General features: G+C 39.0%; 3 protein-coding genes across 6 annotated transcripts; 2 read left to right on the forward strand and 1 right to left on the reverse strand.

Annotated features, from left to right (window-relative positions):
* The first annotated feature begins 4,597 nt into the window (after positions 1-4,597).
* Positions 4,598-17,444, forward strand: LOC137848479 (monocarboxylate transporter 13-like). The gene is made up of 5 exons (XM_068667612.1): positions 4,598-4,739; positions 7,607-7,894; positions 11,949-12,092; positions 13,092-13,892; positions 15,690-17,444. Exons 2-5 carry the CDS (start codon positions 7,684-7,686, stop codon positions 15,914-15,916), a joined length of 1,383 nt encoding a protein of 460 aa, XP_068523713.1. The 5' UTR covers positions 4,598-4,739; positions 7,607-7,683; the 3' UTR covers positions 15,917-17,444.
* Positions 17,445-20,114: 2,670 nt separating this feature from the next.
* Positions 20,115-25,270, forward strand: MLANA (melan-A). Its single transcript, XM_068667099.1, has 5 exons — positions 20,115-20,159; positions 21,000-21,119; positions 22,703-22,799; positions 23,987-24,088; positions 25,135-25,270. Exons 2-5 carry the CDS (start codon positions 21,046-21,048, stop codon positions 25,201-25,203), a joined length of 342 nt encoding a protein of 113 aa, XP_068523200.1. The 5' UTR covers positions 20,115-20,159; positions 21,000-21,045; the 3' UTR covers positions 25,204-25,270.
* Positions 25,271-36,185: 10,915 nt separating this feature from the next.
* Positions 36,186-95,556, reverse strand: BRD10 (bromodomain containing 10). Of its 4 annotated transcripts, none has more exons than XM_068666138.1 (8): positions 94,701-95,556; positions 92,097-92,297; positions 84,045-85,474; positions 70,793-70,869; positions 64,026-64,115; positions 47,751-47,866; positions 43,796-43,983; positions 36,186-40,396 (listed from the first exon to the last, which is right to left on the reverse strand). In XM_068666138.1, the coding sequence occupies exons 1-8, from the start codon at positions 95,156-95,158 to the stop codon at positions 36,765-36,767; spliced, it is 6,192 nt and encodes a 2,063-aa protein (XP_068522239.1). In that variant the 5' UTR covers positions 95,159-95,556; the 3' UTR covers positions 36,186-36,764. The 4 variants fall into 4 exon arrangements, with proteins under 4 accessions (XP_068522239.1, XP_068522242.1, XP_068522240.1 ...); XM_068666141.1 differs by lacking the exon at positions 94,701-95,556 and adding an exon at positions 86,145-86,177 and having other exon boundaries at positions 92,097-92,229; XM_068666139.1 differs by lacking the exon at positions 64,026-64,115.
* Positions 95,557-118,681: the final 23,125 nt, after the last annotated feature.

Genomic DNA, 118,681 nt, shown 5'->3' on the forward strand with positions numbered 1-118,681 from the left:
AGAAATTTTCTGATGATGAAAGGGATTAAATATCTTTGAAATCGATGGAACTGCAACCATTTACAGCAGCAGAGCCACTAATCTCACTTTCCAGATTAGAATGAAAAAGTCATTGTGAAAGGCATGTATGATTAGATCATTGCCAATTTTGTTCTAGAGGTCTAATAGTAAAAATCAAGACACCAGCTAGCTCCTGAATGGTTAAATAACTCTTTGTGACTTCATTGGGCAGAATTTAATCATAATCTCTTCTGATCATGAATCACCATTATTTCCTGAAGTACAGATGTTCCAGGCAGTTTCTCATTTCACTTCACACCAAATATTTTGTGTAGAAGTCTACCTATGAACACATTTTGTGCTTACTCAAGCACTTAAAACATAAACTAGTACTCAGTGAAATCTGAGCTGACAAACCAGATCTGAACAGAAGAGAATCTCATTTCCACCTGAAATAAACTGTTGTCTTCTATATATGAGTGGATACCTGAAAGCTCTCTTAGAGTATTATTACATCCTAAAATTCAAACTAGAAAAGGTGTAAACATTATTTATACAACTGGAGTCTTTTTTTTTTTTTTTTTTTTTTTTTTCTTAAGGAAAAAAAGGGAGGCTTAGATTTTATGTTGGAATTAAAAAAAAAAAAAAGAGGAAAAATAAGCAACTGGGGAGAAGTACTATACAAAGCTGCACATGTACTATAAACATTCCATATACTGACAGAAAATTGTGAAAGTAGTATTTTAGCCTGATCAACTGAGCAAAAATCTACTATGATAGAAATATGTAAGAGTAGTTTTGGGAAACCCAAATTACATGATTATGATTAAAGATGAAATGTATGGAGTAAGATGGAATGTAGAAAGTGAGTATTCAGTGTGCTGTCAGGTTGAACATTCTGGTTTTAAGTTACAGTCATGACAGGCATCAACAATGTCCTGTAATTTCAGTGAGTGGAATACTAAAAAAAATAATAATCAGATGGGCTGACTGATGCACTATTCCTGAGATCACTATTTCATGTATAGACTTGAACCTATATGATTAAAAAATGACACAATATTGGGATAATGGGCAGTTCTTCAGGAATAACAAACTCAAATTGGCATGTATTAAATGACACAGCAAAAGGACAACAGGCGAAGTCATAAGCTGCAACAAGGGAAATTCAAATTAGATGCAGAGGAAAACAAAATCACAGGAGTGGTAAAACACTGGCAAGCATTTTCCAGAGAGACTACAGAATATTAACCTCTGCTATGATGAACAATATCCATTTGTTCTGCTGTTTGTTTCCATTTGGATTATAGCTCTAAGTGAAAAATACAGTCTTGTTTGTCACAGTCCTCACCACAGAATCAAAGAATCATTCAGGTTGGAAAAGACCTTTCAGATCATCTAGTCCAACATCTATCATATGCATAGCCGTCTGGACAACACAGATTAGCTTCACCCACCTGTAAACATACAGGTGGTTTATTTTATCACAGTGGGACTCCAGAAGGTAGTGTAAGCCTACAGAGTTAGGATGGAAAGAACATTCTTCTGTGCAAGAACCAGACCTACTCATCCAGCACATATCTCACAGAATCACACAGAATCACAGAATCATCTAGGTTGGAAGAGACCTTCAAGACCACCTAGTCCAACTTCTGACCTAACACTAACAAGTCTTCCATTATATATATGTACATGTGTGTATATATATATATATATATATATATACACATACACACAACCTTATATGTATATAAGGCTGTAAGAAAATCTGGCATAAAGATGTCTTCAGATCAAGGCCTCTCAGGCTCTTCAGAGAGAAGCTGTGCAGCAATATGATATATAGCTTCCTCCAGCATGGGAAGGGAAGGAAGGAGAAAGGTGGCATAAGCAACATAATTCCTGACACATTACTTTGAAACTTTGCCTTAAAATTAGTCCACAATTCAGTTGGCAATCTACACCTATACCTCTGGAGTCACATATTTTTCTTTGTCTATGAAGCAGAGTTTCTAGGATCATAGATTCCCAAGCTGTGTGAATATACTAATTGTGCTACAATTCTCGTGTAATTCTCTCCTCTGGATTAAGCAGCCTCATCTCTCAGGTTTTCTTCTTGTCCACTTTTTTTCTGCCTTCTGCCTTCTGAAGGCATGGAATAAATTTCTCCAAACTGAAGAACTGCCCCAGTGGAGAGTTTTGCCCAGCTGGATCAGCTCACCAATCTACCCGTGTGGTTCTCTGTGTAAAAGTCCACATGACAGCCGCAAGGCAAAGAAGGGATGGTAGCAACACTTCTGTCAGCAACAAACACTTAAACACACTTAACACACTTAACACACACACACACACACACACACACACACACACACACACACACATAATTTTTCTTTGATATTCTTTTGACTTCTCTAGCCCTTAAAAACAGTCATAGCGAATCATCCCAATGAAAGAAAATCAGAATGTCACCGCTATATACAGAGACTTGCTTAACACATTTAACAACTAAGTCTACTTTGATAACCTACATTCCATATATTTCAACCAACTTGCATTGAAACTATCATGAAATAAAGAAATTAAATGGCAGACTGTGAAGTTTTTATTAGACACCCTAGGCTTTGTTTCTCCTGCTGGACTGAGGCAATTGTGAGGTGATACTGTTGACATACCTCTTTAACTGCACATAAGCTCTCGCTCTATTTACTTGCCCTATATGAGATTTTCAGTAGAATCATTCATTTCTGAGATGCAGTTAATCCCTCATGGCTGGAAGCATGCTATAGGGACTCTCCAGCACCAACAGGAACATACTACTAAACAGTATCTTGTATGAAATCTTGTCATATAGAACTACCCTCTGTTTTCCAGCTTACTTATTTATTTCAATTGTAATACCAACTAAGCAAGAGGATACAACCTAAGTTGAATATATACTCAGATTAATTGTGTTGGGTGGATGGTTATAGTACAGAATCACACAGAATCACAGAATTTCTAGGTTGGAAGAGACCTCAAGAACATCAAGTCCAACCTCTGACCTAACACTAACAGTCCCCACTAAACCATATCCCTAAGCTCTACATCTAAACGTCTTTTGAAGACTTCCAGGGATGGTGACTCCACCCCTTCCCTGGGCAGCCTGTTGCAATGTCTAACAACCCTTTCAGTAAAGAAGTTCTTCCTAAGGTCCAACCTAAAACTCCCCTGGTGCAACTTGAGCCCATTCCCCCTCGTCCTGTCACCAGGCACATGGGAGAACAGGCCAACCCCCGCCTCACTACAGCCTCCTTTAAGGTATCTGTATAGAGCAATAAGGTCGCCCCTGAGCCTCCTTTTCTCCAGGCTGAACAACCCCAGCTCCCTCAGCCACTCCTCGTAGGACTTGTTCTCCAGGCCCCTCATCAGCTTCGTTGCCCTTCTCTGGACCCACTCAAGCACCTCGATGTCCTTCTTGTAGCGAGGGGCCCAAAACTGAACACAGCCCCCTTTTTTTCCTCTTTCTGCTACTGAGTGCTTAGAAGCTCATCATATCCTTTCTTACAAGAAATGAACTTTTCTGTGCTGTCCATTCCACCCAAAGGCAGATGGAAGGTTTTATCCTTGGATAAAAGCTGGAACTGCTTCAGTATCTCAAAAGTCAGTCCTAAAGCTATGGAGATAACTCTCTCTCATGCAGTACATCAGAGGATAAAAAAATATAAAACTAAATTTTTTCATCTCTGTCTTAATTATACAAAGTCAACTGACCAACCCATGCATTGTCCTGCCCCTTGACTCAGAGATTACTGGTCAAATCATAAGATAAGCACACTGGTATGTAAATAATAAGATTACAGAAAAATGACAAACCACTGCAACAGACCTCTCACCCTACTCCTTGCCACAAGGTATTATAATAACAGGTTAAAGCCAGCATGAGCATAGTGCAAGGCCAAGGGTTAGGAAATACAGAAAGAATCACCATAAACTAGCAGTGTTATCTGGGAGATAAAAACTGTATGAAATCTAGCAGAGCAGTGCAGTATTTAGGAAACTGACATCCCTGAATAAATAAATAAATAAATAAATAAATAAAAGGTCATACAACAAAGGGGAATATGCCTGAATGATATGGCAAAACATTCTGACCATGCATATTGCAGGCTTGAGATCTGGACAGCATATTCAGGCTTCCTATCATTTCTGTGGCTGCTGCAGGCTATGTGATACTCAGCAGTATCCAACATCTGGGCAACAGCACAACTGGAAGAGAAAAGACAAGTTAATTTCATGTTTGAACTCACTGGCAGTAACTGCCCCAAAATACTAGGGAGTTTGAAGTTGACTGATATATCTTAAATTTTTGACTGGCTGAGCACTTGAGTTAAATATAACTTTGGATAGTAATCCAAGTCTAGTACCAGTACAATGTAGATACATTATAAAATTTTCCTTCCTTCTCCACTCCTTTCACCCATTCCTGATTTTGCTCTCTCTGATCTTCAGTCAGGACAGAACTTTGTTTTTCTGAGTGTAGGTGGAGCCAAATGACTTTTCTAGAGGTGGGAGGGAATCCTTATAAAATCTAACAATTTGCACATCCTGAGTGAGAGAGATTGGCTTCTTCATCTAGACTGTGTATACAAGGAACAATGAGTAAGATGACCCAGTGGTTTGCAGCACAACTCAAGAACTTACATACAACTAGAAGGTAAAGGACGAACTTCATATCCCATAAAAATCTGGGTTATGTGAATAAGGTAATTTCTTTATGCAATGCTTTATTTTTATTACTTCAGACTGTCTGCTTAGAGCATTCAGCCACTCTTTGCAATCCTGATATGATATGTCATTAAGTTGTGTTATACATAATATTCATTAGATAAATTCTTACTAAGATTATGTTAATGAAGTAAAAAAAAGGATAATTTGTTAAGAGATGTTCTTGAATTTGTGTCAGAAGTGCAGTAACTAGCACAGCTCTGCTGTATTTGGAGTTGCGGCAGTGGTTTCCGTCCAGGTCTTTCTCTCTTACTCTTAAAAACACAGTTTCTGAGGCAAGGGGAAAAGTGAAGACATAAAAACTTACCATTTACCATTGCTTAATACTTAAGAGTTCAAAGACATCCTGAATGTTTTTCTCAGATGAGTTTTTTCTCATTTACATGCTTTTAGTCAGCTCTAATTTACATGTGAGGGAGTGAAGAAAGCAGAGCATAGTGTCAGAAACATGCCCACCAATTGCAACATTTAAGCTTTCTTCTACTCATCTCAGGCATTTCAGCAATTCCTTGCAGTATGTAGCTGCACTGCTTTCGCATCTGTAAGGCTCATGGGAGATGATAACCTCATTAATTAATCAAGCAACTAAAATAGTTGTTTCATTTGGAAAGCAGCTGGAATAGTCATTTCCCTTTTCAGTTAGTCATTTCACTTTGGAGTTGTATGTAGCAATGTGATCTTTAAAACAGACTGGAGAATGAATTCTTAGCTGTGACATGAAGATACATTTGTAGTCAAGAAAAAAAAAAAAAAAAAAAGTTAATTTAAGTCTTGTGAGCAGTGTGCCCTGATTTGTACTCCTCCTAGGGCAGAGTTTGCTTAATGAAGGTGAAGAGTCCTGGGTGGTGTCAGGAAGTAGATTTTATCATGCTTGTTTTAGTCAGTGTGCTGCCTGGTAAGTAGCAGGATTTCTTCTATCTGTCTTGCAGCAAAAATCAAAATCCCTTTCAGAAGCATATCCATGCAGGGAGCAGCAATATCAGTAACATTCTTCCCATGAAGGCTTATTTAGCCTGAGCGTTGCATCTTTTTTAGCATTCTTCAGTACTTCAGAATAAATTACATACATGGCATTGTGCCCAGGAATATAAGATATGGCTACAGCTGGATCAAGTTTCTGAATTTTCTTACAGTATCTGAGCACTGACACAAGTGCTAACATTTTCAAAATCCATGATCTTTGAAAGTATTAGCTGCATTTGACAACGGAGAAAATAGAGCCACAGAAAGATCAAATAACTTGCTGGAGATCACCCGCAAACTGTGAAAATGAAAACCAGGTTCCTTGGTATAGACCCCAAACACAAGGCATTCCTTCCTCTCTTCTGTCTAAGTTTTAAGATATTCAGGATGTTGTCTGAGACCTTCTGTAACTGATGAATCTGTCTGGCTATGTCTGTCATGTAAATGCATCCAGTGCCGTATGTTAGCCAGAAGTTTGGGACAGACACATGGCAGCAGGATGATTTTGCTTCTGATCCCCACAAGGGTCTGATGGCTTCTTTTCCCCCTCCTTTTCTCCATGATTTAGCCCCCCCTGAGATCAAGTACCTCAGTGGAGCAAATCACAGAACTTGTGACTGTTGCTTCATACTGGATGGCTTCTAGTGGTGCCCTTAACTTTCTCAGCTGCACACAAGGAAGATAAATATATTAAACTCATTTTTAGCTCACATTTTCACTTTTAGAACAAAGCTGCTTCCTGTGACATGTCTGTATTATTTGGTCTCTTGCATTTAGTACCATATACCCACTCAAAATTATTTATACTGTTATGTCCTTCTCTCTGCCAGATCCCACATCTTCCATGCACTTCATGATGTGCACTTCCATGCACTTCAGTGTGTTACAAAATTTTAAGGAGAAATGCATTTTTTTAGTACTGCATTTAACAAGATACACTTGTACCTGTAAAGATGCCTTCACAAGTAGGCATTCTGATAAAAATGCTTTGCAGTGTTGGGAACATCCAGACTTATAAATGCTCAGGTGTTACAAAGATCACCCTGAAGTTCTTATCTATGGTTCCCTGAAAGTTTACTCACACTGTAAATATATTGGTTTAGGCCCAAAGGGGATTTTTATGATTAGGAATAGAATAAGCATAAAGTGATAGTTCCTGGTTCCTCACTACTTGCAGGTTGGAGACTTTCTTGGCCAGAGACCACTTCTAAGCATTTGGTAATCCATAAGTTTTCTGCAGCACATATTAATGTCTCATGTGACTCAAAGGTGTGACTCATAGGTGCAACATAGAAATTACAATTATGCTTTATCCATATGCACACTTATGATCAGGGGCTGATGAGTACAAACAACTGCCTAGATGACTTTAAAGTTTGTAAAGTTTATTACATTGCTAAAGGAACATGAGGAAGCATAGTATCCTCTCAGGCATTAATTTTTCTCCTTTCTGGTGTAAAGTGTTTTTTTTTTTTTTTTTTTTTTTTTTTTTTTTTTTTTGTAAAATGTGTGGGATAGGGCTCTTGAAGTTAACTAAAATAGTAAGGATTCTGGACCTGTCTTTGAGAACCATCTCTTTTCTGATCATTTTCCCTCCCAATTTTCGTTTCTTCTTGCATCTTTTTTTTCTGTCCTCCATGCATACGTTTTTCTTCTTCTTTTTCTTCTTCTTTTTTTCTATTTTCTTCTTCTTCTTCTTTTACTTACTTTTTTCTACTTTCTAATTTTCCTTCTGTCTCCTAGAGCATTTGTTTCCCAGATAGTATTTTCAATCAAACCACTGAAATGCATATTGCATTTTCATTAGGTAATTACTTGTATAAATCACTCCAAGAGTATTTGAATTAATTTATTTAAAGATGGGCCTTCTACTAATTTGCAGATCTTCACCACCACTCCTGAAAAAAGGAAACAAACAAGCACAAATAAACAACCAACAACTGAGAGAAGATTTGAGACATGGAAAAGATGCATGCCAAAGAGAGCAGTCCACCAGATGGTGGCTATGGATGGGTTGTGGTGGTGTCAGCCTTCATGGTCATGGGTCTGACTGCTGCTGTTCTCAAGACTTTTGGCCTGTTCTTTGTTGAAATCCAGGAGCACTTTGATGAACTTGCAAGCACCATTTCCTGGATCACGTCAGTAACTATTGCCACCTTTCATTTAGGAGGTAGGTAAAAGTGATCTTCAAGCGTTTTGGCTTAAGGTCTTAACTACTCAAGAAACTTTGAAGAGGTTCCTTAAAAACAAAACAAAACAAAATAAAACAAAACAAAACACAAAGAAACAATAACAACAATAACGAAAGCCATATAAAACCAAAGCATGTAAAGACAATGCTACCTTATGCTGTTTAAAAAAAAAAAAGTACCCATGTTAGTGAGGACTCTTTGTGTATACAAAGAAATCAGGTTACCTTAGAGAATTTATGTACCTAGACTCATGATTCAACTTTCCTACGGGCTTTGCATCAAACTCAGTGGAGGTAATCCTAAGAACTTCAGACCGTATTGGATCAAGCTCTTAAAACAGTTTGTGCAAATTCACTGATTTTGCAGTGACTATCACTTTTTTAAGAGCTTGATGACAAGAAGCGTGACCCTGTCAGATAAACCATCTGTTGCCAAAATGGTGACTCTCAGTCAGCCCTGCTTCCCTCCCATTTCTCCTTTTTCACTTCACAAACTTCCCCTTTCCTTCTGCATAATGCGAGTTCTGTCTCTCTTGACAAAATTGATTCCAAGTCAATGATCTGAGAGAAAGCTCATGAAGTTAAAATAAAAATAAAAATAAACAGTTCACCTATGGAGAGGAAATGGAAGACAAGAATATACAAACAGAAAGGAAAGAGAAAGTAAACTATACCAGTCAAATGCAGTCAGTGATCTATTGGGTCTGGCCAAATGCCTGTTTTTGCCAAACTGAAGGAAGAATATTAGATGTACTGCATTTGGCTCTTCACTTAGTAGTCATTTACAGTCTTTTTTTGCCATTGTAAACTGGATCATCCTTTACCTTTATAATGAAGATTCCAAGCGTGCAGGCAGAAACTGCACAGAACTTGTGAGGCCCTCTCTACATATTCTCAAATGGATATATAATTGCAACAGGTAAGCATCCTTATGTAAGAAATGTTATCATAATTTTGATTGTGAAGATGTTTCATTGCATAGATGCTGTACAATTATATACCTCCTACTCAGTCCACACCTACCAGTATTATTGGTTATCATTGCATTACTTCCAAAGATCAACTGATTTATCTTTGTGAAGTTTATTAGGAAGAACAAAACAGTAATTCAAAATCAAAGTCAAAAGATAAAGCAAAACATGGATTGACAGGATTTTGTTAGTTCCATAAACTGCTATCCTTGCTTTATTCAAAGTATTGTTTCATTCTGACAGAAATAGTTAATTAAAAATTCAATGAGAATTCTGCTTTTCCATCTATTTCATGGTCTACAGAAACAAATAAATGGGAATCTAACAATTTGGTTTACAACCTAGCCTAATCAGTGACCTAACTGTGATACTGTTTTGTCATTCATGCATATGAACTTAGTGTAGAAAAAAAAAACAAACGGGGGGGGGGGGTAGAGGTGGGGGGTGGAGGAGGGCAGATAAAAGAACTCAAAAAAAAAAAAAAAGTTTGTTTGTTTGTTTGTTTGTTTGTTTACTTGTTTTTAAAATATATTTACATTATATGGAAATGTCTTAGGGATAGAACAGATTAAATGACATTGCTAATGTCAAACGGCAAAATTACATTTGTCTAGCAGGTGTAAGGCTAGTATACTTCAAAGAAAGCAGCTGTAGTTTTCAGCAGAAATTGTTTCTCAGTCTTCAAAATCCTTTTAAAATACATCTCTTATGGCTTGATGGCCAAACATTCTAAAACCTTTCTGTATAGCAGTTCACAATTTCTTGCATCACTCATTAATTTTCCTTCTTCTCCTGCCTTTGCTTCATTTATAGGGATCAGAAGACTTTCTGCTGAAGATCATCTGAGCCACCAGTTCTTTGAGCATCTTTCCTGGCCTGGCTTAGTCTTTCCTAACATGTTCCACTGGGAAACCTTTAGTGTCATTTGGCTCAGTATGAAGGATGATCGGTGAATTATTAATTTTTTCCCATTTGGATCTTTTCAACATCTTTTCAGAATCTCCATGTCTTTCATGAAAGGAGAGCATGTTTCTGCCTGGGGGCTTGCATCTGTAACAGGCCGTTCAATTTACCAGAGCAAGGATTTCCCCATCACATACATGACCTCCTCCTGGTAGTAGCATGTATCTCCCATCACCTTTCTCTTTGGCACTGTGGTTGCTTGTAAGTTTTCTAAGCATTGTCCTTTATCCGTTCAAGCTCTGATCCCTTGCTGTCTTCTCCACTTCCAGTTCTGTGACTAGCTCCTTTCTTCTTCTTGCTATCCTGTGTTCAATTTCTGTTTCTTCTCTTTCTCTACTAAAAAAAAAAAAAAAAAAAAAAAAAAAAAAAAAAAAAAAAAATTGCTCTGTGGTAGCGGTTCTGTTCCAATTGCAGATCTCTCATCATTAAGCACTTTATGGATCTTTCTTGTTACCCTCAGCCTACTTTTCTCTTCTTTTGCTCATCATATGTGTATGATTCTCCAAATGCATACACTTCATCCTGTCTCATCCCTTCCACTAAATCTTATAAACCACACCTGAATTCCAGCATCAATTGTATGCGCTTATCAAATCATTGTATTTTTGCTGTAAATGCTGATAGGACTTGTTGGGTTTGTATAGCTTCTCTCAGATAACATGCATCATACAGCCTTTATGGTTGTTAATATCTCTCTGTCAGGTTTACTTCGCTTGTCTTAGTTACCAAAGTCTCATCTTACTTAACAGGGGGAGCGGAAAACAGCCTGCCCCTACAACCTACCACAAAACCTTATTTGCTGACTGCCCTCTCTTCATTGTCTTATCACTTATTTCAATGTGTAGACAAGGCCTTCAGTAATTTAATTTCATTACATCCCAGAACTCCAGAGTCCAAAATATCAATAACTCTGATGAAGCTTACCTGTATTCTCTAAGAAACCCTACCGAAAAACGGGTTTTGTCCCGTGTTACTTGGGTTCCATCTAGTGGCCATTATTATTTCATAAATACGTGAACTTTATCCCCATAGAACAGAGTGCCTTCGGTGACAGGAATGGTCTTATTAAGGTATACCATAAAGTATACCTTACAGCATACCGTATACTACATATACTATATTCTATATAAAGTATACCATACCATAAAGTATAAAGTATAAATAAAGTATCCTATACAACTAGAACTTGGTGCTGGTCGAAAAACAATTAGGCAAGAACAGATCTTTGATTAAGCAAAAAACATTCCTAACATTTCTTTGTTGGTATTTTTGTTTGTTTGTTTGTTTTCGGAAAAGTTTGTTTGTTTGCAGCACCAAGTTGTGAGATTGAGGAAAAAAACCTCAGATCTGTATTTCATGCAACTTTTCCTCTCTGTGTTGAAGAGTTCCCACAGTCTGCTGACAGGAACTGTACCAGTCAAATACAAATTTAAGAAATGAACTGCAGAATTCCTGGAAAAATGTTACCTAAAAACAAACCTCAACTTTTTGTCCTTTATAAAACTTCTCACAATTTCATGAACAGATGATTTTGCAAAGTGTAGAAGGTAAAAAGCTGATGTTCTCCAGAAACCTTTTGTGCCAGCCATATATATTTTATGTTCACAATAATACATTTTTGTAGGTTAAGATAGACATTTTTATAATTAACCTAGAGATTCTGAGGACAGGGCTAAAGGGCTACATAAATTTCTGTCATGCAGAAAAGACACATGGTCGTGTCTTTATATCCAGTAGAACCATTCCATAAAGAAAACACTGAAATGTTCTTTCAATTAAAAAACAACAACAAAAAAGTCCACGTAATGTTTTTTTTGAATAGATATGTGTGTTTTATTTTGAATCTGTGTTGCCAGGGCTGTCATTTCCCTATGAGGCAGGATCTTGATCAGCCCTCGTGTCCAGCAGAATACAGCAGAATTCAGGCTGTGGCATTGTCTCACACATGCACCGCAGCCCCACAGAACAAAGGACTGGGCATTTTCTTCTTTGAATAAAAGCTATTTCATTTTTGAATGCTTGATTCGATTGCTTGATCACATCAATCAGCTTAACGTTCCTAACGTATTTATCTTGCTCCTGTTCTGCTGTTGATCTAGCCCCTGTTGCCAGCTCACTATGTGTAAAATACTCTCATCGGGCAGTTCTGGTCACCGGAGGACTCCTCGCTTTTTCAGGAATGGCACTGGGATTTCTTGGGCTCAACATGGTCTGGATGTATGCAACAACTGGCTTCCTACAGGGTATGACTTAAAGCCTTTACAGGTTTCTTTCACTAGCAACTCAGAGCCCTTATGCTAATGGAGTTCTAAAACTTCAGTTCTATTTTGATTTTATAAATATCTGAAACCTTCAACCATCCTTAAAAGTTGTTCTCCCCATGTTCCACTCTGGAATTTGTGCTAGAAAACTGAATGACATAGTAAAGTAATAATTAGATGCTAGTAATTTTTACCTCCTAATTATATGCCACTAGCAAATGGGAAGTGTTTTATCCTTTTAATCAGAGCTAAGAGCTCTGTGAACATCTGAAGAGCCTAATGGATGCTGAAGCACAGTGACCTAGAGATACCAAATTTTGTACTTTCTATCACATAATACTACATTTTGAACACCTTTCCTGGTTTTCAGTTGATTGAAATCCGTTGCTTCACTCCAGGTGAAAACAGGCCAGAAATTTATTTTCAACTAGGATTTTCCTGGAACAGGAAGCCACGCTGGCAGGGAATAAAATAAGCCATTCCCAGTTGCATGCTGGATGGCTGAGAAAATGTCTGGAATTTGAGTCCTTTGGCAGTCCTGAGCCTGCTAAGTAGTTTTTAGAGAGCCATTGAAATTAAATTAAATTAAAGCAGGATCAAAGTCAAGCAGTCTGGCAAAACAATGAAAAGTAGAGGTAATACACCGGCTTCCTTCGCATCCTCCTTCACCTCCTAACCCTGAACAGAACTCACCTTAATGCAAAGATCTGATCTAGGACCATCCTCAATTAGGTCAGAATGAACACTACTGGTCTATTTAGTTTCAACTCCACAGTCATATGATTTCTAATCTCGTGGCAAATTTGTCAAAACAGTGGTTTATTTTTATTTTTACCCCCCTCCCCCCCCCCCCCCCCGATTATTTTTATTTTCCTCCTTTTTTAACTTTGCAAATGTAAGAGTACTGACTGTTTTAATTTCCAGCTTCACAGAATACCTCAACAGTTTCTAACTGGTGCTACTTGTATTGGTGTTTTTCAGGACTTGGGATTTCCTTTTCATGGACACCAGCCATTAGCATTGTTAGCCATTATTTTTCCAAGAGGAGAGCTTTGGCTAATGCTATTGCCAGTGCTGGAGAATGTGCATTTGCATTTACATTTGGGCCACTCTTCCAGTGGTTGATTGGCCAATATGGATGGAAAGGTGCCCTCTTGATCATAGGTGGCATCCAACTCAATATCTGTGTCTGTGGAGTACTCATGCGACCCTTGACAAGCAACTGCTGCCTTGAGGCGAGCCATTCTGAAACACCACCTGACACTGGTGCATCTAGGATGGGAAAAGAAGAAAGGTCTTCTTCCACCCACAAAACCTTCAACTGGATGCTTGTGAGGAGACCAGAGTTTGTTCTTTATGCCATGTTTGGCATTTTAGCTGCTATGAGCTTTTTTGTTCCTCCGTTATTTTTAGTTCCACTTAGCTACAGCCTGGGAATAGATGAATCTTGGACTGCATCCCTCCTGTCCATTTTGGCTATGGTGGACTTCGCAGGCAGACTGCTATGTGGCTGGTACGCCAATCTCCATGTTACCAAAACTATTCATTTACTGACAATGACAATTACACTGATCAGCACTTCCTTGATGCTGTTGCCTCTGGCTAACAATTACCTGTCCTTGGCAATATTCACTGGCTTCTATGGATTCTTCTTTGGCACAACAGTTGCCGTTCACATTACAGTGCTAGCAGATGTTGTGGGCATGTCAGATTTTGACAGTGCTCTAGGGCTTTTCATGCTCATTCGAAGCACTGGAGGTTTTCTGGGGCCTCCTCTTGCTGGTAAGTTGATACTTCACTAAGTACAGTTTACAAGAGTATGAGGAGTGGTAACCCAAACTGAAAAATCTGTATCTGGACCAAATTTTGCCCTCTGTTAGCTCAGGAGTAACTGGACCAAGAAGTAAATAAAACAAAGAGTCAGTTTAATTCCTCTAAAAAATATCTTGCTTCCTCTCTTCTCTGTGGTTTTAGAGATACCTCTTCAACATGAAAGCAGGGAAGAATGGCAGGGTTCATATGGTGTTCCTGTTTCCTGAATCACACTTGATGGACTCCCATTCTCTTGTTATGAAAGTGTGCCCTTGGAGCAAGCAGCAGATCCATACTTGCAGAGGAGATACTGTTGGATTTTTGGAACTTTGAGACTAATGGTGTTGCATAAATGCTGGTATTGTTTGGAAGGTTTATACAGAAGGTCACATTTAACAGCTTGAAACATTAGGTTATGTGAACCCAGGAAATATTCACAGAGATGCCTGCTGTTTTCAGACAGTATATGAGCTAATCAATATAATAAATGGGGAGGGAGCATTAAAAAAAAAAAAAAAAAAAAAAGTAGAAAAAGCAGATGATGAGACAGTACGAGGCTATTGGTTGGCAGTAGGCAAGAGTCATCTTGGAAAAATGCAAGGAAAACTAGCTGTAGGCTGTAGGGACTTGATGAAGTGATATGGCAGAAAAATGACCAATGTAAAAAGTGGATCTGAGCCTTCATCCAAAAGCCACTGAATAAAATGAGACTGCTCACAGACTACCATGACTTCTGTGGTAATGACACCCCGTTATAGGCTGCAAGCGGGTCAGAGTAAGTATGGTAACACTTTAATCTTCTTTTGAAGATACAGAAATAAGGAAGATTATGGAGAACTTCAGATGAAACAGTATCCAAATTATGCCAGGAAGATCTTAATAAACTACGACAGTAACAGGACTTACAGATACCGTGCCTAGTCACAAACAATGATTACTTGGGGATCACTGTGATCCCTTTTGCGTATAGGCAGCAAGCAAAAAAGAATGTATAAAAGCAGAGGGAACCTTTAGTGCTTTACTAGCTCTTCCCTCCTACTCTAAGAGTAAAACTCAAAAGATTTGGTTTCAGTTCGTCTGTCTGGCAGGACTGATGTGAGATAGGAGTGGGAGCTGCCACTGTACCCACCGAGCAGCCAGTGCTATTAGTGCATGCACTGCGACAGCACTGCTACTGTTCAACTGCTTCTTCTGCATGGTGCACAATGGCTTAGGTCTTTCAATTGGGTTAAAGCTACCTAAAAAACAGCGTCTTCTCTTTCAATAACGCCTATGACTGAAAAATGTTTAGCAGAGGTCAGTAGTAGCACTATAGGCAACCTATCAACCTGTGTCCAGCAGAGGGCATCTCCCTTCTTTCTTTAAACTACTGCTCGACACCTGAGGTCGAATGTACAGTGTCTGATGATAACTACACCTCAGAATATAGGGCTAAGATACAAAGTTGCACGATTTGTTTATTTTTCTGCCATTGCCCATCATACCCAAAATATTTCCCATTATATTTTGGGTTGGAAAGTGTTTCAAACTGTATAACATTATGTTTTACTGGCAGCTCACATATAATGTAAATGAGAAGTGAATTGTGTTTTATATTTTAAAATGTTATAATGGACCAATATTCTACGCATTTATGGGTTAGAAATCTGCAACAGAGTTATATAGCCAGTAGTCTCCCTTGAAGAGAGGATATGTTCACCCTGATGAGCTAATTCACATTAGCCTGTTTTCTATCAGTCACATTACTGTCTTTTTTTTTCTTTCCAGGTCTGATTGTGGACATGGCTGGAGATTACAAAGCAGGCTTCTACATGGCAGGAGCCACTCTTGTCCTAGCAGCTGTATTTTTAGTTATTTTAGATCAATTTCAACAAAGAAGTGAAAGAGGAAGTCAGACTAATACTAAACCAGATAAGTCAACATTGCCATACCCTTCTCTCCATTTCCTGAAACTGCAAAACAGAAGGTATCAAGAACATGATGTAGTGGTGTGACTACATTGGACATATTACAACTTTTCAGCACTTGTCCGATTTTCTCCAAAGTCATTATTAGTAGGATTTTTAAAAAGTTTGGGATAGGAATGTTTGAAACAGAGGAAGAAAATCAATAATTCGCAAGCAAACAATACCTGTAACCATTGACATATTATTTTGACGTTGAAGTTCCATTTTAACTTTACAAGTCTTCAGCACAGTCCCATAAAGCTGTGATAAGCAAGCTAGAGAATCTATGATCTAAATTAAATGCTTGCAAGGCTTTAACTGGAAGACATACGTAAAGTGCAAAAGCATAAAGTGGGATAAGAATGAGAAATGTTTAAAAGGAAAAAAAAAAAAAAAAAGCTTAAAGAAAAAATTTAAAAAATAAAGGCTGTCCAGCTTAGAAAATAAAAGGTTTAGAGAGTATGAAAACAGCCTGCAGTAGTCAATAGTCTGAGATAAAGAAAACAAAATTAATTTATTTTCTTGTTTAGGCAATCAGTAATTGGTATAATTTACAGCAAGGCAGTGTTATCTCATGGGAAACAAACAAACAAACAAAAACCACACCATTACCAACAACAAAAAAAAACTCATTCTAGACAGTTAAGCATAGAGAATATTGGGAGAATAAAATAACACAGAGATATCAGAGAATAGATGAGATGAGAGAGAATCTAAATATACCCAGTTCTGCCTCAGAATAGTGGGATGGACTAGATGATTTCCTGAATTCCTCTTTAGTTCTGCATTGCAATTATCCTAAGGCTCTTTGAGCATGTATTTGATTTATGAGAACAAAAAGAGTCTGTATCCAAATCATATCTTTTCTGTAATTTTATTTTATCTGGGGCAGAGGTAATAGAGAAGAGAGGAAGGACTGGATCACATAATAAAAATAGGAAAGAAAAAAAAAAGCTGAAGGAAAAACATAGCACTTTAGGGCTTTCAAGCTACACCAAATATTATAGTTACCTTACTTATGAACTTCGGAGCGTTTATTCATTGAGAATATAAAATATTCATTTTAACTGCATAGCCAAGTTTAACATTAATCACCCATCTACAATAATTATTTCTCATCCTATTGAAATAATAATAATTTCAAAATTTTAATTTAATTTACAGGACATTAGCTGAACTACTAATAAACTATCTGTGAGGGCTGGATTACAGAACACAGGCAAAGACTTGTAGCAAGGACTTGAAATTTCTGGCAAAATATGTTTCAGTCATTTCAATTTAATAACTTAGATTTCTGTGGAAATCTAAGTCACTGCAGCTTTCTGATGCTCAAAATAACCCTTCATTTTTTTAGATTGAAAGAGGAATTGTTGGAGGGAGAATGAATGGAGAGACATTTCATACAGGCCATTTCCTTTCTATTAAACTTCTGTATTTTCAATTAAAATTCTCTATTTTATTTACAATCCCTGTCTCCAATTTCTGTGTTTTGAGGCATCTTGACATCTGCCAAGGGCAGAACAGGAGGCTGGCAGCATCTGGGGCTGTGGGCACAGGGGCAGTCAGCAGATCGAGGGAGGTGATTTCTCTGCCCCCTCCTCCATCACCCCAAGCCATGAAGAGAAGAGGATGTTCATCATAACTGAAAGGTCCCCTTACCCACACTTAATGTAGCACATTTGTTGTTGATGTAGATCCAGTACTGAAATACTGAAGTGGTTGTACCAAAATTCCCAGCAAACACAAAACTAAAACCTTTATCAAGGTACATATGTTTCTTTGCTCTGCCTGCTACAGGAATCTTTAAATGCCAGTGAAAAATAAAGACTATCAATTAAGGGAAATAAACAAATTAATAAAAATCTCATCCTAGAAAGATGGAATCACACTGTCAGCAGAATAAAAACAACCACCATTCTTTTTAAAAGGTCAAGTATATTATTTTCAGTTATGGGGGAAGCATCATACCTATCATCAAGATTCATCAGTGTATAGGTCTGCCACAGACTGCTGGCTGTGAGAAAAAGTCTGGATTTCTTTGGTGTTTCTTGTAATTATACCTCCTCTTCCATCTTCTGCTCCTGAAATGTTAGGTATTAAAAGGTAACACCTGTGAAATCCTTGCATAAATTCCAGTGACTGTATACTCAAGGCATTAGCAACATCACCTCAGAGAAATTGTGTTTTGTAAGGAAACTAAGATCAGAACTAGAACATGGTGTTTCACCTTCTCATCCACCCAATTTCTCAATAGCAGCATTGTGCATTTACATATCAGCTGGCACCACATACATAGGACAAAGTTGTCCTCTCACCCCACCCCACCCCATCCCATCCCCCCACCCCTTTTATTTTACTGTTAACAAGAAATTCTTTCAGATGTAGAATATTCGATCAGTTGAAACTCTCCCCCCCCCCCAGCACTGCTTGAGGTAAGGAAGGAGCAGAAACCACTGCTTTTGGTATCACATGGATTTTCTGTGTCAGCTTTGCTTATTCTGGAACAAAGAATACTCTTCAGTCAGAACTCCCTCTCAGAAGTGAAGCTTTTCTTCAGTAAAACACATGGCTTGATAAGGAACTCTGTGACATTTTTAAAGTATTACCCAAGGGCCAGCATATTTCTTTGGGACTTTGTTAGACTGATAGTGTACATTTACCGTTTTACATAGGTATCTACAGAAAGTTTCTCTGTATCTCATTCACACTTGAAACTCTCACTAAATTTATCTGGAATACTGTAAAAGAAACACCAAATCATTTTAGGTAAATAAGCAAATTTATGCTCCTTACTGTTTTTCGTTCTTCCTCCCTTTACTCCTTCTGAAAACAACAACAACAACAAAAACGGTTGTTTCAGACTTTAATGGGTCTTGTGGTGTTAATCACAGAATACCCGGATGGTTGAAGTTGGAAGGGACCTTTGAAGGTCACCTGCTCCAACCCCTGCTCCAGCAGGGATGCCCAGAGCTGGTTGTCCCAGGCCACCTCCAGGTGGCTTTTGAAGGTCTCCAAGGGGAAGACTCCGCAACCTCTTTGGGCAACCTGTGCCAGTGCTCGGTCACTTGCACAGCACAGACGTGCTTCCAAGTGCTTAGCTGGAATCTCCTGTGCTCCAGTTCGTGACCACTGCCTCTTGTCCTGGCACTGGGCACCTCCAAAGAGAACAATCCAAACAAATATCCCATCTAAACAAGATAAGATTTTTACCTTCATTGGGAAAAAGCATGGGAACACACAAGCAGAAGAAATGATCTGGCACTTCCCAGCTCCATGATCACTGAAAATATTGATGTTAAGGCTTTCACCTGATTTCCTAAGGAAACGGATGTTAATTTCACACCCTATTCTTACTGTTTTTTGAACTTGCCAACCAAATTTAGAGCCAGGTTCATCTGTTCAAAGATAACCAAAGTCCTTCAAACTTAAGCAAAAATTTATGACAGAGAGGTCAAGTTATTGATTCACTGGGGAAAAGGGTGAACAGAACATGGACCTTCATGGTCCTTGTATCTTTTGGTAGATACCAGCACTTCTGGACCACCATAGAACACAGAAACTTTGGATTAATTAAAGACTGTTGTTTCTTGTCTGATGTTATGAACAAAATTAGTGTAACGTATGTGCATACAAAAACAGAGATGATGATAATTCACACAAAATCCACAAAACCAGGCCCTATTAATTGTGCAGCCCATAGAAGAGAGTTTCTTCTTGTTGCAGCATTTGCTTGCCAGTCCAGAATTTAACTGTACTTGCTCTAATCTAAGACACTTTGATCATAGCATAACAGCATCCATCTCTGAGTTCTGCTCCACAGAACTTTCTGCTTGGTGTTACAATGGTACAAAAAGCATGGATAAAAAAAGCTTTAGTTAAACACTTGCAGAAACTCTGTTTACATCAACCCTCAGCAAAAAAAAAAAAAAAAAAAAACAGCCAAAAATCAAAACATGTCTTAATCTAGGAGTATGTTGCCCACTTCAGGAAGTCATTCTGCGTAGGCAGGTAATGATGTTGAGCCATTTCTAAGGAGGCATGTAATAACATGAAGAAATAACAGACTTCTGAGCTGCTTGTGAAGAGGGAAGGATACAGACTATGAGAAGAAAGTGAAAAGTTGTCTACTGGCCCCTTTCACGCTAATTAATGCATTCAGAAGCTGTACTGAAAGGAATTTAAACTCGTGATAGTCATAAGAGAACAGATCAAAGAAGGAAAAAAAAAGAGATCAAGTCAAAGAAAGCTGTACATGCTTTTAGTCAACAGACAGAATACAAGTCTGAAGGAGGTAAGATTTGTATTTTTTTAATTCTACTCAAACTTTTCTATCTTGATTAAAAATTATGCTTCAGCAGAGGCTTAACTGACTCTTAGTGAGTTTTGAAAATATTTTGCTTCCTTGGCTAGAATTCTCTTCAGCAAGGTCACCAGTTTTTATACTCACCCCAGTAAGGTAGGAAGATGTGGTAGATACTATCAAATAGGATCTGTTATCGTGCTGCTTAAATGACAGAAACATGATTACTTGTGGATTTTCCTTTGTAACTGTTCAGACTATTTTTAGTTGGAAGATTACTTTCTTAAAACTGAAACTTAAGATTATAACTTCCCTGCATTCCTAAATGCAGCTTGTCAGCAGGTATAAGTTAGTAACCATCTGAAATCAACAGATCTTTGACAATTTATGTTGACTGAACATCTGGCCTTTGAACATTTATAGAGATTAATAGAAATAAAGAAACACATCCCTGAAAAATATAATATGCATATAATACTATATGCATATTTTTTCCCAAATATTTCTTCCTGTTCAGGCAAAATACCTTTTTTCTTCTCCCTATATACCTAAGAGACTTTAATTCAGAACTGTTATCAGTTGGTGCCTAGAGAGACCATGTCAGATCATAGTCTGATGCACTCAGATGCAAGTAACTTGGTGACGGTGGAACTGTTCATAGTTACCGTTTTGAGTTTTGCCTTAAATTGGGACAGTTTCAAATATATATGGATCTATATGGACTCTATCCTGAAAATAACAGATTGTCCTATCTCTCCTAAATGATCATACTCAATGAAAAAGTTGATAATATTATGCCTTAAAGATAACAAATTATTTCTTGCACTTTAGGGCCATAGTTCTGTCCTGTGGGTTTGAACAAGACTAAAGTCTCAAAATGCCCAGAAGAAACCACCATCCAGATGGCAACTTTTTCAGAGGAAAAGGACACAGCTATCTTGCATTAGAAGAGTAAGCATAAACCAAAACCTATTTTAGCATGTAAGCTGAAAGAAAAAACTTACATTGAAAAGAAATTTACAAAATAGTATCAGAAAAAAAAATCCCTGATGTATGTAGGTGTAGTGCATTTTGTCTGTTTTGTAGCTGTCTGTAATGTTTGTCATTGCATTACCTAAAAATGCATGCAATGGTTAAGAAAAATAAGATCTGCAGAACTCAAGAGTATGGAGATTGATTATATGATCGCAAGTAATCAGCTATTACAATAAAATTGCTGGGCTTATTGAGGATCACTTAGAATTACATTTCTGAGGCTGGTGCAATGTGATATTTACAGTAAGATTTACCTCCAGGTCTACATACCTCTCTTCAGAATCTCAAAAAGGCATCATCTCACCCGAAAGAATAACACGAGTGAAATGGTAAAATACCATCAAAAACCAGTAGAGACATCAATGCCATACAAATGTGTCTCTCAGTAAGTCATTTCTGGTTGAAGCTCAAGTTAAGCAGAATTAATTCAAGCTAATACTTTGTGATCTTTGGCTTACAATAAACTATGTTGCTTCTTGGGTTACTAGAGACACTATCTCACTGGTGATGTGTTATTACTTTAGGCAAATATTTCTGATGTGTTTGGGATATCTTTATGTGGAATACTCTTCTAGCACTGGTTCGCTGGACTCCGAACTTTGTGACTTGTACCATACACACATGTATTGCAACACATTTGTTTTTATATGTTCATCCCTGGGCACAGAGAATAGACGAAGGGTAAGACTCTTCATTCCACAACGAATGCTCTGTGCCTTAACAGACAGTACATTAGTGCAAGAGGAAGAGGTCTTTATGACAAAGAAATGTGCAATTACCTTGTCACCCTACTTTCTGATAAACAGTGGAACTATGCCTTCTATTCTAAGCCCTGGTGAGCAGTGGGAAAGATTTCTCACAGCATAGTTTGCAAAGACCACCTTCCCTAGAATGACTCAGTGACATCAATACTGTGCCTAGTATGACAGGAAACAAGAACTTAAGAATTACAGAACTGTTTATGAAAAAAATAGTTTCTTACAAGGTTTTTGGGATTGTGTAGTGCTTTATGTACCTAAAACAAACAAACAACCAACAACAACAACAAAAGCCAACCTTCTGCTACCAGGCTGTGTTGTAATGTGATGCAATTAGGATTCTCAATACTTACTGCCTGGAGAAATTTAACAAATAAACACGAGATAAGTCTCTGCAGGTATAGCATTTATTTTATTTCTCATTCTCTTCCAATATCAGAATGATGATTGCTAGACTTACAGGTATGGACTTTTTTTAGAAGCACTGGTCACAGGTAGATTATTATCTTTGAAGCTATATATTCCTCATTTTTAAAATGTTTACAATCTTGGCGGAGAACAAACTCGTCAATCTACAGAGACTGGCTGAAGTTACTGATATTTTGTTTTCTGAGGCAAATCCTGCTTCATGCCTGCCTCTAATAAAGGGATACAGATATAAGCTTTTGTGCTAACCATTCTTGCTCCCAAAATAATGCATCTAGTTCTGCTATTAATTATTTTGTTTTGCTTTCTTAACAGAGCCCTGGGTATTGGAATCTTCTTTTTGGTGCTGGCCATGCTATTTATCTTTGGCTGCTGGTATTACAAGAGATGTAGTGGCTATAAAAGTCTACGGGTAAGCACGGCAGGTTGCATATTAGCATTTTGAAAACATATTATCATTATTTGCATTACATTAATGGAGAGGACATCAAACCTGTCATAAGACATCATTGTTTCTCACTAACATACACATGGGTAAAACTATACAATATGAAGCACTACCCACCCTGCAGAACTTGCAAATCAGGCAGAGGAAACAGAAGCATGGGGATGTGAAGCCAACTGCCCAGCTTTGCACAACCCACCAGTGGAAAGGCTGATCTATAGGAAGCATTATATTTAAATGTACATAAAACCGTGTTTTCTGTGCTGTATACTGGCTGCTCAGTGGGTACAATGGCAGCTCTATCTTCTTCAATAATATTTTTTTTTAAATGATATTTCATCCATCCCACAAAATGTCTCAAAGCTTTATCTTCGAAGCTCTGTTCTCTCTCCTGTGAGAAAGAGGCAGTTTTTAACCATGTAAGTGGCAAATATCTTTTAGTTACCCTAATATTTCTAAAAAGACTTAACCATTTTTTATTAAAAAATATAACCCTTGTCAGCAAATCAATTTCCTTGATGTTCCCAACAATTTTGTCCTATTACCTTTCCAGTGACCTATCCAATAGGCACATCCACTAGAAGAACACATAAAACTTGAACTGCCGTATAAAACAGTTTTCTTTCATTCCTGCACATCATGGTAAAAAGCACAATGTCTTTTTTAATACCATCTCACTGCAGATACTTTTTGGTTTTTAAAATCTTATTTTTGCTAGGATTTTTGGAAAGGGGAAAATCGGTAAAGAATGTACAAAAACATGATGGAAAATGGAAAAAGGTTGAGCTTAAAGACAGAAATGTGTGGAAAAAAAAGGTCCCTGCAGTGGTCATGAACCTTAAAATGCAATCCCCATTTTTGATGGCAATATAACTGGTGATGTAGGAGGCAGAGCATGTCTTGGCAGAGACAGCAAAAAGTGCTAGATAGATTGCCTCTCTTACTTGCTGCTGTTGTACCTAATCCCAGATTCTAATAAATACTGTAAAATACTGTCGAATATTAGAGGATCACAGAATCACAGAGTCATTTAGGTTGGAAAACACCTTAAAGATCATCAAGTCCAACCATACAATACCTTGATGTAGTGTACTCCAGCTTCACATTTTCTTTTCTCTTTCACCTTCCCCGTGTTTCTTCTTGATCTGTCACAGAGCAAAAGCACTAGCATGGGCACAATACGAACCGTGGTAGGTGAGGGAAGAATAGTGGACTGCAAAATGGCTCTGCAGGAGTACAGAAACTTTGATTCTGTGGTAAGTTGCAACTCGGGGCCTTATTTACTTAAAATGTACTAAGATACGGTAAGACAATCTTGGTAAACAGTCATTCAAATAATTCTTTCTTAGGTTGTGCTCTCTAGATTGGATCTTCAATGACTACAATAACCGTTAAGAAGTAGTATTTTGTAGAATTTTTACTGTGATTTTTTAAATTACTATTTAGATAAATACTAATAATAATTCTTCTTTTTTAAAGAAAAATCTCTTTCACCTACTTTTCCTAAGTTGTCTGACAATTTTGCAATCTATTAGCATGATGCAGCATGTGAATGTTGAAATACACTGTTATACATCTTATATATTATATTAGATATATATATATTAGGAGCATCTATTATATACATAATATACATAACATACATTATATAATATATAATACATACATAATAGATGCTCCTAATAGATGTTACCCTGTGCTGACTGACAGCAAGTAGATTGTGTCTGGTACACTGCAACCTGTGGGAGCACCACTTCAAGGTTTTAGCTACCTTAATCACTATGGAAAGAAAGAATAACATTCAAAACCACATAATTTTTAAAAATTTAAAATAACTTAATTGATAAATTTATATGTCAAGTCATGGCTGTTGTTTAAACAGTTTGAGAATAGTGAAAAGGGTAATTTATAACCAATTTTAAATAAGCTTCCCAAATTGTTAACATTGCAAATAAGATAACTTACATGTGTCAAGACTCTTAAAGTCTTATGTATCAGTTTGAAATCTTAACATATAAAATATTTTCCATATAAAATTGCTATCTTAATAAATTTAAAAATTATTTATTTGGACGAATGATACAAGTGATACAAACAAAATCATTTTAATATGATGCAAACCCAGAAAACATGTTAGAAAAAAATAAACTTAGATAATATAAAGACATAATGAATTAGCTTAGCTACTTTAAACTATAATACAACTTCTGATCTGAAAGCAAATACTTCCTTGCATATTTAATTTCATTTTCTTGTGCCTTAATTGTTTTTTCAATCTTTCACACCAATTTTCTTACCACAGGTACCCGATGCTCCACCAGCTTATGAAAAAATTGATGCAGATCAGTTACCACCACCTTACTCACCATGATCTTAACAACAGATCTTAAACTTTGAGAACATCAGCACAATTTCTTCATGCTCCCTCTTGATTTCCTGTACAAGCTTAACATTCTTAAAGCTAAAACTGTAATAAAAATCACATGCTTTCAAAAGCAATTGCTGAAAATTATTCCTGCATAGTTTACAGAACTAGTTCTTGAAATGCTTCAATAAAGCTGAATGTACTTGTTTTAAGTTCTTCATTTCCTATGGTCAGATTAATTCACTGTGCTGAACTGTGGGCATCTTGCCTCCTTCACAGATCTACCAACGGTAAATACACATCATAGGTGAGCTAGAAAGTGCTGGCAACTTTGTTTACATCTTCCCCGCTTACTTCCCCCTCCTCCCCCCCTTTAATTTAAAAAAGACACAAACAAACTATTTCCTGGAAAGTAATATACAAGAATCTGTCATAAAACAGGCAAAAATATTTGACTACATGTCCTGTTGAAAAAACAAATGATTTTCCCTACCAGCAGTTCTAAAAATTAACCTGCCCAAGGAGACTATATGTTACAGCAGTCTTGTGGCTCACATCACTGGTATCTGGAAAGAAACAATTCCTTGTGAAACATAAAATATGATCCACACATTTTAATAATTTCTGCTCACAGGCCATGTTATTTCACACCCGTCAGTGGGTATAAAGATGATCACACTGCTGTCCTGGCAAGAGAAAAGAGCAATAACAGAAAACAAAGAATTCTGATACATGTAAATTAAAGTACATTGCTTTGGCAGCTATTGCTTACTTAGCCTTTAACTAAACAATTGCCAGATTATTACTTAATATTATATGCAGATCAGCAAGTTTATACCCAAGGCCTGATATCTTACAATAGGAGGCAGCTAAAACTGTACAATATTCATTAAAGAGGAAAGCAGTTACAGAAAAAAATATACATATATTTTAACAGAACAGTTATTAAATGCAATTAGTAATTAACCCAGTTCATTCAGTAAATAAATAGGCAAACACAAATCACTTAATATAACGAAAGAGTTTTAAACAGAAGTGAGCCTATGATGATAGATAATGATAGAGAATCACAGAATCACAGAATGGTTTGGGTTGGAAGGGACCTAAAGGATCACCCAGTTCCAACCCCCTGCCATGGGCAGGGACACTTTCCCCTAGATCAGGTTACCCAAAGTCCCATCCAGCCTGGCCTTGAACACTTCCAGGGATGGGGCATCCACAGCTTCTCTGCACAACCTTTTCCAGTGCCTCACCACCCTCTGCATGAAGAATTTCCTCCTAACCTCTAATCTAAATCTCCCCTCTTTTACTTTAAAACCTTTCCCCCTTGTCCTGTCATTTTCTGACTGAGCAAAAAGTTGCTCTACATTTCTTTTTAGGCTATCTTTAAGTAGTGAAAAGATGCAATAAGGTCACCCAGAAGCCTTCTCTTCTTCAGGCTGAACATCCCCAGCTCTCTCAGCCTCTCTTTGTTAGGAGAGGTGCTCCAGCCCTCTGATCATCTTCATGGCCCCAGTCTAACAGGTCATAGAATCATAGAATCATAGAATATCCTGAGTTGGAAGGGACCCTTAAGGATCATCAAGTCCAACTCTTGACACCGCACAGGTCTACCCAAGTTCAGACCATGTGACTAAGTGCACAGTCCAATCTCTTCTTAAATTCAGTCAGGCTCGGTGCAGTGACCACTTCCCTGGGGAGCCTGTTCCAGTGTGCAACCACTCTCTCTGTAAAGAACCCCTTCCTGATGTCCAGCCTAAACTTCCCCTGCCTCAGCTTAACTCCATTCCCGCGGGTCCTGTCGACCCCTGTCCTATTGTCCTGTCGCGGGTCCTATTGACCCCTGGCGGGTCAATATCCTTCTTATGCTGGAGGCCCAAGACTTGGATGCAGCACTCCAGGTGAGGCCTCACAAGGGCAGAGGGGCACAATCCCCTCCCTCTGCCTGCTGGCCACCCCTCTGTTGATGCAGCCCAGGATGTAGTCGGCCTTCTGGGCTGCAAGCACACACTGCTGGCTTGAGTTGAGCTTTTGGTCCACCAGAACTCCCAAATCCTTCTCTGCAGGGCTGCTCTCAGTGAGTTCTACTCATAATAAGACATAGAGTTTTAGATTATTTTTTTTTATGTAGATTAGTAAATTATTTCCTTGTCAAAGGTAATAAATATCTGTAATTGCTCTGAACAGTTATACTCAATATAGACAGATTTAGAGGTTGTCTGCCAAACCATTAAAAATACCAATAAAGAACAGGTCAGAACTTAAAAGCAAGAGACTTGTAACTGCCCCAGTGGCAGGCTGCAAGAACCAGCTGTTATGTACTTTCTGTATTGCTCTGCACTTGTCCAAAGACAAGCTGAAATTTCTAAGAAGTTTGTACCCTTATAGAGAAAGAGAAATATAAAGAAACATCACAACCAGCAGAAATGGAGATTGTGGTATGGAGTTTTCAAATGTCCAGGATAGACTTTTCGTGTTAGACAAATTGTTGAACAATGTCAGAGTAATAACTGGTCACCAAATTTTGGATTTAGAATTCCTCTGATATGGTCATGCACAGGGAGGGTATAAAAGTCAAAGATCTCCTGCTCCATGTTTGTTTTTTTTTTTTATCCTCTTTGCAATCAGGCTGCAATCAGACCACCTGTAATACGACTATAATTCTCAACAAACATGGACTTTGTGCCAAGAGACAGAGGATATATACCACATACATCAGAAAGCTGTGAGAAGAAAGCACCAAGGACGTTCCCCAGGAAGCACTTGGTTTCTTAGAGTCTCACAAATCTACTGGGACAGGACGGGTATATGCAGCTGTTTCCAGGGCAATACAAGAATGTTCACTTCAGTAATCTCCATTCGCTTAATACCTGCTGCAGCTATTAACCATATTGCCTGTGGCTTTTCAGTTAAATAAAACATGGTCAACATATCTTGATTCATGTTTTTGCCTAATATTGGTAAAAAATCCATTACTCTCTTGATACATGTCCATATATTTACGCAATGTAAGACTTCTCCATTAAGGAACATACTTTAAAGGCAAACATTTTCACTTTGTATGTAAAGGGAAAGGTTAGCGAGTTTGTCTGTGCTTTGGAGAAGCAATGTTTATTAAGTTGTACATTTCTGTTGACTGCATACTGAACCGTGCTGCAAAGCTGGAAGAATGACTTGTTCATACCGTTTCATTAAATATATTTTGTTGCCCAGTAGAATTGACAGCTGCTTCCGGCATTGTATTTTGGCCCTACTTCTGCACTGAACTTTATGTCCAGTAAAGAAGATCAACTAGTAGCAGTGCAGAAATTAAACAAGCTGTCTACAACTACTGTCTGCACTTGCCATACACACTAACAGTGAACATCCAGCCCCTGTGCACTTTTTGGAATTGACTCTCTGTATTCCACACCCTTACACAATCATCTGATTTGACTGTAGCACCTTTCCCCGTGAAATACAAGGCTCAAAGAAGGTTTGGTTTCCAGAAAACAGAAAGAACTACTTTTCTTACTGCAAAATTGTAGTTCTTCAAGAAATGTTGTCCACATATGTGCCACTCTTAAGCCAGATATTGCAAAAGACACTGGGGCAACCATGTCCCCTGATGCCTTGTGTTCATGAAAACACACAGGACAGGCAAGACTGAATCACTCTCAAATTCTCTCATCAGAGGAGACTTCAGGTCCCCCCCCCCCCCCCCCCCCCTTATTTTTTTAGCAGAGAAAAAGGGCACAATGCAGAATCCACTGACAACACATTTTTAACTATTGACATCTAAGCCAAAAGATACAGTTATTGCCTTCTCTTGTTCCCCTAGAAAACTCTTCCCAGGTGATAGCAATGCACTTCACTCTTTCTGTGCTCACAAAGCCCACGGACTGCATCAGTGCTTGAGCATCAGATGTTCTCTCACATTTCTAAACCATTTTAGTGGTACAGCCCCCATTATGTGCGTAGACCACATGCTTTATCTGTTCCTTCCCCGAGAGGTACACTGTATCAGTAAACAACATCATGGGACCAGGAGAGATGGCCCAATACAAATACTTTAGCCTTTTACTACTGATTTTGTCAGGTCTTTTCAACTCAGCAAGCTCTCATTTCTGGATGAGAAGAACAGACTGCTGTGCTGAACATTGTGTTCACTGTGCTCTCTGCTTACACAGAAAAGCAGCCTTCCTCCTTCCTGATTTATATTTGAATTTACCTTGTCATCATCAGCTGCATTCTTGTAGCTATTTTGGAAAAGAATTCACTCACATTTGATGGAGAGTATTTTTAAATGAAAGGTCTAAGCCTTCAAGTAACTTTACTGACCCTCAGAATAAATAAATAAATAAATAAATAAACAAAATCAGCTGCCTCTCCTAGACACAGAATCACAGCATGGCTGAGGGTGGGAAGTCATCTGTTAACCTATCCCTGTTTAAGCAGGGACACCCGCAGCAGGCTGCCCACAACCACGTGCCATCAGGTTTTAAAGATCTCCAAGCAGAGAGACTCCAAAACTCCTCTGGTCAACCTGTGCCAGTGCTTCATCACCCACACAGTAAAGAAGTGTTTCCTGGTGTTTAGACAGAACCTGCTGGTGGTGCTTCCACATTGCCAATGCAGCCAAGAATACCTTCAGCTTTCTTAGCAGCAAGGGCACACTGCTGGCTCATGTTCAGCTTGGTGTCCACCAGGAGTCCCACGTGGTTTTATGCCAAGCTGCTTTCCAGCTGGGTGGTCTCCAATGTGTGCTGGTTTCTGGGTTGTCCCTCCCCAGGTGCACTTCTTGCACTTCTTGACTTTGCACTTCTCCTTGTTGGACTTCATGAGATTCTTAGCCCACCTCTCCAGCCTGTCAAGGTCCCTCTGGGTGGCTGCATGGCCCTCTGGTGAATCTGCCACTCCCACAATTTTTTCTGTCACTGGCGAATTTACTGAGGGTGTGCTCTACCCCATCGTCTACATTACTAATGAAGATGCTAAACTGACACAGCGTTGACCTTGCTCATACTTCAACAGCTTCTCTCTCAGGATCTTTTGGTAGACTGTGTCAAAGGCCTTACTGAAGTCCAGGCTAACACTTTTCAGTGCTAGATTTTCTGTCTAGAGTTATTTACAGTAGGAGCTTTAGTCTTGTTTTTGTTTTTGTTTTTTTTTTTTTGTTTTTTTTTTTGTTTTTTTTTTTTTTTGTCTGGTAACCCTCTTTACAAAAATTTGAACCACTTCAGAATTTTTGGTAGAACAGCAAAGTCATATAGCATGTGCGAATATTCCTTCAGCTTTAATTTCCAATAGAGTAATCCTTGCAAGGATTGAAAGGATGCCTATATTGCAATATATTACTCATGTTTTTGTATCTCCAGCAATCTTTTCCTGAACACTTCTGGTGTCAGTACAGCTAAAGATGCGCTGTCTTTCTTACAACACTGGTAATCCCCAGGATATGCAATCCATGTACTCTACATTTCTTGCTTTTGGCCTCACCAACAGGAAGGACAACAACAGTGTTTCACAGTCAACTCCTTTTTAAGAACTTGTGCATTTTAGCAAGCATTCATATGCCTCTCCCAACATTGCTTTAGTTAAAGAAGCAGTTTTAGCTTTCTATGCCTGTATTTTTTTTTCTGCTCTGAAATAATTTTGCCGGAACTACTGCTGGAGGCTATGTATGCATACCGGGGAAAATTAACTCATTATAAATATATTTGTGGTCCTTTCCACTAAGCATTCTCTACTGGCAACTACAGTGAGAGGATCCTGGGACAAATGCACAGCCCAAACGACATTTCTCAAAAGGACCAGGCTGCTGCACCAACCATGTTGCTGGTATTCCATGTGCCAGGGTAAGAAACTCATGTTTAAGTGTGAGCTGTTCTTTGAACAAAATATTATGATTTTACATCAATTTACTAGGCCAAAGAGGGAAAGAAAACTTTCTAGAAGGAGCTTTTGCAGCTTCTTCCTACTGTGTACTTTTCCCATGACTTGTGGAAGAGATAGTGGTCCAATCTGTTGCCAGATTTGGATAGTGAAGATCTCTCCCTCTCATGAATGTATGGGTTTGGAATCAAGCTGAAGTTCAAAGAAACACCAGCTGAAGAGGTTTGTTTGTTTGTTTGTTTTGAGGGGTCTGAAATATCATTTTTATTTTGGGCCAATAAACATGGGCATCTCAGAGAAAATCTTTAGGACAGGCCTCTTCCATTTTTTGTCTATCAAAGATTCTTCCAAGATTACATGTACTTTGCAGCTACAGGTACAACTACTACATACGAAAACTACTACAACTACTACATATATTGAGGGCATAATATGTAGAATACTGGCCAGATGAGCCTCAAACTATCATAATTTTACATGTAGTATTGACATCTTGCTGATGTGAATTCACAAGTCTGTTTTATTACATCTGTTTATTATACAGATGTAAGCAATTCCTTCTTCCCAGTAACTAAAAATGGTATTTTTATTGTACTGCATAAATTGATTCCATCATAATTCTGCTTTTTTATCATTATAACCAAGACATCCTATGACTTTTTCATTATACTAGTCATTAATCCTTCTGTAAAACTCTATTTTACCGCTGCAAGTGATAAAAACAAGGGGAGTGAGGAACGATTCTGTCAACAGTAGCACATAAGGGGACAGGATCCCAATGTATATCTTGGCAGTAGGTGCTCATGGGCTACAGATAGCAAAAATATTCTGATATTATACTTGTACATTTACTAGAAGGAACCAGTATGAACAGGTAATTAGCAAAGAATCTTGTCTTTTTTCTATGATGCCAATAATGACAAACAGAGCTCTAAAGCTTGAGGACAATCACAAACATCAGTTACAGTGGCTCCTTTCCTGTCTTGTTTCTTGTACTTCTTCATTTCTATAAATACTACCTGCCAGTGCCACTCACATTCTTGAAAACAATTTAATTTTCCAATTCATTTATCTTCTTTTGTAAAAAGCAAGAATAGGGAAAAACAAAGCAATAATCTAGTTGCCTAATATTTACTAGTGGATAGTGAAAATAGTGGAAAGTGGAGAGTGGCACAGGAGTCAGGAAGAAATCTGTACTTTACTTCCTCCATCTGCAAAAGGTGGGAAGTTATATTTATGTACATTTTAATATACTTTCTGCGTAATAAACTTCATTATAAGCAATATACTTAATTCATTACATTTCCTTTACTTAGCTTTTACATAACATTTCCATTTAATGTGTAGCTGAGACTGAAATAAAAGATACTGTAAGAACACTGGTTTCCTGCAGTTTCTGAAACCATCATATATGAAACAACAAAGGATTGTTTTCCAGATACCCTAGTGTGAAAAAGAAAATTGTAAGCAAATTTAGTATTTTGAGAAAGGAAGAAAGATCTTCAAGATCTTAAAGATTATTTTATGTTTCAAGGCATATATTTGAATTGGAACATAATCTGTCACATTTGTAAAAGCAGCCTCTTAACTCAAAAACTTTTACTTGGGTTCCAGTGAATAGAGTGATCACGCACCTAATATACTGACTTAACCTTGTATTTTGTGTTCAAAAACTTACGCACAAAAATCATTAGAGACAAAAAATGATCGTGTTCTAAATCACTAGAGAATTTAGCTTGTTCTACATTTTCAAAGAAGCTAAAACAAATTGAAGCAGGGACTACAGAGGGAGAGAAGAGCATCAGACTTGGATTAGTTTCAATAATTTCATTTAAACATCATGTCTCTAAAATCATGTTTTGTAAGTGAGTGTAGTTTTATAGGATAAGCTGAATGTATTTTGACAATTAAGTGTATTTGGTTTACAACTGATATTTCTGTGACAAGGTCAGTACAGAACAGATTCATAGTGCTCCTGTATCTTTTGAAATGTGCACTATTCTAATCCCACATCCCTAGAATTACTGAATTGACTCTGCCTCTTTATTCTGGAAAACAGACATCAAGAGACATGGGAAAGGTCCTCATAAGTTCCATGGAAAAATTAATAAAGAGTTTAGGTTTATTGTCTCCCACTAGAAATACTATCAGCATCAAATGAAATTAGCTGCTGTCATGTTCAGAAACAAACTGATTATTTACACATTATGTGGAAAACTCTTTACCGCAGGATGCTGTGGATGGTACTAGTTTACCTGTGTTTAGGCAGAATTCTAGGAAGGATTGAGAAAGTACATTGAGAGTCATTGAATAACATTCAATGTTATTCATTGAATGTTATTTATATGTTATTTATATTATTGTTATTAATGTTTTAAATGTTTTTATAATATTAATATTATTGTTGTTAATTATATTAATGTTATTTATATTCATTCAATGTTATTCATTGAATAACAAAGAAAACAACAACATCAAAAGAAAACAAAAAACAAAAACATAACAAAACAACCAAAAAAAAAAAACATGTTTGGCTGAGGGAGATGCTGGGTCACAAATTATTGGATATTAGAAGAGTATTCAGGAAATATGTCACTAGCTGCTTGCCCTGTTATTATACTAAGTTGGACTGCTCCAAAAGACATGATAGATGGACCTTTACTTTGATCCAGCACTAACACTCTTAGTTACCGTCACTACACATTTGCTTAGGGTGGCTAGCCATCATGTTTCAATACAGAGCAAAAGAATTTTCATAAAACAGTATAATGATCTAGGATGGAGAAGACCTTCCAGATCATCGAGTCCAACTGCCAACCTCAGCTGTCTCACCAAGTCCCATCACTAAACCCTGTGCCACGTCCACGTCTCTTAAATACCTCCAGGGATGGCGAGTTTCTCCAGGACAATACTGCGGGAAGCAGTGTCAAACACTTCACTAAGATCCAGGTAGACAACATCCACTGCCTTTCGGCTGGTGAATTATTGACAATGGCTTGGTGAACACTTCTGCAAGCTCATTTTGTGGATGAATCCTGTCTGGCCCCACAGACTTAGGAACATTCAAAACTTGAAGGAGGTCACTTACTGTTTTCCAGTTTCATCTCACTTCTCATTTCCATCTTCCAAGTCAGGGGGCTGGGAACCCTGAGAACAATTAGCCTTGCTAATGCAGACAGAGGATCTTCCATAAATATGATGTTACAGAAGACACAAGGTGCTTCACCTAAACCATCTTTGATGAATTCTCTCTCTTCTCCACGGACTTCATGTGCAGCTGCAGAGAAAAGGCTACAACAGTTTTAGCCTTTGTGAGCACCTCTGCTCTTCTCTTTAAACAGACTCCCTCATTTTAACAACAACAAAAAAAAAAAAAAAAAAAAAAACACAACACTTGAAGACAAAAGAAAAATCTGTGAAAGTTGGTCCCAAGGTTCTACCAGTGAAATATAAATAAATTGTATTGCTGGAATACAATGGTTTTACAGCACCTCTTCTGTCCATGAAGAAACTGCCACCCTTTACCACCCTCCTCTGTTTAAAAACAGAAGTCACCTATAGCATGCAACTGTACAATGTCGTCATGTTTAAAAACCCTTTGTAAACTCTAGCATGCAGACACCATTTACAAAAAACAGATTACAGAATGCCTGTAATGACAAGTAGGTAAGGTGTAACACAGAGCTTTTTCTGAAATAAAAGCAAACCTTCTCACACCCCCAAAATGAGAATTGTCTGTCTTTCACAGCCCTGAGAGATGGAGGTTGCTGATCCACAAAAGCTAACTTTTTTTTTTTTTTTTTTTTTAGTTAGTACAGAAAGGGAAAGTATGTATGGAAGGTGAAAGTTTTTCTTCTCACTGTTTTCCAACTCCAGTAAACTAGTGAGCAAACTGCTTTTCAGAACAGTATGAAGGGCAGCTGACACAAAGAAAGTAAGCTGCAGTTTTATTCTTCTACCCAAGATAGGATCCAAACTGTGTACAGCAAACGTAGAGGGGAAGGAGAAAACTCAAAAGGATAAGGAGCGAAAGCTGAAGCCTCATCTTTACAAAAAACAGTCTTAAGAACGCTGCTAAAGGCAGATATCTAAGCCCCACCTCCACACACCCCCTTTTCGAGTCACAACAGTTTGTGACTTCTAGTTTCCTAGTTACTAAAACAAGCAAATAATCCCCCCCCCAACTAAATAAAATGAAAAAATCCTGCATATACAAAAATATTTGGCCTCAGTCTGGCTTCCAAGCAATCAACAGAAAAAAAAAAAACAGCACTTCTAAAATTATCATCTTCCACAAAGTAAGTGCTTCATTAAAGGAACCCTTTCCTTATCCCATCCAAATCTCAAAAGTTAACAAAAAACTTCTCCATTTCCATATGCACTGCAACAGGTACTTATGAACTCTGCTGATCTACAGAAGACAACCCAAGGGTTTTATCAGAGCAAAAGCTGAACCTAAGCCAACATATTGAACATAGTCCATAAAACGGGAAGGTTTATGCAATAGGTGAATTATGCCCAAAGCATTTACAACTCCTCCTTTAATGTGATGTTTTAGTGTTGTCCTTTCATAATTATATGGAATAATGAAAATCTAAAGAAAAAGTACTCACACAGAAAGCATGACTGGTGAAAAAAATGGGTGATTTGACTAGACTGAAGAAGACCCATAAGGAGGCTTCTTACATATACGAAAATTGACACAAGGTTGCAAAAATGACAATGAATTTTCAAGAGATCCATGAGCTCTACATAAAACAAGGTAGTCTTGAACAGCAGTGTGATTTAGGCTGCTGTCTGTGAAACCATTTGTAGCCTTACCCATTCACTGGAGATTTTAGGCAATTTAATCAAACATTTATCAGGAACAGATGAAGTATGGGCTATGCCTCTCTGTGCCTGGTGGATCAACAAGATGGCCATCCTTCCTACTCCCACCAAACCACGTGAAATGCAAGCCACGCAGAAGAGCAGAAGATATTAAATAATTTCACTCGACCATATTCCAAAAACTGAGATGCATCTGCATTAGGAAGATGTGACACACATATATATGTGTGTGTGTTCTGCCATAGTTTAACAGATAGACACATTTTAAACTATTGCCAACACAATGCAGTACAGCAATTTGATTTATTATATGCAGATTCTTCTGCATTGCTGCTAAACAGTACACTGGTCCAAAGTTACTAAAATACTTAAAAAACTATACATTATGTAAACAAAACATAAATAAGACAGCATAGTTCTTTGTACATACAGTTTAGTACAGATTGTTAGGAATTCGTGAATATGTACAATTCTATAACATAGACTGCATTTTTTACAATGCATAAATATTTTTTACAGAAACAAATCAAAAATAAATTTGACAAATAAAAAGAAGACACATACTGTCATAAACACACTGCCAAACAGTCCATACTGTAAGATGGAACATGTGCAAAAAGCTAGATTTTTCAAAACTGTTTAATGAAATCATTGGTCATTTCTGACCTTTTTACTAAACAATTCTCTGACAAACTAAATATATTTTTTTTCTTCTTATCCCCATAGGTAAACTGTAAAGAATTGTAATCTTGAGTAATTTTGAGTAATCAACTGTTTTGAACAATGTAAGAAATTATTCAACAGCTATAACTTCCAAAGTCAAGAATGCCCCGCAATTTCAAAGTGGCTCATTTGCTCTAAATTCAGGATGCAGCTTTGTCAGGTTTATCAAGGCAAGATGATTGAGATGTTGGGAAGACAGCGGTAGGATTTCTGCTTGTGGACACAACCACAGGAGGCAGTGATGAAGACACTGAAGAACCTTTTGATGCTGGAGTATTTATAGCATTCAGAATGGCTCCCTCTGGACTAACCAAGAGTTTTTTGATAGAAGTGTCCAAATGAAACACTGAAGTGTTGCTTGGTAAATGAGAATTTGGAGGATGAACAGCAGAAACTACAGCAGATGGAGCTAGAACATTAGCAGGAGATTTTATCACCGAAGACACAGACAGTGTTGTTGTGGACAGTGGAGTACATGAACTAGCTGGAGTAGCTAATACCTGGGGCGTTGCATGAACAATGGGTAAAGCATCTGCAGACCCAAAAGAGTTCACAATTTTTGTAGAGTTTTTCAAAGGATGTTTTGATGTTTGCAAACTTAGTGAATTACTTGGTGCTAGCATGATTTTCGAGGTTATTGAATTAACAATTGGTATACCTTGAGCCTCTTGGCCATGGTTAATATTTAAAGGAGGAGTCTGTTTTGTATTGTAAGACAGAAGAAGAACATGGCTGCCAGCTCCAAGGCCTTGTGGTGGCACAACAAAACAAGTACCATTAATCATTATCTGAGTTCCGGGTGCCAAAGGCATACAGGTGTTAATGACTATTTTCTGTTGAATGCTAGGTTCATTCGGCTGACCTGCCTTGCTCGTTACAGCCGGTGAAGCCGCACACATCTGAATGGTGGAAGTATAAGCATGACTTTGTTTCTCTATACAGAGAGGCACCTGCTGGCACTGTAGTGATGACAACGTAGGAAAAGTTATGACTTTACCTGTATTTGCAGGTGCAGTGGTCAACACACTTTGAGGTTTATGAATACCTGCATTACTTGGCACAGCAGCTGAAACTCCAGGTGACTGGAACTGAAGTAGTGTGGGCAGCTGGCTTTTTGCTACTGGAGGAGGAGCTGAAACTGCCGCCAAACGAGGAATTGTATGTAACACTTTCTGCGGGGTGGCTACAGATCCAGACAAGCTGATGACTGGAAACTGCAAAGTAGGTGTTAAGTTTTGAGGAGATACCACTGGCTGAGTTGTTGAAATCAGCACAGATGAAGCAAGATGTCCTGTTTTCACAGTTGATATACCCACAGTATTTCCAATATTTGCTGTACACAGTCGATTACCCAGAATTGGCCTTATTCTTGAGGGATCATTTCCACCAATCAAGACAGTAGGCCGTGTCCCAGAAGAAGTCCCACTCGGTGTTACTGAAACAGATTCTGCACTTACATTTGCTGTTGTTACTGAAAAGGAATTTGCAGTTTTTGCTGCAACACAGACAGATTCATTAACTGACACAGCACTTTGACTCACAAAACTTGAACACACAGGAACCAAACTACTACTACTTGTCACAGATAAAGCCAAGCCCATGCTCTTTTTGTCTTCTCCCTTAGAAATGGCAGAGTGCAATAGATTAACCGGTGGAGTCTGCTGTGCATTGCCTTTAGTATTTACAATGGTTTGGCCTATATTTAGTCCAATTTTCACATCTTTTACTTGAGCAATAGTTGGTGATGAATGTATTCTTATTGGTGCTCCTATTGTAGTTGGGATCAGAACCAACTGTGGTTGCTCTGTGGTCTTATCAAAGGTTTTGCTGAGGGAAGAAGGAAGGTTATGTTTCAGAGACTCTGCAACTAGATTAGTAACTGATGGGCCATTGGGAATTTGAGTATTAATGAAAACTAATTTCTGAGCACTAATACCGCTGGATGTTAGAGAAGGTATAACATTGACTCCTGATGCCCCACAGGGGGATAAAATAGGTGGATTTGTGACTAAGGTAAGTTTCTGGACTGGAGTACCACTGATTAAATCCCCATTTGTTGCTGAACTAGAACTAGACTCATATTGTATAACAGAATTTGTTTTAGTTTTAGCATCACCTTGTTGCTGCATGGAAGAATTTGGAGTTATGATGGTGCTGTTTTGTCCAACACTAGTCACAATAGCAGGACTTTTTGGAGTTGCTGATGTTGAACTGCTAGCTGATGAAATGCAGGACAAAGGACACACTTGGCTGGTGTTCTCTATTACTTGACCCAAAGTGCCCCCAGCAGCAGGCTGCTGTACTGTGAATTTGATATTTTTCTCCTGGTTAAAATCAACTGGGAAAGATGGAATGTTAACAGAAGAAGCTGTTGGGGGGGTAAATCCAGAAACACATGTTTGTCCAAAATGTGGGAGACCAGATGTGGCTGTTGCTATAGATGAAGGAGTAGAAGATGGTAATGCTGTAGTTTTTGGCACCAAAAAGGCCTGAAATTGAGGTGCATATGTGAAAACTGAACTAGAAGATATACTAGTAGATGAAATCTGGTCTGGGTTTGTCTGTACTTTTACAATTCCTGTGTTTCCACCTCGTGTTGTGACCAGAATAGATTGTGATTCTCTAATACACACGGTCTTCAATTCTTGCCTAGTTTCAAAGGATTCAGTTGTCTGCTGTGAGGCAAGACAATGCAAGGCAGAAGCAGTGTTTGTGGATGTACTTAATGTTGTTGCTGATATCAAAGACTGACTAGCTGTGGAAATAGTAGGTGAAGTCAAAGACACAGGGAATGTGGTAGTTGAAACTGTAGTCTTGATTTTGTCAGTTTCTGTTTGGCAAACCTTAACCGTTGATAATAAGTTACTTGTTGACGTTATACCAGGCAATGTTTGTATGCTGTTCTTGGGACCTGTCCCTTGTGACAAGTTGGTGGTATTCTTGTTAAAAATTGTATTTGGTGAGTGAGTGACAACATTTGCCGGTGCTGTTACCAGTACAGGTGTTAAAGAAACACTGACATTTGTTATTTCTGGTAAAGTTGCACAGTGCAGCTCAGAAGTCTTTTGTTGTAGTGAATTCATGTCCTTGGACACAATTTTTCCTTCTTTCTGTTGAATAAGAAAATTCTTAGGTAAAATAAGAACTTGTTGCATGACTTTTTCTCCAGTTTTAGGGTCAATCACGGGTTGCATTTGAATTTTCACAGAGCTGTTGTTAAGGTCTATTGGTACACAATGACCATTTGGCATTTTGTATACCATTTGTAAAGGAGTCTTTGAATTGGTCTGACAGGGCAATGCTGGTTTTGTCAGTGATGATTCGACAGGTGATAAAACTGGCTTTTCAGAAGTAGATACATTTATGCCTGGTGAAGGTGACACCTGATTTGTTAAGGTCACTTTGTTCCCAATATTCTTGGCAAGCAAGGCCTGGATGGGTTTGGTCCCTTTCAGAAAGCTTGACACTGATGTTGCAGGATCTGTCAAGGAAAATGATTCTGGAGGTGACCCTTCAATTTGTTTCAGCTCAGTCAAACAACTGTCTGTCTGTAGGCTACTTTCTGAACTCTGGACCGCAGCCTCACTAGTGCTTAGTTTAGCTTTCTTCCTTGGTGAAAGCTCATTAGTGCTTTGATCCAGACAACAGTTTTGCTTGGACTGTCGTTTAACAGATTTGGGCAGTGTCTTCTGTATTTCTTTAGAAGTTGATTCTTTTTTCAGAAGTCTGCTTTTTCCTGCAGGTAAATTCATCTCTAGTAGTTTCATTTCATCTGCAAGGATATTAAAACAGAAACGGTGTTTTACAAGTTTGCAATTGATATCTCTACACAACAATTTGATAGTGTTTAGCTAAAGGTAAAATGCTAGTTTGTAAGTGTAAGGCTATGGGGAAGGAGAATGTCTGCTCCTTTAAGGGCATCTGGTCAACGACCTTTTTCAATGCAAAAAGGGGATAACAAGAAAAGAAGGAAGCCATAAACAAGAATGTACAGGGACAGAAACCTGATTAGCATGGGGGAAACTGAGGAAAACTAAACCTGGTCAGACATCCTAATTGATGAGGGCATGTGAGAATTGATTCAGGCAAAGTTACCTAATCAGGGACCTGGCCAGTTGGGACACTAATGGAAAAAGGGGGGACCAGAAACAAACTATATGGAGGCACAGGTCTAACAAAACAGACATGGAGACAATGACAAGAAACAATATCACTGGTCCCATCAACTGATGGGCTTTGCAAGAAACTACAAGAGCCGCTTTCAGGAAAAAAAGGACTTCATGGACTTCGCAACTGGTCAGACTGTAAACCAGGGGGATCATGGACAGAGGGCTGGAGTGTGGGATTCAGTAAAGCTAGACAAATTCATGAAGGGATATTTAAGGTGAGGGGCAGCTGCAAGTCACAAAGATGGGGGTGCAAGGGTGGGCAGAAAAGGGAATAGAAGAAGCTCATCACATGTAAAACAGGGCCAGACAGAACTCTCTTCTGGCTAAGTGCTCTGTATGGTCATCACAGTCTTTTAACTTCTTATTAAATATTTTCCTAATGATCTCTCTGTGTAATCTCACCCCATCCATGTGTGTGTCTGTGCTACAAGGAATGAGTGCTAGCTACTGGTGAGACCTGTGTTTGTGCGTGAAATCTGGTGCCAGTACTAGCACCAAACAGGGCAGTAGGTGCCCCTGACTCAGTGTCAGCTACTGGGGTGGGTGGGGGCCTGACCATCAACAGCTGGAGGGGCCTCAGCCCCCTGGATCTAGGAAGTGTTTTGCAGACTTTGTACCTGCAGTGCCAGCTACTGGGGACACTGGAGTGACAGACTGGGGGCTAACTACAGGAGTCAGACTGTGGGTGTAGGTGCTCCTCCTGGCCTGCAGTGCCAGCTACTGTAGCGAATGTGGCAGGGTGTCTCTGTGTCCAGCCAGTGGGCTGGGAATGGTGTGTGCGTCCTGAAACCAGCTACTGGGGGGACTGGTGTGAACGAGGGACTCAGCACTGCCAACTGGAGAAGTAGGGGGGTCACAGATAGTCTGCCTGCTGCCAGCCTCTGGAAAAGAGGGCCCAAGGCTCTTCACCTTCCCCAGACTGGGTGCGTGTAGGGGTGTGCACATGTAATTCACTGGCAAACTTCAGGCTGGACCAGCTGTAGGGTAGGGGAGCCTGAGGTCCCAGCTGGGGTATCAGGTGGGTGGACAGTTTGTGCTGGTACATCCAGGGGAATTTGCAAGTGTGGAGTGCCTGTGGGATGAGGGTGTGAGTGCTTTGTGTTTGCAGCAAGCACCAAGCTGGACGAGGCAGTGAGTAGGGGGGATGTGTGAAGCAAGTAAAGGAGCATGGGATCTGGGCAGGGGTACCAGGTGGACAGAGAGGGCCATCCTAGTCCTGAGAGGACCTGCACATGCTTGTGAACCTAGAGAGTGGTGTGTGTGCACCTTCACCAGTGGGTTTCTGTCTCTAGCAGCCAAAAAGGAAAGTGGACTCAGCTGTCTGATTATGCTTTATGCCAGTCTTTAATATAGGTGCTGCTGAAGGCAGCACCTCGTCTGTGGCAGCCTGCGTGACAGGCTGTGTCACTGTCAGTGTTGTGTGCATGTGCATCTCTCTCTGGGATGTGTGCTCAGCTTTGCCACTGGCTGAACCTGCTAAAGGACAGCGGTAGTTGCACCCCTCAGCCTGATCAGAGACCCCGGGCCCCTGGGAATACTGAGCTGGGCTTCAGTGGCCTGGTACGGACTCCTGGGCTGGGGTTGCTGAAGGAGGTGGCTCTGTTCCTAAACCTTATAAATAAGCATTTGTCATGACAACTGTGAAGAGCAGTCTCTGAAGTGAGGACTGTTAGTCAGCCTTACTCCATCTTTTACTTTTCTTTAAACAAGTTGTTTCCAATTTAGTTTTATATTGGTTTTACACAGTGAAGTGTTGGCAATGGGAGAGCTGCAGGGCTGGCTTCACAGAGAAAAGACCAGGGGCTGCCCCTGTGCCAAACACAACTGGATCCAGGTGGCTTCAAAATGGACCCACAGCAAGACACAACTAAGCCCATCAGTCAGGCCGGGGACACCACTGGGAAAATGTATTTAAGAAAGGGTGAAACCTTTCGCATCAGAGTGTGTGAGAGAGAAGTGAGAAAACAGTATCTGAGAAACAACTGATCCTGCAGACACCAAGGTCAGAGAAGGAGGGGAAGGAGATGGTCCAGGCATGGAACAGATATTTTCCTGCAGTTCATGGACAGGATCATGCTGGAGCAGATATCCACACTGCAGAGCATGGAGAACTGTACACCACAGCAGCTGTAAACAGTCTGAAAGAAGTCGCAGGCTATGGAGTGCCTACTGGCTCCTCACAGGTACCTGGAGCAGGTTCCTCATGGGTACCAGGGGCTGTGGAGAAGAACACTGATGCTGGAACAGTCTTACTCTGAAGGACTATTGCCTGTGGACCCACACTGGAGCAGTTCTTGAAGGACTGCTGCCTACAGCAGCAACCCATGCTAGAGCTGGGGAAAGGTGTGAAGATGAAGAAGCAGCAGAGACAAACTGCTATGAATTGACCACAACCCCCATTCCCCACCCACCTCATGCCACTCAGTGCAGGGAGGAAGTGGAGGAGTTGGGAATGGTGTAAAGTTCAGCCTGGGTAGGGAGAAAGTGGTTTAGTTTTTGTCTTTGTTTCTGACCATCCTACTTGAATTGGCAATCAATTAAATTAATTTTCCCTACATTGAGTCTGTTTTGTGTGTGACACTAATTGGTAAATGATTTCCCTGTCTTTATCTCGACCAATCTTTATCTTTTCCCATCTTATTTTCTTCTCTGTCCCGCCAAGGACAGGGAATGAGAGGGCAGCTGGGTGGGTATCTGGTAGCCAGCCAAGGTCAATCCACCACAAAGTTAAATTCTGAGCAGGCACATTATGTGATCACAGAAATGATTAAGCATTAATAATGGCAAAAGCTTGCATGAATCAGAACACTCAGATTGGTCATATTCTGCCCCCCTCTAGCCTACACCTATCAGATGTATGTCTAAATCTATTTTAATATTAACAAAATGGTTGCTGAGGTAAAAACTATGATGCAAGCTCACACAGAGAAATTCATTTCCTTAATCAACTTGATTCAGGTCATGGATCAAGTTCAGGCTATCAAATTCCATTAAATGCTTACCATTGTCTGGGTGATCTTTTCTGGGAATTTCCACATGTTCTGCAGACTCTGAAGATTTACTGCTTACTATTGCAAAAGAATCTTTGCCAGCATCAACCTCACTTTCATCATTACTCCACAATTCTCTGGTAAATTTATCATGGTCTGGATGTCTTTTAAAGTCATCGTAGTCCTTCTTCAATCTAGACCTTGAAAGTAACAAAACTAACTTTACCAAAGAATACCACTTTCTTTTAACATTCTTTTGTTTGTATTTGCTGCCACAGTAGTTGGTGTAGAACTAATTGCCTGTGTCCTTCAAAATTTTTCAGGGTAGCACTGCAAGTCTCTAAGCCCCATAAACATGAAGTAACAGTGATACTCCTTTCCTCACCAAAAAAAAAATGAATTGTATGCCATTAAGTCCTCTAACTATAAGCAAAAAGACTGAGTCAATTATGACTATCAGTGTTGAACTGCATTCATTTTCTGCTTCTTACTTCATTTTGCACTGTGACAAACGTATCTGTATGAACTTGAGTATTAGCTGTAACAAGTCTACTCCTTCCTCTGAAAACTGTGTCAACTCGAGAATTAAGTAAATTTTGTTTTTTTGAATGCATCGTGCTTCTGGCCCAGCTATGGGACCTTAACGTACCTTTCTCCTTCAAGAGGACTTTTTATTCTCTGGGCCATTAGAACAGCTGCCACTGTCATTTCCACACGTTCACACTCCACTAAGAACGTGCATGTGATGGAATTGCACAGCTGCTTTACTCACTTGAGCACTCTTCAGAAACACATCCATTTTATAGCACACTTATCTTGACACTCCTAAACTGCTGCATATTTGCATTGTCCCTTCTTCTATGCCATTGTTTAGATGAGATCGAGGGATATTTTAGCATACAAATATAGTGAACTGCATGATTCAGCTTGTGGTAACCAACAAAATATTCAGGAGTATTAATTAGCAAAAGAATAAGGTGATAGCAATTAGCACCTCGTGTAGAACAGAATCTAGAATCCAGTCTGGACCTAAACTCAAGCCTTTGTCACAGTAAGAATAATACCTTAATTTTACCCATTCTTATATGTTAAAAACCTATTTTTTTGCACTGAGTGCAGCAATGACTAGCTGTCCCCAAAGGGATGGGAAGGGAGGAGCTGAGCTGAGTACTGAAAATGGTGGGGCAGAAGACTCACAAACCAGGACACCATCCCACTGCCCCTGAGTGGGAGTACAGGGCAGGCCTGGAGATGGTATCTGGTTTCAGACAAGAGCCCAAATCAACAGGCAAGTTCCTGGTGATGAGGCAGGTCTGAGGTCGAGCTGGGAAGTCAATTCACAGCTTCAGGTCAGGATCAGACCCAGTGATGGCCACCAGGGTTAGACCCAGTCCAGTCATTGTTGGGCCCAATCATGATACAGGACTGAGCTCAGCCTGCGGGTCAGCCAAGATCTGCAAGACCCATAACCAGACAGGGGCAGTGCTATAGCTGAGCTGGAAACTAGCATGTGTATGGCAGAGGTTGACGGCTGCATAATGACCTGAAATTGGGGTCCTGGGCCCACGGGCATGGGATGCAGATGGAGAGCCAGGTGAGGTTCGTCAGGAGCAGTAAGACCTATCTGTGTGCTCTCAGCTTTGACACTCTCACTGAGCGAAAACAACATTGAAGACTGTGTGAAGAGGTAGTGCAGTGATACTTCATTAACTGTATCATTAGGATTTTGAGCTTTAAGTCTAGGTGTGGAAGAACTACAGAAGGACACTGGGGAACTACAGCAGGACACTAGGCAAACAGTACTGTATTAACATGTATTAACATTTCTGAATGGGAATTGCCTTCCTTTCTTCAGCAGAAGTTATGGCATGGTGCCAGTAAACAAATCCGATCAGTAGGTACAAGTGACTTTTCCTTTTAAACCTTGCTGCTATTCAAATACCATTCAACACTACGCTCTACAATTTTGAAAGGAATAGAGTACCTCTCAGAAGGGGAAAATAGCATTTCAGTCATAAAGAGTACTTCTATTAATTAAAGACAACAAAAAGGAAGGAAGAAAAACTCCAGACTCTTAATCCATATCAATGCCTTGCAGTGCTGAAAAGAGCACTGCCCAGCAATTGAAAACCTAGCAGGCCAACACTGTGATTCAATTAGAAGTTAGCTGGCTGACATGCCCTTTGGACACTACAACTGTAGCTAGAGCTGTGATGGTGCTGCTGCTTACATTATCATAAGCAGTCTTCACTCAATTACTTTTTCCCTTTCATTACACCTTTTTTTTTACCACTGTCATTGGTACTACACAACTGTCTAGCAGCTGCATACTGAACTCGAGCGAGACACTGATATAGAATCCCCCCATACATCTCTCTCTCTTTTACCCCCGGTTTGTAAAGACTGTTTTTCAGCTTGAGCTTTCCCTGGTATATTGTGAGTCTGTCCGAGAAGTTCTGCCACAAATATGCCAAGGCTAGTATTGCTGCAGAAATTGTGGTTACAATACAGAGTTTACATATGAGAAATACAAATTCACCTCAAAAACTATCCTCTACTTGAAATGTATGCTTCTTTAGCTACCAGCACACATATATGCCAGACCTCAGCTGCTACCAGCATGAGTAAAATCACCACCAATATGAGTAAAACCCCTCACATTAGGCCTCTCTCATACACAGTACTTCTGTGAAGACACTTTACACTATGGAGCCACTTCCATAAGCACCACAGTTAATAAACAAAAACTAGTAATCTACAGCAGAATTTAAATAAAGGATAATATACATAAAGAATAAACCAGAGAGCCAATATACTGGAAACTGAAATTCCTTCTACCAGTATACCTGTCACTTTCCAAAATGAGTCTGAGTTGCTACAGACAGGAAGAACAGTGACAAAAACGAATAGAAACTCAAACAGAAAAGAATAGAAATGAGTAGAACTTGTACTTTGGTCTATTGTTTAAAGTGAAGTGTTCAAAAATATCCTAAATTTCCAAATAAGGAAATAAGGTTTTTCATTCATGAATGATACCCATAAAGTGACCTACTAAGGAACCACCTCTTACTGTCATTGGTGTTATATGTTTTGTTTCTTTTTCATGTCGTATATTTTATGCTTTTCAGAATTAATTCTGCATCATGTAACTGTGTAAGTTGCTTCCTTCACACTCAACGTATAAGCAGCAGCCTAATTTTATCTAAAATTCAACACACACTCATATTTACTCTTTCAGTGTCTATGTGGCAAAACAGACAACATGTATACGTGTTGTCTGTATACAGGGCAACACCTGTCGTCTGTAAGTCAATACCTGTAACTATAACAGAGAAGTGGCACCAATCTTCAATACCAAATGACATTATAAAATCAGTATCAGGTCTCTACAGGGCTTAGAATATGGGTGCTAGATCCCAAAGAATCTTCGCTGCTGTTAACACCTTTACTTATCTGCCTCTGCTACACTGACATATAATTCTAGATGCATTCTAAATTCACGGGGCTACAACCATGTTTTAAGAATTGACTTGAATTGCTTTGTGGAGAATTCAAAAGCAACCTATTTTGGTAGCTTTAGACAGTAGGCAGTCAGACTTAAAGTGTCATAAGAAGTCCTGGTCCAGTTATGTAGATACGGGTTTTCAGAATCATTTAGCCAAATAAACAGCAATAAAAATCCTAGTTGGATTGTGGTACAACTATTGAGATAGGCATACTTAAGGATTCCAGACCATTTTAGAGAAAAAAAAAAAATATTAGGAGTTAAACTTTACTTAGAGACACTTAGTCTGGAACATAAAATAATCCTTTCATCTAAAGCATTGACAATGCCTCCCTCCTATCTTCAAAGTATATTCACTTGGTTTATTTGAGAAGCAAACTAATATTGATTAGCTTTAAAAAGATTCACTTTGTTCTGTTTCACATCCCATGCACTATTGTTAAAAAAAGAGCAGCTAATTACCTGTTCCTTTGAAATGCTTTCATAAGCTTTGGTTCCCATGGTAACAGTTCATTAAGCAGTCGTATCAACGTACCATGCAATTCCTTTACTGCTTGCTTCCGGTGGTACCATCTTCCCTGAAAACATAAACACCATTTATTTATCATTGCATTACACTTGAATCTTGTTTTCGTGTATTAATCCTACACTAATCATGGTACATGTTAATACAACATAGAAAGAAACCAACTGAAAGAAAATGTTAGTGAGTTTCACTTAGTCTATCTACCCCTAGCGTATGTAAGATGAATGAGTATTTCCACGTTTTTATGCTACAGAGAGATAATATACTAGTTAAGAAAGTAATACTGTAAAGATGTTAGTTTTTTATAGCCAAAACTTAAAATCAAAGCAGAATCTTAAAAAAACACTAAGTTTTTAAATTCACTTATGCTGGTAACTAAAAAATGTATTAGTCTATTTCATACCAAAAATGTATTTACATTTTTAGTAGGTAGAAACAAAATTCCTACAGGAAATCTTAGAATAATTTCATTTAAAGCAAATGATACAATTTATATTATTATTTGCAAAAACAATTTACTACAAATTTCAGGGAGAAAAATCATAGTTTTTGCATTATAATTTTTCAATTTATTCAAAGTTTTAGATAAAAGAATTTTTAATAGATATGTACTGCAACTTGGTTGTTTATGAAACAGCAGGCTATGGACAACAATTTCCAGCTCTAAAGCCTTAAGTTTTTAACTCATGTAATTAAAACTTATTTTCTTATCCAAATTGAAATATGTCATCTTATGATCTTCCATAGAGAATTTCTAGAGAATTGCTTGTTAAGTCTGGAAAGGCTGAATGAGGATAAAAGATAATGGGAAAAAAAAAAAAAAATTAGAGTGTATATACACAGCACTATTTTTTTTTCCTCATTTAAATAGGCAAAATACAATATGGGAAAAAAACCCACATAGTGGTCACAATATGACAAAACATCTTTCTTAACAATCTTAGACACATATACATTCCTCTTAAGTATTTTTTCCAAGTAGTAGTTCTCTGGTTTATTACATAAGCAAATGAACAAGGCATATTTTTACATTAAAATTTCAATCCTGGATATGGGGAGAGCAGACTTCAGGCTGCTCAGGGAACTAGTTATTAAGGTCCCCTGGGAAACTGCTTTTGAAGGCACTGGAGTCCATCAGGGCTGGTCACTTTTTATTAGCCATCTCTTAAGAGTGCAGGAGCAGGCAGTTCCAAAGTACTAGAAGTCAAGCAAGCAGGGCAGAAAGCTGGCTCAGCTAAGAGGGATCTTTTTCTAGAACTTAGGTGGAAAAGGAAAGTGTATGGATATTGTAAGCAAGGTCAAGTGACACAGGAAAACTACAGAGACACAGAGATGCTGTTTGCCACTGTGGGGATAAATTCAGTGCAGCTAAAGTTCAGTTAGAGTTGAAGCTGGTCAGTAGTGCAGGGGACAACAAAAATGGCGTTTTTAAATATGTTAACAGCAAAAGGATGACCAGGACAATATTGGCCCATACTGGATGAGGCTAGTCACCTTACAAATCGGGATGTAGGCAAGGCAGAGACACTTAATGCCTTCTTCACCTCTTCTTTAGCACCGATGCTGAGTCCTAAACCTGTGGAGCCCTGAGCTAGAGGACTGTGACTGCAGTAAAAACTCCCAGCTAACTCTGAACTTCTGCAGGACTGGCTGCTCCAGATGAACGCACTAAGTCTATGGAGCCCCATGGGATTCAACCCAGAGTACTCAAAGAGCAGGCTGATGTCATCACAAAATCTCTTTCAAACATTTGTCAATAGTCCTGGCACTCTGGAGAGGTCCCAGTTGACTGGAAGCTGGCAAGTGTGGTTCCAGCTTTTAAGAAGGGTAAGAAAAAAGATTCAGGTAATTACAGGCTTGTCAGTCTCAGTTCAGTGCCAGGTAAAGTTATGGAGAAGATTATTCTAGGAGTTAAACACCTGAAAGACAAAGCAGTCAGTGCTCATAGCCAGCACAGGTTCAAGGGGGAAAATTCTGTTTAACTAAATTAATTTCCTTTTACAAGATCACCCACTTAGTCAACCAATCGAAGCAGTACACCTGATCTTTTTGGATTTCAGCAAAGCTTTTGATACTGTCTCTCACTGTATCCTTCTGGACAAATTGTCCAGCATACACCTAGACAGTTACATAATGCAATGTATGAAAATTGGCTGATGGGTTGGGCTCAAATGGATTACATAAAACTGATGGACAGTTACTAGTGGGGTTCTGCAGGGCTCTGTTCTGGGGCTGGTTTAATTATTATTTTTTTTTTAGGAATGATCTGGACACAGGACTCAAACTCATACTAAGTAAATTCCATATGATAATAAGCTAGGACCTGTTGAGAGGCCTTGCAGAGAGATCTTGACAAATTAGAGCTGGGCAATCACCAAATGTATGAAACTTAAGAGCAAGTGCCAGATTTTGCACCTGTGCTGGGGCAGTCCTTGATTATGTACAGACTGGAGGATGAGAGGCCAGCAAACAGCCCCAGTATGAGGGATCTAGGGGTTTTGGTCAATGGTAAAATGAATGTGAGTCAACTGGGGTGCATCAAGCACAGCACTGCTAGCTGGTCAAGGGAAGTGATTGTCCTGCTCTACTCTGTGCCAGTGAAGCTTCACCTCAAGTACAGCGTGTATTTTTGGTGCCACAATTTAAGATGGACATAAAACTATTGGAGTGTCCTAAGGAGGGTTACACAGATGGTGAATGGTCTGGAGGGGAAGACGTGTGAGGAGCAGCTGAGGTCCCTTGGTTTGCTCAGCCCTGAGCAGAGCAGGCTGAGGGGAGGCCTCATGGCGGCCTGCAGCTCCCTCACGAGGGGAGCGGAGGGGCAGGCGCTGAGCTCTGCTCCCTGGGGACAGCGACAGGACCCAAGGCGACGGCATGGAGCTGGGACAGGGGAGGGTCAGGCTGGGGGTTAGGGAGAGGTTCTGTACCCAGAAGGTGGTTGGGAACTGGGACAGGCTCCCCAGGGCAGTAGGCACAGTACCAAGCCTGCTGGAGATCAAGAAGCATGTGGACAATGATCTCAGATGTATGGTTTAATTTTTAGGTAGTCCTGTTAGACTTAATGATCTTTGTGGGTCCCTTAAACTCATGACATTCTGTGATTTAGTGATATATGAACAGCTACAAAAAGAGATATGGTATGCTATAGTACTTTTGCCGTTCTAAGTAATTCAGTGCATTTTACATAAATGAGGATTCATTACATCCGTTGACTTGTCAGAGATGTTAAGAAAATAAAGAGACTACAGTTCTGCAAGAAAAAGAAGCAAGACTTGGGAACCTATGTATTTGATACATATCTTCAGCTTTTGATAAACAGCTTCCTGTGGTCCAGCGCACAAAGAAACCTATGGAAGAAAAGGCTGGACGAAGCTCAACTTGTCTGCCATCCAACAGTCTGTAATAATGACTTTTCTATGGACCGTGGAATAATTCCTTTCTACAAATTTCAGCTGATCTCTACAATGCGCAGCAGGGCCAATCAGGCTGAATGCTTGTTTGAAGACCAGGTATCTTATTTATAAGTAATCATTTACATGTTACATAGCAAAATGAACAGCTACCCCTTCAAATTCTTTGATTAAAATTAAAAAATCAGAAGGTTTTAACTGGGAAATTATGCCCCATTACCACATAACAATTAGTGCTGAGCCCACAGGCAACCCAGGAAACTGCTCTAATTTTCCCCACTTGTGGCCAGTCATAATTTGCACATGTAATACACTGCAGCATAAAACCTGCCACTGAGCACTGCAACAGGAAAATAGCCTTTGTGTATACTGCAGCCTACCAAATCAATATCACCTCTTAATACTAGCAGTCAACAGAATTAATTGCTAATTTATGAGAGAATTACGTGCACAGATTTATCTTTCCTGTAAAGTATATAAAATATTTCACAGAGTTTTAAGTGATTGATTATACACTACCTAGTATCAGTGGATTATGTCAAAACAAAAAATAAATTATATCATTACTGTCAGAATATAGAAATGCTGTACATGATCTGATATAGCAAAGAATAGGATGTGTGAAAAAATGTATTAAAATGACTACAGAGTAAAAATCAACAAGACATGGTGAATTTTTAAGAAACTCATTTATTGTTAAATAAGATTTGGTTTATACAGGAAAACAAAACAAAACAAAACAAAAAAACTGTATCTATGAGCCAGATAAATACTAGCTGAATCACTGAGTAAACTTCAAAGTGATATCTGTATCATGCATTGAATAGCCGGACACAAGTAGAAGGCTTAATCAAGAATAGACCTCAGAACTTTACCGCCTTCATTATCACGTAAAGGAAAGCTCTTTTTTTTTAGAGGTCACATTTCTCCTTGCTTAAAAAAAAAAAAAAAAAAAAAGGCAAAAAATACACACAATTCTAGTGATAGTTTTTTAATGAAAATTATTGTCCTCTACTTACCATCTCTAGAAAACCCAATTTGATTCCCAATCATTTTTATGCAATTATGTAAATACATATTAACAAATTTATTAATTATTTTCCTGTATTTCAACTACTCACTTTTTTACTGGGGTTTAGTAGTTGGCAGTAAATCTGGTAGTGACAACACACAGAAATTAGAGTATCTTTTCCTCAGAAAGAATATCCTTCCCTCAGAAACAGCCACGGTGCAGAACATATAGGGACCAAAAAGTTTGGAAAAATAAATCCTTATTTTTTCAATAACTGTAGTTCAGTTCAATCAGCTATTGTTCCTTAAATTTTAAAATATAAAAAGGGAAATAAAAAATGTCTACAAGCTTGAGACACATCACTACAAAATTTAGCATTACGTTTGTTATGCGATTTAATTCTCTAATATAGTGTCCTGGTTTCAGCTGGGATAGAGTACATAGAGTTTCTTCATAGAAGCTGGTAGGGTGCTGTGTTTTGGATATCTGATGAAAATTGTGGTGATAAAACACTGATGTTTCAGATGTTGCAGGGCAGTGCTGACTGGAAAATGGACTTTTCAGCTTCTCGTGATGCCCTGCCAGCAAAGAGGTTGAGGAGACACAAAGAGCTGGGAAGGGACGCAGCCAGGACAGGTGACCCAAACCAACCCAAGGAATATTCTATACCATATGACATCGTGATCAGCAATAAAACTGGGGGGAGAAGCCTGAGGGCAGGGCACTGCCATTGCTCAGGGACTGGCTGAGCATCAGTTAGATGGTGTTGAGCAGCTGCGGTGTACATCACTTACTTTGTGTATTCTTTTCTTTTTTTTCCTCTCCTCTTTCTCTCCTATTAAACTGCCCTAAACTCATGAGTTTTGTTTTGTTTTTCCATGCTTCTCTCCCTCTGGTGTGCATGAGTGAGTGAATGGTTGTGTGGTGCTTAACTGCCTGCTGGGTTAAACTACAACACATAGTCTTGTGATTTTCCAATAAAAAAGCAAATCAATGATTGATGAAGCTATGACCTAGATCCCTACTTCAGCAATATGTAGCAGCCTACTTTCTACGCAACATAAACTTCCCTTTACAAATATTTATGTAGAAATATTTATGTATAAAATGGCCACAAATTGAAGCTCAGGAAGTTTAGGATGGACTTTAGAAACTGTATTTTTATCAGAAACCAATGGCATTAGAACAGGTTGTCCAGAAAAGCTGCTGAGTTGCCATTCCTTCATGTTTTCAAAATTCCACTCAGAAGGCCTTGGCTGACCTACTGAAACAATAGCAGTAGTGCTGCTTCAAGGTCCATGAAATTTGAAGGTGTCTCTTCAAATGTCAGACTAGAGGATTTCTTAAGGTGAAAGATAAAGCCTCTGAATATGAACTGATGTGCTAATGGGATCAACAAATGAATAGAATGCAGCATCGTGTTGCTTTCATGGTTCTGCCTGACTTTCTTGGAGTCAGACTTGATGATTGCTGTGGGTCCTGTCCAACTCAGGATACTCTACAATTCTATGATCTCAGGGGCAAAAAGTTGCTTGTAAGCACAGAATAGCATGACCTTTCTACTCAGAGTAATCAAAATACAGTTGCCCATGAAAATCCATGGTGAGTGGTTTAGTTGAACAGCAGCGTTTATACAACTGTGTAGCTATTACAGCTCCATGGTTCAGTCCTCTCATCAATGAGGGGTACGCAGAGATGGAGATCTGGATGTACTACCTTCCAGTGTATACGAACTTCAACAACACTTTATTAGTAGACATGGAATACAAATACACAACTATCTCAACTCAAGACGGTCTTTACTGGAAAAAAGGTCTTTCCTTATCAATGAAAGGCTTGCTCTTAATACATATGAAGGAGTTGTTCCCCTTCAGTTTAGTTGAGCTAATTCTCAGTTTGCTTAGCTTTTACAGCCTACACTCCAAACTGATTATTTATGCAGAAATATCCAGTGACTAACTTGGATGTGCACAGAATTACATTCTTATGTTGCTGGTAATTCACATTGCCAATAGCACTGCTTCTATACTGCTATTTGACTATATGACTGCTACTTATGGTCTTGTTTCAGGCAGTGATGAACAAAACACTTTTTTTTTTTTTGTGCAAATGCAACACATGGTATTAACAGCACAGCAAACAAGATAAAAGGGCCTAGACTAAGGCCAAGTACAAAATGTTACCTGAAGCTGTGTTAAGCTACAACTAAATTTTGTAATTTTTTAAATGCAAGCACAACAAAAAAAAAAATCAGAAATGTGTTGAATGTTTCCACATAAGCCAGGAGAGACATTCAACACATTCTCAACTGAAAACTTACCTTTTAAAATTAGGTTTCTGACATCCAGAGCAGCCAGGGAATGCTGACTCCACTCTCCGTGATGTCCCAACATACACTATTCTGGCATATTCATCATGGAACCCCAAAGCAGACTGGAGCCAGGATATTGGTATATGGGGTAAGGACTGAACTTCATAAGGGAGTTTTTGTTTTGTTTTTTAAATAAACACACACACACACAACCACAATATTATGCAGTTTTATAAGGTTTTCTTTAGTCTTTACTTTATATCCTGGGGATATAAAATAAAGAAATTAGAAATCTTATAAAACCATGCAATATTGTTGAAAAGGGGTGGTGGTGGAGGGAGAAAACTTACCTTACCCTTAATAGGCCTGCTCCATTCTGCAGCGGGGTTCTGTGGTATGTGTGACATCACCAGTCTACCGTTTTCTAGTGATGTCACACGGAGAGGGAGTTGATGATCTGCAGCTGCTTTGGACATCAGATACCTAAAGAAAAGAGATTAATAACTTTTTCAATTCAGAGATGGATTGATATTGAATGCTGTTATTAACCAACTTACAGGCCGACTACTAGAATTTCAGACAGTGGAAGCTTTGACTAAATAAGAATGAATGATACGGTCACTTGTGCTATACAAACTCATCTATAATTGAATGCGCTTTCATTTTGAAAAAGCTTGGAGTTACTTTCTATAGTTGAAGTTCTGCAAGTCAATAACTTGTATTTACCCTAGGCAACGTTATTCTGAATTTTTTATCTACCATCTGCTAACCTCTGATTTTATTAGAGGACTGGGATGGAGTCAGGAAGAATGACTGGTAGTAAATCATAAAACAAACTCACTCATGACATCTCTTTATTGATCATCTTTTTGAGCATTTACCTGTAACTAATTAAAAGACTGGTGAACACTTTATGTCAACCCTCAAAATTTTGTGGCTTTTTTTTGGTAAGATTTCAGCTTGCACTTTCATGATGTGAATCCAGTCAAATCAAGCTATAGCCTGAAATGGTATCCTAAACTCTTATTAATAATTGCAAACAAACGGACTGGCAAAAACAAACAAACAAAACCACCACCCCACCACAAAAACAAACAAAACAAAGCAAAACAAAACAAAAAAGCCCACAACAACACAAGAGCACAAAAATAAGTTTCTTGCTACAGGATGTGTCTTTATCTCATGATTTAGCTCATTACTGTGAAATGACTCCTCAGACATTCAGCCATGTCCTAATTTTCTTCGGGCAAAATTACAACATGATGATCAGTGCATTGATTATCTCCCACATTTAAAACTATAAAACACAAAAATGCAGGATAAAGTTTATCATCAGCATATTCAAAGAATCATAGACTGGCTTGGGTTGGAAGGGACCTTAAAGATCACCTAGTTCCAACTCAGCTGCCATTGGCAGAGACGCCACCCAATAGATCAAATTGGCCAAAGCTCCATCTAGCCTTGGGCCTTAAACACCTCCAAGGGATGGGGCATCCCCAACATCTCTGGGCAACCTGTTCCAGTGCCTCACCATCCTTATAGTGAAGAATTTCCTCCTAACGTCTAATCTAAATCTATCCTTTTATTTAGTTATCCTTATATTTAGTTTAAGACCATTCCTCCTCGTCCAATCATTATCTACCTAAGTAAAGAGTCCTTCTCCATCTTTTTTATAAGACCCCTTTAAGTATTTATCTTACTGTCTTTGCCAAACTAACTCAGAAGACAAATTACATACCACTGAACTGTCACATTTTGCTGTTAATTATAAGAAATTCAAGATATTAATTAATTTATACTTCTGTGACTTATGAAGAAACTGGATGCATGCAGTAGCTTAAGCTGTTTAAAAAAGCTGATGTTCCTTTTAACTAATTAAGATTCTCATCTGACTTTCATATAGCTGAATTTTTCATCTTTCTTAACTCTGTATATATATATATTTCACTATCCTTCAACTGAACACCTTAAAATCAACTGTTTTATTTCAACTATGTGTACTGACAGGAATGCCTTGCATGCTTTTTCAAAATAATATACTAACTGACCGAAATCCAAAGCACTATGAAATGTCCTGAATACACTGCAGTATCTCTATGATGAAAACATTCCATATTAAATGTATGAGTATCTATTCGTATCTTTGATGCAGAACTCACACCTTCACATCTGGAATTTTAAAAGATAAATGATAGAAGTGGCTTAGGTGAAGCATCTTAGCATACATTTATTGGAGGACTAGCCTAGAAACTAGGAAAGGCATGAAAAATGATGGGATGTTAAGAGAAAACAGCTGTGAAAAAATACACCTAATACAGGGAGCAACAGAGGTACTGGAGAAGCTACGAAAAACACGAGACTAAGACAAAAATACAGAAAGCTAATGAAATAAGCATAAGCCAGGAATTGCAGAGAAGTAATTGTTGCGGGAAATCTTTCAAAATTTGAAGCCTATAATTGGCTATATTCCTTCATGGCAAGCAAATAATTAGCTGCTTGAATTTCCAAAAGCTCCACATGCTCATTTTCATCTCAGGACTATAAGAAATAGCACGAACATAAATGTGAATTTCAAAACCTTATTTCAGACTCCAAACTCAATGTTTTGAGTTATAGCAGTGTTTTTAAAGATGCAGACAAGCCAGGAAGAAGCAATAACAGAGTATTCGAAAGCCAGTAAAGTACAAATCAAGTTTTTAGGACAAAGAATGGAAAAAGAGTATGTTAGATATTTTGCACAAGAAGATGCATAGTGATACAGAACCTGAGATGAAATTAAAATGTTATGTTTCAGCTGCAAGACTACAACTAGATCTATTATGTTATTCCATTAAAGATTTAGGATAAGGATCCCCTCATCTAAAGTTTAAATCAAAAGCATACACAGATTTCTCAGACAGTATAATTATCTGTTTGCATGTATATTAGTATAAATATAAAACTATGCAAACAAGTATAACAGAGAACTCCTTACATCCCAAATTGCCAAGCACAGTGCATATTTCACTGAGGAAGAGTAGAAGAATTGGGAGAAGGAAGTCCACCTCATGCTAACAAGTGAAGAAAATTTAACCCAGTACCAACAAATTTTCCACTGAACCCAAATGAGAAGACACTATATTTTTTTTCCACCTTACGATTTGTAAAGTTGGTGTATGAATCACAGAAATACTAGTAAAAGCCCTAATCTATTTTTGGTGGTTGCATATGTTTCCACCAAGCATTCTTGGGAATTGTTGTTCAGTCTTGTTCAAACACAGTTCCCCTACTAAACGTTTTCAAACAGATGGCAATATTGCCCATTTCTTTACTAAATACATTTCTAAAATTCTTCCTCTGTGTATTTAGTAAATTAGCCATTTTGCATTATTTCTGCTATATATCTTTTTTTTTTTTTGAATTAATGCGTGGCAGTGAAAAAAAGTCAGTCTCTTCTCGTATTTTGGATACTTCCATTTACTATGAACACATTGAACAACAACAATAAAAAGACACTGTTCCATCATACTGTCCTGGCTCAATGTGGCTCAAATGGCTTTGAATAGTCTTGTGGATCCCACAAATGAATTTATGTTGGAAGTCCTAAATACTTCTGACCTGAACTGTTAGTTCCCCCCTTTTTTTGAACTCTGAATCTTCAGGTGCACTCCTAAATACAGATTTCTGCAGCTTATGAATTTAAGCTTATATGAATTTAAGCTTGCAGAAAGCCTTAGTTTGTCTTCAGCACTTCTGATATTCATCTACTTAAAAGATATATCCACCCCTAAAGATAGACAAAGATGTTTACCTGGGTTAGGAAACACAACCACCTAATTTAAACCTTCAGAAACAACATTAGAAAACAGCAAAATCCAAAACCTTTACAAAGGAGGTTTTTATCTTTCTTATTACTACATCAAGAACACTAGTGTTACACACCTTTGCAAAACAGCAAAATCTTCAATCCTTTTCCTACAAACCCTGGCTAGTTGTCAACTTGGCTATCTCCTTTGACTAGCTAACTCTCCTTCCCCTCACCTTTGTCTGACTTTTCCTGTAGGGAGAGTCTGGCTTCCTACTCTGGAACATATTGCCCTTTATCATTTTAACCTTGTGTACTTAACTTCAGGAATCCTGGGCTCCAGTCGCTCTTCTCCCTCCACAGACATCTATGCAGTTACGAATCAGACTTGCATGCAATGATTCAAATCCAATGGCACTACCAACAAAATCTTGCATTTCAATAAACAATCTTTGAATGTTTATGCTCTCTTTGGACGATCTAAGCTCTAACATAGACATAGGACAGTGTCTAGAGTTAACTGATCTTGTCGCAACCCAGTGCACTTTACAACAAACACGCTTACTATAAAGTCAGGTTAAGAAATAACACCTGCCTCTGCAGACTTCTCTAAGCCCCAAATTTACTATCTGATACAAGCATCTGCAATCCTGTCACAGTTTCATACTACACAATGGCGAGAGGAGATTAAAAAATACTCAAGTTCAGCTGTACTATACAACAGTTAAATACATACAACTGACTTACAGAATAGCTTAATTAACAGTTTCATGCAAAAATGACTTCAGATGACTAAAGAAGGTGATTATCTGAATGGCAGTAAAGAAATTTCTATTCGCTCTGCAACCCTCCCTCATTTTACCTGACACAGCAGAAAACAGCAAAAAAAAAAAAAAAAAGGATTAAAAATTTCAGACTGTTAGTTGTTATCTTGCATACTGATCAGGACAAAAGGTGCTACTTTGCATTTCTTAATTAATTTACTAGTTAGAGCAAATGTCAAAGAGCTCCCATTCAAATGAACTGTCATGCTTATATATATATACATTCTCAGCAAACATGAAGTAAAAATGGAGTAAAATTTCAAGAGAATGATTTTTAGCCAACGCTGTATTTCAGTTTCTCAGTTGTCTACTGACTAGTGATGGCTTTCGCTGCATCTTACCTATGATGGTATTAGCAACAAAACAGACAATTTTTATTAAAATCTAATTTTTCTTGTTGTAAGTTTTCTTTTCATATTCATTCCATTTTTACTATTGCTTTAAAATGAAAGGACATCACTTTTCAAATGTGACACAGAAACTTTAAGAAACACAGCAAAACATACTTTTTAAAAATATGTGCTCTATACGAGTGTACACACACACAAATACACAAAAATGAGTAACACTTTTTTAATTAAAAAAAAAAAGAAGTTCCTCACTTAAAACAAGTTCCTTACTTCCTGACTCTTCAGATACGCTAATTTGTAAAGGTGTCATTTGTTAACTGCCATTTTTTACTTGTCTTCTTTTTGGTTCCTATTAGCCTATCTCAGATTTTAGATCTTAGATTTCCTTTAAGGATGTAAAATTTTCTACATAGCAAAATAAAATCAAGAACTTTAGCCTTCAGATTATACTGAAAATTTTAAGGCAGTCCATAAGGCAGTCCATAAGGACTTAAGGGCTGGCCTACTGTAATTCCATAATTAAAAAACATAGTGCTCCATAATGACAAATACAGCGACATCAGAGAACAGTTTACGAGATAGAAATCTAAGATACTATTCTGACAATACCCAGCACTCAAAGCAATAGATGGCAGATCCAAATTACAGTTGTATTTCAGCAGCACACAAGGCTACTGAATAGAGTCAGGTACTACTTGAGTGCTGCCACCTTTCTGACTCACTTCCACACTGTATCCTGCATTTGACCTTCTGATGAAAACTTCAAGATATTCTCTGAGAATCATGAATAATGAGGGGGGAAAAATGAGATTTAGCACTGTGTACTTTCCTGTAAAGACAGACTAAAATAAAGACTAATATCTTCAGTAGTCACAAACAAATCTTTAAAACTACAATAACATATCACGTAATTTCAGAAAATGGTGATAGATTCTTTGCCCAGACTACACGAGGTGCCTTGTGGAAAGGTTCCATCCCTTTCAAAGGTACAAAAGAGACTTCACCTAAGGAGATGTCACCTCCTGAAGTCTCCTCTCAAGTCACAGTATGCCAACTTCCCTGTGGTTTTCCTTCTACAGCTCCTCACACAATGTTTGTGCCAGGACACATGCTTTATGACATGCACCAAAGCCAGAAGCCATTCTATATTAGACATTCTTGATGGAGCTACCCACCATCATTCTACAAAATGGTACACAGGGATTAGATTTCCTCCACTTGATGCAAATCCCTCAATTCCCCTTTATGCGTGTCCAGCTTTCTTTTTCCCATCTAAATACTCAAACAAATAACAATTCTGCCCAACATATTCTTTTCTCTCCATCGTGAAATTCATAAGGTAGTGAGGAATTATTTAGTAGCTGAACAGATAGAGAATTTTAGAGCAGCTCTGTTTTAGATTGTAATATCCCTAACAACTTCAGCTGCCACAAAAGAGCACTTCTCATGACAAAAGCAGTCCCACTTTCTTTTGTTCCCAGATGCTCACTCTTGTCCTTACAGCGACCCTTCAATCTGTGGCAGAAGACAAGCAGAGAGGTATCTGTGTAAATGCACAATTAAGTTGCCCTAGGAAAATGATCTGGGTTAAAACCACCTCATCAGCTGTGGAAAAGAATGTTTGGTTTATTGCAGACTCAATTCACCATGCAGCTGAACAAAGAATTTTGCGATCCTCTCTTATGGAGTGGCAGAGAAAACAGAAGCTGATGGAGTGATGGAGGATAGGAACTATTTTTTGGCAGCAGTTTTCGCTTACGTCAGTTGAAAGCATGTGTGAAAATGCAGCTTCACATCTGAAATGTGGCTAGAGTTCAAGAGGAAAGCAGTCTGGGAAGAAGCAATACTAAGACTGAATTTCTGTTTAGCATTAAAGAATTGAGGTCAAATTTCATTTTTTTTCTCTAGACAGTTACTGCAAACTGGCACTAATGAAAATCTTATCACTGTTACAAAAAACTCAACAGTAATGAAGCAGAAGTGTAATGGATAACTTCTATTCATAGCTAATTCAAATGGTATTGCAGATGTACAAAAGAGTAATGAAAATTCTTTCAAATAGGTTTATTATTTCACTGTTGTGGGAGGAATTGGTAGTAATGCCTACATTTAAAATTATCCATGTCTTTCCTTTACATAATCCTGTTTTAATTTGCTTTTACCTTGCCAAATAAAAATTATTTGAGCTAAGTATCTCTCATGTCATTTGCTGGCTCCAGATGATGTTCTGAAAAGTGTCAGATATGAGTCCAACTATCTACAAAAATGCCAGCAAACAGTATGTTTACTCATGTTAAAGAAGTCTTATAGTTCAGCTTTTTCATTATAGACTTCAGTACTTCAAAAATTTGGAAAAGGAATTCCTTTTATACAGTCTAGAATTATTTCCTTGGAAACAAAGGACAGTTAGGACAAAGAAAAAGCTTGTACATTAAAGTCTTAATGTAAATGAGAAAAGCTATAGTTTTAATACGCATTAGTATTTACCATAAGCTTTAAAGATTTCTGTGAGAGTTTAACTCAGTAACATGTGTTAACAAATACTATTACTGGTATTACCAAGAGAGCTAGTCATGAAGAAGAAAGATTCACCATAAAAAAAAAAAGCTATCAAGACAGATACCATGAAGTAGTAAGAACACCACCATTTCCACCATCTTCAGTTCCAAAGAAAAGGCCATAAACAGCCTTAAAATTATCATAATTTATCATATTAAAATGAACTTTCACTTTAGGTCATATTTGCAATGTCCAATCAGTATGTTTCACTTAATACGCAAGGCACTACAGAAAACTGAAAGAAATTGAGAATGCTTCTGGAACTGCCACTGCCATTTGTGTCAGAGCTGATAGACAAGTCTGCCTCTCTTCTAAAGTTATCTAACTTAATTATGCATGGCATTACTGGCATCAAAAATGCAACTCTAATAACTTCCCTTGCAAAGTGAAACCACATTCTGTCTAGCCAAGTTTGCTAACTTAACATCTTTTTTTTTATAAGTATGCAATTTTTAAAACATTTCCAATGTTTTAAATCAATACTTCACTGTTTATTTATGATCATTTCTTCAGCAATTAGTCTTTATTCTTTATGTTGTATTTCTATATCACAAGTGTTTAAAGACACAGAATTATGATCAGATAGAGCTATACAAGCACAAAGAAAGATTGTCCTTACCTCATAACTTCTGACCACTGATTGAGTTGTATCTCAACTCCCCCGTACTTGAGAGTTTGTCTGGTTTTTAAGATGGTGTGATTAGAACTAAACATAGTATTCCTGCTGAAGTCATGCAACTTATTTACATAATGACATTATCAGATTTCAGTTCAAAGAGCAATTATGACATATTTAGCATTTGTCTACCCTTGAACAAGCTTTGGTATGGTTTTACTAGTACTAAAAGTCTCACCTATACTAGGATTATTGATATGCTGATGTGTACTCTAATTTTTGGCTTTTTCTTCTATTGTTGACATAGCTTTTCTGATAAACTCTTGACAATCTTATCTTAGAACCAATCTGCAATTTAGCAACTACAAAATAATTTCAAGTGAAGTCTGTCTTTCTTTGGATATTGTGACAGCTATAATGTTAAGTGTCTGCACTGAAATTTGTCTTTCAGTGCCTCTCCTGCACCATGTCTCTCTCCTGTATTTAAAAAATTATAAAGAAAGGATGTTTCTGCATGAGACTAAGGATATTCACATAAATTATCATCCTAATTTCCACGGTATAGAAAAAGCAACTTTTTTGTCTACTACTACTACTCATAGGAAAGACACAGATTTGCCTGCCAAAGGTTTAATAAAGAAAACTGCAGTGAAAAAATCATTACTAACAAGAGTTGGCTGTACGGGGCCATTTAAATGAGCACAATTTTCGCATTTAAAGCCAGTCCACACCCTGAGGAGAATCAGTGCCTCCTAATGAAACCCCAAACATAGTGGATTCTCTTTCTAATGGTTATTCTTTTAAGTTTTTCAACTGCATAGACTCTCAGGGTACTTCAGGGAAAATTTGTATCTCAGTATTGTATCTAAAGCCAGATAGCATGCGTTCCTGTACAACCTACTTGAATACAAAACATAAGCAAAGACAATTTTAGTAACTTATTTGCAAAATAAAAGTTAGAAATCCTGAAAATCATCTTGACAGTCAGGGCACAATAAGATCTGATCAGTCCTGCATCGACAGATAACTCTGCCCGGTAAGCCTGTTGGCAAGTTTGTTCTCAAAGAACATGTTTAACAGAAATGAACTGCTCCTTCTAAGGTATTACCACTACTCACATTTTATTCTGGCAGTGAAAAGTGTAAACAAATAGTTATTGAATTTACTTATCAAAAGAACGTTGTGAACAGTGCACTACATACAGAAGAAATGAAGATTATGGTCTCCAACCTTATGATGTTTCATGCAATCACTGAAAAGGCATAAAATCTTCAATTGACAGGCCTCAGCAAATAACTGGCATAGTTTTATACTCATACAAAAGAAAACTTTTTATGTCACATACCGATTTCTTTTTAATGTCCTCCAGATCTTTGAGTTCATTCTCAATCTTTGTGATTAATTCCCTGAGTTCATCAAGATTAGTGCAAATAAGCTAAAAAACAAATGAACATAAACACTTGGTAATGTGGGACTTGGAAAATGCACAATGAAGTCAAATAAAATCTAAAAGCACATGCTATTACTTGGTGCCAACCATGTGATTTTTATTTCCTTATATTATTTAATGTAAAAAAAAAAAAAAAAAAAGGACCTCTTCAAATCAAATTACTAAGAAAGTAGTTCATTTCAGATATAAATTGCATCTCTGCATATGAGCTTCCATTCCAAAATGTAGGTATTTTCTCAAAACTGCAGTGAATGACACAAATTACCAAATTTATCTCAAGCGTAGCAATGAGTCAGAACAGGCTTGAGTACCAAACAATAACTTGGTGAGTTAATATGTGCTAGCTTTGGACTATGCTGTGGTTATAATATTATTACACTTCTTACAACTTTGACATGAACAGAACCTTGTATGTTTATATGAAGTATTCCAGAAGGAAAACGTTATCTATGCCTATCAAAACTCTTTTGTTTTAGCAAAGGTACTATATCTAATGCATTGGAATTTCTTCTTGCTCCTGTTCTTAGCAAACAGCTTTTTACATTTTTCCTTTCACAATATGGATGTCATTTCCTTGAGTAAATTTTCAAAGAAACACAAATGACCTTTAAGTTTTGGCTTACTGTCACTTAGGGCAATTACAGACTTACTAACCTGGAAATGATTAATCTATTAGATTCGTTCAGGCCACTGCATCTAAAGACTTTTCCACCCTTAGGTGGAAATGTTTTCATTACTATTGAAAACATGTTGAAGTAACTTTAAAAAAAATAACCAAATCCAAGTAGGAAAAACAACAACAAAAAAAAAAAAAGCCCACAAATACACTATTATAATAAAATTGCTAGTATCTTTTTATGCCAAATCAGTAATTCACAACAATACATCTTTACTTCAGTTGCACATAATGTTCTAGATTTGGAGTAAATTCATATAAAAAACACTAAGTTGTTTCATTATTACAACACAGAACAGATAATTCCAGCAAAACACATTTCAGAAGCCTCTAATATCATACATACAACTATTTTCATCATATTTGTGTACATTTAAGAGCACTTTAGGGAAATGGAGCAGCTCCAACCAAAAATTTACAGTGTTCATATCTAGAAGTTCAAACTAGAGAACGAATAAGGAAATTTTCACTGTGTTGCTGTAGACAAAATGTGTAAAAATTAACTTCCAGACAGTTTCTCTCTTGATCCAGAAAAATATTATTGCTATGGGCAACTCTATGAGGTTCAATACTGCATGTCTGTTTTGCATGTAAAGAAGTTCCAAGTACATAAATGTAAAAGAGAAGCCAAGTAATTGTTTTTTCTTCTCCCATCTGGCCTGCAAGCAAACTTATAATACAGCATTATTATACAAAAATGTGCAAGTTTGTCACATCAAGCCCTTGACATAACTCAAAAAAACCATAGGTAGAGATTTCCCTTTACAGAACTATAACTCACTCCTTTATAACCACATATAACTCCATATGTAACTGACAATTCAGTTTTTGAATTGTATCGTTGCATTTTATATTCTCATACCAAATGTGTTTAATTCAATGATCAAAGACAAACTATGAACCAAAGAAAGATACTATCTGTTTAGCCCTGTACTTCATTTGCTAGAAGTGTATGAACTTCTCTCTAAAAGTTCATTTGTAGTAAGGCAGGAGTTTTTTAAGAAGGATGACTTCAGTATCATGTTAGTTGAATGCTTTCCTGGAAATACCAATTTTATCTTTACCATACAGCGTCCACATGTCATCGGACAATTCATGTTGCCAAACTTGTCACAGGTCCTAGTCCTGTTTCTCATTTTCAGAACAGTCACTTGAGACATAAGAATCCGATTTTCAAAATTGTCAGTATGTATCAGTCCAAATTACATCAACATAAAAAACAAAACAAAACACTAAAATATATAAAAATTAATTGTCTTGGGGTTGGTAGTGACAGGGAAGAGTAATCAAATCTATGTCTCAGTTTGGCATCAGAACAGATGTACTTCAAGGCTAATATCTGTGTACCACTTATCCACTGATAAAACAATGAAGGTAGCACCAGTTCAGCTTACAGGATTTATTGTCAAAATGAGTTTAGTGTCTGAAACACTCCAACACTGTACTGAAAACCACTACAAAAGCATTAAAGAAGAAATCTGTATTTGTTTATGAAAAGAAGAATTTGAGATAAGATATTAAAGATATACACTGGTTGGGAAGGAGCTTTTTCTGAAAATTCTATCGTTTGGGCAACATTTTTTACATAATGAAGGCAGCATTTTGAAGTAAAGATGAGAATAAGAGTGGACTGTATTCTGTATGTAAAACAGAAGAGGACTGAAACTACAAAGATAAGTAGTTTGAGAATTTCTCAAATTTTAGTTAACTGGCCTAAAAAATTCTAATGCACTTACGGTCATAAAATATAAAATCATTATAAAATCATAGAATAGTTTGGGCTGGAAGGGACCTTAAAGATCACCTAGTTCAAAACCCCCTGCCACAGACAGGGACACCACCCACTAGACCAGGTTGCTCAGGGCCTCGTATAATCTAGTCTTAAACACCTCCAGGGATGGGGCACCCACAACCTCTCTGGGCAACCTGTTTCAATGCCTCACCACACTCTGAGTGAAGAATTTCCTCTTAATCTCTAATCTAAGTCTCCCCTCTTTTAGTTTAAAACCATTCCCCCTTGTCCTGTCATAATCTGACCATGCAAAGAGTCGCTCTCCATCTTTTTTATAAGTCCCTTTCAAGTACTGAAAGGTTGCAATAAGGTCACCCTGAAGTCTTCTCTTCTGTAGGCTGAATAGCCTTATAGGCTAGGATGTATTAAGATCAGTAAAATCATCGGGAATTTCTAAAATTGTGTTGAATAAGCAATAGCTTATTTCAGCCTTAACAAGCTTAGCTTATGACTTCAATTATTTTGCAATATATTGCAAGAGAAAAAATAATGCTTTTCAATTATTTACATCATTATTGTTTTAGGCACAGAATTTAAAACTTTTTCTTTTGCATTACATCTACTGACTGTCAGTAAACACACAGAAAATTTTCTTTAGATCATCTTGATAGGGAATCTAGCAGCTATTTCTCATAATGAGACTCTAATATATGTTTCAGTATTCTTTGCTTATGGTTGTTAACTGCATGAACTTAGCAATTCAATTTTCTGCAAGCAATACTCCCTTCGTAAATTGGTGTATATGTTTAAACAGGTTAAATGAAAGTGAATGCAAAAAGAAAGGTATTGATGTTACAATCTAATGTTCCTGTCACATTCTGACAGTTTACTGTCGTTTCACGCACTGCTCATGAGGAACGTATTCTAATTATCTATCATGAGAAAAAGAATCTGTAGAGAAAAAAAAAACATTTCCTTCATGACTTACAGGGAGTGAAAAATTAGTCCCTATTCTCTAAAACATTACACAGTGACTTAAAGATCTGGGTTGTCAGTATTTCCATAAATGTACAAGTCACGTACATCAGTCATGTACATGTTTACTATATACAGGCATTTTCAGATCAGGCATGGGACTTACTACATATGGGCTGAACTTTCACAGGCAATAAGCATTCTGTTTCTCAAATGAACACAAAGGAAGCTTCAGGTATTGAGTTTTGCAGTAAATTTGCAAATTCAGTGTTGAACTTCACCCTTTAGGATACAATCTCAGATTCTGGTAATCTCTCAAACACCCTCACTGCTTTCTAGAACCCCAACGAGGAAAAACAGGAATAAGGAATCTCTGCAGATTTTTCTAAGGCAAGACAAGCACCATTCCAACTTGGGACCCTCCAGTGATCCCTCAGAATTAATAAATGAATTTTGTCATTATAAAAAAAATGGAATCTGTGGATCTATTCACAAATACACAGCTAGTACACTCCCCTGGATCATGGATGCTCCCTCCTTGACCCTATTTAATCAGCTGGAACTTCAGCCAACGTTTGTAAACATGGAACACTTCTGTGTGGTTTTGTGCCTAAATTCACGTTATCTGCATGATTTTAAGTTACTTTCCCATGAAACTGTTCTTTTCTTGCTGCAATTTCCAAGTGGAAAATATCTAGATACCTCCTTTATGAGGTCTGTATTTAACACAGACCACTGCTGATGAAAGCTGAAACTGTTAGACACAGTTACAGAAAAGCCAAAGTGTTAGCCCAGTTCCCTGAAACCTGTTCCTTCTTCAGTTATGGTATACAAAGGTCTATATAGCTACCTGTGTATACAGGGATGGGAAAAGACTGGTAGAAAACACTACTGGATATAAAGTTACTTTGTAACAGGGACAGAAGTATAAAAAAAGAACAAACCTTAGTATCCTTCCTGTACAGGAGTATAATTATTGCCATTTCCTTAAAACATTACCAAGAAACAGTAACTATAACCTTGTAAATCAGAATTTATTTTAAAAGGAAAAGTACAACAATATTAAAAATATTAACAAAATATTAAAAACAGCATATATATGTTTTGTATGCTTTTATTTGGTAAAAAGACTTTAGTTTACAACTGCTTTTTTAAGAACACCCTTGAGCTAAAAACTTGGTATAAGGTCTGAAATTACATATAAGTAGGGAGTGATGTTCATTGATTTTCACTGACCTGTGCTTTCACTGTTTTGTCCATGACATTCAAACTATGAGAGAATAGAAAATCTGTGTGATATGTTTCCTCAAAAAGATGTTTAAAACTGGCATTATAAATGTTAGGATTATTAAATGCATCCTAATTTTCTTTGTTGTTGTTAATAATCAATTTTAATGTACAATTTGGGTCATTTGGTCTCTGTGACTGCATACATTAAAAAAATGTAATAATATTCATTTTCTCAGATAAATGATTTTTTTTTTTTATCAGGTAAAGGATTTACACTAAGGTGCAGGATCTATTCCTATGAAATAAAGTACTATATGGCTTTTATTTTTTTCTTTATTTCTTACATCTGTAGACTGCAGGCACATAAAACGGCATAGGAATTTTCAAAAAGGTTTCATTTATTTGCTTTCTTCCTTAAAAGACCTAACGTTTAGATATGAATTACATCTTTTATGGTTATACCGTCCCTTGCATGTTACACTGTAAAGACTTGTCTTATCAAATATTTAAAAATATAGTCTCACCTTCAAGTATTCGTAATATCTTATGAAATTTGGCAATCTATGTATGTAAAGTATCAAGATACATGCTTTAGACTGCTGGTGTACACTAGTTTTAGGAGTATTACAAATATGAATGTTTTAATATTTGCAAGTGTTTGCGACACATTATAATAGTCCTGCCTGTCCTCTTGAAAAAGGAAATTTAAATGTTTGAAAAGTTCCCTAATAAGATTAAACTGCTCATACTGACAGATCCTACTTTCACCTAAACCAGATGTAAAGCCTAGATTTGATCAAAAGAGATGGGATTATTTTGTTAAATTTTAATTAACATTTTACATAGGTAAATGTAAAAATGTTAATTTTGCATTTAAATAGATAAGGAAGGAAACATACACTTTACCTTGGTTAGACAAGAAGTTAGGTTAAGTTTTAGATAATGCTTTAGAAGGACTATTTAAATGCAATAGTTTAATAATGTAAAACCCATTTCTAACTTAACTATGTACATTCATAGCATGCAGCAAATGTGCTGAGAACAACAAAACCAAAAATTTTTAGATGCTACCTACTTTTTGGAATTCTCAGGAATGATTTTAGCCACTACCACAGACACACAGATGAAAGTCAGAATACATTTAAATCAGTCCTTACTCAATACTGACTACTACTAATCAATTTTACCACCAGAAATTCTAGTAACTCCACCATTGTCATAATGGATGAAGATAATTTATTGTAAGGATTTTACAAAACAGTCGTAGCTTATTCTATTGAATAATAATTTCTATTTATTTCTAAATAAATTCTATTAGTTGTAGCTAATTCTCTTGACTCAGAAAAGCACAGATTGCTTTCTGAAAAAAAAAAATTTATAAAAGGATATTCTCAGAACCAAATGAGAACTTCAATTCAAGCAAGTATGCATACATAAATGCTGACTTAAAAATTAGGTACTTTAATACTTCTGTTACAGTACCATAAAAAACATATTATAATTACCACTCTCTGCATAGTGCTCTCTGGTCTAAAGGTCAAGTGCAGATAAGAGGTGAAAGTTACAAACAGGATGAACACATGAACATACAGATTTTTTTTCAAATCCTTCAGTAAATCAAGCTAGAATTCAATTCAAGGCTCACAATGAAACACCTCATTAAAAAAAAAAAAGACAAAACAAACAAACAAAACAAAAACAATGACAACACAAAAAATAACACAAGTAATTTTATCCTGGAAAATTATATCTACCTTATAAATTCCATGAATAACGACTGGTTTTCCATGTTTTCTCCTGCATCAACCTTATCTGAGATCTTAAACAATACTGTGAAACACTATGTAAGCTGTGTATAATAAAAAATGCTGAAATATTTTCTATTTAGAAAATGTGAAATGCACGTTTAAAAACATTATTAAACCTTTTAATCTGGAAAAAGGAAATTTACCTTTGATTAGGATTTCCAAGTTGTGTAAGACAGTAAAAGGACTTAATATATAGGCATTCAGCTTTCAAGAATTTAAAACAAAAATTAAAATTATTTACCTGAAATTCTGGTATGGCAGACTTTGTGACACCTTTCCTCTTCTTTGTGATTGCTTTTTTAGATACCGATTTTTTTCCTTTTAAGATTAAAAGAGAAAAGCTTCATAATGCTGTTGTACTTCATTAATAAAACCAAATTACATACAGACTTTAAAGTTAAACTATAACTAACAGATGGCTGACGGTGAGTCACGTAAACATGACGAATCAGAACTAGACGCAGCAAAAGCAAACATTAAACTACAAGTATCTGTGGAGAAGTCTTTTCTCAAAAAAAAAAAGAATAAAGAAAAAGAACAAATCCATTACAATGCTCATAATATACCACTGAAAAATTAAGGCGACACTGCAAGAAATTTAATTCACAGAATAAACATTCACATCAGTGTTCTGGAACAAGCAAAATCCAGAAGTTATGCCACAAACTTAATAAATATAGTATCTTACCTGCAAGGTATGTTCTCTGACACTGCAAAGTGAACTACGTATTAGGGTCTGGGACCTCTTTATGTTACAGTAAAAAATACCCTCGAAGCGCAAGCAATATCTAGAAATCACTAAACGGATATGCTAGTTACCAATGGAATTGGATTACTGATATGGTTACTCTGGTGGTGGCAAAGCCTAAAGGTTTCAGAAAAAACACCTTCCTAATAGGGCCCTTCCAACCTAGTTATGCTATATTACACTATATATGGATGTAACAACAGAAGTTCCTGAAGACAAAGCAAGTGGTCAACTGCCTAAAAGTACCAGGATTAACAACAGATTACACACATTTCTCAAAACAAGCGGCTGCATCGCCGTCTTATATAAGCTCAAGGCAATGGAGATTCTTACAGTTATTTCTACATTCCTACAGCAAACTTTGACCTATTCATTTAGATTAAAATCACCACGAGATTTTGCCAGTACTCACATTCTGGAGTCCTAAGCATTAATTAAAAACCTAAGGAGTCATACAAACTATGCTGATTTAATTGTCAAATAGAATCATCACAGACTACTTGCTTTAACACAAATAAAGTCAGATTTGATATTCGTATTTATGAAAAATAGGCATGAATTGCATTTTTTCCTAATAGATGCTTGCCTGTCTGTGCAAAGATGTGCATACACACACACACACAATTATACATGTATAATTAAACAAAACACATCGAGAAGTTCTTCATATCTCAAGATAAAAAATCAATCATTAACCAATATGGCGAGGAGGGGAGGAATCAAATTTTTATTTTCCACTTATTACATCGTGAGGTTTCCTGAACATTGTACCTGAATCTGAAATAAAACACTGTTAAGACAGAGCACAGGGCTGGTATCAACCCTAATTTGAAACTCCACATACTGAACATGTAACAAAATTTAAAGAGCCCTCAGCTACCAAAAATAAGTGATCACAGACTTCACATTACAGGAAAAGTGATAAAAATAAAGAAACACGTTTTATTAAAACAATGACCCAAACATTTTGACAACATGAAAAAAAAATAATTATCAATATTTTTATTACATATTTTAAGGAATCAGCTGCATTCAAAACATATTTGCTATGATTAAGTATAATGCTGTTCATTAAATGAACTAAAGCAGACATCTAATACAAACTTTCTTGACAAACTGACTGTAAAATAAGTCTGGACATATGGTGGTTACTTAACACCATAAAGCAATGTTATCTGGCAAGAACATGAAGAAATAAAAACACGGGGCTGCCAGACCATCTTGCTTCATCTTTAAAGAAAGAATTTCAATCCCAATGTGATTAAAATTAAAATGAAAATTTTCAAATATGTTGAAAATACTGAAATAAAACAAATATTTCATATTTTCAGCTTCAGGTACTGAACGATGCAGTGTAGTTTGAAAAAACTAATGTAGATAACAGAAATGTGTTCTCTCTTTGCCCCAGCACTCCCTTCTGGAACAGTGGAGAAATGAAGAATTAATAACCAAAATCTTAAGTAAATATTTCTTCCATTGCAGCAACACCTGAAGTACATGCAGTAGGAAAGATATGGGATAACAGACAGAACAATAAGAACAGAAAAACTGATTAGAAGCACACAGAAGTTGAACCCAATCTACAGTGTAATCTGAATCAAGGTTTAAAAAAAAAAAAAAAAAAGATTTTTAGAAAAGAAAGGGGTAAAAAAAGAAACGCAATATAACCCAATGTATGCATTATCAAAACATGCCTAATAGAATATATGTACCATAGGACCCACACTATTAGTTCCCTAGCTGACATCATCTGTGAACTAACATTATACCTGTAACAGTGTAGCACTGCAGTCTCATTCCCCCTTTAACACACCAGATGTCCTATGGTGCTAGCACATACCACAAAACAAAAAAAAGGAAAATGCAACATGTATTTGCACTACTAGAGAGAATTAGCATATATATAGCAAACTAACTTTGGGAAACTCGTCTTCTACCTTAATAACACCTTTGTATAATAACATATTTAAATTTAAAAGAAGAAAAGTTACAGCAATAGTATTAAGCTCTTAAAAAAAAAAAAAAAAAGTAATCCCTGGTTTTCCTCATTCACCAAATTCTAAATGAAAATTTTGCTCCAAAATAGAACAAAACAAAACAAACTTGATAAAGGAAGGATTTAAAGAAACTTTTACTTAGTACTTCCTGGGGTAAACTCACCTGTGTCCAGTTTCCAGACTAACTTTGGTACCTACAAGTAAGTTAATTTGAATATTTTAAATGGGAATGTCTTTTAATAAAATTATGAAGAATTAGATTTCCACAGTAAACATCTATTGAGATCTTGGAGTTTAGATTCTAAAACGACAAGCAGATGTGTTAAGCAAAAACAGCAATGGCAAGGGAGGTCAGCCTCCACCAGCTGCCTAGTACTGGCCCTGTCACGCAGAGCATGGCCATGCAAGCACGTCAGCCCTACCTCCACAGAGCACAGTCACTAAGCTGAGCCGCCAGTCCTGTATGGAGAATAAGGGGTTGAACAGGCACCCTGTGAGCGACAATTTCTCAAACCTCTCCCACTGAAATCTGCTAGAGCTTTCTTGCCCATAAACCTATGTAAAGAGACTGCTTAAAAGGGTTCAAATGACTCACTTCAACAAACAAAGTAATGTTACTGAGAGCAGCTAGGTGTATTTTGAACCATAGCTCACTGTACCTTTCAGAGCACACTCAATGTACACATTTAATTGCTGAAAAAACTCAGAGCCAGAAAAACACAACAAAATAATAATCAAATAAATTAGTTCCTAATCCTAATAGGAATCCTAATCCTAATAAAGAAGCTGTTATGCATCCTTTCTTCATGTTACCTGTACTGACCCAACATACCCTGCCTGTTTCCCATCTTTCAGTCTCCTGCTTTTACTAACTGTAATTTAGAAAACATTCAACAATAGTTCTACACAGAGATAAAGTAGTCACCAAACAGCAGAATGGTTGAGGCTGGAAGGGACCTCTGGAGATCATCTGATCCAACCTCCTTGGCTCAAGCAGCGACACCAAGAGTGGGGTGCCCAGTACTGTGTCCAAGCAGATTTTGAAGATCTCCAAGGAGGGAGACTACATAGCCTCTCTGGGCAGTTTGTGCCACTGAACATCCAGTCATTTCAGTACAAAAATTCTCATAGGGGAACAGAGGAACAGTGGCTCAATAAATAGATTTCTATCTTTAGAGGTCTTCAAGACATAGCTAGACAAAGTCACAGCTGACATATCTGGCATCTGTGACAGCAGTACATTAAACAAGGAACAAGACTATGTGACCTCCAGAGGTTCCTTCCAACCAACTTTTCTATGCCTGTGGCTCTTTAAAAGACTGCCTTGCAGGGTATAAATGCATTAGTAAAAAATGCAATCAGTAACTCAAGGCTGCACTGCACAGATGGAACATAAATCAGACAATGCTTTCGCCCAATCTATTTGTTTACACTTCTCCCTAATCACATAAGAATGAAATGATAAAAACACTCTCCATCAAAATAAATCAAGAGTTTCCCAGACCAAAACAAGAAGACAGAAGAAGATGATTATCTTGAAATACTGTAGAGATCTTCTCCTTCAGTAGTTTCAACTACATAAAGGAAGTTACTGTTACACCTGCCATCTGGAGGCACTAACAATGACCTCCCATTCCAATATTATAAGTTACTTTTTGTGTGCTAGAGAAATACTTATTTGGACAAGTACTCAATAAATGTTTTATAAAGATCAATAAATAGATATTAGTGTATTCTTATTCCTGTGCCTGCTACATGGCAGTACTTGCAATGAAGACTAACACTGTACTGTACTTTTTATATATATATAAAGTTCAACTTCAATTTCACCTTGAGTACTGTGTTCGGCTTTGGGCCCCTTGCTACAAGAAGAACGTCGAGGTGCTCGAGAAAGTCCAGAGAAGGGCAAGGAAGCTGGTGAGGGGCCTGGAGAACAAGTCCTATGAGGAGCGGCTGAAGGAGCTGGGCTTGTTCAGCCTGGAGAAGAGAAGGCTCAGGGGCGACCTTATTGCTCTCTACAGGTACCTTAAAGGAGGCTGTAGCGAGGTGGGGGTTGGTCTGTTCTTCCACATGCCTGGTGACAGGACAAAGGGGAATGGGCTCAAGTTGCACCAGGGGAGGTTTAGGTTGGATATTAGGAAGAACTTCTTTACCGAAAAGGTTGCTAGGCATTGGAACAGGCTGCCCAGGGAAGTGGTTGAGTCACTATCCCTGGAGGTCTTTAAAAGATGTTTAGATGTAGAGCTTAGGGAGATGGTTTAGTGGAGGACTTGATAGTGTTAGGTCAGAGTTGGACCCGGTGATCTTGGAGGTCTCTTCCAACCTAGATGAGTCTGTGTAATTCTATGATAAAGTCACCACTTCCTTTAAAAGAAAAAAATAGCTTTATTTTCCCTTAATGGAATTATACCATAACATTACAGAATAAGGAAGACTGATTTGTATTCAAATATATACAGATCAAAAAGATATTAAAAAATTTTTACTTTGCTACAAATGGGAGTATTCTGAAGCTAGGAAGTGTCAGCCTACGTTATTCCTGTATAAACTGTTATTCACCCACTACAAAGATTTAAGTGTGACATGATTACTAATTATGTCTCCACACTGATTCTTCCAACAGGCTCCATATCTCACTTGGGTTTCCTTTCAGAGGAAAAGAGGATATGAGACATCTTACCTTGGACAGAAGTTGCAACTCTCATCTCTCTTCCCCTCTCATACTGCAGGAGGGGATCAGCTCTTTGTATTCCACTTCCAATACAGACAGAGCTAAGCCATTTGTGAGGTTAGGGAAGGGACAACTACAGAGATCTAAGGCAAGTGCCCTTCCATGTTCACTGAACAAATCAAGAATGTGCAACAAATGAGTGTTCCTTTCATTCTCGACCAGAGAATAGAGGGGGGAAATAAACATCTTATTTTTCAAGCTAACTGCAACATTTTAACCTAAATTAAACTAGAATTCAGTTATATATGGATAGAAAATAAAAACTCTCTAGGAATTTGAGATAGTATTTCTCTCCAATAATGTGACACCAACCTACACTCAGGGATGGTAGCATCACAGCACAAAAGCTGAACTGGTACTTTTCCTGACTTCACCTGCTGACACGACAACTTGAACATCAAACTGAAACAAGTACACTGCCAATATGCTTTCAATCTACAATAAGGGACAGTGCAGTGGTGTGACACTTTAGCTATCACACCCCCTTTTTTTTATGGAAACAAACTCCATCTTGTGGCAGGAATGCAGGAAAATACCTTTTTTTTCCCCACAGAGCAAGCCTGAGCTCACCCCTAAAAGCTGGAAACTGTATTAAGCACACACAAGTAACATTAACATGGATACCAAACAACTTGAATATGTTAACTAGGATACCTGTCCCAGTGGACAAGTTATGAAGTTTGAAGGATGATGAAGGAAACCTGTACACTGAGCATCAGCATAAGCCAGTAACAGAGGTAGCTGAAAGCAATGAAGTAAATATGAAACAAACGCTGTTCTCTGAAAAGTTGATTTCAAAGTAACTGAATGTTCTAGGGAGGGCACTCACTGAAATTCTGCTCGAAACAATGTATTCCTGGTTTCATGTGTCACTCAAGTCCTTAGTTAAAGACAGTATTTAATAAAACAAACAAAAAAAGAATAAATGAACAAAAATAACTCAAAAGTGAACAATTTTTACATCACTGCTTTTTAATTTAAAATTCTAAATTAATGGTGATCATCAGAGTGAATGAAGCAGAAGAAATAAAACTTCAGTGAATTACTTCTGATTTGAGGTATCATCTGTTCTAATCTCAATTCCAAGAGATAGGATGATTTCTGACTGATAGTTAAGTGCTGATTGTTATTGATTTTCCTTCATCATTTCTTTCCTCATCTAACGATCCAGTCAGCAGGGATTCATGCTTGGCCAGCTTGATAAACTTCTGCAACAAAATGCCCAGCTTCACAGATGAGGGGAGAGCAGTGGATGTTGTCGGCCTGAACTTCAGGAAGGCCTTCGACACTGCCTCCCAAAAGGTCCTCAGAGACAGGCTGCTGATTTGTGGGGCGGATGGGCAGACAGTGAGGTGGACTGAAAACTGGCTGAATGGCCAGGCCAAGCAGGTGGTGACCAGTGGAACGAAGTCTACTTCGGGGCCAGTAACTGGTGGTAATGGTAACACCACGGGTTAATGCTGGGGGCAATACTGGTCAACATCATCATTAACAATCTGGATGATGGCTGTGGTGTACCCTCTCAGAACTGGGAGCAGCAGTGAACATGCCAGGGGTCATGCTGCCACCTAGAGGGACCTCGACAGCTGGAGAAATGGGCTGACAGGAAGCTCAGGAAATTCAACAAGAAGTGCAAAGACCTGCACCTGGTCAGGAACAACCCCAGGCACCCAGGTGCAAAGCAGCTTGGCAGAAGAGGCCCTGGGGTTCCTGGTGGATACCCAGCTGAACAAGAGACAGCTTGCCTTTGCAGCAAATGGTTGCCAGCAGGTGGTGAGAGGTCACCCTTCCCCCCTGCTCAGCATTGGTGAACCTGCACCTGGAGCATGGAGGCCAGTTCTAGCCAGACAGACATGGAGAAGAGAGTCAAATTAAGGGCCACAGAAATGGAATGACTGGAGCACCTCATTTATGAGGAAAAGCTAAGAAAAATGTGATTGTTCAGTCTACAGAAAAGGGTCAGGGGAGATCTTACCAATGTATATAAATCCTTAGAGTGATAGTGAAAAAAACATAGCCAGGCTCATTTCATTACTATGCAGTGACAAGACAGGAGGCAATGGGCACAAAATGAAACACAGGAGACTCTGCCTGAACATCAGTAAATTATTATTATTTTTTGAACTGTGCAGGTGACCAAGTACTTGCACAGGTTGGCTAGAGAGGTTGTGGAGTCTCTCTTCTTGTAGATCTTCAACATTCGCCTGGACAACATCCTGGACAACTTGCTCTGGGTGACTCTGCCTGACCACAGAGGTTGGAAAAGATGTCTTCCACAGGAGCACTCCAACCTGCACCATTCTGTGATTCTACAGATTTATGATTTCTGATCAAGTCATTTGTTTGACAAAGTTGTTGCTGAAAGTGAAAAAAAGTTCATATCTACAGATCTTTTACATGTATTCCTTTTAAATAGTATGCTGTTTGAACACTTCTGTTCTAAGATTTACTGGAAATCAATATTTTATTAGAAGAGCCCTTTAGCCAGCTCTGAAAAAATTCTTAGAAATGCTCTTGACATTTGTAAATTACCTCAGCAACAGCAATACAACTCATTTATAGTTATCATAATGTAAATCATCTTGACTTGGGAATATTTCTAAAAATCGTGAAGAACTTCATTATGAATGTTCAAGACCTTATGGCTCCTGTTTGACGATGTCAATCAGTGCTTCAAATTATAAAATGACATCATCATAGAGTAGTAATGCAATTTTTGCAGCATATGCAGCACAGCCTATTTCCCCAGAAGATAGGTGATTTTAACATTAAACTGTTATTTATATATATATATATATAATATATATATATATATAAATATATATAAATTCCTGTTTCTTCATTGCATTCTAGTTCCAACTCCACTGTTCCCAAATCAATAAAAAAGCAAGTTTTCCTCTTTGCAAATTTATAAGAAATACTACGTCTTTCAAAGGTTTAGCAAGATCTGAACATGTATTGCTTTCTTATTGCTCTCCTAATATTTTTTCTTGACCCCAGCACCTCTCATTTCATAAAACAACACACAATGATCTGGAAAATGAAGCATTACTACAGACTTTTGAATCTTCCACATTGACCTTGCATATGCTTTTATATAGTTAAAACAGCACCGCAGGTCTGAACAAGTGCATTAAAAATGCTGACTTACAGAACAATGGAAGTAAACCCAATTGTACATGTTTCCAGGTTTATTAAAGTTGACAGACACTGCTGCTTAATGCATCAAGAACACTGTTACAACTTGCAAAAGAAAAGAAACCACAAATATTTGTAGAACACCACCTTAAAAGTTTTCAACAATGTTAATGGGCTGTTCCCGATACAGAGGCAAGACACCATTACAACAAAGTTTTTTCCACTCTGAAGACAAAGGTGAAGACAAAACCCCCAAGGACAGGATACCACATACTACAAAACTGCTTTAATTTAACTATGTTAAATTAATTCATTCACATTCAGGTAGAGCTTTATCTCATTTGTTTTTTAAGTTTTGTGTGTAAAAAAAAATACCCAAATACTTAAAAAAAAAAAAAAAAAAAACTCTAATGAAATAAAAATACAGTAAAATAAAGTTTAAACAGATAGATTGCTATTAACCTTTTGGAGCACAAGTATAGGGTATAGAATTTTCATTAAGGTTCTTCTAAAGGATCATGTTTGTAGAAATTACTGAAATTAACAGCAGATGTGTGTTATGTTGGGGTTTTCTACACCAACTGTAATGTAAGAGACTGAAATTACACTTCAACATCTGCTTCAGGCACATCAAAGCAGCCTCTCATCCCTCCTGTTTTCTCAACCCTCTGGATATTTTGAATTTCATCCAATCCCTGTTTCAAGTACACAGTTAAAATTCTTGTGCTTTTATATTGTGCTCTGCACTGCAAGCTTTGCTGTTCCCCATGATCCACTTCAGCATAGCTGTCAAGATGCAACAAGCCTATTACTATTGACACCATCCAAATCATGTTTTACATCCTAATTCATCTAAATCCAGTAATAACTATTTTAAATGGATGTCCAACATGCTAGTTGCTTATGGAACTACCCTCGTGAGTCTGTCCTTCTATCACAGACGTTCACTTGTCAACCATTTATAACTCATCACCTTCTTGAAAGATAAGAATGTTTGCTCTTCAGATGCCTTTTCACTCCTTGTCTACATGTACAGCAAGACAAACATTGAGCTTCCCAGAAGAATGTTATTACCTTCTGGGTGTGAAGATGTGGGAAGTCAAAGTCTGACTTCAGAGATTATACATCCCCTCATATTCAGTACTACCCTGTCTGCAATACTGACTCAGAACACTGGCACAGTAATAATCACAGCCTTGAATCAAAGATACAGATTCGACAACATGATTACATCTTCCATTTCATAACACGTAAAGTACCACCATATCTGTGGCAACAGATAAAACATGGTCATGTTCTCCATTAAGTTTTGCTCACAGTAGTTATGCAAAGTTTTCAGCTAAAACCTACCCAGCCAATCTATATTCATAAACGCCATGTTTTGGGTGTCCCCTTACCACTGCTACAGCAAGTCAGTAATTTGGCAATCACGTTAATTGAAACATGAACTGTAATTCAAATTTGGCTGCCTTAGAAAAATCCATCCAAAAAAAATGACTTGTCAAAAATTAAGGAAAGGTACTCACTTTCCCATTTCTGATGATTTGTACTAAGTTCCTTGAAAGTATAAGAGGCAGAAAAGAGCAATGATTGCTATGAGCATATTTAAATCAGTATTTTTGTGAATTCAGAAGAGGTTTAACCAAGTCACTTTCACTGTTCTACACTGAAAGGATATTGTCAAAGAAAAAATAAAGTTTTAGAAGAGCATTGAGGAATACTATTTAGCCTTAAAAATGACAAAACAGTAAGAAGCAATTTCTGTTGCATAGCATCATCATGAGTTCATTTCTCCAATCTAATCCTCTCCTATCCAGTTCAGCCTAATACATGTAGGACTAATGGAGATTTCACAAGCATAGGAAGGTAAACTATCATATAGATCTGCAATCCTCTAGGAAAATTTTCCTCCAGCAAGGTCAGAATAACAAGGGAAATCCCCAAAAGATCAAGAGATGAAAGACAAAAGAGTACCAAATTTGCAGGACCTTTGATATCATGCTCAGGACTGCCTGTCACCTACAGATGACAAACAATGTCTCGCATTCTCCATTGGAATGGAAACAGAGATGCCATGTCAGCATAATTTGGGACTATACAGTATATCAAGTCGTTAGACAGGAAAATTCCAAGTGGAAGAGAGGAATCTCCATCATTTGTCATTCAATGACACAAGAGCTCTGCGTTAAAGTAGCAAAACTCCAAGCAAGCACCATTAGAACACACGGCAGAAAGCTTTGCTCATCTCTTCGGGACTTCCTCCTGTACTAACACACTTTTCTTCCTGTTTGAAAGTGACAATGAAAGGGAGTAACTCTACACCCACAGTGTTCTCTGACAACAAAAATACATATAATTAAAACCTAAGCTCAGATGACTAACTGCATTATTTCTCAGTAGATACTGGTCTACTGTTACAGAAACTTAAAAATATACAGGAATTGTTTCCTGCATTAAGTTACCTCTGGTGACATTAAGCTCCTTATGACAAAACACGGAATTGGAAGAACAGCAGCACATAGCATCCTACTGCTGAATTTACTCTTCATTCATGAAGAAGACACATATTACAACTGAAAGAACAAATGTTTTAACTGACATAGTTTTTGTGGTGTAAAGTGTGTGAAGTGAGAATATGAAAATACTTTCTAATAAAACGCAGTGTAAAGCATAAAAATGATAATTGGATAAATCATCTCCATTACAATCCAGTATTGGACCAACTATAGGTAAGTCTTGGAATTAAGATACTGTGAAATCCAAGCTCTAGCTATACTGGTTAATATATGTGAGGAATAAGGAAAAGCCAGGAATTTCCATCTTTACTTTTACTATCCAGTGCACCAAACACAACATACAAAAACGAAAACTGACTGGAAGAAGGTTCTCTTTTGAGAGAGTATCAGTTAAAGACAGGAATTAGAACTGGAAGACCTGTCTATAGTCAGGAATTGCTATTCAGTATATTAGAATGAGCATTACAGTTTCCACCAGCAGTGCAGGATTAAGTTTTTGATCTACTCAAGATCAAGAATTCTTTAATGTTAGAGACCGCAAATTAGAAGTTAAAATAATAAAATATTCGGAAATTACATCATCAAATATATACCAGATATATAAACACATTTGTTCTCTGAGAACTGTTAATTACGCATTTCTTTAAAAAAAGTCATGTCAGCATTTACAGTTCATCTAACAGCACTTCAATTTTTTTTTCCTTCATCCTTAATAACAAAACAACTTGTAACTATAAAAGAATTCTGCTAACATGCTATTAAGTATACCAAGTAACAAGACTGAGGAAAACAGGAACCTTTTTTGAACCTCTCATATTTTTGTTAATGACATAAGAAAAGCAGTTATCACAGTAAACCTCACCTCTATCAATTAACTTCAAAAGCTACTTCCAAATATGACAAATATTGCTAATGGTAGTAGTCTCTCAAACATAGTCTATAAAAAAATAAACATTCTATTTGTTCTCAGCACTGCGTAATTCATAGCAAGTAGATTTTTAGGCATGCAACATAAAATAAGACCTCCAGTGAAGAAAGTGACATGATTTAAATACTTCCTCAGAAAAAAAAAATAAAAAAATGGTCGCCGTCCCTTTTTTTCCCTTACTGAAAAGGCTCTTACTTGCAATTTGGATTGTTACTTATTTTGCTGTCTGTTTTTAAGATGAAAACAGTAATACATTTGGAGAGCTAGCAGTAAAAAAACTGAATGCAAAATAGATTATTTTTGCTAAATACTACATATTTGAAAAATTATAACTCTTAAATTTATGGTTAGATGTGGCATTGACATTTTTTGGAAGGAGGAATTTCTGATTTACATGGTAAAACAGTTGTTTGGGTATTCTGCACAAAGACTTGACGTCTAAAATATAACCTGTTTTCTTAGCTTTAAATTTCCACTCAAGCTCTAGCTAAAATGCATTGGCAACAGTTCACTGAATTCTCTTTAAAAGATGCTTTATTTTTTTAAACACAGTTTTTTGCTTTTGTCTCACTGTTTTGCAGCTAAAAAACAGTATTTCACCTTCTAGTCTACACTGTTCTGAAACCAGGCCTGTTGCATCCTAAAATACAGTGTTTGAAGCAGTCTGCTAAAACCTTACCCAGGTAGCTTAAGACTCAACAGGACAGCAGATGAAGCTTACGGTGGTTCATATAACATCAAAAACACAGCATCTAACAGACAGTTTGAACTGACTCAACAAGTTTGTGACTTCACTATTTTAAGATTGTTTTAAAGATAACTGAAATCTGATCTATGTATCACCCACCTAAAACACTTAACAAGATACTGTCCATATCTGTCATATTTATGCAAATAGCATTTTAATCTCAATTGTTTGACTAAGCAGGAATATTATCAGGCCCACAGTCAATACAGTATTGTTTGGTGACCTAAGACTGCACAGCTCTAGCAGTAACAGCTTTAGAATCATGATCTCATGCAATTACTCTACATTTCTCTGGAACCTGGATAAAGCAGTAATATCAGAAGAAGAATATTGCCAAAACTGATGTGATATGCCATAGCATAGAGTAACTTCACGCTACTCTCTGAAGCTAATTCATTCAGATTCATTCTCCTAAATATGTTTTGTAATACACAAACTCTTCCAATGAGTTATGTTCTCTCTAGATAAATTATAGAAATGAATCATGGTTTAATTACCTGATGAGCCTGTTTTATATGCTTATGTTATTGAATGGGAAGCAGTCACACTAAAATTAATATCAGAACATCACCACACAATAATGCTGTCCCATTTCACGAAACAAAATACTGACAAATCTAAGAAGGAAAGTTCAAAACAAATCAGTAACCGCCTAATTTTTATGATGGGTAAAAAGCATCAACTTACCAGACTTGTGCTTCTTGTGTTTTGCTTTCTTTTTGATTATGAACAACTTGCTCTGGATCTCAGATTTGTAAGATTTGAATGGATGAAGATGAATTTCACGCCTTCTTTGCAAGTCATCAATTTTTTTCTGTAGATTTTCATTTAGAATATCCTTCAACTTCTTTTTTTTCTTTTTCTTCTTTTTTGCCCGCAACTTACTTAGTTTCTTATTATTTTGAAGTGAGTTCTCCAGCACTGTTTCTTTAGCAGATTTGTGGTAATCTATTTCTTGGTCATTATGAGTGCCATTGACAAGGACTTGGCAAGCTTTCAGCGTGTTCTCTTTGAATGGACTGATCTCAACTGTTACTCTGGCCATTTCAGCACAACCTTGCCCATTCTCTGCAGGTCTTCTTTCTCCTGAACTAAAGTCACCAGCCATGCCAACAATCTCTCCTGAACTAATTAAATTTCTCAAGTTCTCTTTATAACAACCAGTTTTTTTGATGTCACTGACTCCTGAGGTCTTCATTTCACAGTTAATCTTAATCTCTGTAGTGACACTAAAGCTATCTAAACATTTTTCTTTTTCTGGACAGCTAACAGTGGAATCCACACATTTCCCTGCTTCTGTCTTAGAACGAGGTAGCAGCTCTTCTCTACCACCAGAGCTGACATCCCCATTGCTTTTCCTTACGTAGTCATGTTTTGCTTTCTCCACTTTAATACGTGGCACTCTTTTTACTTTGATGGGAGGGGATGGGAATTCAGGAGCCCGAAAAGGTTTTTGTTTGTAAATCCGAACATCTGCACCACAGAACTGTGGAAAATGAACATAAGCATTCTCCAAGTAGTCATAACCAAGAATTACTTCTCTGCATTCATGGATAGGCTGTCCTAGAACAGCATCCTGAACATCCTTTTGTGTTTCATACACAAAATCACAGAGACCTTTTAGCAGCCACACTTTTTGGTAGAATGGTAGTTCATGAAATGGTTTTTCCTGTAAGGGATTAACTTCTCCAAGGACTTTAAAAAACTGTGGACACAATCCAAGTTTTTCTGCAGAGCTATTAGGATTGTCAGTCTGCCCTACAACATTATACCAGTGTTGGACTTTCTGTCTGAGTGCTGCTTCCCAAGTCCTGTAAGAAAGTGTTGGCCTGCGATGTAATGTAGATCTGCGATGAGGTGGACTTAACAAAGAAGTCATTATTTTAGATAAAAAAGCATTACACTGAGGCATCAGAAGACAACGTTCCAATTCATAGAACACTATTTCAGGTAGGTTTAAAATCTGTTGTGCTAAACAAAGGAAATGACCAATAGCTGGAATCTCCCACATTGTCTCCATCCTTGTAGGTGCTGCTTGAGCTAAAAGTGACTTTTCCCATTCTTCTATTTCTTTCTGACTAGCTTCTTCTGCTTCTTTTCTTTCTTGCTCTCTCATCCTATTAGGAGAAAGTTAACAAAAATTTAGGTATCAGGTGGATTAAAAAAAACTGGAAGAAAAACAGATCAGAACTACAGCATGACAAACACATTTTAAAGTTATAAAGAACACAATACATAAAATTTTCATTTAGTTTTGTATTACACAATGCACCACTGCACCAAAATGGGAAATTATAGACTCTTGTTTCTCATCACCACTAGTTTAAAAAGGGGAACACTAAGAAAAAAATGGCAGATAGCAGCAGCTTAGATGTGCTAAATTATTTATTAATTTTTCTATTTTTAACATGTATCCCCTTTAGACCCCACATCTCTCCTTTTTGCGAGGATTCAGTATTACCAAAAACCAGCATTTTAATAGTCACCTACCCATATAAAAATCTCTTAAAACAAATGCCAGGTAACTTACTTTCAAATTATTGCCCTGTAGCTTGTGTCATGTCACCTACCTTTTAACTCCCTTCTTCAGTATACAAATATGAACACCTAACTTAAGTGCTTCATTCAAACACAAGAATGTGAATTTCTCTCCAAGGAATAGGCTTGTTACTAGTTTGTGTGCAATGGTGGTCAAAAAGGAAACAAATATCAGGATGCATGAAGAATGTGATGGAAAATAACACTAGAAATAAAACATCATTATATTAATAAATGGTTTTCCCTCACCTGAAAAACTGTATTCAGTTCTGGTCCCCCTATCTAAAAAAGGATAGAGCAGAAATAGTGGGTATTCAGAAAACGAGGTTATCGGTAATCAGAGTCCTGTAAAACTTCTGAAAAATCCTGGACTCTATACAAACCACTAGCAAGAGGAAACATGATAGCAATATACAAAACTAATATGAAAAGACTAATTGAGCACTTCTATTTACTTTTATTTGCAAATTCATCATTACATTCAAAAGCAACAAGATTAAGAGGAAAAAATGCTGCGCCACTTCAGGTAGTAAGCTAAAGGTAATTAACTTACTAGAACACAGGATATGTTAATTTAGTTCCAAAGTGACAAATAGGACATCCATGTTAACTGTAACAGTATCAAGGATTACTAGTAATAGGAGGAATTTTACTTCCGTGTTTAAACGGTAAACAAACATTTTTGCCTCAAGGCATGACCAGAGCAGATAGGATTAGCATACATTGGTACCTACAGGATTATTTTTTTCAGAGCTATTCCAAAACTTCTCATATCTTTTCCTCTAAAGCTTCTATCACTGACCACTGCTGGAAACAGTCACCTGTGCGTATCACTGATGTGAACTAATAACGGAATTCATGTCCTCATTTCCAGATTGCTAACCTCGTATTACTTCTCTTCATATGTAAGTATCTAATAAATGCCATATATCCATTTAAAGCAGCAACGCTTTCCAAATTCAACCAAAGAATAATGGTATATTAAAATCTTTCCTTTGATGTAAACCTACGTGTGGTTTCTAGCATGAAGAATAAGCATATTCTCAAAGTAATATCTAAATATGTCAATCTCAAGTAGTTTGATAAAACTAGTTTGGTCCACATTTTGGTATCATGCAGGAGAAATATGCCATGACCACAAACTATAAAAATTTGCATCCTCTGTGTGTTTAAAGTGTCATGTAACAGAAAGATTCCACTAACAGTTTTATCTCCTATAAACAATTAAATTTCAAGTGACTTGTTACCAAAACTTGGTCAGAAATTTTTAATACCACTTATGTTCATCCCTGTTGTTAATGTACCAATCAAATGCTTAAGACGGATTCATGTAAAATAAAATTAAAATGCAAATAGGTCAGTAAATTCCCAGCTTCACTCTCCCAATACATTACTAATCAAATAATATAACTAACGGTATCTAAAGGCAAATCCCACTTCGTAGTACTGATTTAAAAATATAATGAATGTGACCTAAAGACAGAAATCTCACTTGCCATTTTAGGTGTATAAACCAGTACAGTCAACAATACAACTTGCATAGGTAAAGTGAGCACCTTAAAAAAAAAAAAAAAAAAAAAAGGAAGTGAGGGGGGAGAGAGAGAAAAAAAACATTTGATATTTAGCAGGATAAACATCCTTACATTGAAAAATCTTCTGGACAAACATTTGGCTTTTATGCTGACAGCAATTGTTAAGAAACTGTTGTTTCCTACTTTTATTTACATTTATCAGGGATATGTTTGCAGACTTGCACTGTGTTTATAATAATAACACAAACTATCCTAAGGTCAGGCTGACATTTCCACATGAACAGAAAAAAAAATATTCTTGGAACACATCTGTAGCAGTTATTTTGTAGCTCTCAAATGGATAAAAGCATAGTACCTGACCTTAAAACTCAGCGGTCATGCTCCCCAGGTAGAGGGATTACCTAAAACAGAGTCCAGATACAACTCCCCACATTTCTTACCATTTTCTACCTTAAGTCAGCGGACACATCTCAACAGCTAATTAATTCTCTCCCACAACAAATTTCATTGGTATGTGAAAGGAGGCAAGATTATAGATATACTTTTTTCCCCCACTTACTCCTAAGACTGCTAAGACGTTGAATCATTTTTCATAACTCTTTTCAGTTATGAATCCGTATTATTTGTCTGACAGCTCCAAACATGGCAAGCATACTGCTTTATGCTAAAAGGTAACACATTCAAACTTGGATTGCAAGGTACAGGAAGTTGTTTTAATTCTACAATAATTGGCTTCTCCAAACATTCTTTTAAAAAACAAACTACTAAGCTAAAAGCGAAATAGTAATATTATGCATTATTCTAAATTAAATTAACATTTAATGGTTATGAGGACACAAATATGGGAATGCTTTTGTTACTTCAATTCTATACCCCTAAAGTCTTCCATCACATTATCACATATTCAGCATATTTTCACAGAAACCAGTTCATTCCTTGTTCACAACATCCTCATAAGAGGCAAAATCGAGACTCTATAAGTACACGTAATGCAAAGATTTACTAATTTAAATGATTGACCTGCAACCTAAATTCCTCAAATGTTTTAGCAAACGTGTGAAAATTAAGAACCACATTTCCAGAGGTGATAAAGACATTGAAGTGCGTCATATAATTTTCAACAATCCAAAGCCAAACAGAAACTTAATTCCCATTGAAATAAACCAGTTTATTTTCTATTATTTACTAGGGTTTTACAACTATGCCAGTAAGAATCTGTACCTATGCTTTGGTATCTAAGTGCCCCTAAAGAGGCAGGCATTTCCAATTATATAGTAATTCCACAATTATTGTTAACAAATATGTAAGTCAGTATCTGTATTAATATGCTACTAAAGTAGCATGTAACTAAGCAGCTGAGTAGAACTTCAAAGAAATGTAACTAATCATTCAAAGAAGATATTTGATATTGTGATCATTAGAACAATTTACCAAAAAGATAGCTCATAAGTAAGATTGACAAGAAAACTAAATCAGATGTTTTTTCTAATTGTACTTGGGAAAAAAAAAAAAAAGTGCTTTTACTGCCATATAGAAACTACCAGCTGTAAAACAGTGAAATGCAAAGGCATCTTCTAAGTTGGATCTACCATGATGAATAAATATACCAATTGGGGGAGGTTATAAATAAATAAATAAATGAAAAACTGTGCAAGAAATGGATAGACAACAAGAAAGAAGAAAATTATCTACAAAGTGTACCTACATGTATATAAGAAATAACAAAAAGATTCAGAGTAGGATCTCTACAAAATTAACTACAGAAAAGAACAGAAGAATCACACTTGAGGATATTATTCCAAAACATGCAGCTGAAGAAAAGCTTGTTATAATAAAAAAAAACACATAACCCAACAACAACAACAGAAACCATCATAAGATTCCGGTGCCTTATGAGAGGAAGTATCTAAAGCAAAGGATTATACTTTAATATGGACCTCAACTGACCATTTCTTTAGCCACAAGGCTGAATCCTATAGCAAGGCTCCAGCATTAGCAACCTTGCTCACCTAGGGCTAGAAGTATGTAACTCAGGCAGCTAAATATTCTAAGCTATTTAGCTAATACTATGCTTATTAGCTAAAAAGTATGTATGCTGACAAGTCAGCTGCGCAGCCAGAAAGTAAGTACTTTTTTTGTATGTCAGACTGCCCAGTTTCAAACAGGGTAAACAGCAGGTATCCCTGTCCAAACACAACCAATTTGCCAACACACAAACAAGTTACACTACCACATTACACACAATATTATGGGAAAAATTATCAGCACAGGAAGACTGGGAGGAAAGAAAAGTTCAGCACGTTAGAAATTAAAAACTTAACTGCTTCACCCACTTGAGTTGAGCATCACATTCTTTCATAATTATACTCAGACATGGGATAGCATATTTTACAGTAATACATTTGGACATTCAGTTTTTTAGGAACAGTGATAAAAGACTCAATGAAACAATCAATATTAATAATCAATAAAATAAACTGTATCTAAACAAGTAATGCTTTACTTCTAAGAATACAGTTTACACCATAAATATTACTGTAATACATTAAAACAATTATAAATTCCTCATTAACATTTTGTGGCTTGAAAAACAGGTGGATAATTGTTCATTATCACACATTTTTGCTTAAGTTTTCATTGCTAATTTAGGACATGCTTTAAGTACACATAAACAATTTCAATTCAGGAAACTTCACCTGAGTTACAAAAAATGAAGAGAGACTGAAAAGCAAATTCAGTAAAAACTGGCACCTGCCAACAGATGAACTCTGTAGCTCTATGGAATGCTGCCGTGGGTTACCTAGAAGGAAGGCACTGAAAACTCCAGTAAGCTACCCAAGGCTGCAATCTTGCATGCTCTTTTGAATAGTACCTGTTCAGTACTAACCTTTGTGTGTCAGATTTCTAAAAAATAAACTGATTAACCATTTTTTCCTTACAACAGGTATGAATATATTCAACATAATCCATTATTTTATCAGTAATCCAAAATAAGCTTAGCAAGTTGCACTACATTTTTGAAGGAAAATGGTGTCTCACCTTTGTGTTGCAAGAATGTGCATCTATATATAAAAAATACTAAGGAAAATTACGCATGTTGTCAATAGTACGTGGATATAAATCATGTACTGCTAATTTTATAGGCCTTACAATTTCCAAATCTTTTTTTCTATAAAATATCTTCGCAATGTACTTGCTGAACACCTGCATTATGGTGAGCATTACAGTGAGCTGAGAAGCAACTGGTACAGAGAGGTGTAAGTAACTACAGGGTCAATCTGTCAGTAAATAAGAAAAAAAATGAAAAGATATCCAAAGCATGATTATTTGAGTATATCAATATAGTTCAAGTAATATCCAAACAGCTATTTACTGACACATTGTTTTTATTTACTAGTAAGTGTCATAGCGCAAAATCATAACGCATAAGGAGGCAAGCTAGGTAAGAAATTTTTCTGCTCTTGTAGAAGGTTCTGTAAGATCAGTGCCATGGAGCACCCTTCCCACAGGATCTGGGACTTCTGAGTATATTCAGCTACAGTATATTCAGATGTAACCAGTGATTATTACAGTTTTGTAGGAACGTGCTTAACACAAGTGTATGAAAGGAAAAAACTTGAGTAGATAGGTTCTATAGACTGTATGGATTAACTAAAATCCTATTAGGATGTCCTCTTTCATTCCTGTGTGACCAAGTTCTGGTATCTTGAATACAAAGTTGAACACAGCTCACAAGAACTCTACCAGAGAAATATCAACCCTAGTGATCTTTGCTTTTTGCAAAGCATGAGGTAGATTAGAAGAAAGACACTATAGTATCTAGGAAAGAAGTAGTCTCACAATCAACTCAGCCAAACTGTATGGCTTCAAATCTGTTGAAAATGATGATAGCCCGCAAAATGAGAGTGCATTGATTATATATGGGAAAAATCTCTAGAACTGAAGTTTGAAAAAGTTGGATGTATTTGCTTCCTAAAGCAAATAGTTATCATCACACTTCACATTCAGAAACAGTTTCTCAAATTACTATTAAGGTATACATGTTTATGACCTTCATTTTCTCAAAATGAAGCACACCACAAACAACTGCCTGAATTACACACCTCTTAAATTTAAGACATTTTAAAACTGCGAAATCCCACAGAGTTTACTATGTACACACTGTAAATTTGTTACCTAACTGGCAAGGTGAAGTGCCACATTGGTGAGATAATAGGAATGGCGCTTGCAAAGTTAATTTGCCTCAAGCTATCAGAGAAGGAAGCACTAACAAGCATAACTACAATCTAGTTTTGTGATAATTTTGTAAGTTTTTTACCTAATTTTTGCATGTAAAACAGCTGAAGAAGTACAATAAGCATGGCTGAGCTAGCCAGAAATATTGTTGAGGATACTTTCAGTTACTATTTAAAGTATCAAAATCTGAAAATAATAGCACCCTTGAAAATTATACTGCTTTAATATATTTTTTTTAACAAGGTGGTAAAGCAAAAACAAATTCCTGTATGTGTGGATGCACTGTGGCTAAGTCTGGGTTCATTCAGGAACTAAAGACAAAGAACATTACAAAGTTTAGTCATGTAAGGGAGCCTCAAGGAGCTCTATCTCTGTTAGAGAATTAAGATGATATGGCTATTTCAAGATGGAACAAAATAGTTTTTCCTTTTACCTTTTTTCTTCTTTTGCTCTCAGCTGTTCCTCTTGCCTTAGAACCTGAACCATCACGGACTCGAACATGCCCGCTGACAAGCCTACTAAATTGCGAGGTGTGGAACGACGTCTTGTTGAAGTGCACGGTGTTCCTTTCTCATCTTCCTGCCCATAGCATCCCCTAGATGTTACTGCTATTGATGTTTTCTCTCTTAAATGCCTACAAGAAAAATACAAGTCAACTTACAATTACAGTTTCCCTTACCAACTGTACTTCAACGCCATCGATAGATCAAACATATTTACTCAGGACTAAAACAGTTATCGTTCACTTGCCATTCACTAGAGTTGCCATTTGAAAATTCCTTTACGAAAATGTAAAACTTAAAACAAATAAAATAACAAGATGTTTTCATATCTGTTAAGGATGATGAATACCTATCTCAATTAACCAAATATTATTTGGAGATTGAATTTCCTACTTCAAGCCATAAATATTTGGAAAGAAAATACTTCCGCAAGACTTCAGATAAGAAACTAGAAGACACCTAAAAATACTGAGGAAAACATATGCATTTATTGTTGTTGTTTTGTTTAAACGGTTTAGTTCAATTGAAAAATTTAAAGATGTAGGCCACTGCACCATGAAGTTGGTTCTGCAATTATGTTTCATCTTATATGTTTCGAAGTACAGCAGCACAGCTATTATGAGAAGTGACACTATCACAGTCTCTGAAAACAGGAGGGAAAAAAATAAAATCCAGCCCCCCAAAATCAACCTCCACTCTGAGGTAATTTTCTGTGGCTTGTAATATCTGAGAATCACACAGTCAACATTACTGTAGTTAAGGAACATTGAGCGAAACACTGATCTGAAAGGAAGCAAAGATGATCAGAACTACTTCTTGTATTTCATTTTAATAATAAACTAATTCTGTTAAACAAAACTATCTGATACAAAATTTAAAAGAACTTTGAGACTGCTAGATTCCATAATCCTTTCCATTTAGTCTAATATCTCTTGTTGATTAGAACAAAAGAATGTGCCTTTGTGAAAGAATGACAACAGCAATTTTCTTTTAGTAAATATACATATTGCTATTTGACAGCATCTCTCATAAACTGACTTACGCAATTTTCAATAAAAAGGCACTGAGCACTCTCATGTCCTATCAAGTCCGGTAAGTAACTCATTTCATTCAACAAAGGCTTCCACAAAACACCCTTCACTTCAACACAGCTGAGACATTGCCATCACACAACACAGAAATGAACTTGGGGTGAATCTTACAAGCTCTGCTTGATTAGCTATTTATTTTCTAGCAGTAATTCCTTTACACGAGGATTTATTTGTGTAAAATTTGATATTGCCAATTTTCTCGAGTAAAACTTCATACCCTGTCAGAGGTTCAGCTCCTCCTGTCTACTCCCAAATTGTCCCAATGCTACTGTTATGCAAAACCATGGTGGCCAATACACCAGCACAGTACACGTTCACAGTGTCTTATTCAATTAAGTTCTGCACAGCATTCAAGTGTTCCCACTATAGAGGCAAGGTTCTTCTTACCAGCTGGCAGCAAGGCTCTGTGTTGCTAGCAAGTTTAAGCTTGATGGACATGGACAGCTTTACGCATTTCCTAATACCATTCCTTGTTCACTTTCACCCTCTCCCAAAAAAAACATCTCAGCTTTAACGTGCAAAACATTAAGTCACATGGAAGACTGCTGGGCCTTTCACTGTAAGAAGCCACTATATTTTTAATGCAGCTAAGCTGTGCCTATGTCAAATTCAAGAGAAAACGTGTATTTCAGTTGTGACTTAAATTGGGCTTTGTACAATATGGCTTGAAAACCTTCCATGGTCAGCTGCTTTGGCAGAGAAACAAGCTCCTGCCAGGCATTCATGTTTAAACATATTACAATTTCCATTTCGCTATGTAAGCCTGTAACTACAATATGCCAGGTGTTACCTTCTGTTTTATCATGCATATTTTCAAAATACATTCTGACACTAAATTACATATTTTAAAGGAAGCACTTCAGCTCAGCATTTTATTCTTACTCAAAGGCAGTAAGAAATTCACAGACTACAATTACTATGTAAAATGTATCATCTACTTGAAACAGAGAAGGGTATTAGTTTTAAAGAGACAGTCACACAGAATTTGGGCAGCGTCGCTTGCTTTTACCAGCATAAAGGAAAGAAAGGAGCATTTGACATCTTGTCCAAGCAACTGTGTCTCCATAGTCCTAAAAGGTTTCTTTCAGAAGTAGAATCTTAGTCAAGAAGTGCTAACCCCTATTTTGCATTTCAGCATGCCCATCTTTGGTGTTCCCAAAACATTTTTAATATTTGAATGGTCCCAGTAAGCACCACTCTTCTTAGCATAAGTGCTGAAAGCTTGAATGTTTCATCCTACCGGGAACCATTCAAATGTTTTTCTGTTTGTTTGTTTTTAAGTAAGCGATCCAAATAGTGTTTTTTACATAAAGACGAACAGAAGGTTATGTTCTACCAAAAAAAAAAAAATGTTATGGGGGGGGGGTGGTGAACCCATACCCTCCTGTTGTACTTCATGCAAACGGCATACACCAGAGCCGCTGTAGAGTTTTCTACACCTACCGGGACAGCAGCGCCAGTTTCTGCTCCAGCATCATCTCCAGCTTCTGGGCCTGCTTGGAGAGCCAGTGATCCACGCCGTGCAGCCGGTAACATGTCTCCAGCATCAGCCGGAAGTCCCCCACGAAGTCCGCTATCCCCGCGTACTGCCCACCGAGGAATTTCTCTTCCATCTTCAGCAGCCACATCCCCGCCGGGGGAGCGCAGTGACTGCCACCATGCCCCGGGAGGGAGTCACCCCCCCCTTCTCCTCCTCCTCCTCCTTCCTCCTTGATGGACGCCGGATCCGCCAGCGGCTTCAGGAACGGCGCTGTCAGCGGCCGGTGCTTCTCCAGCAGGAACTCGCGCAGGATGCGGTAGCCCTGCTGCAGCTCGGGGCTCAGCCTCTGCTCCCAGCCGCTGCCCGCGCCCTGCCCTCCCGCACCGGCTCCATCCTCGCCGCGGGGCCGCTCGGGGTCCATGTCTCCCGCTCCTCTCACGCACGGGGCCTGCGCGGCTGCGGCGGCTCCGGGGGGGCGGTGTGAGGGCAGCTAGGGGCCGCCGGCCGGGCGGAGGGGCGGCATGGGGCTCACCCGGGCACCGAGACGCGCGGCAGGGCCCTCGCCACGCTCCCCCACGGCGGCGGCGGCGGCGGCCTCAGCCCTGCCCCCAGCCGCGGCCGGGCGGCGGCAGCAGCAGGAGGAGGCGGAGGAGGCGGAGGAGGAGGAGGAGGAGGACGGGGGGGGCCTCCCCCTGCCGGGCCGCTCCCTCGCCCTCAGCAGCCGCCCCCGCCCCGCCCGCCCTGAGGGGGCTCCCCCGGCCCCGCCCCGCGCTGTGTGAGGGGAGGCCGCCGGGTAACGGCCCCGCGCGGCCGTTGGGAGGGGAGGGGAGGGAGGGGGGGAGGTGAGGAGTGGGGGGGGGGCGGGGGGGGGCTGGAGAGGGGCGAGAGAAAGGGACGCGGCGCCCCGCCTGGTGCGCATGCGCAGCCAGCCCCGCGGGGGGGGGGGGGGAGAGGGGGTGTCATGGGCGCCAGGTGGGGTGGCGTCATCAAAGGGCGACCGGGGGGGCGGGTGGCGATCGCCTCAGGGAGGGGCGGCCCCGCTCCGCCCCGCTCAGTTCGCAGCCCCCGCTCCCCCCCCCCCAACCACCCCGTGTCCCCAGTTAACGCTGCCCGTGTCACAATAAAGCTGTTTGGCAACCGATGTGTGCTGCAGTGTGTGGAAGCGTTGGGGTCCAAGCGCCGCAGTGCTTTGGGGGGTGCTGCCTGGAGCAGCTGCGGGAGCAGAGGCTGCCACAAGCAGCAAAGGGAAAGGTGGAAGTGCCCCGAGGGGCTGGGGGGTGTGTGGGGAGCTGGGCGTCGGCCGCTTCTGGCAGATAAACAGGGATGGGAGCAGAGGGAATGGCATCAAGGTGCGCTAGGGGAGGTTCAGGTTGGCAATGAGGAGACATTTCTGCTCAGGGAGAGCAGCCAGGCACTGGGACGGGCTGCCCAGGGAGGTGGTGGAGTCACCGTCCCTGGGGGTGCTCAAGGAGAGGTTGTACGTGGTGCCTGGGGACATGGCTCAGTGGGACATTGGTGGTAGGGGGGTGGTTGGACCTGATGAAAGGTCTTTTCCAACCTCAGTGAGTCTGTGGTTCTATGATCTTTTCATATTCTCCCTTAGACACTTTCCAGTCCTACTCCACCACAACAATGGTCATCAACTAACAGAGGAACATTGCCTGGGCTCCAGAGGGCCCTGCAGTATTGTTATTACGTATTTGTGAGAAACTTGTGCTTGCAGTTTCAAGATAATCCCCTCCAAAACACATGATAATGTGAAAAGCTTAGGGTACCTTGTTATGAGAGAAAATGACTGCACAAAAAGAAAAGATTCAAGGATGTTTACTGTGAGCAGCCCATGACACCTTTAAGACATCTCTGTCTTCTCCGAATGGTAACTCTGCAGAGATCATTGCGGAAACCATGCTCAAAACGCACTCTTGACAGGAATAAATCATGATATGTGACAAAGTAAAGCGGAACCATTCCTCTATCATTATTGCCTTTTCCATTCTAAGGACACCAAGAAATTTCCCTCTGTTCACCCCTGTTTGGTCAGAGCCAGCTTTTGTAAATGCTTCAGTCATGCTGTTTTTCTACAAGGACAGAAGCAGTAGGTGTAGCACCCAGCTCACACTGATGTAGCTATCTAGCTTTATCCTCCAAAACCTCTTGAATTAAAAACTTGGAAGGAATGAGATCAGACACCTCCAAATTCAGGAAGTGGTTGTGGAGCTGAGGCAGTGGCGTACCTCCAACATGGAGGGTAATGCAGTGACCCCAGCGACAAGACCCTTTTTCATCAAGCAGTCAGCCATCCACAGATCAGGTGAGGTGAGCACAGCCATACACAGCACCTTGTTGGGGCCTGCATTGCGATGTGCGTATCCCGTTGCCTGAGGACAAACCCAGACAGCCCATTGTGAGAACGGCTGGCAGTTCCTACTTCGTACCAGCTGCTGTGCCACCTGCATGGCCTTGCCTTTGTCTAAAACTGCAGCAACAAGTTCCCACGCCAGTGTCTTGTAACAGAAACCCTGTGTAGAGATGTTTTCTTCTACAAAAATCCTGTTACAACCTGAATAACCAAATGTGGAGTAATTCTTCTGCAGACAGGGCCTGCATGGTGTGGTGTGCCCTAACTGGCGGCCCATTTGGGGCTACTCTAATCACGGTTTCCAGCTTGTGAAGTGCTGCAAGATTACTGTTCTCTATTGCTTTATAGTGTTAGCTGCAATAAATACCATGATGGACCTGGTGAAAACCAGAACGCCTGTTAACAACAGTCGTTAGCTAGGCGATAATGGTCTCCACCAGGCACGGAGCGCTCTGCAGGAGGTCGGTACACACCCAGACCGAGTACCCGCTAAAGAATGCAGCGGTTCAGGTCACGGGATGCAGGGAGTGTCAGAGCCTATTCCTGCCATCGGCAGGAGGCAGAGACGCTGCGTGTGTTAGGTGTGAGCAAGTGGATGACCTGATCCGCATGGTGGCGGAGCTCAAGGAGGAGGTGGAGAGGCTGAGGGCCATCAGGGAGTGTGAGCGGGAGATAGACTTCTGGAGCAACTCCCTGCAGGGCCTCAAGGAGAGGTACCGGGGTGAGACACCCCAAATGGGGGTGGACACCCTGCCCAGTCGCCGTCGGGCAGAGGGAGGGGACCTGGGAGTTGAGGAGGAATGGAGACAGGTCCCTGCTCGACATCGCAGGCGATGCCCTCCTCTTCCGACCCCACCTTCCCAGGTGCCCTTACAAAACAGGTTTGAGGCCCTGGAGAATGAGAGATCAACAGCAACTGAGGAAGAGGTAGAAAGTGTTCCCAGGAGGATTCCTAGGGTGAGGAGGTCAACTCCACGCATCAGGACTGCCTCCACCAAGAACGAAAGAAGGGTGATTGTTGTGGGTGACTCTGTCCTTAGGGGAACAGAGGGCCCTATTTGTCGGCCTGACCCTACCCGTAGGGAGGTCTGCTGCCTCCCTGGGGCCAGGGTCAGGGACATTGCCAAGAAGGTCAAGCGCCTGGTACGGCCCACTGACTACTACCCGCTATTGGTCTTTCAGGCTGGTAGCGATGAAGTAGCAAAGAGAAGCCCGAAGGCGATCAAAAGAGACTTTAGGGATTTGGGGCGACAACTTAGAGGTTCAGGCGCACAGGTTGTGTTTGCCTCTGTCCTTCCGATAGGGGGGATGGAAGCTGAAAGGTGCGCTGTTCGCATAAACTCGTGGCTTCGTGACTGGTGTGACCGGCACAACTTTGGGTTCTTTGATCACGGGAAGGTCTATGCTACACCGGGCCTGATGGCACCGGATGGGATGGGCCTCTCTCGGAGAGGGGTAAAGATCTTGGGTCAGGAGTTGGCAGGGCTGATAGATAGGGCTTTAAACTAGGTAAGAAGGGGGATGGGGCTGAAGCAAGGACTGTTGGGGCTGTGCCAGGGGGAACAATGGCAAGGCCGGAGGATAAGGTAAAGGCCCAGCTGAAGTGCATCTACACCAATGCACGCAGCATGGGTAATAAACAGGAGGAGCTGGAAGCCATCGTGCAGCGGGCAGGCTACGACTTGGTTGCCATCACGGAAACGTGGTGGGACCAGTCTCATGACTGGAGTGCTGCGATGCCTGGCTATAGGCTCTTCAGAAGGGACAGGCAGCACAGAAGGGGTGGCGGTGTGGCTCTCTATATTAGAGAGTCTTTCGATGTTGTAGAACTCGAGGCTAGGAATGACAAGATCGAGTCCCTTTGGGTTAGGATCGGCAGGGACAACAAGGCTAGTGTCCTGGTCGGGGTCTGCTATAGACCGCCGAACCAGGATGAGGAGACGGATGAGGAGTTCTACAGGCAGCTGACAGAAGTTGCGAAATCGTCAGCGCTTGTACTCGTGGGGGACTTCAACTTCCCTGACATATCCTGGAAGCACAACACAGCCCAGAGGAAGCAGTCTAGGAGGTTTCTGGAGAAAGTGGAAGATAGCTTCCTGACGCAGCTGATTAGTGAACCTACCAGGGGTGGTGCCCTGCTAGACCTTCTCTTCACAAACAGAGAAGGACTGGTGGAGGATGTGATTGTCGGGAACAGTATTGGGCAGAGTGACCACGAAATGGTGGAGTTCACTATTCTTGGCGGGGCCAGGAAGGGAACCAGTAAAACCACTGTATTGGACTTTCGGAGGGCTGACTTTGGGCTGCTCAGGACACTAGTTGGTGGAGTCCCATGGGAGGAGGTTCTGAAGGGCAGAGGGGTCCAGGAAGGCTGGGCGCTCTTTAAGAGGCAAATCCTAATGGTGCAGGAGCGGTCTATTCCCATGCGCCCAAAGATGAGCCAGCGGGGAAGAAGACCAGCCTGGCTCAACAGAGAATTGTGGCTTGAGCTTAGGAGAAAAAAGAGGGTTTATAATCTTTGGAAAATTGGGCAGGCCACTAAGGAGGACTATAAGGATGTAGCGAGGCTGTGCAGGGACAAGATTAGGAAGGCCAAAGCTCGTCTGGAGCTCAATCTGGCTACTGCCGTTAAAGATAACAAAAAACGCTTTTATAAATCCATCAACACAAAAAGGAGGACTAGGGAGAATCTCCATCCTTTACTGGATGCAGGGGGAAACTTAGTTACAAGAGATGAGGAAAAGGCGGAGGTGCTCAATGCCTTCTTTGCCTCAGTCTTTAGCGGCAAAACCGGTTGCTCTCTGGATACCCAGTACCCAGAACTGGTGGAAGGGGATGGGGAGCAGGATGTGGCCCTCACCATCCACGAAGAACTGGTTGGTGACCTGCTACGGCACTTGGATGTCCACAAATCGATGGGGCCGGATGGGATCCACCCAAGGGTACTGAGAGAACTGGCAGATGAGCTGGCCAAGCCCCTATCCATCATTTATCAGCAGTCCTGGCTATCGGGGGAGGTCCCAGCTGACTGGCGACTAGCAAATGTGACGCCCATCTACAAGAAGGGCCGGAGGGCAGACCCGGGGAACTACAGGCCGGTCAGTTTGACCTCAGTACCAGGGAAGCTCATGGAGCAGATCCTCTTGGGAGTCATCATGCGGCACTTGAAGGGCAAGCAGGCGATCAGGCCCAGCCAGCATGGGTTTATGGAAGGCAGGTCCTGCTTGACGAACCTGATCTCCTTCTACGACAAAGTGACGCGCTGGGTGGACGAGGGAAAGGCTGTGGATGTGGTCTACCTTGACTTCAGCAAGGCTTTTGACACCGTCTCCCACAGCATTCTCCTCAAGAAACTGGCTGCTCTTGGCTTGGACTGGCGCACGCTTCGTTGGGTTAGAAACTGGCTGGATAGCCGGGCCCAAAGAGTTGTGGTGAATGGAGCCAAGTCCAGTTGGAGGCCAGTCACTAGTGGCGTCCCCCAGGGCTCGGTGCTGGGGCCGGTCCTCTTTAACATCTTCATCAATGATCTGGATGACGGCATTGAGTGCACCCTCAGTAAGTTTGCAGATGACACCAAGCTAGGTGCGTGTGTCGATCTGCTCGAGGGTAGGAAGGCTCTGCAGGAGGATCTGGATAGGCTGCACCGATGGGCTGAGGTCAACTGTATGAAGTTCAACAAGGCCAAGTGCCGGGTCCTGCACCTGGGGCGCAATAACCCCAAGCAGAACTACAGGCTGGGAGAGGAATGGTTGGAGAGCTGCCAGGCAGAGAAGGACCTGGGAGTGATGGTGGACAGTCGGCTGAATATGAGCCAGCAGTGTGCTCTGGTGGCCAAGAAGGCCAACGGCATCCTGGCTTGTATCAGAAACACTGTGACCAGCAGGGCTAGGGAGGTGATCGTCCCCCTGTACTCGGCTCTGGTGAGGCCGCACCTCGAGTACTGTGTTCAGTTTTGGGCCCCTCGCTACAAGAAGGACATCGAGGTGCTTGAGCGGGTCCAAAGAAGGGCGACGAAGCTGGTGAGGGGCCTGGAGAGCAAGTCCTACGAGGAGCGGCTGAAGGAGCTGGGCTTGTTCAGCCTAGAGAAGAGGAGGCTCAGGGGTGACCTTATTGCTCTGTATAAGTACATTAAAGGAGGCTGTAGCGAGGTGGGGGTTGGCCTGTTCTCCCATGTGCCTGGTGACAGGACGAGGGGGAATGGGCTAAAGTTACGCCAGGGGAGTTTTAGGTTAGATGTTAGGAAGAATTTCTTTACTGAAAGGGTTGTGAGGCATTGGAACGGGCTGCCCAGGGAGGTGGTGGAGTCACCATCCCTGGAAGTCTTCAAAAGACGTTTAGATGTAGAGCTTAGGGATATGGTTTAGTGGGGACTGTTAGTTTTAGGTCAGAGGTTGGACTCGATGATCTTGAGGTCTCTTCCAACCTAGAAAATTCTGTGATTCTGTGATTCTGTGAAAAATGGAGGGAATGCTATTTTGTGTTTACTCTGATATCTTGGTAATAGTGCCCAGCGCATCTAGCTCCCACTCCAAGCTGCAGGTGCAGGGTCAGCATCACAAGGACAGAAGTGGTGGGGGTCTTCCGGCAAGATATATGGAGATTAAATCAACTGCAAAAAAAAAAAAAAAGTATGGGATTTATTAATCATGTTCCTCTTGTTAGGGTACTGTGTGACCACACCCCCTGTTCACAAGGGCTCTGGCCTTTGTGCCTTGCTGTGTCTCAACCCCTGTGTAATGTTTTGCTGTGGAGCTGCCACACCTGCTACTCACTGACTCTTGCATTATACCAACCTATATCCTCTTGTGATTGCCCAAGGCATGGCAGATGCACTCCAAAAGGCTTCTTTCTTCCTGACTTGATAATGCCTTCACAAAGACTAGAAGTAAAGCCAATGGAGATAAGCTTGTATAGAGATAAAGTGAATTGGACTTGTGTCTGGTAATCAGTGATCATCTCTCCAGCTGCCAAAAACATCTCAGCGCCCAGGTGCCTATAATGATTTCTTTGAGGTGGCAGTCTGTCTTCTTAATGAAATAAGAAAGAATTGTTAGGCTAAGGAATATGCATCTTTGTGTTGGGAAGAGAGACTGTAATGAAATACAAACTCAGTATTTTCCACTTCTGTTTGGTTGGTTGGTTGGTTTTGTATTCCTACAAGTTATGAATTTTCGTTCAATGCTTGTCCTCTCAAAGTATTTTGTAGGTCTCTCCTGGAAGTAAGGATGGAGACAAAATTGGGTGGTTATATTCTGTGTGGCTAAGTAAATAAGAGCAGTTTTTTCAATGTAGTTTAGCTTTCAACTTTGTAGGTTTTTTGTTTTGGTTTTGGTTGGTTGGTTGGTTTTTTGTTTTGTTTTTGGATTTGAAGAAGAGCTTTTTTGCCTGGAAGCTCCTTTATACATTCTCCAACAATATGAGGTAACCTAATAAAAGTTATTGCTCCTAGCTACACATTTGACCGTACCTTCAGGCTGTGAGAACTTGTAGTCAGAATTTGATATTCAATTTATGAACAAATACCATGCCACAACAAGTAATTTTCTCCATTTGTGGTGTGATAACATCTCAACCATAGTCAGGTATCACTTAGAAAACTGATATTTAGTCTGTGGTGGTGAGTGAAATATAAATATCAAGATTACACTCTGAGGTTAAATTGGCGGTAAAGAATGGAGGCAGATTGAGGAAGCAGAGATCACAAATCAGGATAATACCCTTTATTGGGAACAGTGACTTTTATAAGCAAAACTATTTAAAGGAGAAATTTTTCAAAGTAAGCAACCATAGTGAGATAAAAGAGTGACAAAGCATCCAGTTCTGTGTCCAGTTCTGGGCTCCCCAGTACAAAAAAGACAGGGATCTCCTGGAAAGAGTCCAGCGGACGGCCACAAAGATGATATGAGGCCTGGAGCATCTTCCTTATGAGGAAAGGCTGAGAGACCTGGGTCTGTTCAGCCTGGAGAAACGAAGACTGAGAGGGGATCTCATCAATGTGTATAAATACCTGAGGTGTGGGGGTCAGAGGGATTTGGCCAACCTCTTTCCGGTGGTTTCCGGGTACAAGGAGTAATGGCCACAAGATAGAGCACAGGAAGTTCTGCACCAACAAGTGAAAGAACTTCTTCACGGTGAGGGTGACAGAGCACTGGGACAGGCTGCCCAGGGAGGTTGTGGAGTCTCCTTCTCTGGAGATACTCAAGGCCCATCTGGACGCCTACCTGGGCAGCCTGCTCTGAGGAACCTGCTTTGGCAGGGGGATTGGACCCGATGATCTTTCGAGGTCCCTTCCAACCCATTCAATTCTGTGATTCTGTGATTCTGTGAAAATGAATTATACTGGAGAACAGATAATAGTGTCTACCCATAACAACTGTAATATATTGTTTTTGTCTTCTGTAATGAAAAATATATTTCATTCAAAAAATCGCAAAATAGACGATCGATGCACTTGAAAATCTTGCCACATGAGTGCACTGTTGCATAAAAACCGCACCCTGTGTCTACTTTAAGTTAGACTTGGAACTCCATTTCCAGCAAAAGCAAACAAAAACTGTAGAAAGTATGTAACAGTGATAAAATGGAGTTGTGTTTTGCCACATCCAGTATTAAGAATAGGGGCTATCACCCACGTAACAAACAATAACATAGTTCAGAATAAATAGAGTTGAACACTTAATAACACTTAATAACACTTATGAATTGAACACTTGAAGAGGCTGTATACTGATTTCTTTCCAAAACATCTCAATTATATATACAATTTTTGTAATATATCTTGATGTAGATTTACATAATTTTAACAATTAAAAAAAATGAAAATGTGACTGTGGATGATCTGTAAGAGACAGAATGGCACACTAAATGAGCCCGTCTACCCTCAGGCTATCACAAAGATGGCAAGAGCATTTGCAGTTGCAATGTTATCCACATTGCATGAAGTTGTTATAGAAAAGTTCAAGTATTAGGTGGCTAAAGATATACTATAAAAGGGAGAAAAGTGATATGTGCTTGGGAAGGAATAATCTTCCACACACAGTTTACAAAGGATGGGATAATCTTGCAAAGGAACAGAGGCAACTATCAGACATGACCATATCCCCTGCCTGTGGTATAATTGCTGGGTAAGGGAACCATAGCAGGTCAGGTAGGTCAAATTCAGGGATCTGAATTTAAGAGAGCTTTTTAGGCAGAGTGTGAAAGGATCCACAACTTCTATTGACACCCAGTAGCAATGTATATACTTGGTCTCTTTAGAAATAAGGGCACTTCCTGCAAATTGATTTGAGTGTTATCATGAAGATTTATTGTGCACCCTAAGCTGATACTTTGCTTTCAGATTTGGTCTCAAACTGAATGAAAAGCTGGTGGCTACAAATATTGTACAATATGATGAATTGCAAGACACATACCAAAAAGTTTTAACTCCCTAATTTACTTGCTGGCATTGTCTGTCTTTAATAACAGATAATACATACACTCTCACAGATGTATACATATCAGAAAATATGTGAAATAGTTTATAAAAACTACCCCAATCCTTGTGAATTCACAGGCTCTCTCCAGCTCCAATTGTTGTCTGTCCTAACCTTTTTAATGGACAATAGCCTTTTTATAAAAGAAGTTATCAATTTACAGGGGGTAGAAGCAAGGACTGATAGCCTGGGAGGAACACAGGGAAATCGTCCAAGCAGCCAGAGATCAGGTTGGAAAGCTAAAGCCCTGTTAAAATTAAATTTGGCGAGGGACATCAAGTGCAACAAGAAAGGCTTCTATAGGTACATCAGTGATAAAGGAACACTAGGAAAAACGTGGGACCTCTCTGGAAGGAAGCGGGAGACCTGGTCACCTGGGATATGGAGAAGGCTGAGGTACTCAATAGCATTTTCGCTTCAGTCTTCACCAGCAAGAGCTCCAGCTGCATAGCCTGGGCCCCAGAAGGCAAAGGCAGAGAATGATGAACCATCTTCTGCAGAAGAAGATCAGGTGTGAGACCATCTAAGCAACCTGGAGGTGCACAAGTCCATGGGACTTGATGAGATGTATCTGTGGGTCCTGAGAGAACTGGCAGATGAAGTTACAAAGCCACTGTCCATCATATTTGAGAACTCATGTCAGTCTGGTGAAGTCCCCACTGACTGGAAGAGGAGAAACATACACCCCATTTTTTAAAAAGGAAAAAAGGAGGAGCTGGGGAACTATAGGCCAGTCAGTCTTGTGAGAAACCAATTTGTGTTTTTGCAGTGCAACAGGTTTTTGAAGTAGAATGTGTTTTTGTAGTAGAAAACCAACCTTCTGTATTCAAAGGTACTTGTGTAGTCATAACAAAGGGAAATGGTAAGTAGATTAGGGAACAGTAGAAGGCCTCACTGTTCCAAAGTAAGGAGGAAGACTGAGAAAAACAGGACGAGCAGTGCAAGAACAGTAAAAAAAAAAAAAAAATTAAATTAAATAATAATAAAAAAATCACAAAATCTCTAATCATAAGAGTTTAAAAAAAAAAAAAAAAAAAAAAAAAAAAAAAGGAAAAGGGAGAAATTAAAGGGTTGATCAAATAAAATTGTACATATATGTTACAGAAGAGTGTCGAGTAGGTTGTGAACCCATAGTACTCAGCCAGTGAGGAAGCAGGAGAAATCACGTGTCGGGTAATAGCAAATATAAGGTTATGATATGCTTTCCATGGGGTGCTCATATATGTAGGACACCCACCATTGCAGTCATGAATAAAATACCTTCACAAATGACCCTGCCTGAAGAAAATTATTCTCACAGTCTTACCTCTGTACCTGGCAAGATCCTGGATCAGATCCTCCTGGAACTATGCTAATGCACATGAAAAACAAGAATGTGACTGTTGCCAGCCAACATGACTTCACTAAGGGCAGATTGTGCCTGATAAATCTGGTGGCCTTCTGCAATGGGGTTACAGTATTGGTGGCTGGGGAAGAGCAATTGACATCATCTACCTGGATTTGTGCAAAGTATTTGACACAGTCCCACATTATATCCTTGTCTCAAATTTGGAGAGACATGGATTTGATGGATGGACCACTTGGTGGGTAAGGAATTGACTGCATAGTCACACTCACAGAGTTGCAGCCAATGGCTCAATGTCCAAGTGGAGATCAGCAATGAGTGGTGTTTCTCAGGTGTCAGTACTGGGACTGGCACTATTTAACATCTTTGTTGGTGACATGGACAATGGGATCGAGTGCACCCTCAGCAGGCTTGCCGATGACACCAAGCTGTGTTGTGCAGTTGACACGCTGGAGGGAAGGGATGCCATCCAGAGGGACCTGGACAGGCCTGAGAGGTGGGCCTGTGCAAACCTCATGAGGTTCAATAGGGCCAAGTGCAAGGTCCTGCATCTGGGCTGGGGCAATCCCAAACATGAATACATGATGGACAGAGAATGGATTGAGAGCAGCCCTGAGGAGAAGGACCTGGGGATGTTGGTTGACAAGAAGCTCAATATGACCTGGCCATGTGTGCTCACAGCCCAGAAAGCCAACTGTATGCTGGGCTCAAAAGCAGCGTGGCCAGCAGGGTGAGGAAGGTGATTCTTCCCCTCTGCTCTGCTCTTGTGAGACCCCACCTGGAGTCCTGCATTCAGCTCAGCCCCCAGCACAAAAAGGACATGGACCTATTAGAACAAGTCCATAGAAAGGCCTTGAGGATGATCAAAGGGCTGGAGCACCTCAGCTGTGTAGATAGGCTGAGGGAGTTGGGGCTGTTCAGCCTGGAGAAGAGAAGGCTCTGGGAAGACCTTACAGTAGTCTTCCAGTACCTAAAGTAGCCTACAGGAAAGATGGGGAGGGACACTTTGTCAAGGAGTGTAGTAATAGGATAAGGGGGAATGGCTTTAAACTAAAAGAGGGAAGATTTAGATTAGATATAAGGAAAAAATCCTCCACTCAGAGGGTGGTGAGGCACTGGTACAGGCTGCCCAGAGAAACTGTAGATGCCCCATCCCTGGAGGTGTTCAAGGCCAGGCTGGATGGGGCTTTGGGCAACCGGGTCTGGTGGGAGGTGTCCCTGCCCATGGTAGGGAATGAGATGATCCTTAGGGTCCCTTCCAACTCAAACCTTTCTGTGATTCCATGATTGTACAATATCACTGCTCCACCATAGTCAAAGCATCATTTAGGCTGGCAGAATTAAAACGCGTGTGTAAGGACACTGGGAGATTTTGCTGCAGGTCAGAAGCTGCCTGTGTCAGGGCGTGGGATGAAGAAAGAAGGGTGGTTTCTACAGTAGCAATACAGGAACAGGTCAGGGAGAAGAGTGAAGTTTTCTATTTTTTTCTGAGTGATCCCTTGACATTCTGAATCATGATATAACACTATCTGTTTGCTTCTAGGAAAGGAGAATCTAAAAGTATCCCTCACCTTCAAGTTTATGTTATGTCAGAACACAAAAATCTCCACATGCCAAAAAAAAATATCGACTTTTCATATAGCACACATCCACTGAGTGAATCATTTTCTTCTTCTCCTTCTATAGTGGCAGTGTCACATGTAGTGACTGATTATCACAGAATCACACAGAATCACAGAATTTCTAGGTTGGAAGATGTTACTGTTACTTTAATTCTGCTTCTTCTAGTTCATACATTAAATCCAGAGGTCAAAAATTTCAATTTTCTGCAACTGATGATCCCCAGAGTGACATAAATGACAACCCACACCAAGGGTCCGTGGTGAGGTGAGTGAATTAGCACTACCGGCAGAAACAGCTAAGCTGTGTGCCCCAATAATCACGTTCTCCTTTTAATAATGTAAAATAATAGTAAATAAAAACAGCACCAAACTCCGGAAAACACTCTCAAAGGTCTTTTCTCCTGAGGATCTGCCATCTGAGGTTTTCTGCAGCTGTGCAAGAATTATTGAAGAACTGGCACATGAGGAGAATAATCAATCTTTGAAATGTTCCAGACTAATCCTGATTTTTAATCCTCTCACACATCACACCACCATGAGAGACCTTACATTTTAGGGATACAGTACTGCTGTCTAGTGCTAATACTATCCTCATTGCCAGTTAGTTACATAAGCTGACAGAAAACAGAGCATGTGTCCTTGCATTTTAAGCTCTAGAGACGTTCTCCTTTTCTGAGTTCTCAAAGCTGTAAGCTGTTTTGCAGACAAAGTTGTGCAGCATATTTGGCTGAAAAACTACAATTACCCTTAAAGTACGTCTTTCTCAGCAACTCAAAGCACCAGTGAATTCTGTTATGTATTGTAATGCATCAAAGATCCATTAGCTCGCAAACTGATCAAGTATTTAAGTTTATTAATATGAAGTGTTGTGATTCAAACTTCCATTATGATCTCTTCTTAGAACTAAAGAAAGAATAAAACATTTGAACAAAATAATTATTTTCTTTATTGTTTTAGCTTTTTTTTTTCTTTCTTGATTCCAGATTACCTTTGAAGCTTATTTCATGAGCTATCTAATTCTGGTTAGACTGCTAAACCAGGCTCCTCCTGAAGAGCAGCATGATGGAACTTGTCATCTTTATGGTAAAATATTATAATTTCATAATTTTAATATATATATTAAAATGTATGATATTAATTATGAAATTATGTAAGTATATAAAATATTGTATGAAAGATAAAAAAATTGTTTATGTCTACATTTTATAATTCAATTACTTAGTGTCAGGTGTTCTTTCTCCATTGCAGTGTAGCAGAATTATTTTTTAAGTGTGTGATGGGCAGAACAGACATGTTGCTCTGACAATGGCTCCTGAGCAGTCAGACTAATCTCAGCTGCTTTCACATGTGCTGATGTGTGCTGGTAAGCAGTGTCCAGTTACTCTGCTACAGCATCTTTGGTTTGTTCCAACATCTTCCTTCCCTCCCATACCTTTAACTGACAGGGACGGCTCAGTACTGTGGCTTGTACATGTATGTACATGTATGTGCCTTGGCATCACAGATGAAAAAATAGTTTACATTGTGCATGCTAAAAGGCAGAAGATTTTGTCTGTGTGCTGGGGGTATGTGAATATATGAGGCTGATCTTTGAAACTCTGAAGCACAAGACTGCTACTCGCTCACTGCAGTTGTTACAGGCTGGCTGTCAATTTTGATAGCAGCTAGACTAAACCTTGGGCACTAATATCCAAAACTGGAGCCTGTGAGAGACAAAACAGCAGGAACCAACATGACTTTCTGCTGAACCATCCTAGAATGGCAGAGACCTTCCTGCGGAGAAAACAAGTTGAGACCTGGGAATGGTGATGCTGAAGGGCAGCAAGTGAGTGAGTATGTCAGATGATCAGGTAAGATAGAAGCTCTAATCTTTTTTGGTTCTGAAATCAGCTTCACTGCTCAGATCCTCTGTGGGTTGTCGTTTACTGTTGCACCAGGCTAGCCAGTACATACAAGCTGAATAATTAACTCCTTAGTTAGAGAGAAGACCTGCTGAGATCAGACTGCAGTTTTTCATTCAGCAATACATTTCAGACCCTCCCTCTCAGCTATTCAGCTTCTAATTTTCTCAAAATGTGAAAGAATGTGCATTTTTTTTTCAGTTAAGCTTGCTCCTTCTTCCATGCTCTCACCAAACTGGGTCAAAATAATCCAGGAGGTCCAAAAGTGACTGGGGACGTGTACTGGGTCTGTCTGGGACAGAGTTAACTTTCCCTGCAGCAGTCCATATAGTGGTGTGCTCTGCACCTGTAGCTAGAACAGCATTGGTATCACTCCAGTGTTGTGTGTACTTCTGAGCAGTGCTGGCACTGCATCAGAACTTCCTCCAACCCCTCCAGAGCCAGAAGGCTGGGGTGGGCAAAAGGCGAGGAAGGAACTTCACCAGGGCAGCTGACCTAAACCAACCAACGGATATTCCATACCATGTGGTGTCACACTCAGCAATAAAAGGCAGAAAAAGAAAGAACAGGGGAAGGGTGGGCTGTCATTGTGAAAACGTCTGTCCTCCCAAACAACGGCTACGTGTGTTGAGGCCCTGTTTCAAAGACATAGAATCATAGAATCATAGAATATCCTGAGTTGGAAGGGACCCTTAAGGATCATCAAGTCCAACTCTTGACACCGCACAGGTCATTGCTCAGTGGTGGGAAGTAGAGAGTAATTTCTTTCCTCTGCACTTCCACATATCCTTTGCTTGTTGTTTTTTGTTTGTTTATTTGTTTTTCCCTTGCCCCTCTCCCTTTTTTCCCTTTAGTTAAACTATGTAATAATAATTCTTCCTTAATAATTATTCTTTTTCCTTTAATTAAATCATTCTTATCTCAACCCATGAATTGTTTCTTTCCTTTTCTTCTTCCCCTCCTCTGAGGAGGAGGGGGAATGAGAGAGCAGTTTGTTGGAGTTCAGCTGCCTAGCAAGGTAGAACCACCACAGAAGGACAGACAGCACAATTGCCTAATCCTCAGTTCTTTAGGAAATCAGGCTAACGGGAATTTATTAATAGTAATCTCCAAGACTGCACATTTTGAATCTTTCCTCTGTAACTGTGCAATATGATAAATGTAGCCACAAAATTGCTTCATACACAACATTTATTTATGTTCAAGTTTTTGGAGCTATTATTTTCAATGTCTTATTGCAGAGATGAAAATTGTTTTTCATTGTCCTGGTATTATCGGAATGGCAGTCATTTCCCTCTTCCATTGTAGAAAAGCAGAGAACAGAACAACAGGGAAAAAAAAAAAAAGAGAGAGAGACAATTTTTAGTTTAGAGAGGACATTAAATGTGCACAGAAAGGTTATATTTAGATGACTAAAACATTTGCTCCGTTCACCGGCCATTTCGTTCATTTTTAATCGTTATCTATAAAGACCATGTTTTACAGTGTTTGAGAAGACATATCACTTATGCATCAGGACTAAAACTTCATGTGCCTAGATATGAATATCTGCTTCAATTAGGTGAAAAGAGAACTCCCAAAATGTTCACAAAATCAACAATTATACAGGATGCATTCTATGTCACTGTGTCTATATGGTGGCTTGTATCAAACAAAAGAAGCTGTGGCAGTGCTTAGGCACCTGACACATTGAAAATCTGTGTAAGATGACACTGTCCCTGTTGTACCAGACTGTCAATGAAGGATTGTGAACAGAATTGGCAATGCTTGAAAGGTATCAACTAAAAGGAAGATACATATTTATGAATAAATACAACTATTTCTGCTTGTTCTGGTGTGTTTTCTAAAAGTTGTACGAAACAACCTGCAAAATTTGTTTAAAAGGTAATAATCTTCAGTCTCATCCAACCTCATCTTGTCTGTATGTCTGTTTTGACTCTACACCTAGAGAAAAAATACAGTTACTTCCAAAGTCCTAGAGTAGGTAAATAAATAATTAATAATTTCTGGAATATTGATTTCACGGGACCACTGGATAGTTGAGGTTGAAACAGACTTCTGGAGGTCTGTAGTCCAACATCCCCATGCTGAAAGCAGGGCCAGCTCAGGGCCTTGTTCAATAGAGTTTTGAGTATCTTCAAGGATGTAGGCTCCTCAACCTCTCTAGACAGCTTGTTCCAATTATGCCAAGATGCTTTCCAGCTGAGTTGCCCCTGAGCAGTACTGGAGTATGTGTGGGGATTTTATTGGGATCACAGAGACTTGGTGAGATGACTTCATGACTGAAGTGTTGCAATGTATAGGCTCATTAGGAAAGACAGTCTGGGGAGTTGCCCTCTATGTGAGAGAGTAGCTGGAGTACATGGAACTCTGCCTAGAGATAGATGAGGAGCTGATGGAGTGCTTAAAAGTTAACATTAAAGAGAGGTCAGGTAAAGGTGACATCATAGTGGTTGTCTGCTACAGGCCACCTGACCAGGAAGAACAAGTGGATAAAGCCCTTTATAAATAGGAGCAGCCTTGAGTTCACAGGCCTTTGACCTCATGATGGACTTCAGCCACCTTGATATCCGTTGGAGGGTCAACACAGCAGTGTGTAAGCAATCTAGGAATGCATTGACAATAACTTCTACCTCTGAGTGATAGAGGAGCCAAAGAGAAGTGTTCTAACCTCGTGCTCATCAATGATGAGGCACACGTTGGGACTGTGAAGGTCAAAGGCAGCCCTGGCTGCCTCCAACATGAGATGCTGGAGTTCAAGATCCTGAGGGCAGTGAGGAGAGTGAAAAGCAAGCTCACAGCCCTGGACTTCAGGAAAACAGGATGTGGCCTCTTCAAGGACCTGTTTGGAAGACCCCCATTAGATAAGACCCAAGAAAGTTGGTTAATGTTGAAGAATAATCTTCTCCAAGATAAAGAGACCCATCCCAATGAAGAGGAGGTAAGGCAAAAATGCCAGAAGTCCTGCATGGAACACAGAGACTTTGCCCAAACATCCAGGGATGAAGCTGGGAAAACTAAAACCCTAATGGAGTTAAATCCAGCCAAGGATGTCAAAGACAACAGGAAAGGCACCATAAGTACCTTGATGACAAAAGGAAGACTAAGGAGAATGTGGGCCCATTGCGGAATGACACAGGGAACCTGGTTACACAGGACAAGGAAAAACCTGACATACTGTGTGCTTTCTCTGCCTCAGTCTACCAGCAAGACTGGCCTTCAGGAATCCCTGAATCCCCCTCAGGTCCCAGAGGTGGGGCAGGAAAGACTGGAACAAGGAATATGCATCCTTGGAGGAAGAAGATCAGGTCAGAGAATGCTTAAGTAGATACACAGAAGTCTATGGGCCCTGATGGGACACACCTGTGAGCGCTAAGGTGATTTGCTAAGAGCTAGCAAATGTCACTGCAAGGCAATACTTGATTCATTTTGATTTACAGTGGCAGCTGGGAAAGGTGCCCAAAGATGAGAGGAAAACAAATGTCACTCCTAACTTTGAGAAGAGGAAAAAGGTAGACCTGGGGAATAACAGGCCTGTCAGCCTCACTTTGGTTGCTGGGCAGGTAATGAAGAAGCTAATCCTGGAAACTATTCCCAGGCACATGAAGGAGAAAAAACAAACAAACAAACAAACAAACATTGGGTGTAATCAGCAAGGATTCATTCACCAGGGGGGAGTCATGCCTGGCCAGCTTGATAAATTTCTGCAACAAAATGCCCAGCTTCACAGATGAGGGGAGAGCAGTGGATGTTGTCGACCTTCAGGACACTGCCTCCCAAAAGGTCCTCAGAGACAGGCTGCTGATTTGTGGGGCGGATGGGCAGACAGTGAGGTGGACTGAAAACTGGCTGAATGGCCAGGCCAAGCAGGTGGTGACCAGTGGAACGAAGTCTACTTGGGGGCCAGTAACTGGTGGTAACGGTAACGCCACGGGTTAATGCTGGGGGCAATACTGGTCAACATGCTCATCAACAATCTGGATGATGGCTGTGGTGTACCCTCTCAGAACTGGGAGCAGCAGTGAACATGCCAGGGGTCATGCTGCCACCTAGAGGGACCTTGACAGCTGGAGAAATGGGCTGACAGGAAGCTCAGGAAATTCAATAAGTGCAAAGACCTGCACCTGGTCAGGAACAACCCCAGGCACCCAGGTGCAAAGCAGCTTGGCAGAAGAGGCTCTGGGGTTCCTGGTGGATACGCAGCTGAACAAGAGACAGCAAAGAGAGCTACATTAGGCAAAGTGTTGCCAGAAGGTGGAGGGAGGTGATCCTTCGTCTCTGCTTGGTGTTGGTGTGGACACACCTGGAGTACTATGGCTAGTTCTGGGTACCCAGGTACAAGAGAGACCTGGACATACTGGAGAGTCTAGCAGAGGGCCACCAGGATGATCAAGGGAGCATCTCCCTTATGACACAGCTGTGATAGTTCACCCTGAAGAAGAAGAGGCTCGGGGAATCTCATCAGTCTATATAAATACCTAAAGGGAGGGTGCAAAGAGGTTGAAGCCAGGCTCTTTTCAGTGGTGCCCAGTGCCAGGACAAGAGGCAACAGGCAGAAACGGGACCACAAGAGGTTCTGTCTGCAGGAAGCACTTTACTGTGCAAGTGATGGAACACTGGCATAGGTTGGTCAGAGAGGTTGTGGAGTCTCCCTCCTTGGAGATATTCAAAAGCCACCTGGACAGGTTTTGGACAACCTGCTCCATGTGATCCTACTGGAACAGGGGAGTTGGACCAGATGATCTCCAGAGGTCCCTTCCAACCTCAGCCATTCTGTGATTCTGTGATTTATCCTTCATGAATGCATGTTGACTGCTCCCAATTATCTCCTTGTCCTTCATAGTTTAGAAACAGTTTCTACTATTATTTGCTCCATCAGTTTCTCTGGGATCAACATGGTGCTGACTGGTCTTTACTTCGCGGGATCTGTCTTCATGTCTTTCTTGGTGGTAGAGGGTGCTATTTGCTCTGTTCTAGTCCTCAGGAACTTCTCCCAGATGCCACGACTTGTCAGAGAGAATAAAGAATGGCCTCACAATGATATCTGCCTGCTTCTTCAGCACTCTTGGATGCACCCTGTTGGCTCCCGAAAGTCTTTTTTACATCCTGTTTTTAAAGTTCCGCAGCTGGATCCCTTCTGTACTGAGAAGTCTTCATTGCTGCTTATTGAAAATCCTCATTGAAATTGAGAGAACTATGTAAACAAGAACTGACCTTTTTTAAAGATATAGCATATATCTTTGTGTAACTTTTAATATGAACATGCAAAATTTTGGAAAGTCCCTTAGTATTTTGTCGCTCTCAGTATTCTTAGGAACAGAATGGCTAAAGCCAAAATTAATGTTACCCAATTTTGCCTCTATGAAAGAGAACCTGTTGTGGTCCAAGGAGATATCCTGACAGCCTCCACGTTTTCTGTATGCAATGAAAGCATGTGGCTTCTTTCACTGCTTTGTATTGCAGCGTATTACTGTACAATGAACCACTTTTGCTCAACCCCATCTGCGTACCTGTGTGTCCCTAGAGGTTGACTGTAGTTCTCATGGTTTCTGACTCAGGCGATGTCAGCCTTCTATAATTCATGAAAACACCAAAAATGATGTAACCTATAATGAGTAAGAAACAATTGCAATTACATCCAGTACAAGAACTCCAGACTTTGAGAAATATTTAAAATATAAAAATGGCATTGGAGCAAAAATAGCTTCCATTTATACCATGCTGTTTTTCACTTTTGTGTGTTTTTAAGAACAGAGGTTTCTCTGTAGCAGTTGTCAGCATAGGCATTACTAAGTCGGTAGTCTTTTGTTCTATCGAGAAACACACGGAGGTTTAAATATGTGCCTAAAGTTTTTAGTAGAAAATTTCACCATGGAGTAAAACAGAATTACTTAATGACAGTTTGGAAGTACTGGGAGCAATAGATAGGAGACAGCAGCCTCAGTTAAGCCCTATATATGTCTTTAGCACGCCATGTGAACAGGATATGAAGTAAGATAAAATTGACTGTTACATGCTAATGCTAAGATGTACTTAAAATATATATAAAAAAAAAAACCTACAGTTTCCAAGAAATAAATGTACTTCTATATTGCTGTCAGTTTGTTTCAGCAAGCTGCTAAATATATTGAATCTGGTGTCTTCATGACTTTGGGGGAGAAAATACTTCAATGTGAAGAAAACATGGACTTTTGATACAAATATTAAAACATCCTAGTATAATGAAAATATAACCTGTATTCTCTGATAAATCACTAAGCTTTATATTAGAAATTCTATATTCAGAACTAGAGCTAGTATTTTTAACCTCTTGTCTCCAAAATCTGAAATTGCTATATTTCACATCTATTTGAAAATTTTCAATCATTTTCACTGAAAATGTTTAGGATAGGCTTTATTTAGAATGGCACTATTTGTCATCAAACTTTTCCCCAGTGTAAATCTGTCAATACACTGTAGTCATGTTTAAAAATAAGTTTTTATATCTGATCTTTTTTCTAGTACAGTCCACTGGCTATATGTCAATTTTGTTGCTGTTTGAGAGACTTTGAGTTATTTCACCTGCATATTCTTTGCAAATTTATTGGCTGTTAAAATGTAGTTGCTGATATTTACTTTATGCTCAATATTATTCAAGCATGTTGTAGCAATAAATTTTTTCCTACTTTTTATTACAGCAAATATTGACTTTCTGTAGATGATTGCCCTTTTACCTTAAAAAAATAAATAAATCATGCTATCATCCCATGTCTTCCTCTATCTCATTAATGTAGCTAAAACTAGTTTTGTTTTTTTTTTTTTTTTCATTGTTGAAAAGTCATTGTTTTCACAGCTGTCTTAGGCAACCATAAAAAAGTTAACATTACCTGGTCTAATAACATAAATTGTAGTGTTTTAGCAGGATTTTATAAGAACTTTTGTTAAAAGGCTTTAAAAAAATGGGTGGGGGGACTAATAATTATATTAATACTCATACTGATTCTATAGTAATCTTGTTGAAGTTTTTCCTCAATATGAACAGTTTACTAAAGGTTATTTTTTTCTAATATAATTTGTTTTGAAGTATTCATTTGAATTTGAAGATATGTCCAGTGATGGACTGGACATAGTATTGCAACTGTAGGGATACAAAAAGTGTTCTTAGTACATGTGAATGAAGGTTTATTAGTGGGGTCCACAGCTGATGAACCACATTGACTGTAATGATGAAACTACTGCTGTGGGAAAATAAGAGAACTAGAAACAAGAGGGAGAGATGGAATGACAGATAGGAAGGGGGAGGGACATAGGCACAAGGAGGAGAAAGAGGGAGAGATGGAGGAAGGGAGAGAGAGCCAGAGAGAGAATAGAAAAATGCTCCCCAGCAGCTATCCAGATGAGTATCCTGCCCTAGGCACCCTTCCCACTGGAGCAGGTGTTTCTCCTCATAGTACTTCCACCACAGTAACTCAATAGTTTTCATCAGGATCTGCACAAATTTCCCATTCGTGTTTCTGCGTGTGATACGGTAGTTATGATGTAATAGTCATTGCTGATGGGAGCATGTGTTGAGTGGGAAAAGTGCTGCAGGGCAGATTCATTGCTGAGCTTCCTGCAAATGTGATTTTTGGGCCATGTAGTGCAAAGCAGAAGCTGCAGCCAGATGGCAGGTAAAGGAAGGAGAAGAAAGGGTGTTTCCAACATGAAAGGCAATTGCTTTCTGTGGGACCTGCAAGTAACAGCAGTATTGGGATTGTCAGTTGCAAGTCTCTCAGATTATTAACAAGAGCATAAGAACAGCACAGGAGAAATACTGTTGCAAAAGGTCTGGGGTAGACTAAACTAAAACCTCAATTTCTTATTGAACACCTCTACTGATGTGGACTTAGCAGATCTCTTCAGAGTCTTTCAGATCCAGAAATGATCAATGGCATTCCCAATTACAGACTAAACAAGAAAAAAAAAAAAAAAAAGTTTAAAATGAATTGCAAATACTAAGATCAGCTACAATGTTGATACATCCTTAGTATCCATATGACTTAATTTACCTTGTATCAATTACAAGTAATTTAAAATAGTTTCTTTTTGTGGCTGCTGATCTCATATGTTATTATTCAGTTACTCTACAGTAGTGTTGGTGTAGTGCATGATAATGGTTGTACGTTCATTTGTATAAAATCAAAAAATGTTATGTGCTGTGGCTGTAGAGAGCACAAACACTTCACTTGGTCCCATAACTTGGGGCCCAGAGTCAGACACAGCCTGACAGAATGGCTCTCATGACATACAGTCTGCATCTTGCAACCTGGATCCATCTCTTCTATAACAACAAACATAGATGCTGCAAGCTTCATCAGATCCAGCCCATGTGCAGCCTTTGGAAAAAAAAAATAAAAACAAAAATAAATAAATAAACAAATATGTTTTTAAAAATGCATTTGCTATATTTTTCATTGTATTTACCCTGCACTGAAATGATGGTCTTATGCCATGACATTTAGAATCACTCCCGCATTTCAGTGTCTGCGTGTCTGCCTGAGTGATAGACAAAGACCTGAGATTTTGAAGTTTCACATTGCTTTGTTGTTAAGTATATCTTCTAGCAAAGTCTTTCTACTGACCTGGTATAGTTACAGAGTCCGGTGGGGGCTTAACGAACTAAGAAAGGTATTTGCTACACCAAATACAGGTTAAATTGAGAATTTTCTTGACACAGTATACAAATTCTAGATGGAAAGAGTAACTTCATTCAGATTTGCTCAATCTTGATTTTAAGAAAACTGCCAAAAAGGAAGTAGCAATTGCTTTTAGAGGAGTTTCATTACTTCAGTGACACATATAAATGTCTGATTCATTTCTTTATAAACGCAAATATTGCATTAAGACAAATCTATGTGTATGGATAGAGGGGACTGATAGGTGAGTGAAGGGATAGGAATGTAGAAAGATAAATTTACTGCACGTAACTGATGTGATAATTGATAGAGCTAATTCTTTTATGACAAAAAAAATATCTGTGTTTTATGGACAAATAAACACAGCACATCCGCTTTAAACAAGTTCACTTCTATGTTGGAAGCAGTCCAATTATTGCAGTTGGCACAATGAACTACAAAACCCTTTGAATAGCTGGTAAAATATTTAAGCAGCTAACTTGTTTTAAGCTCCTTGAAACTGAGGCTTCACTCCTACTTTTAATATGTCGATATTGCCAGAAACCCACCATCTGCCCTTCAGTCAGCCCTTGAAGGAACAGTAGATAG

This window comes from Anas acuta, chromosome Z, assembly GCF_963932015.1.
Source record: "Anas acuta chromosome Z, bAnaAcu1.1, whole genome shotgun sequence".
In the NCBI taxonomy this organism is placed as follows: domain Eukaryota; kingdom Metazoa; phylum Chordata; class Aves; order Anseriformes; family Anatidae; genus Anas; species Anas acuta.

What these genes read in the sequence shown, in the direction of transcription:
- LOC137848479 (XM_068667612.1), top strand. Translation starts at nt 7,684, where the DNA reads ATGGAAAAGATGCATGCCAAAGAGAGCAGTCCACCAGATGGTGGCTAT. An exon ending in TGCCACCTTTCATTTAGGAG is followed by an intron (nt 7,895 to 11,948) that starts GTAGGTAAAAGT and finishes CTGTTGATCTAG; the next exon opens with CCCCTGTTGCCAGCTCACTA. An exon ending in AACAACTGGCTTCCTACAGG is followed by an intron (nt 12,093 to 13,091) that starts GTATGACTTAAA and finishes GGTGTTTTTCAG; the next exon opens with GACTTGGGATTTCCTTTTCA.
- MLANA (XM_068667099.1), top strand. Translation starts at nt 21,046, where the DNA reads ATGCCCAGAAGAAACCACCATCCAGATGGCAACTTTTTCAGAGGAAAA. An exon ending in AGCTATCTTGCATTAGAAGA is followed by an intron (nt 21,120 to 22,702) that starts GTAAGCATAAAC and finishes CTTTCTTAACAG; the next exon opens with AGCCCTGGGTATTGGAATCT. An exon ending in ACAGAAACTTTGATTCTGTG is followed by an intron (nt 24,089 to 25,134) that starts GTAAGTTGCAAC and finishes TTCTTACCACAG; the next exon opens with GTACCCGATGCTCCACCAGC.
- BRD10 (XM_068666138.1), bottom strand. Translation starts at nt 95,158, where the DNA reads ATGGACCCCGAGCGGCCCCGCGGCGAGGATGGAGCCGGTGCGGGAGGG. An exon ending in AAACTGGCGCTGCTGTCCCG is followed by an intron (nt 92,298 to 94,700) that starts GTAGGTGTAGAA and finishes TTTTTCTTGTAG; the next exon opens with GCATTTAAGAGAGAAAACAT. An exon ending in AAAGCATTTCAAAGGAACAG is followed by an intron (nt 43,984 to 47,750) that starts GTAATTAGCTGC and finishes GTTACTTTCAAG; the next exon opens with GTCTAGATTGAAGAAGGACT.